General features: G+C 41.9%; 1 protein-coding gene and 1 long non-coding RNA gene across 7 annotated transcripts; one reads left to right on the forward strand and one right to left on the reverse strand.

Moving 5' to 3' along the window:
* Positions 1–41,083: 41,083 nt before the first annotated feature.
* Positions 41,084–113,640, reverse strand: ZFHX3 (zinc finger homeobox 3). 4 transcript variants are annotated; one of them, XM_072117339.1, is made up of 10 exons: positions 113,504–113,640; positions 82,322–85,056; positions 80,953–81,449; positions 64,479–64,713; positions 53,991–54,104; positions 53,690–53,814; positions 53,391–53,591; positions 50,843–50,948; positions 44,418–49,859; positions 41,084–43,979 (listed from the first exon to the last, which is right to left on the reverse strand). In XM_072117339.1, exons 2-10 carry the CDS (start codon positions 85,008–85,010, stop codon positions 42,454–42,456), a joined length of 10,935 nt encoding a protein of 3,644 aa, XP_071973440.1. In that variant the 5' UTR covers positions 85,011–85,056; positions 113,504–113,640; the 3' UTR covers positions 41,084–42,453. The 4 variants fall into 4 exon arrangements, with proteins under 4 accessions (XP_071973440.1, XP_071973442.1, XP_071973438.1 ...); XM_072117341.1 differs by lacking the exon at positions 113,504–113,640 and adding an exon at positions 105,790–106,422 and having other exon boundaries at positions 80,953–81,446; XM_072117337.1 differs by lacking the exon at positions 113,504–113,640 and adding an exon at positions 105,790–106,419.
* On the forward strand, positions 69,215–92,588 carry LOC140070627 (uncharacterized). 3 transcript variants are annotated; one of them, XR_011848960.1, is made up of 5 exons: positions 69,215–69,288; positions 80,135–80,259; positions 88,767–88,890; positions 89,066–89,330; positions 92,443–92,588. It is a non-coding gene; the product is annotated as an uncharacterized lncRNA (long non-coding RNA). The 3 variants fall into 3 exon arrangements; XR_011848962.1 differs by lacking the exon at positions 69,215–69,288 and adding an exon at positions 74,250–74,409; XR_011848961.1 differs by lacking the exon at positions 69,215–69,288 and adding an exon at positions 75,068–75,121.
* Positions 113,641–144,179: the final 30,539 nt, after the last annotated feature.

Here is a 144,179-nt window from a genome sequence, read left to right on the forward strand (position 1 = left end):
GAGGGATTGACTTGTCAGACCAGGTGCTTCAGACTTACAACGCCATATGGAAATCCAGGGTGTTGTACAAGAAGAAGGCTGTGCACATCATGCAGATGGAAATGTATAATGCTTACATGTTACATCGATGTGCAGGCCAGAGGGGAACTTTCCTGGAATTTCAAGCGGTGGTAGTCAAGTATTTGATTTTTGGAGACCAGGAAGGAGGGAGCGCTAGTTCATTCAAAATGCCCTGAAAACATACGTTTTCATATAAAACTCACACCAAAGCTGAGGTTTACGCACAAATAGGGATTTAAAAATAATAACACAAATTGAGCAGATTTATACACTCACCGGCCACTTTATTAGGTACACCTGTCCAACTCCTCGTTAACACTTAATTTCTAATCAGCCAATCACATGGCGGCAACTCAGTGCATTTAGGCATGTAGACATGGTCAAGACAATCTCCTGCAGTTCAAACCGAGCATCAGTATAGGGAAGAAAGGTGATTTGAGTGCCTTTGAACGTGGCATGGTTGTTGTGGCCAGAAGGGCAGGTCTGAGTATTTCAGAAACTGCTGATCTACTGGGATTTTCACGCACAACCATCTCTAGGGTTTACAGAGAATGGTCCGAAAAAAGAAAAACATCCATTGAGCGGCAGTTCTGTGGGCGGAAATGCCTTGTTGATGCCAGAGGTCAGAGGAGAATGGGCAGACTGGTCGGAGCTTATAGTAAGGCAACAGTGACCCAAATCGCCACCTGTTACAACCAAGGTAGGCAGAAGAGCATCTCTGAACGCACAGTACGTCGAACTTTGAGGCAGATGGGCTACAGCAGCAGAAGACCACACCGGGTGCCACTCCTTTCAGCTAAGAACAGGAAACTGAGGCTACAATTTGCACAAGCTCATCGAAAATGGACAGTAGAATATTGGAAAAACGTTGCCTGGTCTGATGAGTCTCGATTTCTGCTGCGACATTCGGATGGTAGGGTCAGAATTTGGCGTCAACAACATGAAAGCATGGATCCATCCTGCCTTCCATCAACGGTTCAGGCTGGTGGTGGTGGTGTCATGGTGTGAGGAATATTTTCTTGGCACTCTTTGGGCCCCTTGGTACCAATTGAGCATCGTTCCAATGCCACAGCCTACCTGAGTATTGTTGCTGACCTTGTCCATCCCTTTATGACCACAATGTACCCAACATCTGATGGCTACTTTCAGCAGGATAATGCGCCATGTAATAAAGCTGGAATGAACTCAGACTGGTTTGTGGTGGGATGTGGTGGAACGGGAGATTCGCATCATGGATGTGCAGCCGACAAATCTGCGGCAACTGTGTGATGCCATCATGTCAATATGGACCAAAATCTCTGAGGAATGCTTCCAGCACCTTGTTGAATCTATGCCACGAAGAATTGAGGCAGTTCTGAAGGCAAAAGGGGGTGCAACCCGTTACTAGCATGGTGTACCTAATAAAGTGGCCGGTGAGTGTATATACCACAATACACAACATCAAGAACTTACACTACCAAAAATGCTAAAACAAAACATGCAATATTTGGCTGCAATCCACAAATCTGTTTAAAAATATATTACACACAAAATAAAATACTCCTATTCTGTCAAAATCCATTTTTTTTCCCGAAATCACCAAGAATAACTTTGAATACATCCACACTACCACCTTTATGCAACTTTGCAGCAAAGAGTAATTCAATGCAAAAATTTCCTCTAAAATATGTACAAATCCAGAATACTTGTATATAATTTGGGTGAGAACGTCATAACATAGGTATAAATAATGGAGGATGGTGTGAAATAAAAAAACTTTATTCCGGAACATGTGTGTGTTTTTGGTGTTACATATAACTTTATAACTTTATGGATATGTTCTGGGTCCTAGTGTAAATATGGCCACATTATGTACATCGTATCGCTCAATGTTTGCAAAAAAAAAAAAAAAGAAGCAAACACGAAATTTAAGGCAATCAGAGAGCAAGTGTGTTCTTCGATTGTTCTGGATAGAAGAGGGTTACAACATGAACAGTAGTTGATATTATCAACATTTAGTAACATATAAAATCAATATTTCCATTATCTGTGAGGTTCAGCAGCTCCCGTGTGCAGTATTCTGCAAATGCTCCCTGTAGCCTGCCTTCTAAGAATCTGGAAGGGGGTAGAATTCAGAGGGATATATGTTTGGCTCTGTGACACCTATAATCTCAATTTTTTTCCTATGAAAGAGGAGAGTTTCATCTTTTATATATCACTCTCAATCTGTGTTACTAGGTGTCAGGAAAAGGGAGATATTAAATGTTAAAGTGCCATCAGGAGTGATTTTTAAGTATAACACGCAGCCTAAATTCTCACTTTCCATGACGTCCTGCATGACGGCCCACCTAGAGGATGGAGGATTCTCTCCCTTCTCATCTCCTTCGGGGGTGGGGAGTGGAGGGGTCGCCATGGAGGCACGGTACCTGGTGCTTAGATCCTCTCCTCTCCAGGCCTCGATTTGGTTCCTTCCTGGCCATTAGCAAAGCGAAGGAGGGGTGTATGGCACGGATCCCACGATCCTCCTCGATCTATGGTGGCGCACTATGCATTCCATGGGCTGCGATGACAACTTCCGGTTTGGCACAGCACACCGGAAGTGACGTCGGCCGCATCTATTGGCGTTCGGGAGTCAGGAATGAGGAGCTGTAAGTTTAAAAAAGCCGGGTAGCGTCTGCTAGAGGTCTTTCCTTTTACCAGAACTAGCGCAGGATTGTTTATCTGAATAATTGTGTCACACGACACATTCCGGTAAATAATGTGCTGAAGGACCTTATTAAGCAAGAATGGGAAGAGCCGGAAAAGATGATTTCAGTAGCCAAGGAATTCCAAAATAGACTTATATTTGATGAGGGAAAAATCAAAGCCAGGGAATTCAATCCCGAAAGTTGACGTCCAAGTCACAAAAGTGGTCAAGAAAACCGACCAACCTTTTGAAGACACAACCCAACTTAGAGATCCTAAGGACTGGAAATCGGATAGCATTTTGAAAAAACCATGGGAATCAGCAATGCTAAACTTGAAAGCCAATGTCCCAACTACCTCGATTGCTAGGACCATGACATGTTGGCTAAATGGTCTTGAAAATCAGATCATCAGTGGAGCTTCAAAAAGGAAAAACTTCTAGAGTGCCTTCCCCTATTGAAATCAGCCACCACATTCATCGCAGATGAATCGGGTGAAAGTGTCAGGTTTTCGGCCAAAGAAGGAGCTTTCCAATGTAGCCCATAGGGCACTTTGGCTGAAACAGTGGTCAGGGGACTTCAGATCAAAGTCTTATCTATGTGGCATACCCTTAACGGGCGAATTCATATTCGACCCAGAATTGGACGCTATCTTAGAGAAGGCAGCCAACAAAAGGAGAGGATTTCCAGAGCCAAAATCTCAAAGGAAGCCTTCCTTTCGTGACTCCCGGGAGAAATATCCATCTTACCATTGTGAGACACTGAAGGGGTTAACTGTGGATGGGCGATATGTTTCCCCTAGGTTTTCATACTATGCAAGGCCTTAGTGCTGAGTTTGTGTTGTCCAGCACCTTAAACACATGTGGTGGGAGCAGCCTAATCAGGCTGCATAAAGCTGCCGAGCAGAGCTGAGAGCTTGGTCTCTCTGAAAGGAGGCTGGAGAGCACACAGCCCTGACCTATGTGCCTGGAGCAGTGACATCTTTTATGTACTAGTGGTGAGAGGAACTCTGTTTAGTTAGCACCCCGATGGGTAGAATTTTGTTTGTTTGATGCCTGAAGGTGAAGGCTGTTTTATTTTGTACCTGCTCCTGGAATAAATGCAGACGAGACCTGTTTTGGACTAAAACTGTGGTGTCACTGTCTTGGACCGCATCACGTATCACTGCTACCACGGTCTCTACTGGGCCACCATGGTCTCTACTCACACCATGGTCAAGGAAAACAAGGGCGATGGAGCTACACCGAAGGGGGTAGAGGATATAGTACCTCCCATAGTAGCCAACCCAATCCTATGAAAAAACAATGACGCCAGGGTGGGGGGGATGACTAGCTCTTTTCTCCCCTCAATGGAACCAAGAGATAAAGAATGTATGGATCCTAGGAGTAGTGCAAGAAGGCTACAGGCTATCAGTTCAGCTACAGCTACAGGCTATCAGTTCAGAGCTCTACCGTTCGGGAACTCCTCAGCACCCAGGGTCTTTACCAAAAGAATGGCAGAAGTGGTAGTCATTCTAAGGCTAAGGAACATTCTATTAATTCCTTACCTGGATGATCTCCTTCTATGATCTCCTGGATGGTATCCACCTCAAAGGAAGAACTGATCTCACAAAGAAACACAACCATAGCAGTCCTAGAAAAACTGGGTTGGATCATAAATCACGAAAAGTCAAACCTTCAACCCCAGGCTAAAATTCCTGGGAATCCTTCTGGACTCTCTACATAAATCTTCTATCCTACCAGAAGAAAAAGCTCTAAACCCAATATCTCAGGTAACATCCTTCCAGAAAAGACAATATTATTTTCAGTCAGGGAAGCAATGAAACTCCTGGGACTTCTCAGAGCCTGTATAACATGTGTCCCTTGGTCTCAAAATCACACCAGAGACCTTCAAAACTGGATCCTTATGTCCTGGGACAGAGATTTAAAGCAACTAGAGAGGAAAATAAAGATCCCCCTCTACGTAAAGAATTCCCTGAACCGGTGGTACATAACAGAGAATTTAACCAGAGGCCTAAAATTGAAAAACTGGCCGGTAACAACTATCCTGACGGATGCAAGCAAGACAGGTTGTGGTGCAAAACTGCCAAGGACACTGGTCCAAGATCAATGGTCCCAAGCAGAAGAAAGAAGGTCTTTGAATTACAAGGAGTTAAAGGCGGTTTGGGAAACCCTAAAAACCTGCTCAGAACAACTACGGGGGAAAAACCTTAAGATTTTGTTGGACAACACAACTACAGTAGCCTCCCTCAGATGCCAATGAGACACTCGATCCCTGCTTCTTTTCAATCTGTCAAAGAAGATCTTCTTGTGGGCAGAAGAAAACGTTCTCTCCCTGACAGCTGTCCATCTAATAGGATCAGAGAATAAAGAAGCGGACTTCCTAAGCAGACATACTCTGGATCCCCACAAATGGTGTATAAACGAGGAAGTGTTCACCCTACTAACAAAAAGATGGGGAACCCCTCTAATAGACTTATTAGCCACCAAAGAGAACAAGAACGTAGACCATTACTTTTCTCTTCAAAAGAACAGTCCGGACTACCTGTTAGACGCCTTCAGCCACAGCTGGCAGGTTAAACTGGCCTATGAATTCCCTCCTTTTCCGTTAATATAAAGGACAGTACAGAAGATAAGGCAAGAAAATCTCAAGGTCATCTTAATAGTGCCCCTCTGGCCAAAGAAAAGCTGGTTTCCAGCATTAAAGAACATGTCTTTGGAAGACCCAATCCTTCTACCTCAGAGGAAGGATCTTTTATATCAAGGAGCAGTCTGCCACCACAACCTAGAATTATTCCAACTGTCGGCATGGATCCTGAGAAGAAGATGTTAAGAGCCAAAGGTCTATCAGATAAAGTCATCTCCACACTACAGGCAAGTAGGAAACCGGACACATCAGCCATCTACTTAAAAATCTGTAAAAGATTTTCTTCCTTTTGCCATCCCAAAATTCCTAACTTATCTTTGCCCAACATACAGCAGATCCTGGAATTCCTGCAAGCAGGTCTGTCCAAAGGCCTAAAGTTCCAGGTCTCAGCGCTCAGTGTCTATTTTGACGTCTCTTTGGCACATAGGTGGGTAAAACGATTCTTAAAAGCATTTGCCACACTTAGACCTAACATTCCCATAAATCACCACCTTGGGAATTATCGATAGTCCTGAACAGTCTTGTGCAAGAGCCCTTTGAGCCCTTAGAAAGGTCAAGTGTTAGGAGTATTACATTAAAAACTGCCTTCCTTGTAGCCATTACAACAGCTAGGAGACTAGGTGAAATTCAAGCACTATCTATAAATGAGCCTTATCTAAAAAATCTCTGAGGACAGGATCTCTCTGATGCTTGATCCCAGCTTTCTTCCCAAAGTAACAACAGACTTTCACTGTAGTCAGGAAATTATTCTCCCCTCTTTTTGCCAGAATCAAAAAACACCAGGGGAAGCCAACTGGCATACACTAGACATGAGGAGAATAGTCCTGCACTATCTGGAGGTAACAAATAGGGAAAAAATAGAGGAAGGCATCAATAGAGAAGGCATCAGAAATCACCATTGCAAGTTGGATTAAACAGACTATTCAGGAGTGCTACATCCTTCAGGGCCTAGAAGCACCTACAAATCTCAAAGCCCACAGGGCAGTAGCCACCTCTTGGGCGTAAAGAGCTGGAGCATCTTTGGAACAAATCTGCAACCTGGTCCAGTACTGGAACTTTTGCCAAACACTATAGATTGGACATGCACTCTACTAGAGACTTATCATTTGGTAGAAAAATTCTACAAGCAGTAGTCCCTCCCTAAAAAATTCCTTAATCATCTGGTACATCTCCAGGTTGCCCGTCATGGGGGAACTCATGGAAAGCGAGAATTAGACTCACCGGTAATTCGTTTTCCATTTAGTCCACCATGAGGGCCTGGAATTTTTACCAACCCTCAAAATCATTACTGTATGGTTTGTTGTGTGTGAAGTAACATACTAATAAACCTCTTGCATCCGTTCTTGATGTAGTTATTTGGTAGACACTGGAGAGGGATGCAGGGGGAGGGACATTTAACCTCTCTTCTTCCTGTCTCTGTAGAGGTCAAGGAGTAATCCTCCAGGTGGACAGTCATGGTGGACTAAAAACAAATTACTTGTGAGTCTAATTCTCGCTTTTAGACCCCATGCACACGACCGTTTAAAAACGCATGTATATACGGCCGGAATATGGCCCCATGCATTCCAATGGGCAATACGTCCATCCATATACATGGCTGTATTGTCCACCGCACTGTACCATAAGCAAGCCATATAAATATATAGAGCATGTCCTATTTTACACCGTATTTCCGTTCCTGTACGGCCTATAAAAGTCAATGGGAACATATAAAATACGAGCTAAATATGTGCTGCATACAGCTGTGCACTGTATGCTGCTGTAGATACGTGCAGTATCTATAACAAGTGGGAGGGGCATTCTGTCAACCAGCCAATAGTCAGCCATCCATCATCTGCCACTCCACCGTATTTTATACAGATACGGATACAGTGCAATATGTTGCCATACTGTTGCAATACTTCCTGTATTTACAGCCAGAATACAGAACAGAAAAGATCATACGGTCGTGTGCATGAGGCCTACACATGAATATCTCCAGTTCCCCGACATCTAGAAACACAATTACCCAGTTTACCACCCCTTAATGCCGGCCCTGCTGAGGGCTAACTCGTCACTAACTCATATAGACTCTCCCAGTGTTGTCATCATTAGGGGGTTTATTATCTACTGCCAATTAAAACTACCGTATATTCCGGCGTATAAGACGACCTGGTGTATAAGACGACCCCCCCTACTTTCCTGTTTAAAATATAGAGTTTAAGATATATTCGCCGTATAAGACTACCCCTTTTCCAACGCATACAAAACACCGGTACAAATAAAAAAAAAACAGATTTGAATTTAACATGGTCCTTTTTTTAATTTAAATTCTTATGACATGCAGGTATACAGCAGGAAAACTGGTCGCTCATAAACATAAGGCATACAACAACAACATTACCATTACAGCACAGCCCCCAGTAGTATACAGCACTGCCCCCAGTAGTATACAGCACAGCCCCCAGTGGTATACAGCACAGCCCCCAGTGGTATACAGCACAACCCAGCCCAGCATAAAAAAAAAAATAAACTTATATACTCACCCTCCGGTGGCCCCGATGTGCTGCGCTGCTCCCCCGATGTCCGCGCCGTCTTCTTTCTTCTGCTGGGCGCCGCCATTGATCTTCCCCGGCAGGCGCCTAGTATGACGCGCCGCTGCTGAAGAAAGAAGACGGCGCGGAAGACTGAAGACGAGCCGCGCAGGCATCGGGGCCAGAATCGAGGGTGAGTAGACATCGAGGGTGAGTATGCGCCGCTATCGCTGTGAAAACACAGCAAAGACTTACCGGCTATGGAGAGGGCTCAGCCCGTGAGCCCTCTCCATGCACCGGGACCCGACCGCCGCCGTGAATACACGGCGGGCGGTCGGGATTACCGGCGTATAAGACGACCCCAGACTAGACAGAAGATTTTTCTGTCTTCAAAAGTCGTCTTATACGCCGGTATATACGGTAAACACATCCGGTAATTGGATAATACTCAGTTTGCGCATTCCCCCATAGAGGAGGCGATTGGACTAGGTTACTCCGTTTACCTGAAGCTTACTGGATTTTAACTCTCCATACCAGGTTCTCCCATGGTTTAAATTATAAAACAGATCTAATGTTTCTTTATTAAGTTTATTTTTTCTTCAGTTTTATTTTTTCATTTTGTGCCATGCCGAAAGTCTGTCTTGCTGCATCACATGATTATCTCTCCTGTGCTTAAATAGTCTGTTCTATATCCTGCATACCAGGCTACGACTAAGAACCTAATGGTTCAAAACAGGTCAGTTTCTTGTCACCATGAACGTCTAGTATGTTTTTATATTATTAATTTTTCTAATAAAGTGGATTTTTAGATAATTTTTGCATGCTGTTGGAAGTTGGACAAACTTTGCCTTTTTCGTTGCCTTCCTTCGTTGCTGGTGCTCCAGCCCAGGTGTCTGTGTGTCCACATATCATGAATTCTACCATGGAGGTGAACTGAACCGTAAAAACGTTTGTCTCAGACAATACTTCTGACTCCTGCAGCTTTTCATTACTCTGAGAGGGGAAGAAACTGTATCCACTGGGACAGGGCATGTGGTCTTTATCATACGTTGGTGCACAAAAAATTCCCCCAAATGTGCAGGATGTGGACATCGGCAGGTGTTTTGGTACATGGGGTCCCGACATAAAGTTTGCATTGGTGCCTATTACAGTCTTGTTATGCCACTGATTGCTTGGGTTAAAAAAAGCAAGCCAGAAACATACATACTTTGGCGAAGTGTTCAATACTTATTGCACCCTATGCATGTGCATGTGTGTGTATATATACTGCATATATATATTACAATGTGAATACACACCTCTAAATATATAGAACATGACTGACAAGATCTTTATATCATTAACTTCCCTGTTCCCGTGGTGTGAATTATGATATAGAGCTAATTTTCTACAAAAGGTTGCAGAGGTTAAAGGCCAAAATCTTATTTCTCTGCAGAACACTGAGCACTGCCACAGAACAATATTTCATTTTAATAAACCTAACCAGTGCAGAGACAGGGCAGGGGCCCCTCGTAAATCTGGCACCTCACAACGGCCTCTCCACTCCAATACCATAGACAATTGTTCATTCTGAGGTGCAATCTGTCTAGGCTGCTGCCCTTGCAAACTTGCACCCAGAAGTCAATATCCCACATGCTTTGACTTGTTAATCAAATGACTTATTTCATCCAAAGCAATTTTTTCCTAATAAAAACAGAGTATTTATCTCCCCAGCTATAAAAACAGGATTGTTTTCAACTCTTCACTTATAGTTAAGATGCACATTTAGCTGGGATTGATTTCCAATGGCTCGCTCAATAACTTGTCACTTGCCATTTCCTACACACAGCATCTGTGTTCAGTTACTTTACTGTAGGGAAAAAGCCCTGTGTGGAATATTTAAGAAATTGAAGGAACAATTTGTATGTAGACTTACTACTGACTTCAGTTTACAGGAAGATTCATTTCATCCATGCAGGCCAGGCCTTATTCGACCACTTTGACTTAAACATTGGTCGTGACCTAGCCTTACAAACTCACAGCCCCACAGTCTTCTAGTGGGCACATTCATGGTGCAGTACATGACGTAAACGTGTAGACTGCCCATGCCAAAAAAATTAAGGTAGGACCTATTTCTGCCCTTCTTTGTGTCAGGGGCAGTCACTTTCTTTGACTCAACCACCAATCTCAGAGGGGCCACAAGCAACACACATTGCGTGTGCCAGCCGAGCGCGAAGACCCGAAGAGAGCTGAAGGACCCAAGGAGGATCCAAAGAAGACTGGAGGACACAGAGGATACGAGGCAAGAAAAGGACCTATGGGGGTGTCGGAATGGTGTGTACAGTGTTCATTTTTTTTAAATTAAAAACTTGGCATACTCGGGGCAGGGGCTGGCCAGCTATATACTTGGGGACTGGCTATATAGTGTAGGGCAGTGATGGCTAACCTATGGCACTGGTGCCAGAGGTGGCACTCGGAGCCCTTTCTGTGGGCACTGAGGCCATCACCAGAGATGACTCCAGGTATCTTCCTGCAGTCCCAGACAGCCCAGGACTTGCTGTGCAGAGGTATATTAAAGTGACAGCTCTACCTGGGACTATTTTCTGCTATATTGGTGCCTGAGGTGGCTGGTATCAATGAAAACTGTGACAGAGAAGGGAGTATAAATCACAAATTACATTTCTGTGATGGCACTTTGCGATAAATAAGCGGGTCTTTGTTGTAGTTTGGGCACTCGGTCTCTAAAAGGTTTGCCATCACTGGTGTAGGGGCTGGTAGGCTATATACTAGGGGGCAGGGGCTGGTAATATACTGGGAGGCTGTGACCAATGCATTTCCCACCCTCTGCTCATTCTGGACTCAATAGGTTTTCCCAGTTTTTGTGTTTAAATTATGTACCTCGGCTTATACTCGGGTCGGCTTATACTCACGTATGTACGGTAGGTTTTATTAGGTTTAAAAAAAATGTATATCTTTTAAACAAAAGGCCAATAACATTTTCACACTTTGGTGTACAGACCTATGTAAGGTGTCATTTTTTGTGGTATGTGGAGTACGTTTTCATTTATATCAATTTGGGACCTATATGACTGTTCAATACTTTTTTATTCAAATATTCATGGATGGAAAATGGCTAAAAGTGGCGATTCGGACATTTAGGCGTTATTCTCTGTTACAGTGTAATTTTTTTTATATTTATTTGAATTATACTTTTACTTCAAACCCTCTAGGGTACTTTAACCCTACAGGATCTTCCAGATGACATAAGTTAGGTGCTGCGGTCGGGTTTGATCGTGGCACTTAACAGGTTAACTGCCGAGATTGGTGCCAGCTATATTATACAGCTGACACCTGCCATGTAAGAAGAGAGCTCAGCCTGTGAGCTCTCTCCATACACCCCCCAAAGCATCAGGACGTAATAGTACGTGCTGGTGCGCGTAGGGGTTAAATAACGTGGTGCAACTAGCACAAAGCAAGTGCAAACAAAACCAATGCATAGTGCACCAGTTTTAACATATCTGTGCCATAGGGTTTTTGTTGCTTTTCGGTGCAAATTTTGCTGAGTATATTTAATCCAAAACAAGAAGAGGAAGGAGCAGTATAAATCTTTACTTTAGATTTTCCATTCATGGTCCACCAACTCCAGGATTGGCAAAATCCACCATAAAGAGCAACATAATGCATATCATACTCCATATACATTTTAAGCCTTTTTTAGATCAGTTTATATATGTGTGAAAAAATATGCAATAAATATGCAATATTTTGGATCCATATCTTATAACTTTATTTGAGATGTTGTGTATGATAATTCTAATACAGGAGCAGGTGGATAGATACTCTCACATAGCACATCCCTGTAGTATTGGAGGTAGAATAAAGCATGATACATAATTAATGAGAACGTGCTGCAGTTGCCAGGCTATAAAGACACGTGCCTATATACATAGATCACTAGGGTAGAAAGGCCGAAGACTTAATAGGAAATGACAGGGGTATAAATTGAACCTTGACAGTAGTTTCACGTGTTCTCAATAGCATTGAACTGGTATTTGATCAGATGAAGATGAAAATAGAGGTTGATACCTACTTTGGACGTGTTCGTCCCTTTAACCTCGATTATATTCCAGCCTGTTCTACTTCCAGTTTCTCCATTAAAACTATAATCTCCCCTTCTTTAGTTTATTGGAGGGTCTGATGGATGGAGACGGCTGTGTTTCCATAGTAACCAGTGTCCTGTCTTCTTGGATGGATGGAATCTTTCTGTTAAGCTCGGGGTACTGAATATTTTTCAATCACCTAAGTTCTTTTAAGGATACATATTCCTGCACTATAATATTACGGTTTTCAATTTTTTTTCTTTTTATTACAGGCTGTTTCCAGGAAAACCAACAGAATGGCCAATGCAAATGAGTCCACAGACCAGTCAATGCACTTAGTCTAGAATCAGGGCCTGTTTTAGATAAAGTTGGACCCTTGGCAAAGGTAAATGTGAAGCTCCAAAATAATACGGTTTTCTGAGGCGTCACCTTCAATAAGAGTTCTCCCTTTAGCCCTGCACATAATAGCACCTTACAGTTTCCAAATAGTAATATGCTGAGGTACTCTGTAACGTGCGATTTAAAAGGGTATTCCCACTTCGGTAAATTAATATTATTGTTTGCATAATGAACAATAATACAATTTTCCGATTATATATATCTATCTATCGATGTTTACTTCTAGGGGACAGAAATCGGACTGGTCACACAGATGCATGGCTCGTAATATCACAGAGAGTAATCAGAGCTGTGTTTTATAAAAAGTGGTGCACCTGTGTGACCATGTCCACTGGAAATAAACAATGAAGCTTTCTATAGAAGAAAAGCAAGCAGAGATCCAGAAAACCAAGAGGAATTGATGCAGAAAGCATATAGGAAATTTGTGTAACTTTTAATTATTCAAACAATATCCATTACTTGCTGAAATGGGAAAACCCCTTTAAGGAGATTTTGATAGGAGAAAACGCCCACATTCTGATCATAAAATGTTGCCAACATTACTACTAACTGTCACTACAACTGTCACTACAAATGAAGATGCTGTATCACACACTAAGAGTCAATCAGTGACACAGACATTACTGACATCTAGTACCTTACAGGTGATGATCTGCTTCATCAAGGAGAGGATTTCAGCCATCACTGCTGAATTTGTCACCAGATTTCTTCAGCTTGGTCTAGAACATTTCCAAAATGAGCCCCTAAAAATACCACAGTCACTTACAACATTATGCCATCTGGATAACAGTGCTTACATACAGGAACCCCTAATTATTATTATTATTAAGATACATGCATTGTGTTTAGAAACCAAGTGCAAAACACACAAGGCAAGACAAATCAACAGACCCATATGTGTAACTTATTTAGGCTAAGTTCACACTAATGTTCAAACCTCTGTTCCTTTCCTCCGTTAAATAAATTAAAAGAACGGAGGTCCAAGGTATCAGTTAAAAATTCCATTTACATCAATGTAAAATTTATGTCATCCATTACTTTAAGTATTAGTTATACTTGCCTTTTTTTAAAAACGAGAAAAAGTACTGCAGCCACTGCCAATTTTTCCTTCAGAAAAATGCATGGATAACGGATACCTGCCAAACTGAGCATAACAGATGAAATAAAATTTAAATTGATGTAAATGGGATTTTTAATTGATATGTTAAACCCTTGTTACTTTCTTTTAAAGGAAACCTACCACTGCTCGCATGATAAAATCATGCGAGCAGACCACCTGGTAGGCTATTTAATACTGGTGCCGGCACATACTTTAGTTAGGCACGGCGATCGTTAGTTTAGATAAAAAAATGTTTTACTTACCTATGAAAATATTCCTCCGGTGCTACCTCTACGTCATCTTCGGAAGGGAGATGTCTTCCGATCTTTAATTATTCACGCCTCCTTCATTGTAGCCTTTTCCTTCGGGTGCCGAGAGCCGTGACGTCACCAAGCTCTCGGCACCTATCGCTGTCCGGCTGTGTGAGAGTTAGTATCTGCGCATGCGCGATAGGTGCCGAGAGCTTGGTGACGTCACGGCTCTCGGCACCCGAAGGAAACGGCTACAATGAAGAAGGCGTGAATAATTAAAGATCGGAAGACATCTCCCTTCCGAAGATGACGTAGGGGTAGCACCGGAGGAATATTTTCATAGGTAAGTAAAACATTTTTTTATCTAAACTAACGATCGCCGTGCCTAACTAAAGTATGTGCCGGCATCAGTATTAAATAGCCTACCAGGTGGTCTGCTCGCATGATTTTATCATGCGAGCAGTGGTAGGTTTCCTTTAATGGAGGTTTGGATGGTAGTGTGAAGTTAGCGTAATATAAGTAAAAAAAGGTGTTTTGTATTTTAACATTAACCCCTTAATGACCGCCCTATCGGGATTCTACGCCGGTCATTAAGGGGACTTCTTCTGACGCAATGCTTTTCTACGACGGCGAGTCAGAAGAAGATTTTGGAACATCGGGTTAGGTTGGTTCCGGTGTCGGGCTGCGATGTCACACAGTAAGCGTGTCCCACATGGATCCGACCCCCCGGTGTGCTTACCGGGGGATCCGATCCATTCTGCCGTGGCCCCTTGGTCCGACGAGTGCCCCGAGGCTCCTGGCTCCTCTTCTCGCTGGGTTCTGCCTTCCTGGCAGTAACACATCCCCAGTCTGTATACCCCCACAGTCTATATACAGTCGACCCACTACCCCCAGTCTATATACCTCCACCATCTATATACAGCACCTCCCATAGACTATATACAGCCACAGCACCTACCCCCCCAGTCTATATACAGACCCCATAATTCTGTACAATCTGTTCCCACGTCACTGCCATTTCTTCTTCTCCCGGCTGTCCTGTGTCATTTTATCATATGTGCATGATGCCCTACCAAAAAAAACCATGGATGTTTCATCAGTTTTTTTTGCAGACCCATAGGGGCATATTTATCAGGACCTCTGCGCTACGCCAGTGGCGCAGAGGCCCTGAAATAATCGCAAATCCTAGCTTAATGCTAGCTTTTGCAATTATTTGCCCCGATCCACCACCTTCACGCCAGTGGGGCGTGAAGGGACGTGAAGGGGGGGGGGGCGCGGCCGGCGAGCGGAGGGCGCGGCCAACCGGGAGTGGGCCGGCGCGGGGCGTTACTGTCCCCACGCCTGTGCACTTGCTGCTGCTGGTGACTTTTCATACGTGAAAGAGGCGGAAGCCTCTCGATTAGAGATGAGCGAACATGCTCGTCCGAGCTTGATGCTCGGTCGAGCATTAGGGTACTCGAAACTGCTCGTTACTCGGACGAATACTTCGCCCGCTCGAGAAAATGGCAGCTCCCGCCGTTTTGCTTTTTGGCGGCCAGAAACAGAGCCAATCACAAGCCAGGAGACTCTGCACTCCACCCAGCATGACGTGGTACCCTTACACGTCGATAGCAGTGGTTGGCTGGCCAGATCAGGTGACCCTGGGATAGACTAGCCGCTGGCCGCGCTGCTCGGATCATTCTGTCTCTGGATGCCGCTAGGGAGAGAGCTGCTGCTGGTCAGGGAAAGCGTTAGGGTGTTCTATTAGCTTACTGTTAGGCAGGAGTGATTCTCAAAGAACCCAACAGCCCTTCTTAGGGCTACAATAACGTTCTACTTTTTTTATTTTAATTTGCATCTATTACCATTTTGTGAGGAATTAGCAGGGGGACTTGCTACCGTTGTGTTTAGCTCTTAGTGGCACACATATCCATAGCAAAGACCGAAGTGGGAAAATTCAGTAGGGGTTGGATTTCTATTAGGCAATAACTCAGTGTCATCTCATCTGGCATAGTAGTGTGCTTCCTTTGATACTTGGCTAGAAAATAGCCATAGGAGAATACAAACAGCTTCTTGAAGCCTACAGTAGCGTTCTATATATTTGATTTCTGGTTGATCTGCTGGTGGCTGTAGTTTCTGCAGTGCATGTACTTGCCAATTCTGAGCAATTTGTAGTGAGACTTGCGACCGCTGTGTTCTGCGCTTAGTGGCGCACATATCCATAGCAAAGGCCGAAGTGGCAAAATTCAGTAGGGGTTGGATTTCTATTAGGCACTAACTCAGTGTCATCTCATCTGGCATAGTAGTGTGCTTCCTTTGATACTTGGCTAGAAAATAGCCATAGGAGAATACAAACAGCTTCTTGAAGCCTACAGTAGCGTTCTATATATTTGATTTCTGGTTGATCTGCTGGTGGCTGTAGTTTCTGCAGTGCATGTACTTGCCAATTCTGAGCAATTTGTAGTGAGACTTGCGACCGCTGTGTTCTGCGCTTAGTGGCGCACATATCCATAGCAAAGGCCGAAGTGGGAAAATTCAGTAGGGGTTGGATTTCTATTAGGCAATAACTCAGTGTCATCTCATCTGGCATAGTAGTGTGCTTCCTTTGATACTTGGCTAGAAAATAGCCATAGCAATAGGATAGGATTGTTTGGTTTTAAAAACTCAAAAAAAAACAAAAAACACAAAAAAACACAAAAAAAAACAAAAAGAAGTAAAAAAAAAAAAAAAGTTATAACTCTCATTTTAAAAATGTTTAACCCGAGGGCTAGGGGTAGAGGACGAGGGCGGGGACGTGGGCGTCCAACTACTGCAGGGGTCAGAGGCCGTGGTCCTGGGCGGGGTGAGACACCACCTGCTGATGAGGGAGCAGGGGAACGCCGCAGAGCTACACTCCCTAGGTTCATGTCTGAAGTTACTGGGACTCGTGGTAGAGCACTGTTGAGGCCAGAACAGTGCGAACAGGTGATGTCGTGGATTGCTGACAATGCTTCGAGCAATTTGTCCACCACCAGTCAGTCTTCCACGCAGTCCACCCATGTCACCGAAATCCCCACTCCTCCAGCTCCTGCACCTCAGCCTCCTCCCCCCCAGTCTGCCCCCTCCCAGGAAAATTTGCCATTTGAACCGGCATACTCTGAGGAACTGTTTTCTGGACCCTTCCCACAGTCACAAACCACTTGTCCGGTTGCTGCTGAGCAATTTTCCGATGCCCAGGTTTTCCACCAGTCACAGTCTGTGGGTGATGATGACCTTCTTGACGTAGTGGAAGTGTGTAAAGAGGTGTCCGACGATGAGGAGACACGGTTGTCAGACAGTGGGGAAGTTGTTGTCAGGGCAGGAAGTCCGAGGGGGGAGCAGACTGAGGGATCGGAGGATGATGAGGTGACAGACCCAAGCTGGGTTGAGAGGCCGGGTGAACACAGTGCTTCTGAGACGGAGGAGAGTCCTCGACCTGAACAGGTTGGAAGAGGCAGTGGTGGGGCCAGACGGAGAGGCAGGGCCAGAGCTGGTGCATCAGCGCCACTGTCAACTAGTGAAGCTCCCGTGGTGAGGGCTCTTGCGGCGAGGGCTAGATCTTCAGAAGTGTGGAGGTTCTTTAAGGAAACACCGGATGACCGACGGACTGTGGTGTGCAACATTTGCCAAACCAGGCTCAGCAGGGGTTCCACCACTACTAGCTTAACTACCACCAGTATGCGCAGGCATATGAATGCTAAGCACCCCACTCAGTGGCAACAAGCCCGTTCACCTCCGGCCGTGCACACCACTGCTCCTTCCCCTGTGTCAGCTGCTAGTCAGCCCCCTGCCCAGGACCCTGGCACAAAAACCCCATCGTCGCCTCCACGATCCTCCACAGCATCCACCAGCGTTCAGCTCTCCATACCCCAGACGCTGGAGCGGAAACGCAAATATAGTGCAACCCACCCGCACGCCCAAGCCCTTAATGTGCACATCTCCAGATTGCTTAGCCTGGAGATGCTGCCCTATAGGCTAGTAGAGACCGAGGCCTTTCGCAACCTCATGGCGGCGGCCGCCCCTCGGTATTCGGTCCCCAGCCGCCACTACTTTTCCCGATGTGCCGTCCCAGCCCTGCACCAGCACGTGTCAGACAACATCATCCGTGCCCTGACCAACGCCGTTTCTGACAAGGTCCACCTGACCACGGACACGTGGACGAGTGCTGCCGGGCAGGGCCACTATATATCGCTGACGGCACATTGGGTTAACTTGGTGGAGGCTGGGACCGAGTCTGACCCTGGGGCTGCTCATATACTGCCGACGCCGAGGATTGCGGGGCCTACCTCGGTCCAGGTGTTTCAGGCCTACTATGCCTCCTCCTCCTCCCACCCCTCCTCCACCTCCTCCTCCGAACTACCATCCGTGGGCACGGCGCCATCAGTCGGTAGCTCTAGGCACAGCAGCAGTGCCGTCGCTAAGCGACAGCAGGCGGTGCTCAAACTGCTGAGCCTAGGCGACAAAAGGCACACCGCCCAAGAGCTATTACAGGGCATCACGGCGCAGACTGATCTGTGGCTGGCACCGCTGAACCTCAAGCCGGGAATGGTTGTGTGTGACAACGGCCGTAACCTGGTGGCGGCTCTGCAACTCGGCAGACTGACACATGTGCCATGCCTGGCCCATGTGTTAAATCTGATAGTGCAGCGTTTCCTCAAGACATACCCCAATCTGTCTGATTTGCTCACGAAGGTGCGCCGCATCTGTGCGCATTTCAGGAAGTCCAGCCCAGATGCTGCCACTCTCAGGGCAGCGCAGCGCCGCCTCCAACTGCCCGCTCACCGACTGTTGTGCGACGTGCCCACGAGGTGGAATTCAACACTGACCATGTTATCCAGAGTTTACCAGCAGCGCAGAGCGATTGTAGACTGCCAGATGTCAACTTCCACCAGAACTGGTAGTCAGGTCAGTCAGCTTCCTCAAGTCTACAATGAGGAGTGGACGTGGATGTCTGATATCTGTCAGGTGCTGAGTAACTTTGAGGAGTCAACACAGATGGTCAGTGGCGATGCCGCCATCATCAGCCTCACCATCCCGCTGCTTGGCCTGTTGAAAAACTCTCTGGTCAGCATGAAGTCGGAAGCTTTGCGCTCGTCACAAGAGACGGGGGAAGAATATTCCCTTGTTGATAGCCAAAGCACCCTGAGGTCTGTTTCTCAGCGCATATCGGAGGAGGTGGAGGTGGAGGAGGATGAGGAGGAAGAGGAGGAGAATGTTGGCGAGACACAAGAGGGGACCATTGTTGAGTCCTTCACTGTTCAGCGTGTATGGGCAGAAGAAGAGGAGTTGGAGGAGTTGGAGGAGGAGGAAATGGACAGTCAGGCCAGTGAGGGGAGTGAATTCTTACGCGTTGGTACTCTGGCGCATATGGCAGATTTCATGCTAGGCTGCCTATCCCGTGACCCTCGCGTTCAAAGAATTTATTCCAGCACCGATTACTGGGTGTTCACTCTCCTGGACCCACGGTACAAGCAAAATCTTTCCACTCTCATCCCTGCAGAGGAAAGGAGTGTGAGAATGCATGAATACCAGCAGGCCCTGGTGCACAAGCTGAAACAGTATTTCCCTTCTGACAGCGCTAGCGGCAGAGTGCGTAGTTCTGCGGGACAAGTAGCGAGGGAGAGTAGGCGAGCAGGCAGCTTGTCCAGCACTGGCAAGGGTACGCTTTACAAGGCTTTTGCCAGCTTTATGTCACCCCAGCAAGACACTGTCACCTGTCCCCAGTCTCGGCAGAGTAGGGCTGATCTTTACAGAAAGATGGTGAGGGAGTACGTAGCTGACCATACCATCGTCCTAAATGATCACACAGCTCCCTACAACTACTGGGTTTCAAAGCTGGACATGTGGCACGAACTGGCGCTGTACGCCTTGGAGGTTCTTGCCTGCCCTGCCGCTAGCGTCTTGTCCGAGCGGGTTTTCAGTGCAGCTGGTGGCATCATCACCGATAAGCGTACACGCCTGTCGACTGACAGCGCTGACAGGCTGACGCTTATTAAAATGAATAAAGGCTGGATTTCTCAGAATTTCCAATCTCCACCAGGTGAAGGAAGCTCAACCTGAATAATTGATCCACTCCTCCTCCTCCTCCTCATTTTCCTCCTTCTCCTCCTCTTTGTACAGTAAAGCAGAGGAAAATGGCTATTTTTTGACAGGGCCCACTGGCTCTTGCTATAGTACTTCATGCATTTAATTTTTCTGGAGGGCCACCTACCCGGTCCTCTGTTTGAAACAATTTTTGTGAGTGCCACATACAGGCACTCAATCTATTCCATTTTTCTGGAGGGCCACCTACCCGGTCCTCTGTTTTAAAAAATTTTTGGGACTGCCACATACAGGCACTCAATCTATTCCATTTTACTGGAGGGCCACCTACCTGCTCCTCTGGTTTGAAACATTTTTGGGACTGCCACATACAGGCACTCAATCTATTCCATTTTACTGGAGGGCCACCTACCTGCTCCTCTGGTTTGAAACATTTTTGGGACTGCCACATACAGGCACTCAATCTATTCCATTTTACTGCAGGGCCACCTACCTGCTCCTCTGGTTTGAACAATTTTTGGGACTGCCACATACAGGCACTCAATCTATTCCATTTTACTGGAGGGCCACCTACCTGCTCCTCTGGTTTGAAACATTTTTGGGACTGCCACATACAGGCACTATCCAAATTAAATTGTCTCCATAGCAGCCTCCACACGTTGTCTCCATTGCTACCTCCAAAAGTCGTCCATATAGCTGCCTCCATACATCGTCCCTTTATCAAACGAGGTGTGTCAGGCAGAAATTTGGGTTGTTTTCATGGATTCCACATCAAAGTTGTTAACTTTGTCGCCACCCTGCTGTGTTATCCACAAAATATACTGGCAAACTTTTACCATTTAGGGATATTATTTCAGCGCTTCTTGCGCATCTGTTTACATTCCCCTCACCCGGCATATCCTAAACTTATAAGAACGCTACTACGCTTGATCTTATACAAAAGGTTCTTAGAAGTGCTGTTTGGGGAGTAGCCTAGAGACAGGGGCTTGGATTGGCGAAAGTTCGCCTGGCAGCGGAGCGCCAGCTCCATGCGCATCATGCGCTTCTTGCGCATCTGTTTACATTCCCCTCACCCGGCATATCCTAAACTTATAAGAACGCTACTACACTTGATCTTATACAAAAGGTTCTTAGAAGTGCTGTTTGGGGAGTAGCCTAGAAACAGGGGCTTGGATTGGCGAAAGCTCGCCTGGCTGCAGAGCGCCAGCTCCATCACAAGATCCAACTAACATAGTTGCAGCACCTTTAATCTACTACTAGTTCACTGCCTCCATAATAATAATAATCTTTATTTATATAGCGTCATCATATTCTGCAGCGCTTTACAAATCATAGGAAACAAATACAAATGTAATGTAACAGAGCACAACATTTGTATGGAACAACAGGAGTGAGGTCCCTGCTCGCCAGAGCTTACGGTTTATGAAGATGATGGGGTAACACGAGGTAAAAGAATATTTAATGGTCAAGCCATTCTTCTTAGGGAATAGAAAAAAATATAATAAATGGAATTGCTGTCGCTTGAAACACTCAGCCGTCATCTTATATACCAGGTCCAGGGTGAATGGGACTGCAGAGAAGTCTGGTGCCTGTTGGTTGCTGGATAACAGATGGGAGGACGACACAGGACGGGTTAGTAGAAGAGTTAAAACTTCATGCAGTTAATGAGTGTTATAGGCTTGCCTAAAGAAATGGGTTTTAAGAGCACGTTTGAAACTTTGGAGGTTAGGTATTAGTCTGATAGTCCGGGGCAGAGCATTCCATAGAATTGGTGCAGCTCTAGAGAAGTCTTGGAGACGCGAGTGGGAGGTCCGCACTAGGGTAGAGGTTAATCTAAGATCACTGGCGGATCTAAGAGCACGGGTTGGGCGATAGACTGAGATAAGAGAGGAGAGGTAGGGGGGTGCAGCATTATACAGAGCTTTATGGATGAGGGTTATTATTATTTTAAACTATTCGAAAGGAGACTGGCAGCAAGTGCAGCGACTGGCATGAACTGTAAGCATACATGGTCCCCTTATCAAACGAGCTGTGTCAGGCAGAATTTGGGGTTGTTTTCATGGCTTCCATGTTAACTTTGTCGCCACCCTGCTGTGTAATCCACAAAATATACTGGCAAACTTTTATCATGTAGCGATATTATTTGAGCGCTTCTTGCTCACCTCCTTTGGTTCCTCTCTGCCACCCATTGGTTTGAAGCCTGAGTCCATTTAGGGTATGTCGCCATGCCACTCTCTAGCCTGCCGCTGCTGCCGCTGCCTCTGCATGCCGTCCCCTATAGTGTCAGGGTCAATTATTGGATGTTTTAGATGCTATCTAGCTTCATTCTGTCACTCTGTCATGGCCATGCTGTTGCCCATAATTTTGGCATAATGGTGCGATTAGGCAGCCTCAGAGGCATCCATGCATGCTGCCCCTGCTGTTTCCTGTCCATTTCCGTGGTGTTTCCATCCTTTTCTGAGGTTCCCAGGTGTTTGGCCAAGCTTCCCTGTGCAGAGCCTTGGTCCCCTTGAAAAATGCTCGAGTCTCCCATTGACTTCAATGGGGTTCGTTATTCGAGACGAGCACTCGAGCATCGGGAAAAGTTCGTCTCGAATAACGAGTACCCGAGCATTTTAGTGTTCGCTCATCTCTACTCTCGATGTATCGGGCTGCGAACTTGCAGCGGCGGGGCCCCATAGACTTCTATAGTGCCCCATAGACTTCTATAGTCTTCCATGATCCGTATCCGTGAAAAAAAATGTTTTATAATTTTTTCCAAGGACAACGGATCAGTGAAAATACAAACCAATTTGTAAACACAAATAGAAATTAATGGCTTTGTGAGGCATATACGCTGAAATCACTGAACCATGGTTGTGAAAACTAACGCCAATGTGAAAGAGCCCTAACTCTGTACTTATTACCTCTATTAAATGCACCGGTTTCAACCTGTTAATTGTATAAAGCAGGGTTGCACAACTTTTTCGGTCCGAGGGCCGCTTTGTCATACTGCTACCCTTCAGGGGACAGCACCTTTAACCAAAGGTCGCCCAGAAACAACTTAATGCATTTCACCCCAGAGCAGACTACAATAGATGGCACAAGCAAGGCAAAAATAATGAAATTGGAAATAGCCTGAATCCATGAAGCAGGTAATATTTGTGAATAACTGGCTGCACAAAGGGGTTCTGAAAGACCCCAGTACTGTGCCCTGCCTGCAGCCAACCAGCTTACTTACTTCTTACTTGGTGATCTGCTGCACAAGGCCAATTCTAGCCTTTTTGTTGCCTGAGGTGAAAACTGAAATGCCAACCCCTACTATTATACTGCACCCCCTTGTACAAAAATATAACTACTTTACTACTGCCCCCTATGTACAGGAATATAATTACAATAATGCTGTCCCCTATGTACAAGAATATAACTACTATAATACTACCCCCTATATACAAGAATATGGCTACTATTACTGCTCTCTATGTATGAGAATATAAATACTTTAATACTGCCTGTGTACAAGAATATAACTACTGTAATACTGCCCCTATCTCCCTTATTCCGGTAGCCCCCTCTGTGTCTGCTACCCCCTTCTCACACATCAAACCCCCCCAGGTCTCACAAAGCAAGCCCCCCTAGGTCTAGTACTCTATCCTACCCTACATTCCCCCCAGGTCTAGCCCTCCATCCCCACACAGAATTGCTCCCTCAGGTCTAGGCCCCCCTCAAACAGAGCCCCCCCCCCAGGTCTAATCCTCCACCACCCCCTCCTGCCCACACCCCTAACTCCCTTTCACGAACGAACTGGTACTGTTTTAATGATGGTAGTCGGCTCCATGCAGTGAGCCAATGGCTCACTTAACCCCACCCCCAATTGGCTCACCACACCCCTTTTGTGAGATATCATATTCCTCTCAGACTCCATTTTTGTTAAATGCAGACACCATTTTCTTTAATCTGCCTAGAGGCAGTTCTGTCCTTGAATCCTGTTCTATATTCTTTGCAGAAGCATTAAGCTTATTTTATTTTGACTTCAGAGCCTTCTTCTCAGGACATTTAGTGAAACCATTCTGTTTCCCTGGAGACCAATGCTTAGCATAAGAAATAATATGTTGAGTTTGCAACACCCCTGCAAATGCAAGGCAGAGTGGTTGTTGCGAAAAGTCCCAAAATGTAGCTTGCAACCTGTGTGGAGTCTGATCAACCCCACAGCAGGTCACATACACAACACGAGGAACACTACAGTGGTAGATCCTGCCTGGCAAGGCAGGAGTAAATCGTTTTAATGTGATGTGTTTCCATCAGCCAATGACATCTGTTTTAATACTGTATTGTAAGCTGGGATGCAATTGGAGGAGTAACCACCACCTGACCAGGAGCTGAGGAGAAGTGACGGTTGGAGAGTGCCAACAGTCAGTTAAGCTAGTGAAGCGAGTCTGACAGGAGTCAGTCAGAAGAAGACTGGAGTTAATACAGTCAGCTTAGTCTGACACAAGAGTTAATCCAGTCAGATCAGTCAGTCAGGTGAGTCTGACAGGAGTCAGTCAGAAGAAGACTGACAAGATTCAGTCAGACAGACTAGTTCAGTTGGTCTCTGAGGGAGACCAGTACAGTGCAGCCAGTAAACCAGATCAGACCAGTCTAGTCAGACAGAGGAGAGCTTAGCTCATTGCCTGAGCAGCTCTGAGGAGTTAGTGAGAGAAAAGGGGTATCATCCTACCTTCAAGGGTGATATCTGAAGTAACCCAGGACAAGCTGAAGCATCCTACTAGGACACAGCTATCTCCCAGCCTCCCCTTGCATCCAGGCTGGTGATCAATCCCTGTGGTTCCCTCTTCAAGTGCATCCCCAGCCTGTTACCATTGTTAAGATTCGTTGGACGCGGCCCCTTCCTAAACGCAGTTAGGACACTTTACTCAAACCCTTCCGCCTCTATCAAACTGCCCCACGTCCATTCGCCCAGGTTTGAAATTAGAAATGGTACCCGTCAGGGCTGCCCATTATCACCACTCTTGTCTGTGCTCTGTATCAAGCCCCTGGCTGCGGCTATACAACAATCGACGGACATTCAGGAAATACGGAATTCACCCTCTCACTCTTTGCAGACAACGTCCTCCTGACTCTTACCCAGCCCTTGATATCCCTCCCCAATTTACATAAATTACTAGACTACTACGGCACGCTATCGGGATACAAGGTGAATATGAGCAAAACTGAGGCACTACCTATTAACCTCTCGAAAGATACTCTGGCTCAACTCCGCTCTTTTAATTACAGATGGCAGACATCCGCCCTGACATACCTTGGGGTTAAGATTTCCACCTCCTATAGAACCCTATTTAACCAAAATTTCCCACCCCTCTTCACATCCCTGAGACAGCTCATAAACAGATGGGATAAACTGCCCCTCTCGTTCTTTGGCAGGATCGCAGCGGTAAAGATGACAATCCTACCAAAACTCTTATACTACTTTGAAACTCTTCCGGTTCCTATCCCCATGCGCATATTAAAGACATTTCAGAGTTCTTTGCTACAATTCATTTGGAATCATAAACACCATAGATTATCTGGGCAAATAATGACCCTGTCGAGGGACAGAAGAGGGCTAGCGCTTCCTGTCATTCTCAAATATTACTGGGCCACACATTTGAGAAGGATACCAGCTTGGTCTACCTTATATGCATATACCAGATGGATGGAGGTGGAGAAATTGTGGAGCGCCCCGATCCACCCCAATGCCTTCCTATGGTTCTGCGGAAACAAAAAGCCAAACTTTTACTTCATCTTCTAACAGCGGCAAGATGTCTCATTGCTGCCAAGTGGAAACAAGCTGTCCCGCTGTCACGGCTTGATTTAATTACACGTATTAAGGAAGTGAGAACAATGGTGCACCTGACGGCACTTTTACAGAATAGAGTTGACAAATTCGATTTGGTTTGGGCTCCCTGGGATGAGTACTGGTCCAACACATCCGGGGTATAAGTTAGCCTCTCTCATTGGCGTGTCCATTTCCCACCCCCCACCCCCTCCACGCGGCAATAGTGAGATCCGAGACCTGTATTACCTTCCCTATTGTTTGTCCCCTTGTCTTGTGATTGTAAGTCTAATGTTTCACCTGAAGGCAGGTTTTAGCTATTCAGGGGTTCTAAAGTTTATTATATTTCCTGTGTTAGGTCACAGGCTCAGCCAATTGCCTCTAGCCCCCCAGAGGGGATATAGAGATTAGGGGAGTAGATTGTACAATGCTAATGCTCTATTATATGTTCCTCTGACATCGATGTAATGTACTACAGAGACCTTGTTTACATGTCTTATGCTTATGCCTTATTATTAAATGTCTTATGCTATTGTATTCAAAAGAGACAAAATTCTTCAATAAAAATACAGTTGTACAAAAAAAAAAAAAAAAAGATTCGTTGGACACGTTATGCACTGTTCCTTTTGGTTCCAATACAGAACTGTAAGTTGCTTTTAGACAACGTCTGCCTCCGTCTGATCCCTGCTACTACGACTGTCACCATCACGGGCACCCTATCCACTCCACAGGGACTCATACTCCAGACCCCAAAGGGTTGCCCCAGGGAGAACCACTATAACAGACTCTCCCTTATCATTTCTTGCCAACACCACCTGCTGGAGACCTGCCAGGCTGTAGGACAGTCCTCCGGTCCCCATACCAAGCACCGTGACACTAGCGTGCCTAGGCCGCAGCCACCAGCCACTCCGGTATCCCGGGCCCCGGCTGTCTCCAGGCCCCAAGAGAAAAAAAAAGGCTAGGTCCCGGTGGGGGATGTTCCAAGTTCATCTGCATATTTTGGGAAAGGGAGGTTCTGGAAGTATATTCAAGCTAGCCTATAACATTGGAGTATTTTATCACCTTTTCACACTTCTAAGCACAAAATTCTTGTTTTCTATATACAGGCAGTCCCCTACATAAGAACACCCGACTTGCAGACGACCCCTAGATACAAACGAACCCCTGGATGTTGGTAATTTACTGTACTTTAGCCTTAGGCTGCAATAAGCGGCTATAACAGTTATTAAAGGTGTCTGCAATTAAGATTTATTGGTAATCCTGTTTTTATGACAATCCAACGTTTTTAAAATCCAATTGTCACAAAGACCAAGAAAAATTTGTCTGGGGTTATAATTATAAAATATACAGTTCCGACTTACATACAACTTAAGAACAAACCCACAGAACCTATCCTGTAAGTAACCCAGGGACTGCCTGTACACTGCTGTGCATGCTAATAAAATATAATTGAGTACGATTACAACTTTGAGTGAAGTTGTGGTTTGTTATACTCTCATCCCAGTACTGGTAGCCCTTTTTTCCGTGGTAGGACCTATAAATTTGGCGATCACCATACAATTGTAGAAGGGCTGTTGGAGCCGTAGATAAAAATACCTTACACGATAAACTCAGGTTAAAAGTGGTGTAGAGTGGGGGACTGGCTGGACCGAGGTTGCCTATTATACATTTAATAGGGATCCGTTCAGGAGCCAGACTCTTTTTAGTGAGCAAAGGCCGATGAGCCAGATCACTAAGAAGAGCCATAATTCCCATCACTACTCCACATCACTCAGCAGTCTTGTTCCCTGGCTGTTGTATAGCGGAGAAGCCGGAAGGTCATGTGAGGATTACATCATCAGGCTTTTCTGACCCGCAGGCCACTTCATGAATGCCCGGCCTTCCACGTTTCTATAGTCTCCACAGGAAAACTGGCAGAAACTGTAGCAAATTAAGTTCCAGTTCAAACTTGGTCTACATGTTGGAACTAACACAGTTTGAGCCAGTATCAACTAAGAGGCCGTGGCCTTGTTACAATGGCTAACACATGGCCGTTTAATTTCCTATTGGCTGATGCCCACGACCATTGCATGCATTTTCTAATATCATCGGTGGTGTGAGTGGCTGACAGGCTACAAACAAGGGATTACAACAAAGCACACTTGAATGTTTGTGTGCATGAGGCCTTAAAAATGAAGAGCTCATAGCTCTACATCACTAACTTTATATACATTATAAATGGTATCTCAGCTTTGTCAGATGAGGAGGATAAGATAGAAAGCTGTCTTTTGCTGGTCATGGGTTGTGCTGAGGCATCATGGGATTGCAAATAGACCAGTAGAAGAAAACAGAGAAATTAGAAAATCTAGAGTAAATATTTTTTGAGCACAGATGAGACTGCTCTGCAAATATTAAACGGGTTGTCCACTTTCAGCAAATAATTGATCATGTTTGTATAATGAAAAGTTACCTATATACAGAAAGTTTCCAATACACTTTCTGTACCAATTTTTCACAGTTTTATACATCTCTGCTGACAATCAGGGTATGGAAAGCTTCACAATTTTCTTCCACTGGACTGAAATCTGTCCATGTTCATGTGATGTCACACAGGTACATGGCTCGTTGGTATCGCAGAGAGAAATCAGAGCTATGTGTAATAATGAGTTGTGACTGTGGACAGATTTCTGTCCACTGGAAGTAAACTGTGAAACTTCCCATAGACTGACAGCAAGCAGAGATGTAGAAAACAATTGATACAGAAAGTATATGGAAAAATTGTGCAACATTTCATTACCCAAACAATATAGGCGGTCCCCTACTTAAGAACACCCGACTTACAGACGACCCCTAGTTACAAACGGACCTCTGGTAATTGGTAATTTACCGTACTTTACCTTCCACACATGATATGTTCACTAGACTTAAAGGACATCTATCAGGATTGTAAACCAAGTACACTTAGATACAGGCGTCTGCCTCCATTGGCAGGATCCATACTTCTAGTTTATTATGCCCTGTTTTTTTTAAATTATGCAAATGAGGGTCTCTGGGCTCGATAGGTTTTAATGGAGATTGGAGCTCCTCACGCGTATTTGCATAATTTTTAAAGTCCTTTTTCTTCAAAAGCAGGGCATGGGAAACTAGAAAAATAGATCCTGCCAGAAGGGGCACATACTAGTATGTCAGTGTGGTGTACAATCCTTCATCCTGGTGGTAGATGTCCTTTAATTATTTTTTAATTGACCACTTCCACCTGGATAGAGTGACAAATGCAAATATCCACACCTCCCCTCTGTCTCACCATTCTCCCATCTCCATCTTTCTAAGTTTACCCCCCCCCCCCACTCGATGGGGTGCTGGATCCTTAATGGCTCCCTGCTTCAGGACCAGTCTCATGTGCAGGAAGTTGTCAATAAACTGGAGTATTATTTCTCCTCTAAATCAGATTCAGTTTTTATACCTTTTTTTGCTGGGAGGCACACAATTGCTACACCCGAGATGTCTTCATGCAAATAGGGAGGAGAGTGAAATAGGAACAATTTGCCAAGCCTCAAACTTGCTTTCACAGATCGGAGTTGTTGAGAGACATAATCCAAACCCCCTATACCTAGTGGAGGCGAAGGAGCCTTTGGCAAAATGCAGCAGGTTCTTTTGCGAACGCAGCAATAAGCCTGGTAGAAAACTGGCAAACGCTGTTAGAGAGATCTGCTAACTACGTTCCCCATATGGTTAGTGCCTTGGGTACAAAATCAGTTCCCCAACTGGTATCCCCCAAAAGTTCAGTAACTACAATGAGAGATATACACGGCTATCTTGACTCGATCACCTTCCCGACGCTATCTGCGTAGGAGAGGGAGAATCTAGAGCCTCCAGTTTCACTCGGAAATCCCCGGGTCCAGACGGGCTAACGGTCCCGTATTGAAAAACCTTTCTAGACCACCTCTCACAATGTTTCCCAGAAGCTTTCAATGCCCTGTCAGCAGGGCGTGCCATCCCCCGGGACACCCTCCATGCCCATGTAGTTGTTATCCCTAAAGTGGGCAAAGACCAAGCCTCCTGCCCCCAGTTATAGGCCAATTTCTTTGCTCGATGTGTCCCACCCCTTATGCCAGGCCTTGTCCACTTTGACCAGATGGGCCCCACAAGAGAGGCCAGGGATGATACTACTAAGGCTCTTAATTTGATTAATCTTACCAACAGTGGTCCTCTCTAGTGATGCCGAAAAGGCATTCGACTGGGTCCTCCCAATCTACATAAGCAAATTCCTGACTCTCTAAGCAGACACTTCTGTGTGTGCCACATACTAGTGGAATGTTCAGAAGCTAAATATGAGTGATGACAGATCAGAGATGATGAGATCAAGGAGATGGATATGAAACACAATGACAAATCTCAGCTCTGTTTACTCACAATGGTAGGTTCTGCTATATCCCTCCTTCCCGTATAAAGACCTTATCTGTCTGTAGCTTGTAGATTAAGTATCTGCACGCTGCTTTTTGGCAGAAAGTGACTGTCTGAGCTGGTCTAGTAATACAGGGGGGGGGGGGGGGCAGGAGGCAAAGAGCACTGCAGTGTGCCGACATAAGAAGCTATTCATGAGAAGAATCCTACCATAGTCGGAAGATTTACAGTCGTATCCAGGGACAACCAATATTGTATACAGCAGGACTGATGGAGACCGCCTGGAATGATATCTGTGAAATGCTGTATATTTGTTAATAACAGCGAATTAGAGAATATCTAATTTTGTTATGCTGAGTATATGTAGAAATCTTTATGGGGATTTCAATGAATAGCACCATAATATATTATGTCTTGAAATGGGAATTGACTATTATGTCAGTGGTAACATGGGGTAGGGGGCTTGTGGACCGTGGGGGAGGGGGAAGACTCAGATATTTAGGTAGCCAGCTTTAAATCCATTAAAAAAGGCATAATAGTTCCCTAATCTTACTACTCAGTATACATATTATATATAATTTTTAGCAGCCATAGATCACAGTCCTATAATGGAAACATAAAATTGGTTATGGTCCCTTTAAGCTATTATTTCGTAATATTGGTCATTTTTTCTCTTAATTATGAGCCACAAATACAAATCATGAAGCCCACTGTGATAAATTAACACAAGCACTTGATCAGTTGCCAAAGCCTTCAAACCTGAAGTACAATGACCATCTTTCTTTCAGAACCTCATCAAAGGAGATGACATCAAGGGCACCAAGGGGAGTGACTGGAGTCACTTATTAGTTTTCCTGAGATAAATGAAAACAGCTGAGACCAAGAAGAAACAATTATAAGGATTCAAAGAACATTATACTGGTATCATACTTCAGCTACTAAAAATTGAGGCTACACTGTAATCCTATACCTTTGGATTATAAGGTTGGTTAAGGTGTAGCAAAAGGCTGAAGGGATGTTAAATATGACTAAGAATCACTGGGTGTTGCCGCTTTGGAATAAAAATAAACTACAGTCTTGTTTTGCGCACTTTTAGACTATGCTACCTTCTAAACATTAACCCCTCAACCACATGTAATGTACTATAAAGTCACACATTTGTTAAGGGAGTATGGAGAGGACTCAAGGGCTGAACTCTCTTTATACAAGCATCCACCAGTAACACCTGCGATTGGGCGTTAACCCTTCAATGCACCGTTTGAAGTCAAAAGCAGGCAGCGCGTGGGCACCACCACATTGGCTTTGATAGTTGCTCCCCTTGACAATGGCACATTGTAACAGATTATGTGCAAAATTCAGTATATGGTAGAATAGTTCAGACAACATAGGGTTAAAGTACCCTTGGGGATCCGAAAAATAGTATAAAAAAAAAAGTCATAAACATGTTGTTAGGTATTGACTTGTCACAAAAGTCCCCATCTATCAAAATATAATAAATGGTTATTCCTGGCGTTTTGGCCCCTGTAATGGAAAAAAGCGCCCAAATGATCAAAACGTGATCAACTTTTTCACCATTTTCAGAACAGTCTGCAAAATTGTAGCAAAAAAAAAGGTCCTGCAAAAAATGACACCACATGCAGCTCCGTACACAGAAGTATGAAAAAGTTCTTAGCGTCTAAAGATGGTGAAACAAAGACTTTTTTTGTACAAAGTTTTCTTTTTTTTAATGTATTAAAACACAATAAAACCTATATAAATTAGGTATCTCCATGATCTTAACGACCCAAAGAATAAAGATGATATGTCATTTGAAGCGCACAGTCAAAGCTGTAAAAACCAAGCCTAAACCAAGAAAATAGCACAAATGCATTTTTTTCATTATTTTTACCCCACTTGGAATTTTTTTTTTCACACTTCCTAGTACATGGCATGGAATATTAAATATGGTCACTATGAAGTAAAATTTGTTACACAGAAAACATACACACAGCACTGTACATGGAAAAATAAAGGTATATTTTTTAAAGAGGGTGTCCATGTATATCAGGATTAGTGAAGGGGGCCTCTATATAAAGGGGGATTCCTGTATATATTGTTTATAATATATAAGGGGGGTCTCTATAATTAATTGTTTGGGTGGAGGCACCTTAAATGATGTTATAAATTGGCGGGGATCTATAATGTAATCAATTTATGGGAGACCATTTCATTTAAATTGAACATATAAAATATACAATACAATAATACAATATTATAAAAGGCTAACCGTGTATAATTCATACACTTGTGTACATGAGAGAGGCAGTGTTGTTGTCCAGGCAACATTATAATGTATCATTCAAAAAAACAATGCTTGCCAAGCATATAGTAATTAAAAATTCTTTTACTTTCTCATGAAGCAACTTTCATAAATCGGTAGCACAACAGGCACATAATCTGCAAAATGTTTCAAGCAATAGTCTCTCAAATACTTCAAAAAGGGGGTGATCCCCAAAAGCTCTGGATCCTAAGGCTTCTCTGCTTACTCAGGTTAGATGGACTATATTTATTTGAGAGAGTATTGCTTGAGACTTTTTCAGATTTTGCGCCTGTTGCACTACTGATTATATAAGTCACTGCTTGAAAAAGTAAAAAAGCAATATGCTTGGTGAGCATCATTTTTTGCATAAACGATATATTGTTTGGGAAGTGTGAAGCCGATTCTCTAGGGGCACAGTGTGGAGATGTAAGGCATGGGGATGAGGACATAGTGCAGCAAATTCTATTTGGATTCACAGTCCTAAGAAGTGTTCATGAACCAATGGAGAAGAAATGTCAGCCTATAAATACCCAGATGCCATTACTGCAATGTGTGCATGACTGTATAAATGTGGGTCCATTCAGAAATCTCAGCATCTCCTAGTTATGCCCCAGACCATTACGTCTCAGTGGGTTGTGGTTAATATTATTCTTAAAACTTGACTTATTTTTCACCCAGTTATGATCATATATCATTCTCCTATTTGGAATGTTCAGGTTAATCCTGCACCTGTTCACTACGAAGAAATAACTTGTTAAGACAATAAAATTGAAGTATAACTATTAAAATAGAAACAGCTCTGTTTATATAAGAGAAAGTTGTAGGTTTATTTGCTTATTTTTGTATTTTATGTCAAAATTGACAAAACTTTGAGAAAGAAAAAAGGATTCAAAACATCCCTCTTTCCCTAGACCGTATGTAAAATAAACCCCCCATCCACCAAAAAAACAATATTAACAATCCATTTCCCAAAATGGAAACTCAGCTCATCCTACAAAAAAAAAAAAAATTACACCTCACACGACTCTGCTACAGTATAAAAAGCTATGGGTGTCAAGAATTTTGGAAGAAAGATATTATTTTCTTATCAACATATTCTAATATATTGTCAGAATATACAGTGCACCCGACTTACAGACAACCCCTAATTAAGGACGGAGCTCTCTGCCCACTGTGAACATTGGGGAAGCTCTACTATAGTCCCAGACTGCAATGATCAGCTGTAAAGTGTCTGTAATGAAGATTTATTGATAATCCCATTACAGGAAAAAATTTGGAGACTTCAATTGTCACTGGGGCAAAAAATGTTTTGTCTGGAACTACAATTATAAAATATACCATTTCGACTTGCATACAAATTCAACTTAAGAACAAACCTCCGGACTCTATCTTGTACGTAACCTGGGGACTGCATCTATACAAAATTGCAGACAGTGGGCCAGATTGATCAAAAGTAGTGCTAACCCCACTAAGTGCATTTTGCCTAAGTGTTCAGGTTGCGCCACGGCGCATGGTCTTCAATTATCTGGCGCACACTGCACTGCTCCGGAAGTGTCACCTGATCTTTTTTTAGCTGCACCTTTAACATACAACGTGCAACATAATTATGTCGAGTTGCTGTAATAAATGTGTCGCAAACACCGACTAAGCATTAACACACCCCTTTAGGTGCACGTTTTTTTGTCTGGACGGCAGAGTGCAGTCGCAACACAAAACGCTTCTTAAATACATGTGCAAACTCCAAAGACGTTCTTTTCGATATGACAGAAACTGGCACATCAGTTCAATAGATTTGGGCCAGTGGTTGGAATTGGCCTTGGAGAGCTGCAGCCATACCTACCCTTGTATGTCCTGTTAGTAGCAGCAAGACTGTTATAATTGCATTTATACACTCACCGGCCACTTTATTAGGTACACCATGCTAGTAACGGGTTGGACCCCCTTTTGCCTTCAGAACTGCCTCAATTCTTCGTGGCATAGATTCAACAAGGTGCTGGAAGCATTCCTCAGATTTTGGTCCATATTGACATGATGGCATCACACAGTTGCCGCAGATTTGTCGGCTGCACATCCATGATGCGAATCTCCCGTTCCACCACATCCCAAAGATGCTCTATTGGATTGAGATCTGGTGACTGTGGAGGCCATTTGAGTACAGTGAACTCATTGTCATGTTCAAGAAACCAGTCTGAGATGATTCCAGCTTTATGACATGGCGCATTATCCTGCTGAAAGTAGCCATCAGATGTTGGGCACATTGTGGTCATAAAGGGATGGACATGGTCAGCAACAATACTCAGGTAGGCTGTGGTGTTGCAACGATGCTCAATTGGTACCAAGGGGCCCAAAGAGTGCCAAGAAAATATTCCCCACACCATGACACCACCACCACCAGCCTGAACCGTTGATACAAGGCAGGATGGATCCATGCTTTCATGTTGTTAATGCCAAATTCTGACCCTACCATCCGAATGTCGCAGCAGAAATCGAGACTCATCAGACTAGGCAGCGTTTTTCCAATCTTCTACAGTCCAATTTCAATGTGCTTGTGCAAATTGTAGCCTCAGTTTCCTGTTCTTAGCTGAAAGGAGTGGCACCCGGTGTGGTCTTCTGCTGCTGTAGCCCATCTGCCTCAAAGTTCGACGTACTGTGCATTCAGAGATGCTCTTCTGCCTACCTCAGTTGTAACTGGTGGCGATTTGAGTCACTGTTGCCTTTCTATCAGCTCGAACCAGTCTGCCCATTCTCCTCTGACCTCTGGCATCAACAAGGCATTTCTTCCCACAGAACTGCTGCTTACTGGATGTTTTTTCTTTTTCGGACCATTCTCTGGAAACCCTAGAGATGGTTGTGCGTGAAAATCCCAGTAGATCAGCAGTTTCTGAAATACTCATACTAGCCCTTCTGGCACCAACAACCATGCCACGTTCAAAGGCACTCAAATCACCTTTCTTCCCCATACTGATGCTCGGTTTGAACTGCAGGAGATTGTCTTGACCATGTCTACATGCCTAAATGCACTGAGTTGCCACCATGTGATTGGCTGATTAGAAATTAAGTGTTAATGAGCAGTTGGACAGGTGTACCTAATAAAGTGGCCGGTGAGTGTATTCCAGCATTGTATTTGCACTTTGAGCATTGATATGTGAGATCTCTTCAATGACCATAACACAGCTCCTCCCCTCTGCTATATATTACTATTGTAGCAGGCTTCCGTTTGTAACTTCTGCAGTTACTTGAGCGGAGGGGTGCTTTATAATTCAGTATCTGTGGCTCCCCTATGTTACAGGACGGATTTGGTTGGAGATGCATGGGATATTTTTCATCATTAAAACTCTGCACAGGGAACTGGATCACACTGCAGGAAACCACCAGGTTGCTACCTTTAGGAGTAGTGCCTCTATAGTGATTGCTGCAATATGAAGGTCAAGAGATACTTGTGCATGGCACCAAAGGGACAGGCAATTGAGGAGAATGGACCATGTTCTGGGCATGAGAAGTTTATGAAGAGCAATAGTCACACAGAAGGTGAGGGCAGGCGGCAAAAATTCAGTCTGTATCTGGGCACAGGTACGGTACAAAAAAACAAGTCAAAGATACAGGGCCCAGCCAAATCCAAAGCTAACTATTCTCTTCTCATTCTTTTGGATATCTCTGCAGTGTTTAATAGTGTGGACACAGAATTAAATTGGTTGCCTCAACCTAACTTTCCACAATTCACAGGATAGGGGATAACTTTCTAATCGGTGAGAGCATGACAGCTGGGACCCGTTCTATGGAAGCAGGTTCTTTAGAATTGGCCGGAGAAGCCAGAGTGCTGTGCTTGGCAATCTTCAGCCGCTCTCATAGAGTTTAACGGAGCTGCAGGGCACATACTTGGCCTGCCACTCCACACATTAGTTCTAATTTAAGTGACTATGCTATTTTTAGGTGCACAGTCTGCCCCAAGAAGTTTTCATGCAGTTCTTGAACCAACAGAGAAGACATGTCAAGCTGTAAATACCTAGATGCCACTACTGCGGTTTGTGTATACGAGTGCATAAATGCTTATATAAATAAGTATTTTTTTTTAAGGGGGAATGGGATCCCGTTCTATGGGAGCAGGTTGTTTGGTATTGGTATAGGTTTGAGAAACCCGAGAGCTGTGCTCGGCAATCTTTAGCTACTCTTTAGAAAGTTAAACCCCATTTATAGGATAGGGGCTATCTTTCTAAGTTAACCTGGCCTTAAGGGGGTTTTCCCACAAATACAAGTTAGGCCCTCAGCAATTTCCCTAAGCATTGTGATGTTTGGAGCAGGACGGTCATGCACGGTCGTCTGCTCCATTACTCTCATGAAGCAACGAGGGGTCCAACAGATGTACGTGGAACCCCATCGAACCCCTCATTTTTGTGATCTGTGGGGGTCTCATCACTGAGACCCTCACCGATCAGCAAGTTATCTTGTGGATAGGGCACAACTTGTATTAGTGGGAAAACCCCTTTAAGGGAATGGTTCTCCTTTGGTTTTCCTTCTTTCTGATTGCACTTTCAGCATATCCTTTTCTGGATTCCTCGCTAATGCCCACTTGACAAACCATCATCAGATTTGGTTTTCAGTATCCACTTTATGCTGATGATAACTAAATAATTCTGCACATAACAACATTACACTACGGAACACCTGTGACTGTCTATTTTATCCAGAATTATGTGTCCTCTCTACTTATGGCTGCATCTGCCATGAGGCAAGAGGGGTATCTAGCCACAGGCTACAGATTGAGCCCTGACAGGGGGTGCCGAAGATAATGAAGGCAGATTACTGGTCATGATAGGGGAACATAATCAATTTTATGCATGTCTTTAAGACACAAATGCAATTGATAAGGAGACTGGTGCAGGCAATCACCTGCGCATAATCATGAGGGGGGTACTGGCGCTACATATAAAATTGTAGGGCCAGTGATGTTGTACATAATTAGCGGATGTCATATATAAATTAGGACAAAGGGGAAGATTTATCAGTGCCTCTACACCAGTGTTCTGGCATGGAAGCACCAAAATTATCACAATTTCTTCCACCCGAAATTGCAATTATTCTGGTGGATTCACCATCATGTGGACGTAGAGAGGGTGTGAAGGGCAAAAAAACTTCTACAAACCCACACACATTCACTATTGTTGAATGATTGTTAGCTGAATAAAAAGTTACTGTAAGTGACACTGGTATTTTTAGGGGCACAGTCTGGAGGTGTGATGCAAGGAGCTGAAGACATCTGGTTGTGAACGCTGCAGTGAAAAGTCATGGCCTGGAGAAGTTATGATCACCTTCTGTACCCAACAGAAGAATCGTCACCTGTGAGGGGATCCACCAGGATGAAGACCAGGGTGGAACAGGCCAGTACAGAGAGAGGAGGCAGCAGCTGCACCGCATTTATACAGTAATTAATGTCCTTACCTGCCTGATGCTAGGACCAGGTGTGAAGTGTGTTTTTTGCAACTATATAGTAATGTAGAGTATATTCCAAATTTGTATATATTTAGGTGTGTGATGTATTCTTTGCTGGTACATTGGTAGTTTATGCCTATGTGGGTAATGAATTCAAGGTATGGGAATGTACTGTATATTTACGGGCACCTATATTTGAGTGTTTCACATACATGAGGGTAGATTTATCAGACGTGTTTGAGGTAACATGGCTCTAGTTCACCATAGAAAACAATCATAGCTCAGCTTTAATTTTATATACAGCTGTTGGAAAATTAAGCAGAGGTCTTTTTGGTTGTCATGGGTAAATAGAACACGTCTGCTCTCAGATGTGTCTGATAAAATCTCCCCCATGGTGTGTAAAACCTAAGACAGTTTTCTGAAGCTAGAGGGGAAATTTGACCAAATTATCATTGTAGCATCCCTCCAATCCTTCTGGCAAACTGTGCAAAGGCAATGTGCTGAGTACCCACAGCGAGGGCTATGAGTGCCACCTCTGGCACGTGTGCCATCGCTTCGCCACCACTGCTATATTGGGTATATGTGTATTTTCAAGTATAATGTGTGGGATGCGCCAGCAGTAAAAGTGTAGGTAGATGGGGCTCAGATCCATAGTTCAATGAAAATTATTTCTGCAGTTAGTCTTGTGCTATGCTGGGTCAAGATTACCGTTTTAGTGCCAGGTGGTGAAGAGGAATTGGGGGTTAATAGTATCACAAATAAACCCCTTTAGCAGCCCTCAAGACAGGGCCTTGTCCATTTTTCTCTTTTAACTCCCCAGCATACGTAATCCATAAATTAGTTTATTTTTTACAGTTATAGTTTACAGAATATTGAGAACCGTTTGTCTGTGACACAATGTACTCTCTAATGGCACCATTTAGTATTTTGTAGAATCTTCTTGAAGCTGGAAAGAAAAAAATGAGATTCTCTGGAAGTGACAAACGTATTGACAGCATTTTCTTACTGAGGTTCTCTCTCCATACAGGGCTTCTTTTTTCTATATTATACAGCAGACACCTGTTAACTGCAGTTGCTGGCCCCACATTCGACATTTAGCCTATTAAATTCTGCAGTGGAATCAAACTGTGACCCCTACACAGAGGCACATGACGCTTGACCCCCTGACCTGCCAAAGTGCCGCAGGATACTGGATGTTGGTTAGAATACCAAAAACAGGTGCCAGCAGACCAGGTGACCATTGCCATATATAAATTAGGCCATCATTGTTATCCAGTGGATGTTATATTGTAAGTGTGAGTTCTGCATAATCCATGGCTGGTAGAAGTTATCATGCAGTGCTGTACATTACAGGGAAAAAAAGTGTCTTGGCGTGCCCCTCCAACCAGTGATTTAGGTGAACACTGGTGCAGGACATCGTAAGCACTTGGCCCCCTGACTCATTTTGTCATTTGATAAAAAACCAGAGGATGGTCCTGGTAGAAGGCCAAAGGCATATGTACAGTATGGGTGAATCTATTAGGGGATGGTAATTACTATAAGGTTACCTGCATAAAAATAGAATTATTTGCAGATCAAATAATTATGCATTCATTCTTTTGAAATCAAAGTATTCTGCAGCAGGGCAATGACCCCAAACGTAAAGCCACTGCCATGAGGAAGTATTAGTGCAAATAAAGCATAAGGACTCCTGGAAGTGATGATATGGCCCTCACAGAGCCCTCATCTCAAAATCATAGTATACATTTCATCAAATATACATTTTTAGAGCTGAAATGATGTGCCCAAACCTACATCCCCACAAGATCTGTGCTTAGTTCTCAGGATGTTTAGAAGAACATAATCGGGGAGTTGTTCCAAAACAGTGTGCAAGTGTACCAAGAATTGGCCAAATATTGATGTAATTTAGATGTTTTTTTCACATTACATTTTGCTGAGATAAGAAATCCCAATGTTTAGGTAAGTATTCTAACTTAGATTTTTTTTTTTTGCAGAGCACTGTCCTTCAGAAGCTTTATTTAACTTATATACATAACAGGTATCCCTTGTGATATTAAACCTAGAAAAAGAAATAGTGCCCATCTGCAATATATAATATTATATGATAAAGACTATTTGTATTATTATTCCTCATTGCTATATAGTTTTTCTATAGTCTCAGACAGACACTCAATCTAATCTTTAACTACTAGAGATGAGCGGACCCGACATTTGTGTTCAGCCAATATAACAAATTAACACCCCTTACAACTAGCCATGGCGATGACTGACCCAGTGATGCTGGGTTGTACTTTGCCAGCTTCATTAAATTATCATGGAGGTGTCATGCTGGGAATTTCAGATTGAGGTTCAGGGGCAGACTGGCCATGTAATCCACTGGGGAGATTCCCATTCAGCCGACTGGTCTGGGGCAGGTCTCCCCCACTCCCCAAGGCAGTGCTTTGCTGAAAAAAAATGTGATAAAACATGTGTACATTACGCAAACAGTCTCTCTGCAGTGTTGCTTAAAACCATCTATCAAGAGTTTGTGTGGAGTTTGTTAACTCCATCCACATCATATGACCCAGCTCACAGAATGGGTCCACTTTTAGAGTTTTAAATTCCCAGTCTGCCCCTGGTGATGTTATTTTTATTAATAATTGCAAGCACAGAGAGAAGTATAGAGCAACTTGGGACACTTAACCACTGGTCCATAGGCTGTGACTTCTAAGGGGTCTACAGAACCTGAACAGGACCAAGATTTCACATATGGGTTTATAAGGCATGTGTTGAATTCCATAATGCTCCATACAAACATCATAAGCCCATATATGAAATCAGAGCCCTATTCAGGTAGACCCTATAGAAGTCACAGCCTATGGACCAGTACTTGAGTGTCCCAAACACCTCCATATTTCTTTCTGACCTTGCAATTATTAAAAAAACGACAACTTTAATACTAACCTCACACTGAAATTCTCAGCACGACACCTTGTGCCTGTACCCTTGCAAAAATACCTACATTTTCTAGACTTTCATTAACTGTTGCAAGAGATGTACTTGGTCATTGACTTGAAAGGTATTTTACATTTTGCGTATAAAGACCAATATTTCTTTATTACTGAAACTTTAATTTTTGTTCCTTCAAACAACCGAAACCAGAGTCAATCGTGGGAAGAATTTAGCAGAGCATTGCTGCAGACCTGTCCATAAGGATGTTATACAACTGCAAATTAACTGCATATGTGTAAATAGTATCCAGAACTTTAATGTTAAGTATTGTCAAGTTTTCCATCCATTGTGCCCTTTTATCCTTTATTGTCTTATATATATGGGGTATAGTTTAGTTCTTTGGAATTCGATACCAAGCAAAATCATAAACCTTGGATATATTTTACATTTGCAAACAAATGAAGACTCAAACAAAGCCTTCCGGGCCAACACACAAGGGAGGCTTCTCTTTGGATTTTATTTAAAGCATCAGTTTTCATTCAAAAAAAGAAATGTGTGTGCACACGTCTGTGTGTGACAATGTATCTATGCATACATATACACACACGCATGTATACAGACACATACAAATGGTTAACTTTTTTTCACTTTTTTTTTTCTTTAAAACAGAACAGACCTCTGTCTATTGACATGAAACAGAGTAAACAGGTAACACTGGGGATGGGAAAAGTGTGCAGATTACAAACACCAAACAACAGGGAATATTACACCTTTACCAACAAACCCTCTTTCCCAATTCCTGACATCAGGCGGTGTTGTAAGAAAGCTCATCTGGTGTAAGGGCAGCGCCTGTATCACACTATATACAGCACTGCTAATGCAGGCTATGAAGAGCTGTGTGTCCCACTGGGAAAAAATTCTTATAAATTTATTTTTAGCAGTGAAAGATCCCTGCTTGTAAGAGCCAAGTGATCTTAAAAACATAAAAAAATAACAGTAACAATAAAAAGGAAGGGGGTAGAGGGGGAAGTCGTCTTTTGGTTGAAGAGCTAACAAGTTGGTTTACAATGTGGCATGTGGTGTATTCAGTGACCCACAACACATGTCAAAATGAGAAACGCATTTGGACACACATAAAAAATTAAATTACACAAAGGATCTTATCAAGGTCTGAAAATTGTCTTGAAATAATGGCCTCGTCTACAAGAAATACAGAAAGTCTGTTCAATAATATTTAAAGTATATATATATTTTTGAGCTGCGGTTCCCGTAGGTGGAAATTATAAAGCATGAATGCCCCCCAACAATTCTCGTCGCTTGGGAGGCGTCTTACTTTTTCAACCCAGTCCTGAATTTTTTTTTCTGCCCAGTTAAGTTAGCAATTACTTAAAAAATAAATCAGTTACTGAACAAAAGAAAAAAAAAACCAAATAAAATAAAATAAATACATATATACACACATATATATCCCTATCCATATATATGTATATATAAAATTCCAAGACCAGAGTCAGAACACGGTGTGAACATTTGACCTGAGAATAACACAATTCCATTGGTTTTCTTCTTAACAAAGCCATTCTAGATGAGCAGAAGGGCTGCTGATCTCCACAAAAAGGGACAAAAATAAAAGGAGCTGGGCCCAGTTCCCTGTGTAACGGCCCAATGTGACACTAGGTAGAGGGAAGAAAACAGGGCAGTGGGTCAGGCGCAGGAATGAAAAAATCCATACTGGGGGTGGGAGGGGTTCCTCTTTTTTTGGTTAAAAGCTTTGGAATTTGCAGTATTTTGTTTGTGAAACCGGTTTGTTATTTATCTTTTATTATTTAAAATTCATATTTATTATTATATCATCGTCCAACTCCGAAGTCTACAGTCGTAAAGAACCCACTCCCACAGCAGTTCGAGAGCCGTCCTCGTGACAGCTTGGGTTCTCAGGAGCACTTACAGGACTTCCCACCCTGTCAGACTTTTGGCTGAGGTCCGAATCAGATTCCTCAGAGAAACCGTCTGTTGGAAAGGAGGTTGCAACCCCTGAGGTGCTGCACGGACTTGAGGTAACTGTTGAGGATGAGGAGAATGTGGGGAGAGGAGGAGGTTTTCTGGGAGTACTGTGTGACCAAGTCTTTGTGGAGGTGTGGGGAGAAGCAGAAGGGGAAGGGGGTGAGAGGCTGGCTTTGGAGTCAGCAGCAGACTGAGAGGTAGATGCGGTGTCAGGATTGGGGAAGCAGGCAGAGTGAGGTAATAAACTAGGGTGCTCTTTGGCATTTCTCGCTGTTCTTTTGATTGTTCTGTGTTTGTGCAAGGGTGACTCCAGATGTTGATGCAGAGCATCGCCCCCACACAGAGTAGCCTCACAGCCTAAGCAGCGGTAGGAGCCACTAATGTCACCAGTGGGGACACAGGTCACAAACTCTTGCAGGTTCACCACAGATTGGCCAAAGTAGCAGAGGGACTTCACATGACTGATAGCCGCCTCCTCGCTGCTGAAGCTCAGCTCACACTTCCGGCAGACCAACTTGTACTGCACCTTTGGGACTATAAGTGGGTCCAAGAGACAGTCTGCACCTTGGTTTTCCACATCTTGCTGTTCAGGGGGCTTGTTGGAATGCAATACCTCAAGGGCTGCAGGATTCTGTTCTTCCATCTTTGGGGAGTCTTTGGCAGGGTCTTTGTCAGAGGGAGAAACAATAGAACGTGTTGGGGTTTGGCTTGTTTTGGGCTGTTGCTGCGGCAGTCTTTGATGATGATGATGATGATGGTGATGCTGTTGCTGTTTTTGCTGCTGCATTTGTATTTGGCGCTGCTGCTGCTGAAGGGCTTCCTGCAAGCTTTGCTGGTACTGCTGATACTGTTGAAGCAAAGAACTTGGTGAGAGCCCCATCAAAGCTTGGGAGATTGCTGGGTTGTATGGGAACAGACCTTCCATTCCATACATTGGCTGCAGGTAACCACCCGGCAAGGTCCCTGGAATCTGAGCGCTGTAGTAGGGAGAAAAACCAGGAACAAAGTAAGGAAGAAACTGACTTGTGAGCAAAGCAGATGGATCCGATGTCAAGGCTGCTTGCAAAGCCTGCAGCTGGGATGGGTCAACCACATACTCCATACCCGGCATTGAGCTGGAAGTTGATACTGGAGTGTCCCCTTTCTCTTTTTTTAGTACAGTCGCGGGATCACCTTTGCCTTTCACCCTTTCCTTCTCTTTCAACTTCTCGCTATCTTTCTCTTTCTGCAACTCTTGAGGTTGGGGAGCAGGTACAGGAGGGGTCTGTGAAGAGATGGTGGGGCTTAATGATTTGGGAGGCTGTTTATTTGGTTGCCCGGAAGTGGGGAGTCCAGGTGAAGGAACTGTAGTGTTGGACACGCCCATCACATTAGATTTTGGAGAACTTAAAGCTAAAAACAATAACGGAAAAGAACAGTTACTCAACATAATTGTCAGATGAATAATGATTAATTCTGTAGCTATATTTTTAAAATATATTCTATGGTCTGCATTTATAGTCTGCTTGCTTCATTAGTAGCATATGGTCAATAATTAGTTATTTTAACATTTTTATTCTTATAAGATAGATACATGTACATGCCAAAATTGGCCCTAACAACTATTTGGTGAAAACAAATGTAACTATTAATATATATTAAATAAATCTATAAATTTTGTTAAGTTATTATAGGAATGATAGATTTGTGATTCTCCAAGGTAACATGCTGCTGGCCTTAACTTAGCCAACACGTCATGTTAAACAATAAAATCCCAAAATAACATCTTAAACAGGCAATAATACTATTACGCTGATATTACAACACTAGCAAAACTAATCTTGTGCCCACCTGTAGTAGCAGGAGTGAATCCTGGTAAAGATGGGCTGTTGATACCGGATAACAGTACTGGAGGGATACCTTGTAGTGTTGAGTATGGAGTTGGAAGATTGAGTGCTTGCAGGGACGGGTTATCAAACACACCCTGCTGTTGTGGAGTCAAACCCAGAACCTCATTGGCTTTTTTAATTCGGTCCAACTCTTGCTGAGCCATTAGTTGACGAACAGTAGCAGGATCAAAGTACTCTTTCTCTTTGTCCAACTGGCTTCCAATAGCTTCCTTAACTTTGGAGATATGCTGCTGGGAAAAGATATGATCACGCACGGAAAGGCGCGCGCTATATTTAATACCACACAAAGTGCACTCTGTTTTGGGTCCCTCATAGTTTGTTTGGTTTATTCCAAAGTGCTTGGCCATACTTAATTTAGACTTCTTTTCTTTAGCCCGGGCATTTTGAAACCACACTTGGACAACTCTCTTTGGCAGTCCAATATCATTGCCCAGGACTTCACACTCCAGCATGGTAGGTGTTCTATAATCATTGAAACAGGATTTCAGTACTTTCAGCTGAAGATTTGTCATTTGGGTTCGGAACCTCTTTTGACCTGGTCGCTCTCCACTGTCCCCTGACTTGCCAGCGGAACCGCTTGCACCTGGGCTAGGGGAACAAGGATCTGCAAGACTGGAAGTTTCACTATAATCAATTATACCTTCATTCTCATATTCTTTGCTATAATAGCTTGGAGCAGGGCTGACCAGTCCAGAAGACATTTGGTCGTCATACTCAGACATTGCCAACATGGCAGATTTTGGCAAGCCGTCACTAGTTACTGATGTAGATTTCTCAGCCAATATACTGTCATTGTCTGCATTTCCTTCATCTCCTGTTGTGGTGTCAGTTATAGCAGTATTCACGGAGGAGCAATCATCATTATCCAACTTGCTCTGATCAAAGCCTAAATTGACAGATGACATGGAGGGGCTCTCAAAATCTTCCATGCCTTCAACTTTAATAGATGAAGGGCTGAGCAACGTCCGAGGAGAAAGATCCATGGATTTGCTCACAGGGGAAAGAGAAATACATTGTCCATCATTGCTGCTATGTGGCAAGTTATGAAATGCATTGTTGTCAAAAAGATCTCCTTTCATCTGTATTCCTCCATCACAATCAACCAGCATTGCTGATAAATTCATATTATAGCCAGCTCGTTTTGCCTCATGCCAGTGGCGGGAACGTATGTGAGCTTCCAATGCAGTTTTAGCTTTAAATAAAGCTCTGCAAAATGGGCAACGTCTGTGAGCCTGTGCTGGCCCAACAGCTCTAAACTGGCCCTTTCTTTCCCTTGCGCGTGTGTTTTGAAACCACACCTGAACCACCCTCTTTTTCAACCCTACTTCATGGGCAATGTGATCCAGCATTTTACGTGTTGGGTTAGAATCTAGCAAATATTTCTGGTACAAAATCTCTAGTTGTTCTGGTGTAATTGTAGTTCTTAATCGCTTGTCCCGTTGAGGCTCATCGCCACCTGTCCCACTATCATTTTCCCCTGGACTTGCACTAGCCTTTTCTTCTAATTTTCTTTTAAGAGAGTTCATTGTGGAGGATGGTGTCGAAGGCGAAGTAGCTGAACCAGTTGGCATTTGAGAAAGCCCCCCTGAAAGCAATTGTCCAGCTAAAAGTGGGTTGCTGGGGTCAAAAAGCATAAAAGACATATCCATTGGTCGATCTAAAAATTGAGGATGAATAAACTGATTTTGTGCACTAAGAAAATGAAGCTGCTGATGCTCTTGCCAATGCTCAAAGGAAGGGAAAGCCAGCTTGCACTGATCACACTGATATGGAATTAATTGATGTGGCAAATTGGGCAACTGTTGTGGAGTTGAGGAATGAAGGGGCTTCATAGGATGATGAGAGATCTGTAGCGCATTTGGACTTGATTGAGTCATAGTACAGTGTGAAGTTTGTGGCTGTGTGGATGGAGATGAAATAGGTGGAAGTTTCTGTGGTGTTGCACAAGCTTTTTGTTCGGATAGATCCTGCTGTGAAGATTGAGACTGTGTGCTATGAGGCTGCTGTGGCTCTTGCTTTGGTTGTTGTGGCTGTTCTTGATTTTGGTTTTGCTGTGTCCTTGGAAATTCAAAAGACTTTGGTTTATCATCGTGGGTAGCTTCCAATTTAGAACTATACATTGAAGGCTCATCTATGTCCATCAAATGTTGTGGGAAAGCGGTGCTAATTGTGTTTGTGGATGTTGAGGCTGCATTGCTAAAAGATTGAAAGGGCATCGGAGTACTACATGATGAGCTTGAAGGAGTCAGCAAATCAGTGGCATCCATAGAATCCTCATTTTGGCTGTCATCGTGCATATCTTCATCCTCATCTTTATAGCATAGCTTTTTTTGATGTTTAATTAGATCAAAAATTCTTTGGAACACCAAACTACACTTTTTACACTGGTAGTTTAAGTTGCTTGTGCGTATATACCTATCATTTGTCAGCTCCCGACGCTCTCCTTCCTTACCATCAACTTGATTTTCATAGTTCTTTCGTGCTTTTTGACGAGCATTCTGAAACCAGACCACAATTACACGTGTAGGAAGGTTTAACAGATTAGAAAGCTGTTCAAACTCATCATCTTTAGGATAAGCATTGGCATCAAAAAAATCTTGCAGAACACGAAGCTGATAGTCTGTGAAGCGTGTTCTGGAAGACCTCTTATTCCCCCAGTATTCATGTTTTTGAGGCTCTGGAGATGGTGGCCTAGAATCCATTTTTAGTTCTTCCAAGCTAGTGATGGGTGGGTTATTAAAATTATAAGGGGAATCTTTGTTGCGTTGCCGCTCCTTAAAAAGAGTGTTTCTAAACCAGTGCTTAATTACTTTTTGGGGCAGCCCAGATTTGTCAGCCATTTCTTTAATCTGTTCTTCACTAGGTGAATTATTAATATCAAAATATTGCCTCAAAACCCTTAATTGGTCATCTGTGATCCTGGTCCTAGGCCTCTTGTTTTGCTGCTGCAGGAGACTGGGATTTAATTGATGTTGATATAACTGGGCCAAGTCTGCAGAAAGAGCATCTACTGATCCCAACTGTGGTGGAAGTTGAGCTGGCATTGACTGTATCGGCATGGTCTGCATCATAAGAGGTGAAAAAATTGGCAGTTCCATTGGCATTGAAAGTTGAGCTAATGACACAGATGACTGTGCGGGTGAAATGCTAGGTGGGGTGAGAGAAGGAGCAGGGACATTCGGTGTGATAGAAGGCTGTGGAGTTGCTGGAGGCGGCGGAGGAGGTGGTGGAGGCGGCGGTGGGGGTGGCGGTGGAGCTTCTGGTGTTTGGGGCCTTAGTGGGTATAGCTTTTCATAGTGATCTCTGTATTGCTTTGCAAATTGCTCTAGCTGCTTAAAGGGTAAATAACGTTGGTGAACATGCTCCTGGTGGCTTTTTAATATTAATATATTGGAGAAAAGCTTCCCACATGAACTGCATTCTAACTTCTCTAAACACTCAGTTTGTTCACTCTTCCCATTCTTTTTCTGTGCTTTCTGTTTGTTTTCATTGTACTGAATTACAAGTTCAAACCCAAAATTTTCAAGCAAGGCTTTGGTGGCATTCCCTCGTGCATCTGAAGCAATACGAGGTGGAAGCAAAAGACTCTCAGAAGTAGAACCAGTTGCAAAGTCTTTCTTGTCTTTACCCTTCAAAGAATCCGATAGGGACTCACTCATTACAGCCATGTCGTCTGCTCTTTCAGACAGCTCTTTTTCTTTCTTTAATTCCTTTAAATTATCTTTCACAGATTTGTTTTTTTGTTCTGATGGTTGTAAAAGTGCGGAGCGAGCCTCTGGCATACATATCTGACTTTGCTGCTGTTGAAGGAGATGTGAATGGTGAGAATGAGCTTGTTGGTTAAATTGTAGTGGATTCTTAATGTCTTCTAGCAAACCAGCGCTGCTCCCTGTCAAAGTTAGGGTGCCACTAGTCAAGGGCAAACTGACTTCTGGGTTGAACTGAAAATCTGTACTTGGGATGTAAAAAGGAAAAAGTAAGTGTTGCTGCTGCTGAAGTTGAAGCAATGTCTCTGTGGTCATGGGAAAATGAGGGAGAAGAGTTGGGTTCAACAGTTGAGATTGCAAAATGGCAGCTTGCTGTTGCAGCTCTTGCTGCAAATGGGCTTGCACCTGTGCCTGGGCTTGTGCCAAGGTTTGGGCCTGTTGCTGCTGCTGCTGTTGTTGTTGCTGCTGCCTTGAAGCGATCATGTCTGCCAATTTTTTCCGATTAACATCTTTATGTTCAGGGGGGTAAGAAACACCAGAAGAGATTAGACTAGTTGTGCTAGGGTTGACTACTGCTTCTGTTGGTGTGTGGCTTATAAAACTGGAGCTCACTGCAGGTGTAACTGTGGTTGTACAGGTTGAAACTGTGGTTATGCTGCTACTAACAGGATTTGAGGTGGTTGTGGAGGTTATAGATGTACAAGTACTACTGGCACTGACACCACTGTTACTACTACTACCACCACTTGCAGCTTCCAGCTTTGCTGCACGAGCCTTTGTTTGGTGCAATACAGACCTCATATGAATTTCAAGAGTGGAGCTCTGGCTGTATGCAACATTACAGGTGTTACATTTAAATGGTTTGTTATCTGGGCTACTGGTGGGCTCAGGCTGCCCTGTTGTTGATTCTTGCAAGGCTCTTTTCAGTTTGTGCAGATGAGACACAGAATTGTAATGGACCAGCAGAATGTTCTTCTGAGTGAATGACTCTTTGCATACTGTACACTTATAGGGTCGGGACGGATCCAAAAACTTCTCCATCGTAAAATTTGGGCCCTTACGGAAAGGAAGCGCTCGTTTGGGTTCGGAACCAGAGTCTTCCTGCAAAGACCCTGAATCACTCCCAGTCGGACTCTGCTTATCATCCAAGTCACTCTCATCCTCCTTTTCGTCATCTACCAGCATACTCTGATCATCTGCCATTGTAGCATCTCCCACATTTGTAATGTCTCCATTTACTAAAAGCCCACTGTACAGCTGCTGAATGTCAGACTCGCTCAGCTCCAGATGGCTGGTTTCCAGATGCTTCTTAAGAGCTTGGAATGTGCGGAAGCTTCTCTGGCAAAGACAGCACATGGTGGCAGCACGGATCACGTGATACTGTGAATGCAACTGAAGTTTTTCAATGGTCTTGAAAGCTAAGCTGCACTGATTGCAGCGGTACTTGTAAACGTGGCGATCTGAGACTGGCAACTGAGGGCGCTTGTTGTGAACTTCGTTGAAATGTGTTTGGAGAGCAGCAGAGGTTTTAAAAACTTGGTTACACCCTTTCTTCCAGCATAAGAATCCTGAATCTTCTCGTGCAGAATTACTGTCACCTGCAGGTGCTTTCTGTTCTGTACTCAGCTCAGTCCCTTCAGGAACAGCTGCATTCTTAGACAATGCTTCAGCAGGTTCTAATGAAAAAATAGGGAAGAAAAGAAAACAATGTAACCTTGTGTATAATGCAGAACCCCTAACCACTCTCCTGAGGAGTATTTTTTAGTAAATCTCTGTAAAGACAATGCCACAACCCTAAATTTAGCATTTTGACATATGTGTTAAATGTCTCAATATGGCTTGCTTCACCCAAAAATAGCCAACGGGTACCCCTTTGGTTTCCGTTAATGTAGTGTATTATCCAATTCCCACTTTTTAGTCCTTATAGAAAGGAGCACCCACTCATTTAAAGTATACTATTCACTATATTCTTTCATTTACACTAGGACCCTACAGGTAATGCATACCTCAGAATTATCAATGTTAATGGGGTTGTCCACTTTAAGCACATTTCAGCACAATTTATATTGTTTAAGTAATAAAGTTGGAACAGAATGTATATTGGAAAAATGTTATAATTCTTCATGGTTTCAGCTTGTTATCTGCCGTCATGCAACATGAAGCTTATAGGTTACCGGCCAGTAGATAAACACCGGTCCGTGGTCATGTGATATCACCCAGGTGCATGGTTCGTTATATCACAGTGTAATCAAATGCTAACGAACAATACACCTGTGTGACATCAAATGACCATGGACCGCAGTTTATCTACTTGCAGTAAACATAGGAGCTTCTTATAGAAATACAGCAAGCAGAGTTGTAGAAAACTGTGAGGAATTGCAACAGAAAGTGTATTGGAAAATTAAAAAACTTTTCATTACAACAAATATTTAATATTTTTGGTGAAATGTGCTTAAAGTGGACAACCTCTTTAACCAATACATATAAAGTAATTCCAATGCAGCAGTTGTGCGCACCACTTTTTTGAAAAAAGCACCAAAAAGGCGCATTTACTGTGGTGTGCAACGGTAATTGTGACTTTTTCACACCTTGACGTGCAAGGAATGATATATTAGCCCTAGTGTTCACAAAGCCAAAGATAAAGTTGACTTGCCCTTACCTGACAACTTTTCTGTATTTTCAGAGAGTGATGCAGATTTCTCTCTCTCTGGTGAACTGACTGGTAAGAACATGCTGCTTGGCATGAGCATCTCTGGAGAAGTTACCTACAAAAAAAAAAAAAAAAAAAAGAGAGCCAAGATATTAAAAATCAAAGCAACTATAATGCCTCACCCCAAAGAATGTCTCTGGGAGTGCCCCAGCTGCTCAACAAGCCCTCGTCACTCAGGAGGTGGCCTGCTCTAATTATTGGGACACACTAAAAGAATAATCTTCTAATTAATATTTTTTTTTCCCTTTCCACAGAATCCTGACTTTGATCACAAAGAGTGTTTTGTCACAGGCTGTGGGGCAGCCAATTACAGTGATGTACGGGAAGCCCCCCTCCTCCCTCCCCAATCTACCAAGCACATATTAACACCCCTAATTAATTCAGACTGCTAAAGATAAACGAGTGTGCCATGTTCCTGAGTGAAAGGAGCAGCCTGTTTCCTTAAACTGAGAAATACACATGGGGGGTACATTGTGAGGGCTCAAGAGATTTTTGAAGGATCAGTTATCATTAGGATTAAAAAAACAAAAAACAAAAAAAAAAAACAGCAACACACAATAGGGTTAACAATAAAACAGACTCCCAAACCACATGGATAAAACTCTTTAGAGACATCTACAAATGTGGTGACATAATAGATGGCAAGCAAACAGGAAAACATGTCACATGTCAGCATTCAATTGAACAAGTGATATTTTCCAGTCTACAACATAGGAAATTAAAAATACACATTTTAATTAATCTGATTTATGTGCCATCAGTTATTATTTACATATGACAATGTTCACGACTGAAATGATTCAGTGTCGAGAAATGCATGTATTCCTAATTAATACGCCATACACCATTTTAACCTGTATTTCGTGCAATGCCATCATCAAACAAGAGGAAACAAAGACTTCTTGTCTGATCTTCTTCTCTGTGAGGACATTACAGGAAGAAGCAAGCAGGATCACAAGCACGGACACATTCTCATTTAAAGGCAAGGGGAGGAATATATGTCCGCTAAATCCCCACACCCGGCGAGAGCAAAGCTGTATGCAGAGTCTCAGAGAATTCCAGCTCCACAAGACAGCTCTATAATTGTTTTCATACACTTTAATTAGAAAACCTTGCCTGGCCTTGAATAATAAGAGAAAGACTTCTGTACTTGAAAGGTTGAAGTCAATCAAGTGTGAATGACGGCAGACGAGGAGGTGAGCAGGAGACGTTGTCTGCTCTCTACTTTAATCATCTTTCCTGATTGGAATTCTGGCAGGTTTTGAGAGGTCTAATGTGCCTGCTACCTTTTCCGTGCCTCATGCCTGCAGCGTCACATATCAGCTGATATTACACAACCAGCAAACAATGCTTATTACAACCTGTAGTCAACTGAAGCAGGAATCAAAACTAAGGCAAGACATTGTGGCCAGAAAGGTGCCCAAAGCACATCTGTAACCAAGCCCAAAGTGACCAGTGGAAATAACGCCATATCACACAGCACGGCTCCTGCAATACACAGCTGCTTGGCCAGATATGTAAATTGCATCATTAAGGAGCACACTGCCCTGCTCTGTGTGCCCACTGATCTCTGACTTGCGGGTCAGCGATGCAACGTGTCAGCTGGCTCTTCACTGGCTGCCCATCACACGGGATAATTACATGCTAATTGTGTGAGGAGGCCCAGCTGACAGAACACGGCCACATTTTACACCATGCTGGGGTCTAAGGGGTGTAAGCTGGACTCTTAGGCCTGCCCTGTAACCCAGCGAGTTTTCTTTGCATATTGCAATGAAGGATAGGAGGGAAGAAAGAAGGGGGGGGGCAGTGTGCGGTGGATGGAGGGAGAAAAGCGCTTGACAGTGAGGGGAGAGCTGAGGACACAGACAAAGAAAAGAGGAAAGAGGTCAAAGGATGAAAAAAAACCTCCGACTGTCAACGAGGTCCAACATGCAAATCCCACTTGCAGACAGACTGCATATTTCCATTACAAAGAGCGCAAAGGTTGGAGAGAAAAACTCGTTAGCAAGAGGAGGATATTGAGGTCACTTTGCATTTACACCATCTAATTGGCAAACATGAGCCGCGCAGTTACCACTTAAGGTTCTAGCGATTGTGCGCAAATGATGGCAGAGACAAAACGAAGGTGGGCGAGAGGCCAAAAGGCAATTGAGGGGCAGTATGGTTAAACAAGAGAGCACAGAAATGGCTGGGTGGTGTGCTATACTGTGGTAGTGTACTGCAGATGGTCAGTGAATTGAGATGACCATTCGCACAAATACAGTAATGCAGGATATGGAGCAGAATCAAAGCCATGGTTGCCGTGGTAACAGACTTGACACTGGGCAGGTTGCAGAGAGCCGTCTGAGTTATTATTAGGGACATTACGTGAATGCAAACAGCACATGCGCACCACAATGCCGTAACCATTATCAATGACTCGGGATGTCCTCGCTTGTCGAGTTCTTAGTGACTCATTTACAGACACTTCTACATGCTTTCTTGTAGTGCCACTTACCGTGACAATAAGTTTTTCCACACAGTCGGGTGCCACACTATGCAAATGGGTGAGGTGCAGCTGCAGATGGATCTTGTTGTTCAGCATATCCTGGCAGAGGGGACACCGCAACATAGGCTGTACAGAGTGCTGGGTCATTGCATGGACTCTCAGTCTGTTCACATCTGAATTGCTGTACTTGCAGTATGGACATTGGTAGAGCTAAGAGAAAGGGGTAGTCAGTATTGGAGCAAAAAATAAAAATAACCACCATACAAACAAATAAGCTCAAGCAAACAAGCCATAACGGCAGACACTACCTGCTCATTTTTCTTCTCGTCGGCACACTTAGGTCGCTTGGCCACAGGGGGTTCAGTGCTGGTTACAGATGAATGCTTGGTGGGTATGGTGTCTGGAGGATCCTTCTCAGAGGGAAAAGAAGATGCTGGAATTGAAATTAAGAAAGTTTAATAGTCATAATCAATCCGGTTTAGAGACTAACGAGACTACTTGGGGAAAAATGTTTGCTGTCCTGTGAGGAAAAAAAAAAACAAAAAAACCCCCACTAAATTCATAAACCTTTGTGCATTTCTATATAGACTTGTGGGGTGCATAACTTACCTTTGCCTGAACTCCTGTTGCTCTCTGTGGCTGCTTCAGGCTCCTGGTCTTTCGGGGCTTCTTCTGGGTCAGCAACAACTTCACAAGAGCCCTCAGCATCTTCAATAGGATCATCTGCAAAGAAAAAAAACCCATCAGAAATAAAGATGGGGCAGGGACTTCATGCATATATATGTGTGTACAAAAACCCTCACATATTTAACCGTAAAATCTTTTTACATATTAAAAATGCAACACAAATCTGACTCAGAATTGATACTCATGCAATATCCCGGGTCGCAATATTTAATATACTGGATGATGTGATGAGATGCTACATTTCCATAATGCAGAATACTTTATTGCATAGCTCATTCTAGAAACCCATTTTGAGTAGACATTGTTCTTAACAAGCGCTGTCAAGCCCCAAAAGAAATGCGATTCCCTTCTGAAGTAGAAAGGCACGATGGATAGTGATGTTTCTTTTCAGAGGCTTTAGAGAAGAGCACAGCACAGCTACAAATTACCAGAAAAGTGCCTTTATTGTAGTGTGCCTGTGATTGCTCAGCCACTCTGCGGCGGTTACCACAGTGCAGTTCCTCCTATGGGCTAGAGGTGTCATCCTTAGCATAGGGAGGAAGAGAATCAGAGCCCAGACAACATGCCAAGGAACTTGAGGCTTGGGAGAGACTAAAAGACTTCCTAGGTCATAATGTCTGATGTAGAGGAAACACAATGTTCATCCCTGCTGCAGAATGAATCTCTGCACACAATCTAAACAAGGGACAATAAAAAGGTAGCTCCAGAGACAGGAGCTTTCTATATCAATGCGTATACAAGATGCTAAAGATAACTACGACGTCAAATAGATTGCTTTCACACGCACACACTATTACTTAGAAAACCATTGCAATTTTTAAAAGAGCTTTAAAAACATTCTGTCTTAACTTAAAAAACTAGCATCTTTTCAATTCCTTTGGAGAAACCTTTAATAGTTTATTATAAAGTATCTGGTTGCAATGTTTTGATGCAAGCCCCCATGCCTGAACCTTGCCTGCTGCAGAAAGCCCAGCTCTTAGTAACTGCTTTCATTTTGGTAGTTGTATTCCACAAGTTGATCATTTCTATTCTTCATTACCATATGCAACAGTATGTATTTAAGGGTAATGAAAAAAAACTGCACACTGAATGACCTGTGCGTTTACATGCAAGTGTCCATAACCAATGTCCGCTATTAATTTTTTTTCACTTTTTCTTTCAAGTAGGTGTATCTAACCCTAAACCTTATGTATAAAATGGCTCATCATAAGCAGTGGCCAATTTTGTATGGCAGCTCCTAGCAGAGCGTGAAGCTATTATGTCCTGTCATGGTGAGAATGAATCTCTCACTCCCTCAAATGTACCGTGTTCAAATCACCATGAGAAATGTAATTTCAATGTCAGTAGGACAATGGCAGACATGTACTAAAGAGGCCCCTCCTGCAGGGGAGGGGGCAACCAGAACCACCCGACTTCCTTACAAAACCATCCACATAATAACACATGTACAAAATCAATACATGTATGCCAGCACATGTCAATAAAGCTTTTAAAAATAGATCTCACAATAGTCACAGCCATGCCAAGTATAAACCAAGTAAAAGTATTGTGAACCAGTACAAAAATACACGTTGATCGTGGGAAGGTACACGATAAGAATTGTTTAATAAAAACAAAAATCAGGGTACTGAAAGGTAAGATCCCATATATACATTAACCTAATCATACACTCAAGTATATATATACACACACACACACACCTAGAAATATACCATATACCCAACTAAAATGGTGCTGTGTCTATAAAGGAAATATCCTATAGTGCTGCTGCTAACTGGTGGCCGGGAGTGACATTGTCCACTTGAAAGTGGTTCTACAGTTTACTACATCAAATTTTCTATACACTGAGGAATAACAAGATTCATCTTTCAGGATGTTCATTCTCCACAATGGTTGCGCTCTGTAACCTGCATCACACAAGCAGTTGTAACACTGGTTAGAAATCTAGGTAGCTTGGCAATCAGCAGTTATCCATTTGTGGTACCCGTGGTCACTACCATGCATCTAACTTGTATCCACTGCTTATTTTCCAGCAGGACACTTTGTGAACAGAACATTATTAAGACAATGTGGCAAGTGGTATTATGAACTACACTTCAACTGCGCTTTTTAAAGTCTCCAATGATCTCCTCACTGCCAAATCCAAAGGTCACTATTCTCTTCTCATTTTTATGGATCTCTCATAGCATTTGATACTGCGGGCCACCAGCCCCTCCTCAGGGAATCACACAACTGGCCTGAAGGACACTGTACTCTTGGTTTTCTTTCCATCTCTCTGACCGCACTTTCAGTGTCTCCTTTTCTGGATAACTCATCTTTTTCTTTCACTGTCGGGTTCCTCAAGGCTCAGTCCCAGGTCCTCTTCCCTTTTCCCTACATACTGCAAGTATGGTTTCCAGTATCATCTTTATGCTGAATATACCCTGCACGTCACATCTCCCCTGTCTTACAGCAGAATACCAGCGATTGTGTCTCTGCTGTCTCTAACATCATGTCCTCTCTTGAAATGTAAAACTGAACCTCTTGTTTTTCTACCATCTACTAACCCACCTCACAATGACCTCAATTTCTGTCTGTGGTATCACCATAATCTTGAGGCAGCAGGCCCACCGTATTGAAAATCGGCCTTCCACTCAGTAAACTCCCACTTCTACCACCTATTCGTAATGCAGCAGCCAGGTTTGCCTTTCAGACCAAATACTACATGGATGCTTCCAGTCAATACACTGGTTGTCAGTCTTCTCACAAATAAAAGTTTACTAATTAATCCACAAAAGCTCTGCACAATGGCGCATCTCCCTAGCTCTCCTCTGTCATCTCAGTTTACCGCCCAACCTATGCTCTTCTATCTGCCGCTGATCATCTTATTATTCTCTTCCTTAATTCGAACCTCCCAGTCACATCTCCGGGACTTCTCTTGACCTGTACCAATTCTCTAGAATGCCCTTCCATAGACTATCAGACTTAACCTCCAAATCTTCAAACGTGCTCTTATAAAACATCTCTTTAGGCATACCAATCACATTCTTTAACTGCATGAAACATCACCTGTCTTTTATTAACCCATCCTCTGTACTCCTCCAATCTGTTTTCTGGTAAACACCAAATACCAAGCTACAGGCTTCTCTGCAGTCCCATTGATCTTGGGCTCTTGGATTTGCATTAAATTATTTTTGCTCCGTCCCTTATAAAGAATGGCTAGACCATTAGTCAAGCAATTATACCTTGTGCCCCCCCCCCTTTATCCTCATACACTGTAAGCTCTTGCTAGCAGGACCCCCAGTCCTATTGTTCCATATGACTGTTTTTAGTCTGTAATGTCTTATTTTATTTGTATATAACCCCCAGGATGTATAAAGCTATATGGAATATTATGGAACTATATGTAAATGCATGCATCCTTTAAAACATGGAACCCAAGTCATCCTGTGGAAAAATAACAAACTTGTAGGAATACTATAATAATGCACTGACAATTACCACTTTTACAAGTAACCAAAGAATTGCTAGAACAACTTTTTAATAACATTCAGCTAAAAAAGTTGGGGACAGCAGATTATCATTTTAGAACAATAGTCTAATTTGTGAAGCAAAATTAGAAACCCTCCAGTCTAAAAATAATTACCCATAATTCCAATGTAGAAATTATAATCCTAGAGTGGTCACAGTGCTGCACCTACATTAGGCGGTAGAATCCTCTGCACCTCTCATAGCCACACAACCCTGAACGTCTCGCTTCCTTGAGCTGTCTCAGACTCCCGATCAATCTGCCACACATATGGTGCATTCAGCGCTGTGTATAATCAATATGCAAATTGCCTTCTGCATTGATCCTGTATTAATTTTCAATTAGGGATCTCACAAGGGGTCTGACCAGGTCAATAAGGGAAGGAGCAGACAAGTTGAGAAATAGCAAATTCCAGGGGACTCTGCTGAGACATCAGTGAATAGCATCCGACTCACCACAAATCCCAGTCTTGAGCCTCAATATACTCTAACTCCATAAAAGCTCATATATTCCATCATCTTCAGCCATCAGCCCGCAGCACTCGGTATCCAGCAGCCACCCACAATGCTCTGTCTGATAGACAGGACACAAAAGCACATGCACTTAGTCATGACTGCATATAAACAGCCACTATAATGTGTCCATACCACATCAGATAAATCAGTCTGCCCCTCACATGTAGAGGTCTCAGATCTGCTCAGGAGTTGCTCTTTCCTCTCAACATCTCTCCTGTAGGTTTCCTGTAAAGGTAGGTGAGTGCAAACACAGCTTGCATAGGTAGGTGTAACATTAAAAAGGGTCAAAGAAAGCTGGGCGACAACCCTCGCGAGATATGTACTGGCAACGTTTCTGCTGCGGTCCAGCTTCCTCAGATTAGAAGTATTAAAAACAGCTGAGCAGCATTCTTCACCGCCAGACAAAAGACGGAGACTAAACGTCTTATAAATCTTTATTCCTTAAGGGGGAAATGTGCTTTCATGGATACAGCTGATATTATTCATCAGATGGTGTCAGAAAACTATTATACATTACACTATATACTATACTTAATAGTGAATGGTGCAGGTTGTGACCATATCCTTCTTTTCCCATCCTTGTGGCTACCAGGAGTGCCAAGTTACCCTCTCAAGGTCATTGTGCCCTTGCTTTCAATCCACTAGCTGCCCGCCACCATATCTCTACTGTACGCTAAACGGTAAGTGCACACACCAGCATGTGAGCCACTAAGCCTAATTGGTTACTGGATAAGTGTAATTAGTGCTCTGCTCATTAATGAGTAAAATCTTTATTGGCTCCATTGATCAGTGGACTTGTTAGCCATTCTCCTAACCCATGGAAGGCGTAATGAGCTGGCTTATTGGCAAAGCAATTAATTAAATCAATTTCTAGCCAGCAGCTGCCACTTGTTCCTAGCTTGTTAGGAAACTGTGACAGTCAAATGTGTAAGGCACAAGCAAAGCTCCCAGGATGCTCTGTGGTGCGACAATAAAACTGTGTGCCCAATGATAGCTCAAAGGTTGCCAAAATAGTTTCACACAAGTCTAAAAAAACCTCAATCTATGTGGATATGTGTCTCCTGAAAGAGGAGAGTTGAATTCACCATTTGGGCAAATGCCAAATGGTAACTGGGAAGACAAGTCAAAAAAAAAAAAGGATACAATATCATGAGAACAAACAATATAAAATAATGTATGCCACTTTAATGAAGTCAGAAGTTCCTCCTACCATCTATATTTATTTAGCTTGGAACCCAAGAATAAAAAGCCCTTGACTCAGGTAGTAATTACAGCTTCTCTTCTAAGTTCTAACTGCAGATCAATGGTACATTTTAAGATGCATTGATTTACAATTAGCATGGCTTCCCCACTTAAGGCTTTAGGAGAAAATTCACTTTTCTGTTCCACACTGTGCGATCCAGTAATCGTGGCAAAAGATCTAAAGTTTGAGGTCATGGATGCCCTTGCTTGGTCTTAGCACAATGCAGTAATTAATATGATACCTCAAACCTAGTCTTACAAGGTAGAGAGGTCACAGAATGAGAGACAAATGAGGACAAATCCCCCCCGTGCCCCCCCCCCAAAAAAAAAAACCAAAAAACTAACACACACACCTTGAAAATAATCTAAACTAATGCCTACTTTCTCAGATCACACTGATGCTTTTGGCCCTCTCTGCACTGTGATCCATCACCATCCTCTCAATCCTCCAGCTACTTCGAAGGTTAGATTCACCCTGGTGCATGTTAGCATGTCCGTAACCGCAAAGAAAATTGAAGGTTTAACATTGGTTAGAAAACACAACAAATGTAATTAAAAAACGTACATTTTAGAACACCAATAGAGACCAATGGGTCCGTAAGTCATCCATGAAATCACCAAATCGCAGATGTGAAAAACGCCAGAGTAAAAGAGTCCCAAGGCAATATACTTTAAAATTATCGTCACAGCTAAACCTAGCTAGTTGACCTGTCTTTTAAATAGAGAAAAGAGGAGAAGGCTACTACTAAACACCACTGAAAACAAATATAAATCCAATCCAGTCCCACTGAGACCACAACTAAGGCTTAAGAGCAACGTACAATACATACAAGCTTAGCGCCGGGATCAAGGTGAAGATGGCCTTATTTTTGTTATTTTTGGTGGTTGATTTCCTTTAAAGAGGTTCTCCAGCTCACCAGGAATACCCCATGGAAAATAAAAGCTAGGTCGCATGCTCCAGCCCCCCATTATCCCAAGTCTATTTGTTAACTTTGCAACTGGTCTGTAAGTGTCCGTGTTCATGGGATAGCTGTGGCCAACCAGTGGTTACAGAAGCTGAAACAGTAATGTTAAGCTGTGAGGTTACTGTTACCACTTCTATAACCACTGAATGGTGGCAAAGGTCATGCAACTTCCTAAATTAGGCCAAATGCTGCATTGAGGGAGGCTGCTGAGGCAGGGGGAAGTAATTTTTTTTTTTGCCCCCCATCGCAAGTAGCGCATAAATAGGATCGCTGACTGGTTATGACAGGAAAAGGCTCCATTCTCTCCATAGTTTTTGTAGATCATGAAATGAAAAATTAACTATTAAAGCAAGCAAAAGGCTAAAAAAGAAAATACATAGCAAAACTATCCAAAATTTTAAACCATAAATTAATTAAAAACTGCGACTGAAAGCAAATAACAGAAAAAAAAATGCTGTTGGCATATTAAAATCGGAATATACACGTCCTTCAAACAAAAGAATGAGGTGAAAATTCCAAGTGAGTGAATGCACTTTGCTCTATTTCATAGAAGCAAATGGATTTGGTGCTTTTTATACATTAATCAATCAATATTACTGGCCGTACATGAGCGGTACAGCCAAGATAGGAGTGACCTCCCAGGCAGACAGGACACTTTAATGCTTAGAAGACAGCTCAGAGCTTAGCAACTTTCCGAATATGTTTGTGCCTGATTAGCCCTGGAAGGCAGCGGCTGTGAGCAGTGCACTAAATATGACAAGGTTAGTCGTTTTCAATTTGCGCAGGGAGACGAAATGAGTGACTGTGGGGGAGGGAACATGTGAGGGAAAGGAGGGGGGTGAATAAACTGTCCCACTTGTACATGAAGAGACTCAACATTCTTCCAGACTTGAGGAGCTTGCAAGACACACACACTACAATTATAAAAGTACGGTAGCTTTCAAACATAAGAGATGGCCATTTTGTATCTTGTTGCAATATGTGCCTTGGCAGATTATATACATGTGCATGACCCATATATTACAGTATATATCACTTTGTGCCTCTCATCATTTAACTTAAATATGTTTTCTTTTTGTTATTTCCTATTTGGGCATATGAAACTTAGGGGGAAGCCCTGTTCTGGACGACAGCCCTTTTTTACGGAGTTCCAACCAAGAGCCGTCTGGAATAGCGCCACACTTAAAGTTCTTGAAAACACAGGTTGAATCAAGGAAGGCCAGGACAGAGATGCCTCATCCACATAGAATTACTACAACTTGCAACAGGAAATTGGCACAGGCTATTGTAATAGCACAAATAGAAATGCACCAGGATTATTTAGCGGCACGAGCCATCTCGAGCCAGCGGATAGATGCAAATTACACCATCACACATGTAGACAATATAAATCCCAAAAAACTACTATTGTTGCACAATCCTAAATAGCAATCTGTAATTATACCCCATGTTATTTCCACAGAATAGGTTTATCTTGCATCTTTAGCCAGTGCACGAGAGTGAATATAGGACTTTTATACTACATACAAATCTTACGTGATCCAGTATAGTTATTTTGACTGAGGGATTACCAACACCACACCAGTGAAGGCACATGTACTTAGACAGCCGTGTGCACACTACTCTATTTTCTAAAAACTAAGAATATTTGATAAATTTGCTATAAAAAGTAACATCTTGTTGAAGGTCTAATTTTCTGCACTCATGTATGTAAATATTTGTGGAGGTGCTTAGAACTGTAATATATGTGATATCACTAACTTCACACACCCCTCCTTGGTACCATCTCACCGACTAGTACAGGTATGTGATGGACAAACGAGATAATTATAAATCCTTTTGTCGAGATATCAATCATATAATGTGGATACAGCCAAGCATAAGAAATTGCTAAAAAAAAACAAGCTAAATGTGAGAATGGTTAGATGTTCTACCACATTTTCTTATCACTAACCCTCTGAAATAAGATAAAATGCATACAATATATGAAATAAGGCACCTGACAGGAAAGTAATGTTACCCAGTAAGCTGGACTTCTGAAAGATATTTGTGTCACATCGCAGCCTTGCCCCTGTTACCTCGCTCACACAGCCGGGGGCAGATTAAATAGAAGCCAGAATTACCCAGCAAACACTTTAATAAAAACAAAATTGAGGAGGATGAAGAGTTTCATATCCTTTTCCAAGTCACTGTGCTCGAAGCAGGGGAGAGCAAACAAGAAACAGGCTACATGGCATTGCTGACATTCCAGAGCGGGCTCTCCTCCTGTCTGCAGCTAACTCTGCCTGGAAGCATGAATACTGAAGACTCCTGGTAGCTGCAGATTAATAGGGTGCCAGCCAGAAGAAACAAAAAGCAGCCACTACTTCTTACAGCACTAACAGTGCGTTTTCTTCTGAGAAAAAATGATGCCAGATATTACATGGGCATGGTGTGAGTACATGCTTTACATAATATCTCAGCATGCCCTATGCCTAGGAAGTAGTGTCATCTTGCATGCTACTGTGGACATAAAATTTGTTCCCTCGCCCAAAAACATTGGCCTTCATAAGATCTTCAGACCTCAGATGTGCCCACAATTTTTTAGAGTCACAGTTCAAAGGAAATCCCCTTTAATAGCTGTGGTGCATCTTGAGCCGGTAGCATGCTAAAATAGAAATATGAGCCTGGAAAAAATTCTAATAAACTTTTTGGTCTGAAGTGGTCTGAGGAAAAGCCCTGTACCTGGTTGTTAGCTGGAAGCAGCACCCTGCTTTGAAAAAGCATGTATTTATATTATTGTGTTACAGCTTAGTCAGACAATAGGGAACATATTGAGTGTAAATGAGCTGTATGCACACATGACTGACATGAGATGCTTCACAGAGGGGGCCACAGAAAGCAAGGGGTAAAGGCCCAAATGATGGGGTTAATGAGATACAGACTCTCCGCGTGCGCACACACACACAAAGCGTCAGTTCCATGAAGTCCGAACAGGAGAGAGAGGAGGAGCCCGGGCACTGGGAGACAACTGGTGGAATCAGAGTCTGACAGTAACACTCAACCTCTTCCTGTCCAAACAAAAGCTCCCTTCAAGGAGCAGGCTTTGTGCTCAGTATGCCTTATAGACCCCCACCCTCTCCAGCCCCACACACTCTCAACAGAGACCGGTAACAATGAGGGCAATGTGCAAGGGAAGAGATGCCAAAGACTCGGCAGAGATTAACCGAATCTGCTGAAACAATATGTCCACTAAGAAGATTCAGTCTCACTGGAGGAATGCAAGAGGCCACAACAGCATCTTTTTTGGATATGCATAGAAACAGCACCCTCTCAGACTGAGGAAAACAATGTAATAGGGCTCAACAATGTAAAGCAATCTAAAAGGGACGGCAAACTTTAACTGCAATTATCTCCTTTTGCTGCCCTTTAAGAAGCTATTTAAGGCTTGGAGTGGACCCAGTGTCAGGATATGCAATGGGATGACATACAGGAAGTCCAGAATGATAATCCCTGTCCCTTCATCATTTTATTATTCACATCCCTCCATTGCAGAGGAGACCTGTACTTTAATTGTAGTGCTTCCAAGGCATTAACGATTTCTAAGGCCTTGCTGCTACACAGGAGCTACACCACTTACTACAAAGTTTTACCCAAAGCAATATAATAAAAGTCAAAAGGAAGCCACTCTGTCAGCAACTGAAAAGGGCATTTTTTTTATACTTTGAGCTTGAGCTTATGGCCATGTTTTACATTTAAGCACGAATTGATTCCAGCGGTCACATAGCATGACGTGAACACAGCTTAACATATGTTCTGCAGATTTTGATACCATCGTTTAAAACTTTGGGCAAGGCATGGACCCAAACTTTAGTAAGAGTCATGCAACAAGAATGGGAATCTGCTTTCTAGCAGATGTTAGTGAGAATCCTACTGGCATCCCAGGGGCACTATGGCTAAGCTTGTGTGTCTCTACAGATACTTGTATAGTCTCATTATTGCAGCAATTAGCAGAAAGTGCCCCAAGGGGGAGATGGAGGAAAAGGTTAGTGTGGTTGGAAAATCTGCTGTTACATAAAAAGCAGATGTGTCTTCATAAACACAGGTGTGCACACATTTTCCAGAATATACTACAGAATATAGTGTACCCAAAATACACTAGCGGAATCAAAGACTGACATAGTAAATGGAAGGCACTAACCAGACTCTGTAGGAGGCGAAGATGTCCTGATCGTGAAGATCTGGCCTAGGTCTTCTTCCTCTTCTGGAAGTCCTTTCTGCAGCCTCTGGAGTTTTCTCAGACTCTCACTACGTTGGTGTTTCATAGAACGGACATGTTGGATTAAGTTGAGTTTGGCCTTTGTAGAGTAAGAGCACAGTACGCAGTGGTAGTAGGAAGATTCTCCCTCTACTCCACACTCGTGCTGCTGTAAGTGCTGCAAAAAAAAAAAATTTCAAAATTCAGATCAGTTGAGCATTGGACTGGATTCACACACAGCCATCTTCACTGTCCTTGGAAATCGTGTTTTAAACATTTTACATGACATTTTTTTCAAAACACTGCATGCGGTGTGTTTGGCGTTTTCTGTCTGGTCTATTTTACATATGGCTAACAAAATAGTTAATGACTACTCAGAACGAAAAGCTCTCAGGTGCCAACCAACATTCCTAGAGCTATAAATTCAGCAATTTGGTTGGTAGCTTTACCAGTCATTTGGAATTACAAGTAGTGTTATAATTCCTCTAGGATTTTAAATGAAGCCATATTTCTGGTCACTCCTAAAAGATTATAAAAAAGGGAAAAACTCCGATGTACTGGAGTCAAAACACTCAATTTTAAAAGAAGCCAAAAAATAAAACCCAAACACAAGACACAACATGAAATATAAAAAAGTGATGTCAGGAGTGTTCCTTTAACAACTTGAGAAATAGAAAGACTCCAGGCCAGCAAAAAAGATCACACAACCATAGGAAACTGCACAATGCAGAAGCTGTCTATTTAAAGGCTCATCACTCTAAAAGCAGCTTTTAAACCTAAAATACGTGCACCCTGAAAAGTAAAGGATGTATGCCTGCAAGATTTAAAGGTAACATCGGCGCATGTGTCAGCGCATTGATTGCTAGAAAGCTTGTGGGGCCTTTTTTTCCCAACAACGGGAAACTTCTAACATCTGGTTCTTCACGCATGGAAAGCAAAATATTGATCAGGTTTAGCTGAAGCACCACTTTAAAACAGAACAGACAGAAGTACATTCTAAAAAGAAGGCAACAAATACCCAGGGGATGAGAAACAGAAGCGCTCACTGCTTAGCGCATACTGTCATTACCAAAAACAGCAAGCACTATCATCACGCCAAATGCATCTGAATGACTAATATTGTGACCAGAAACCTACATCCTGGTGTCCCGCTTTTGGAGAGATATCCTTCTTTTATCCCTTTTCACATCCCAATGTTCCTTTTATGACTTGGGACACAGAGACAAATTAATTTAGTTACCTATCTAGTTCCTGATTTTTTTTTTTTCCATGTCACCCCTGCAAAAATTTTGGCACTGCGGTAAAAATTTGCATATCAAATTCACATGCTTCATGGGTTTTTACCACATCTTCCTTTGAAAGTCCTGGGATACCAGCTGAAAAGTATTGTGTTTTGTTTTCACAACTTTGGAATACTGAGTTTACAATTAGCAGCAGCCTTACTAGCCCTATACAAGGTTAAAAAGGTAGATCCCTAGACACAAGATTATACCTCATTATATACATGCCACAGGATTTGATTTTTCATAGTGCTTTACATACATAGTACGTGTGTCTGTGCGCTCGTTTATGTATACACATATACACTGTATATACCCCCCACCACCTCCCAAAAAAAGAAAAAGCACAGAGGCCTCTTTCTCAGTTTTCTTTAGATCTACAAAACCTCAGGTCATAAATCACAAAGTCTTCAGCTGGAGAATCCATCTCTTTAATGAAAAAGTTATGTGAAAGCAGCTGTCCTAGTCCCGTTCCAAATAGTCCATAAAAGTCTATGGCTGGTTACATCCTCAGCAGTCCACCACCTGCAGACAAGCCTGGAATTTCCTGGTTAAGTGGGGAGGGCTATTGCCCTACACATCATTCATTTTGCTCCTAAGGAAAAGTTCATATTTCCATACGACACCTCTCTATCCATCTAAACTGCAAAAGTTAAAGTGAATGTGTGAGTAAACTGACAAAAAAAAATAATAATTATTATTATTATATATAATATATATATTTTTTTCTGAATTTATCTGTAGACCACAAGCTTGTGTTCAGTTTTCAGCGATATTGTACAAGGTATACCACCCGTGTGCGACTAGCGCCATATATGCCAATTTTATACTTTTGCTATAGTTCTACCTTGGGGCGCACCTGCCATGAGGAGAGTTGAGAATTTCGCCTCAGGGTGGTGCGCCTCCTGTTGGAGGAGGGGGCGGCATTTTGAAGGCTGCCAGGCTGCTCCGCTACTACTAACACTAGTACTTGCATCATTCAGACGCAAGTACTATTGCCGACAGCGCCGCACAGAACGTCCTGTGCGGGGCTGCTGTGACACAGCAAGCGCTTGCTAGCGTTTCCTGTGTTACTACCATAGAAGCAGGAGCAGGAAGGAGGAGGAGGAGTGGAAGCACCACATTCAAACTTGTGGCTGGTCTCCCTGGAGGTGCAAGTTCGGGCAGAGCTGAGAGGAGAAGCCCCATCCAACAGCTCGGGCCTACTGCATCGGCCTCCCTGATGTATCCCCTGCCTGTCCTGGGCCTCCTGCTGGATATCAGGTAAGTGTAATGTGTATATCCATGAATCTTATGAAGCGCTTAGTATCAGCGCAAAACGCGTTATTGTTTTTAATTTTTTATATGTCATAGAATTATTTCATAAATAAAAAGTTATTACGCCACTTCGAGCAAGCCAGCGCCATCTTTTACGTTCCGGACGTAAAAATCCCTCACTGGATGCTGAAAGACACATGTTTGAAAACTGCCCATCTATCACGGGGAGATATCAATGGAACGCGGCAGCAAGTCTCGTTACAAGCTCTACGAGGAGTTGTGCCCTTCATGCACAACTCCATCAGGTGAGTGGATCACTACACCATCTTATTAAAATCATATCAAGGGTATCACACTATAGGAGCGCTTTCCGTCTCTCCTTGTCTCCACATCTTCTCTTTATATTTAGATATAGGTATAATGTGTATGTATATACAGGTATAACATGAAATGGGTTTATATATAGGTGTAATTTGTGTGTGTGTATATATTACTACTTTTCTCTTCCTGCTCTATTAATATTCAGCATAGTACACTGACATGACTCTAGACATTTCAGTGGAAAGGATTAAACAAAAAACACAGTAGCCTAAAATTATCAATCTACAGGTCAAGTCTTGACTTCAATGAAATAAAATAAAAGGTTACAAAAACAGAAGTAAAAGATGACTCTCCTGGCAGTATACACCTAAAGTGTGGACAGTTGCTTACTAGAATTTGCTCTAGATGGCCCATTCTGTGCATGTCCAAATGTAATACTATAATACCACTGGACAAAATTGACTGGGAATTATTTTTATATTATGCCTGCAGCCTGTGTGTAAGGCCGATCTCCATTTATGGAAAGATACGCGACAACCAAAATGGCCACTTGCTTCCAAGAATCTCTAAATGTTGCATTCCTTGACTCCACAAAAGCCAGTTATACACAAACACCTTCCTTGCCAGCAAATCCAAGCAGCCACTGGGCCTTGGATAAGGCATCTTACTTTGTAGGTAGGTTAGATTATTTGAACAGTATTTGGCTGCCGGTAAAGACAAAAACCACATGCTTTTCATCCCTTTACTCAGAAAAATATGGTTTATATTTTCTCAAAATCTGTAACCTAAAGCACACAAGCCCGCCAGATGTCTAGGTATTCAGACAATGAATTATTAGAATCTTATTGCGTATTTGGTATTTACAGTTTGTGCCAGGTCTATTATGTAGCTAGATGCAATTGTTTGCAACGATTGGTGGTTTTATTGCCATCGCGGAAAAACTGAGGGCACTAGTGTAGTATTGACTTACTGTTTGGTATGTGTAATGTTCCCATTCATGTGTAACAAGTGTTAAAAAGGTGGCATCAGTGCTGGGGGAAATGAGGAGGGGTATCACAACTTTCATCATGTGGTACAGAGAAAGAGATATGTATCATGGGCGGGTAGGGCATCAAGGGCAGGCTGCTGTCTTACATAAGTTAATGGCTAGCAGGGCTCAATAAAAATTTTGCTGTGACTTTTTGCTGTGATTTTGTAAAAAATATTAAAAAGCTAGTTACTAAACATACATGTACCAAAAGGAAACACAAATTATAGTTCTTTCATACAATAAATAGACATTATAGAAGAGGTATACATTTTACCTGTGACTTTGATTTGATTCTATATAGTCTACTGTATAATTTTACACCCAGTATCTGAACAATCTTTGGTGACTGTATAGAAGTATGATTCGTATATTATTGCCTGTAACCCGGTAGGGTCCAGTTATTTGCGACTGAAAAAAGCAAGTGTATTTCAGAATTTAAAGGGGTATGCGAATATACCCCTGTGAATATGAATGTCTGATACAAAACCTCATAATGCTATAAATAAAATTCCCAAAATGTTATGGTCTTTCTAAAGTAGGCAAATTTATCTCCAAGATGGCCACCTTCTACAACTACAAGTCCCATGATCCTTTTCTTCTCAGTAACTCCTCCTCCCTCTTCTGCTCTGCTCCCAGTGATGAAATAACAGACTGTCCTGCTCTGTTATCATAGTAATGATGTGTAACTGCCATCACTGCAATGGGTCCCATCACAACGCACTGCACAACCAACCTACTACAGCCAAACGTGTGGTGATCACATGACCTGCCCAGGCACAGTACATGTGATGTGGACATGTGCCCAGCGACCATCTTCTGTCCTGTGTCTCCTCCACAGGGACATAGTCACAGGACTGATTAAAGGGTCAGTAGCATTAATTCTTCACCATAGAGTAAATAGTAAAGGATAGAGTATATTCAAGTTCACCGTCTCATTTAAAAAAAACATCTCAGTCATTTATATGGAGCTGCATATGTATGTGAAAGTTAGGAGCAACAAATCTTCCAATAGTGGCTGGCTGCATACGCCTACTTACCTTTGACACAGAAGGTAAACAGAAACTGATAAGACCCTTCTTTCAGCCACTACTTGTTAGCCCAGGTCTATATTTGTACATTATATTTAATGGGTAACCAAACTATCCCTCTAAATAATAGTCCAAGTCAATAACCTTTTCTTGGCCATTTCCCCAAGTGCCCCCTCCCCATTGGTAGCATCTGTCTATGGAACAGCCAGTAAGTGTTGTGTGTTCTTAGTGCCAGGTTAGAAACAAAATCAAGAATGCAGCTTATATTCACAGTGGTACATAGGCTGGGCACCACCAGGAAATCTTTATAACAGCTGGACACAAAAGGTATCTGTAATCATAAGTATTACAACTGCTGTGCTACTAGTGGTTAAATAGCAGGTGGACAGGCCCGGCGCCAGCACCCGGCCAACCCGGGCAAGTGCCGGGGCCCCGGGGTACTGGAGGGGCCCACTCGGGCCCCCGGATCAATTGTACCAGTGTCTCTATGAGACACTGGTACAATTGATCACCATCCGGATCGATCATTTTTCTGCCTCTATGCTGCGCTGGTCGGTAGCGCAGCATAGAGGCAGAATCTAAAACTCACCTGTCCCGGTTCCCACGATGCGGCGCTCCGCAGGGTATGCGACTGCTCTGAAGCCGGCGCACATGATGACATCATCGGGTCACGTGTGCCGGCTTCAGAGCCGGCGCGTACGGGAGGCCCAGGCCGAAGACAGCTGCAGGTGCTGCGCCGGGGGAACCAGGACAGGTAAAATACTTCTTTCCCGGAGGGGGGGTTTCAGTGTGTCCGCAGGGGGAGGGGGGGAGGGATGGGGTCAGTGTGTATACAGGGGGAGAGGGGGGGGGGTCAGTGTGTATAGAGGGGGAGGGGGGGGTCAGTGTGTATACAGGGGGAGAGGGGGGGTCAGTGTGTCCGCGGGGGGAGGGATGGGGGTCACTGTGTATACAGGGGGAGAAGGGGGGTCAGTGTGTCAGCAGGGGGGGGGGTTCAGTGTGTCTGCAGGGGGAGGGGTGAGGGGGTGGTCAGTGTGTGTGTGTGGGGGGGGGGGGCGGAGTGTGGCCACTGGAGGGCGGCCCACGGAGGGGCCCACTAAGGCTCTGTCGCCCAGGGGCCCACTAAAACCTGGAGCCGGCCCTGCAGGTGGATATAATAAATGGAGTCACTGAAGGCTTTTAACATGAAAAAGCAAGACTGAAACATACCTTACAATGATATGGCACCATTAAGAGATTTAATGGAAAAGAAGAAGTAATATTTTTTTAATCAATCAAAACTAGACATGGAAACAAAATTGCAGTTCTGTCAAATTAGAAAAAAGTAAACAGGCCACGTGACAAATTAATGTGACGTTACTAGCCTGTGAAATGGATGGGGTGGCCACTGTGGCGATATGACCACTTCAAAAACAGATGAGAGGTGGACGTTCGACTCAACTACTTATTGATTAGGGATTCAAAAGGTTCATAAAGGACAAAAGAAACTCAGAGAACTTTATGCTGTATAGGAGTTTTTTTTATATACATTCAGTAATGGCAAACCTGTTCTGAAACTTATCACAGCAGCAAGGTTTCTACAATGTATCGTGACCAGGCAATACTCTATGTTAGACAGCTTAATACACTATAGCAAACGGTCAGAAATGGGTTAGATGTGAGTTTATGATGACATTTAGCTAAAATATTCAATGAAACAAAACAAATTCAATTCCAAGTCATCGGTTTATATGATGGTCAGAAAACCTAATAAAATTACCAGTGGTTAGTATTTAAATTCTTAAAGGGTAGGGTTCACCTTCTGAACTTTGACTGAAGATGATGACTGAAAAATAGTTAAGAACCACAGCGAGAAAAGAGTCTACGATAGGCTCAGTAAAATAAAAAAAAAAATTTTAATGGGTCCCTCAAGCTTTTAAGAGAAGCAGAAGCCAAAAGTGACTTACTAAATACAGCCAAAATACAGCCAAATAAATAACCTCTCCACCGAAACACAGCAAGCCCAGCAGTCATTATTGACAAAAAGGGCTTCTAAGAGATTAAGTAGGTTTCAACTGTAATCCCACTGCAGAGGATCTCTAACAAGTAACCACAGGTCAGCCAGGCCACCACTGTGTAATAAAAACAGTGCAGTGGAACAGCCTATTCCTCAGAGTCCAATAAGATTCAAAGCAAACCCTACCTATCAGATCAATCTATTGTTTTTCTGGCATTTATCAGCCATTATATTTTATATATTTACATATACACATACATATACATATAATATTTAATGAATGGGCTGCTTTTTTCTGTCAAAGTTAAAGGAGATCTAGAATGGAAAAAAAAAACACTAAGAACTACTTCAAAATACATTATATCTAACTTTTCAGATTAAGGGAAATTTCCCTTCAAAATTTCCCTTAGTATGGAAAAACCAATGACACCTGACCCAGGCACCATGACTGTGGCATTCTTATATTTGTTATCCAATGCTTCCTTCCTTCTAAAATCAACCTCTAGTACTGGGGCAGTTCCCATAGCCTCTCCATGCTGCAGATTTACAAGCTGTTACACTGTCAACCTGCACCTCTGCTCGGCACTTTCCCCTCTGTCTTCTTGATGTAATCTCACTGCAGCACGGGAAGTTTCAGCACAGGGTGAGAGTGCTTTGTGCACACTGTAACAGCCTATGACAGTGATGGGCAACCTTTTGAGCTCGGTGTGTCAAAATTCGCCAAAAAACCGAGCATAACTCGGGTGGTGTGTCACCTTGACAAAAAAACAGAATTTTGTGATATTTATAGTTTAAATAATAAATATGTATACCATTTAACTTCTAGGGTACTTTAACTGTAGGTTGTCTGATTGATCCTACCATGTACTGCCATTCTACAGTCTGGCAGTATATGGGGATTTTCCCAATCATCTATTACTATGTGCAAATCACACATTGTAATAGATCGGTTACAATCAGACACGTGTGGAAATGCTTAGTAACATGTGAACTTTCAGTCATGAAAGTTCACAGGTTATAGCGAGGGCACAGGCGCCGCTGTCTGCATCTCCCTTATGCCCTCTTGGCATGGAGAAGGTGTGAGAAGCAAAATAATCGCAATGTCTGGGATTTGCAACACATTGCTATTATTTCAGGGCTTGTACGTCACAAAACTGACACACAAGCCCTGATGACTGTCTTCTATCATACAGTGCACTGACCTTACTTACTATATGATGAAAGTGGTTGTCCTCCCTTGCCCCTGCTGTGGAGATGGTCAGTGTAGAGGACACAGCTGCTGGGACATCACACAAGGCAGCAGCGATGTGACCTCTGACTGTGCTGCCATCCTCCCCCCACCACAACTATCAGAAGCTGCAGAGGAGCCTCCTGGGTGTATGGCCGGGTCACCTCTCCTGCTGTGCCCCATGCTGATACCTGTGCTGACTGGAGACATTAGGCACAGCTCACACATGGGGAGAGATCGGTTCGGGAAGGAGGAGGAAGGGGGGGGGGGGGGGAGTGTTGGAAGCTCAGTGCAATCTCTCAGCCTCCCGGCTACTGCACCTGGTCATGTAGGATGAAACTCAACTCTCAGGCAGCCGCGTGTCAGTGAAAATGGCTACGTGTGTCAGCACTGACACGCGTGTCATAGGTTAGCCATCACTGGCCTATGATAACAGCACAGAGGGGCTCTGAGAACCGCCACAGTAGCCCGTTTGATTTTGATGGCAGATTTCCATTAAATTCATGATAAAAATCTTGCCTTGGGCAATCAAAGCCGTAAACCCACCAATCAGGAAACAAACAATGGTCAATGTCTTACTACAGATCTAGTTCTACTAAAGATGTTTTTAAAACTCGAGTGATAAAAGGTACACCACATTCATTTACAGTTCTTCTAACCAGAGACTCATTTAAAATATATGGTTATGTTGATTCCTAAGCAGTAGTGATGTATTAATCTTCCTTTTTCAGTTAAACGTATACGGTAATAAAGTTACACTGAACAAAACATTAACGTCCTGATTTGCGGAGACAAAGGAATAGCTTAAGACACTTTTCAAACCTGTCTCTATGCTTGGGACATTTATTCTACACAAAGATGAGCACTTAGCACATAGATCAGAACCAGGTCAACCAGTCACAGCCCTGGGAACCTGCGGTTCACACTGTGACAATGGTCAATGAGATAATTATTCAAATTTAAACCAAAAGGACAAAATGGTCAATCAGACGCATTCCAATCTTAATTTTTTTTGTCTCATTAAAAGCCAATATATTTAGACTTTCAGATTAAGAGCCTCACAGCTCACTGGATGGTAAATCACACAGATAGAGGCTGCAAAGTATGTGGCACTTTAACTTTAAATAATGCAATAATTATTGGATTTGCTTTTTATAACTGAAGTGCTGGAATGTAAACAATGGATATGTAATTGCAGGAAGGGGAATCAATACGGCCAATCGTTTTCAGCCATGTTAATTGTAAATACAATTGCTCCAAGATGTCAGCTTGTTCTTCTCGCTCCCAGAATCACCCTAACGGATGACAGAGTCCAACTTTCCCATTACGGTTGCTCGTTCCTTTAAGAGGTTCTCAATCAGGTCTGATCAATCTGTCAAGATAATGCATGGATTAAGTAACACTCCTTCAAACACAGCTTCCCAATCAATAGCCAGAACTGACTTAATGAGGAGGGGCCGAAACCCACTGGGAACTTGCACCAGTAGCTGCCTGAGCATGTCTTTGGACTCCTAGTAGAGGCTGATAAACAGACCATCTCTTAATGAGCTTGCAGTTTATGCATGCTTCACTAAGCATTAAGTCTCTCTCCTCCCGGGACAGAAAACAAAATAGATTAACACAAAACAATACGGTCCCAAATTAGCTCCATCTTGGATTGCCTTCTTCTCACGTTAATTGTGCTTGGAAGTGAGGATAACATTTATCAATGCTGTGCCAGGTTTCATCCCTTGAGTAAGTGTCTCTCTCTTCTCACTGGTGGGTCTTGCACACTTTTGAAATTAAGCACAGAACTGCCCTTAGAGAGATTTATTGCCACTGATAAAATAGATGTTGCCTACAACAACTATCATAAGATGAAGGCATCACCACAAAAGAAAGCTAAAATAAGATAAAGACATGGGGTATGATGCTGCCTTCCCTGAAAACAGAGTACAGGCTGAGGCCTAGTCAGAATTCGAAATCTGTTAGGACTACGAGAAGCTTTGTCAGGGACTGGAATTAGAATAAAAGGAAGGTTTACAAAAAAAAACAAAAAAACAATAGGACTATGTTATCTTAGCAAATGGTGTACAGATCCCCCCTTTAATCCAAACATCATAGGACACACAAAAAAAAACCCCTAAGTGAGAGCAGGCGAGAAATGAAAGTGCAACCTTATACAGACATCTGCTACCTCTGCCACCGATTCCAGGAGATTAATTTCCAAGAAGCTTGGGTGCACAGAAAGCCTGTAGTGTGAGGGGAGGAGGGTACGAGAGGATGAGGCTGGGGTCACAGCCTTCTCCTTGTCTCTATTGTGTTAGCTTTGATGCATGCTGTTTTCAGGCCTCATAATGCTGAGCCAGGGCCTTGTCCTTAGGAAACGGCGAAGAGGCCTGCATGTTTCCTAGCAACCTCCTGACAGCCAGCTGGCAATATCCCAGCTGGGGCGACTGAGAAATAGGTGATGCTTATGGATAAATAAACAGGAGGCCAAGTAACTGGAGGAAAGCACAAAGGCATGGGAGGCTTCTTCAGACCACCACACCCAGGGAAAAAAAGTTAAGAAATATTACACACACAATACAGTTTGTCCCATACTCACTAGTAGAATGACCCTGCACTAGCTGGTCTGCCTTATTCCCATGACTGAGAAACTGCAAGCCTGGGCAGGTCTGTAACTACAGAAGTGGCTCAAATACACCAGAAAAGGGAGAGGCTCTATTTACAGACCAAGTATTAACCCTTTACTTGCATACACCCCCCCCCCCCCCTCCATAGAAAGGAAATCTGAATTAATAGAAAGGACCACTGTTCTGTATCCTCACATCTTGGCCAAGTTCACAAATATAATTTTTCGCTCTATTGTTCAGCAGTACACAGACAAGACATTAATTTGAAGGGGCACTGCAAGGCATGTGCTGGTCATAGATTTAAGATAGCTGAACAGCTATATTGCCTCACACCCCAATACAAATGCATTCTCAGAATAGCCAAGTGGTGAATAGGAACCGAATTGGGAGACTGCTCAACTGCTTCATCTGAATTGCCTGGTCCTTATCCCCCCTGATATCTAATGTGAAGCTAAATTTGGGAGTCCCCAATAAAAAAACACTAGATGGTTTCCAGGCCAGCTAATACACATCTAATTAGTTTTGGCTGATTTACACACATCGCTGATCACTTATGGATTATACAAACGAGAAAAAAATAAAAAAGGTACAAGATAAAAATCTTGAAAAAAAAATGTCAACGTAAAACAACATTTTTGTCTGCATAGGCCTGACACTCAAATGTATGCCTAGCTTTTTTGGGATACTATTGTGTGGTCATCAAAAATGTAGCCTATTAAAAGCCATCTGAAAGGGATTTATAAACTGGGGCTTGTGACTATGGTTCTTTAGAAATACAAATTCCAGCAAATCTGAATAAAATAATGTAATTGATGTAACTGTAATAAAAATCACTTACACAAAATATAAGTATTAAATGGGCAAAAAGACTTTAAAAATATTATGCTCCAGTATCAAGTCTGCATGCCCCACGGCTAGATGTTTTTTTTTTCTGGCACAAAGCATTCTCTAGTTCCATTAAAAAAAAAAAAAAAAAAAAAAAAGCACAGTTGTTAATATCCAGCTCGACACGTAAGGCTTGCAAATCTGCAAAAATCAGCTCTTGCTCTTTTTTTCCCCTCCCAGCAAATGAGAGCAGAAGGCATGTACGAGTGGGAACTAATAAAATCACACCCAAGTTTCCCCGTCTAATTTATCATAAACAGACACGAGCAAAGCAGCTTTGTGCAGGATTAGAAGCTTCATTCTGTAGTGCTGCCGAGGGATGATTACATAAAGGCCGAAAACCTGCATTGTCTCTTTAAGACAGAAGTCGGTTCAGAAAAAGGGAGACAGACAGAGAGGAAGTATCAAGAGGGAACGAGAGAACCATTGCCTGCACTCTCCCCCACCAAAAACCCTGAGGCCTCTAGTGTGTGTACTAACCACAAGCCTTTGAGTGCCTCATGTATTTACAAACTGAGGCATGTTCAAATCAAAGGGGATACCACATGACATAATTCACATTAAAATGTCAGCAGGCTGACAATTTATAGAGCCAATCTGCGGAAGGTGAGGAGCAGTAAAGCCTGGGTAATTGTTTAATGCCTACTTAAACCAACGGTGGCTTTGCCTTGGGGAAAAGCATCACGTGCTGCTGTGAGCTGTCAGCCAGCATGTGCCAGGGGGACTGGAGCTGTGCCAGTCCAGAGATAACAGCTTTCACTTGTAGCTGAGCCGGCCCATTATATGGCGAGAGCCGACACCACCTTCCCCACTAGACAAACAGAAGCTCCCCATATGGTTGCAAGCTGCCAGTTTGAGTGCCTGCATTTTGTTAGTTATATGCGGCCTATCTGTCAGAACAGTCCCCAAAGGCCTGAGCCTTGTCATTCCCCAGTCTATTGGATATGACAAACATGAAGGAACATTGCCAGAAGAAGAAACACTGTGCAGACACAGCTCACCGAACACAGCGCTGGAGTGGTTAAGGTTCCTGTGCTATAAAAAGTGCCCATAGACAATAGTGAGCTTCTTAAAGTGCCAGCTCTGACCACCAAAACCTGTAGTAGTAGTAGCCGTATCAATCTGTGGAATGTGGCACGTTGAGACTCGTGAGGTCTGCGTACGTTCAGCGACACCTCCTCCTCCTTTCTACCTCATTAACTGAAACACATTAAAACAAGTGTGCTTTGGGACCAGAAAATGAGACTGTTAAACTAGGCTCCTCTAATCCTCATCAACTGTGGGAAATGAGGCTGCATCAATTATGCTGAATCAACAGTTATTCGGCTTATGCAAGTCTTTCATGGCCACCAGAACTAGCCAGAAATCCTGCCAGGTCCATAGCTGGCCACACGTTAGGGATTTCTGAAGGCCTTTCCTTGACAATTTGTTGTCAGCTTGGAAAACAATGCCATAAGTTGTAACAACTATTCACTATATCTGGATTTGCAGTACACTGTAGCTTAGCCTCAACTTCCCCTGGTGTTTTTATTTGTCCAATGAAGAAGCCTATGAAAAACACACCAAAAGCGTGCAGCACATCTCCACAACAAACAAAAATGCATATATTTAGGCTTTTCATAAATTTGCCAAAGACTTTAGTAACCTCTGGCTGTAGCAATTTTAAAGAATAAAAATATATTATTATAATAGAAATGAATGAATGCTGGAAGACAAAACATTGGGCAATATTTCAGCTTAAATTGGCTTTTCCGTCATCGCTTAAAAGTGTAAGTGACCTAGTGGTCGGAATCCTGTCACAGGGTTTACACCCATCTGTTATAGCCATTTAAAGGTAACTATACACAGTCACAGTTTTTAATAACCTGACTTAAAAGGAGTTTTTTTTTTATTCAAGGAAATTCCAAGGTTTACCTTTGCTGTGGCAGCACTGTTGGCTACAGCAAGATTATCTCTCTTAAAGCTTTGAAACCCATTCTCCAGTTTATAGTAGACTAAGAAGTGCACATGCGCAGATCTTATGATTACACACCCTGTATGTGGCATAATCATGATGCCTAGAATGCAAAGGGAATGCCCACACATACTTTTTAGCTGGAAATTCCAAAAATCTGAGTGGCTGGTACATGGAAACATACATTTTCATTTATTTCAAAACAATGTATATAGCATGTGATTCACAGGATATCTCTTCCCTGAAATAGCAATAATATACCTATAAGAAATAATGTTGACCATCTGGGTCTATGACATGTCAGAATGCTGGAGACACTCAGCAGTACTTTACGGTTCTTGTCTACAACCTAAATCTCACAGAAACAGTGAGATTGCAGACTGCTATGCATGATTTCCATAGATAAGGAGGTGGGCATCAGCAAGAACAACATAAAATGTCCAAACACAACAAGCAGGTACTCATACAGAGAAAAATGGCACAGGGGTAAACAAAATGCAATCCAACACCAAGTAATTAGAGTCATTTATACACTACAGGGCCACATAGGGGTCTCCTGTGTACATTAGTGTGCCCACAATACAAGCTTGGGCTTTAGTCACAAACTTGAGAAGTTCTAGGTTTAGTTTAGAAAACCTAAATTTCATATACCCCATTCTGGGGTATATAGAATGACAACTGTTGACAATCCTAATCTCTTGCTGGTGAGAGATTACAAAGGGCACTTCTTAAATGTGCAATGTGAAAAGATTATCCATATGGTGGTGGTCGTGCTCTAAGGATACAAAACTTGCTTTCAGGTTCCTCCACAAATTACAGGGGTAGAACCCTGGTAACAAGTAGGGACTTAAAGGGAACCTGTCACCAGGAGACCCATTTTTAGCACTCCCCCAGTCCCCACAGAGCATAGTACATACGCTGCCAAAGTGTTTTTGTATAAAAAAAATTGGTCTTACAGAAAAAAAGATATGTTATATTGTACCTTTCATTAGCATGTGCTGTGTGACTAGGCAGTTGCCAAAAAGGAGGGACTGGAAAGGAGCAGCCCCCCCCCCACACCCTTGGTAAACATGTGACCTTTTCAAATATATGAATAACTCCCCACACTCGGGATTTGCTGTAGAGGAGCAGGGGGCGTCGCTTAGCCAAGTGATGGGTGTTTTCATATATTTGAAAAGGTCACATGGAGAAGCTGTTCCCCAAGGGTGGGGGGGGGGGGGGGGGGAGACTGTTCTTTTCCAGACCCTCCCATTTGGCAACTGCCTAGTCACACAGCAGATGCTAATGAAAGGTACAATATAACATATCTTTTTTTCTGTAAAACCTATTTTTAATACAAAAACACTTTGGCAGTGTATGTACTATGCTCTGTGGGGACTGGGGGAGTGCTATAAATGGGTCTCCTGGTGACAGGTTCCCTTTAAAAGGGTTTAAACAGTTGCACTTCATTATTATCTAGTGTCTGTGCAAACCCCCCCCCCCCTCCCCCCAAGTTTAGGATCCATGATGTTAAAAGTACAGTCAATGGCCTGTTACAGCACATTCCTAGGACAGGCAGGACTTGGTGTACAATTCATACGATGACCTCATAGTATATTCATGGTGGGGAGTTCATGATGTACCCAGTCTTGATAAATTCCCCCTATGATCCTTCCTTTAGGAAACAAGAAAATGGACCCCACCCTCTAATAAAGAGACAACAATCAGATGGTCATCTCAGGAATGGCAAAATGCACATAAACAAGGTCTCACAGAGAGAGGCCACTTCTTTACATTCCTTGCTTGGTGTTGCACAGGATTCTGGCATCTGGAGGGATTTTCTACATCTGACAGTATAGAAGTTGATTACATGCAGTTAACTCTGCTCTAACCTGATTATAGATGTGCCAGCCTAATGGATTACATTTGCGAGAGGAAACATAACATGCAATCAATCTCAATCCACCTCAGATGTGAACTCTTGGTCTGAGGACCACTTTCATCCATGGTCTCTTTTTCCTCACAGGAGTGTGGTCAGAGAGTCTAGGGAGATGGGCAGAAGCTGCACTATGACATTCTCATTAAATAGAGTGGAGGGAAAATGAGAGATATGTTACTTTGCTGAGAGAAGGCTATGCGTGTGGATGGAAGGTAGGTGGAATAAGCCTAAAGAGATTTATGGGGAACTGCACCTGACCGTTCATACTAAAGCCATTATGGAATGATTAGAGAGGAGGGTGAGGCTTTAAGTCCACTGAAAATCAATAGAAGCGTCTGGAGGAATTCTATGGGGCGAGCAAAAGACTATTTACGGGATTTCACTGCATCTACTCCTACAGCACAGAGATGTTAGAGAGCTAAAGTCCAAGACAGCAAGGGAAGGGGATTCCTGGACTGGGACACAATATGACAATCCATAAGTGGGGGAAAAATTAAATGTGTATTTTATTGTTACCCTCTACCATCCCCACTTATATTATCACGCAAATATTAAATGTAACCATTGATTGCTGTATGTTCAAAAGAAATTCAAAAGAAAAAGGACCACTTTTTATGGTTTTTTAGACTTAAATCAAAATAAATCAAGACTGGATGAATTAGACATTTCAGACCTTTCAGCTTTAAACCTTCCCACTCACTACTTTAGGACCTATTTGAGTGATCAACCTTAATTTTCAGAGCAATACCTAAAATACTTCTATTCTAGACCAAAAATACCAATCGCTACACAAAAGATATCTTTCTATGATGGGTCAATGCTACAATAAAACAGCCAATAAAGAACTTGTGTTATAACAAAGCTTCCCATTTATTCACTTATTGGCTTAAAAATTGGCATTTTACCTTGTACAGCTTTAGGCTGGCTTCATGTCTAGCGTTCACAGTGTGCAGACGGAGCTTGTCCAGGCTGTTGGTGTAATAGTCACAGGCATTGCACTTAAGATGCACTGGGTTCCCAATGGCCACACACTTCAACCTCCACTCATTGGCTTTGCCCCCTTCTTTGATATGAGCCACAAGCTGGTACTTCTGAATATGTTTGTCAGTTTTACAATGAAGCTGAAAGTTTGCCTTCAGCTGAGTGTTATAGCGACATAAATTACACTGGTAACAATCTCCCACCACCGACTTCCATTCTTCCTCCGGCAGACTGCGCTCCGCTCCCATATGGAGGCCAAGCATGTCCAGGTTATCCGTAGTAAAGCGGTTACACACTGCACACTGGAATAGTTTGAGGGAAGGGTCATTTGTTTGCGTAAAACTCTCACCCAAGTTCATAAGTTCTTCTGAAACCAGCTGTCCACTTCCCAGTCTCATGTCCAGTGGGATTTCACCACCTACTTCAGGTAAACAAATATTAAAAAAAAAATTGACACAGCTTAATAACTTAAATATTTCATTTCCCCATTAATATTTATCCCATCCTCTTCATTTACACTGATCAGCCATAACATTAAACCCACCAGTTTAATACCATGTCCGGCCATCTTGTAACAAACACCAAACTGCATTGATATTGAACTTCTTGAGGAGGTGCTACTGTCAGATAACCAATACTATTCAAGCAAGCAATTTTAATGTTAAGGCTGTTTAGTGTTAGAAATGAACATGCTTTTGTCATTTACTCCTCCTTGGTCAAAAAAAAAATAAAAAAAATCCCTAGTTTTCCAACAGTCACAATAAGTAAGAAACCACAAGCATCCCTTCGTTCATAAGAAAGCTTTTACCATATGCAGCTAATAAGGTATATATATGGTATATGTAAGCCCCTGAGCTTATCCTTCACTTATCAACCACAATCAAAGTTTAAACTCAGAATTCTAAGAATACGCCTGAATAAACAGAACAGCATAGATAAAATCAGATTTTCTATCATACTAATGAATATAAGTTTTAGGCCACTTTCAAAGCAGTATATATATGCAACTAGGTTGACATGTGCATCAAATGGTCATCCCAGGCACATACTTAGAGCATGTGGTTTGTCAACTTCTCTTACTTTATTAGTTGCATTTACTGTTACTTAAACTACAATCACCAATGCAGTCGATGGCAATTTGTAGAAAGAAAGAAAAATGCATAAAAAAATTTTTTTTTAAATCAAAAGAGTGGTTAAAAGAGGTACAATAACAAAAATAAGGGGAAAAAAACCTAACATTTTCTATTAGTTGAACATAAGGCATGCATGCTCACACCAATTTTCACTACTTACCTACTGAGGGAGGCATCCCGGGCATAGGGCTGGTAGGGTCTAGCTGGAAACTTCCCATTATATACGGAGACTCATTCGCTGGGCTGTCCATTTTGAGATTCATATTTTGTGCTAGGTAGAAATGGTAAAGATCTGCCTCAGCAGGAGAGGGAAGGCTGCTGATGCCCAAGTGCCTGTTATGTTGAATTTGGGTCATGTTTTGCTGAAGCAGCATCATGTTGTGCATATGCTTCTCGCTGGTCATATGAATGCGCAGGTTCCTAGCGACATTGGTTTCATAATCACACACTTCACAGCGCCAGGTGGGTTTGGTTTTTGGTTTAGTAGGTGAAGGCGCCCCACAAGAGTTAGTAATGTTGGAAGCAGCAGCCGCTGTGGCAGCAGCAACTGCAACCCCGGCAGTGTGGCTAAAAACTTGGTCACTCCCTCCGTTCTGTAGATTCTGCATGTTGTTCAGATGCTTGTCCGACTGCATATGAATACTGAGATTGCCTTTGGTAGTGGTAGAGTAGTTACAGACCTCACAACGAAACGGCTTATAACCACAGGTATAGCTCTCCCCCCGCGCAAGACGGGGATGAGGCTGCCCAGATTTGCAGTAGCCACAAGAACCGCCGGGTTCGGGATGCTTTTCTTTCATGTGTGCTTCCAGCGTCTGCTGGTATTTGTAATGCCAGTTACACTTTGGACACTTAAGAGTCTTACATGAGTTCCGAGAGTGCATCATAGTCATGTGTCCACCAAGTGAGCGTGATGAACCTAGTACAGTATCACACTTTGGACATTCCACCCCACTCCCAGAAGGGCATTCCCCTACACCAAGCTCGCAGGGGTTATCGGCATGCTGGTGTTGGGTGGCAAAACTTCCATCCTCTCCCTCTGCACTTTCATTTGGTTCAGGTGCTGTGGCATTGTCCCTATTGGCACTTTCATCTACAAAGTCCAATTTCCTTCCTCCTTCCGCCATAGTGGCATCAACACCATCACTGTTAAAGCTTAAATGATTCCTCCTGTTTGCACCATCATAGACAACAAAGGAAGAAGAGCATGAAGAAAGTGTGCCCCTTGCCATAGGCTGAGACACATTAGGCATTAAATTAGAATTAGAAATACTTTGGTTAGTGAGAGCGAGGTCTTTTTTACCATTGCTCTCGGCAAACAACCCAGACTCATCCTGAGGCCTGTCGACAAAGTCATCCTCAAGCCCACGTGAAAACAGTGCTTTACAGTCCTCCCCCTCCACATCACCTTCATCCTCCATTTCTTCTTCATCCAACTCCTCTTCCTCATCTGCCTCCACCCTTTCTGATATGTCCTCTTGTACTCCTGTTGAATGCTTCTCAAGCTCAGTTGTTTCAGGTTCCGTGCTACAAGAAGGTTTGGTAGTACAAGAGCCTGAGGAGCTTAAAGAGACAGAGTTTATGGTGGTGTTGTATGAAGAGTTTGTCAGCCCTCCAAGATTAAGTAGGGTATTCGGACACACAACATTGGGCTGTGGCTGATCTCCCCCATCGGAAGTAGTGTCATTTTCTTTTAGAAGTGCTAAGCTGGCCTGCAAGGCTTCATCGCCCTCAACGCGAATGCCACTAAATTTCCCATAAAAACTATTACCAGGTGCAGTAGTGTTGGCAGAAGAAACTAAGGGATGCTGAAAACTTTTGTTTTTTGGTTCCAGAAAACTAACAAGAGGTTCCTTATCTTTTCCAATCCCTTGAATGATGGCAGAAATGTTCTTGTTACTAAGAATCTTACGCTCATCCTCACTCAAAGTCATTCTATGGTCATGCACAGCATGGGTCACAAATGACCGCACATAGCCAAAGGAAAGTTTGCACAAAAAACACATCAGAATGGGTTTCCTCTTACCATACAGTACAAAGCCATCATATTTGGACAGATCTACATTGTTGGGTACATCTTTGGATACACATGAGCTTTTGGCAGAACCATCACTGTTAAGGTAATCCTTGTTGCTTTTGTGGCGTACATCAAAAACTCGGAAGCTGTGCAAGACAGGGCTTACACCCCCAATGGATGAGGTATCCAGGAAAGATTTGTCAGAATTCTCAAACCACTTCCTGAAGGACGAGGCTATGTGGAAAGTGTTAATAATTTGGGGATAAGAAGGGCCCACAGACGATGTCTCCTCAGACTTCCCTGTTGCATTAGGCAAGGAATTTTTGTAGAGAGAAAGAAGAGCCTCGTTTGGATTACTGTCACAGGCTTCACTACTTTGGACCAGTTGGCTGACACTTTCCACTATATAAGCAGAACCATCAGGTTGATAAACTATTTCACCTGCCAAATTCTCAACGTCACTCTCGTCCTCTCCTTCCTCACTAACATCACTTTCACTTTCCTCCTTCAGAGCAAGAGATTGCCGAGTACCAGGGCAGCGGTGCTCCATATAGTCCTGTAAATTAGGAAAGGAGGATGAACATTCGTTACAACAGACTGCTCTGCTGGGAGACTGCGAGATGGCACCAGATGGGTTAGCGCTTTCAGGGACGCATTCATTGAATGAGCCACTCAGACTTTCCAGAGACCCACGGCTTTCCATGTTGGGCTGCTCCAAGCTGCCAGATTGATCAAGGTGAAGGGCGCTGTTAAGTTCAGTCCATTTTTGGTTTCGAGAAGCGCTGCATCCATTGTCCTTCCCAGCAATGACGGAAGTGTCACAGCCTTCCATGGTGACCTCTGCACGTAGAGTTCATTGCACCCAACACAACTTGGATCTGCAAGAAGTTAAAAAAAATATATTTTAAATCTAGATTAACTGTATAATAATTTAATACAGCAGTTAATTCAAAGAATACTTCCTATAAGGTATAGATGATCAGCATATGTTATGACATGACCCTAGGACAATAGTGTTATATAAATTAATATCCATCATGCTAGTTAGCTACATGGCTGATCTAAGGCAAAGGATAATAATAATTATTAAAAAAAAAAAAAAACACAACACATGTATTGGATCTTGACTTGGAGGATTGACAGCTCAGTCCAGTAGCACTGGCAAAGCTATAAGGGCGAGAGGGTTAACAGGCTAATTGCAAAATCAATCCCATAAAAGCTTGGTAAGTTCCAGGAAGCTGTGGGAAGGGGAGGCAGAAAAAAGGAGAGAAACACTTTGACTGGGCACTAGGGACTTGTTTATTGATGCAAAACCCGTTGTGCTCCCTTGGTCAAGGAGAGAACAAAGGTCTAAAATTAGGTCCAGTTCATCAGTATGTGAATCCGATCACTTTCCAGAACCATATGTTCCACTTCAACAAAACTTACTAAGAACAGGAGAAGATTAATATCTCAATGATGAAGCCTAAAAATTCAGAGTACACCTTATGTCCCAAGGTTTTTCATCTTCGGATGCATGTACCATAAGACTTGCATTTATCATCCATGTCCAGCAATACTGTGAATATGACTGCAGAGCCATCTGCCAGTTCTTTTTACAGCTCTGTTTTTCCACCTCTTAGCTTTCATCTCTTACTCGGATTGTCAGTCAATAGGAGAGAAGCAGCTCTCACTTAAGGAAGCAGAAGTCAAACTCCACTGGTCGATCAGTACTCTGTCTATAAAACATGTTTTCCCGTAAAATCAATGACCTCCAATCAGAGTGTGGACATTGAAGGCAGTGTGTTCCTCAGCTGTGTGGTGTTCTGCTTGAAACGAAAAAGATGCACTTTTCTTTTGGCAAAAAAATAAATAAATAAATTCTGACACAGCAGAGGGGGGGGGGGGGGGGAAACACTATAGGATACTTTTAGCAGCTAAACTAAAGCTCCAGCACAAATGATCTGCCTGTAAATGTACACTGTAAAGCCAGTTGTCAACTAGATTTGCCCAAAAAAAAAAAAAAAAAAAAAAAGTTGTGCTTGAACTTTACCATGATGCAACAGCCAAACCGGCTCTCAACAAGTTAGAAACCTGTGCTGTAATTAAAATACTGAATGTCAAATAATCATTACATGGTAATAAAGGCACAAGATGACTTCTGATCCATTCTCATTTGTATAAATATCCCCATCTGAACACATGTGTACCACCGGTGGCAGTGTGCCAATGCTGGGCAGGAAACAATTTTACTGAAAAGCCATAACAATAGCACTAAACAAATGCACAAGGAGGGGGGGGGTGGGACCGTGCCACCCGACATCCTCAGGATTAAATCTGAACAGCGGCACTGTGTAATCTGAAATTGTTAATTAGAACAGTGTTAATTAGGCACACAAGAGGCATATTGGCAAAACACCAAGAATAAAAAAGGAGCCATAAAGAAACAAAAAATTCCACAAAGGATCATTACACTGCTAATAGGGATAAAACAAAAATAAAAGGACAAGCGATTTTGGATGCACAGACTGCAAATCCCGAAATCTTATCTTTGTATTGGATGGCACTGGCATGCAAAAATATAAAGGCTATAAGCAGCATGCCAGCTCTGCAACTTTTCAGATTGCTTTGCCAAATCAGCACGCCACAACCATAATATGGGCGATAAAATCTGCTAGTCTAAAATCAGCCCTTGAGACTTTTTTGGCCTAATTTTTGTGCTTAACGTCTGGACTTAGTAATTCAGCAATAATATAAACAGTCAAGTTGTAGGCACCGCTTCTTCCAGCACCTCTCCAGCAAGTGTACACAGTGGTAGCAACTCGGTGAAAGTTACAAGTGCTTCCTACACAGTTTCTTAACCCTCACTGTGAGTTTTTCTCCCAGCAGGAAAAGACATGAGGTGAGAGGCTGCCATCAACAGATGTCTCTCTTCCTGTTGCTCTGGCAAAGGGTGCTGGAATTGGCACCATGACAATACAAACAAGAACTGCCCTGTGCATGCTCATTAATGGGGCACAGCACACACACACAGACAACAAGAATGGCAAAGGCCTTCAAATCTTAATAGGCTCATTAGCATAAACAGCTTTTCTAACAGCAGGAAGCTAGAGGAACTACCATACCAAACAAGACTGCTGGCGGCTCAGTTACAGCCTGGGGATCACCAGCACAAGCCCATGCCAGCCTCTTTTGCACAGACAGCTGAATGGGGCAGAGACCTGTCTGTAATGGCAGTCTCTTTTACTTCATCGCCATGTTCCCTGGAGCTCTGCAAGGCTAGGGAGGAAAAGTCTATGAGACAGGAGGTATGTGTGCAGCCTCGCTGCCAGGTGCTCCAGCGTTCTGATGTGACAGATAAATCCTGCTATTGATTTAGTCCCTGGCCAGATCGCAGCCTTTTCACAATCCTATTGATTCTTCATTTGCAGAGTTTATCTAGAACCTAGGAGGTCTCTCATGCAAATACAAAACGACAAACCTTATGGACCTCTTAACAGTCCCTGCACTGGATGACTTCGAAAGAGACTTGCCGATGTGCATTATTAGTCATTGATGCACATCGGCAAGTCTATAATCCTGATAACCTCCAAGACAATTTAAAATCACAATATTCCATTTATATGAAGATAAAAGGAAAAAAAGTTTCTACCTTCCAACTCAAGCTACCATGCTCCGTCCCTTTTGTACCAAAGCACATCCTCTTTGGTTTTACTTATTGTAACACAACAAATGCTACTGTGGTATAATGTAAAGCTTTACCAGCGAAGTTCTGATGGAATTTTTCTCCTTAATTTGAAAATGATTTGTGAAACGTAGGACTGCAGGAATCTACCTAGCACATCTTGCTTGACTTGATAAATCTGGAGTAAGTTGTCTAAAGTGAAATGCGGCATGGAATGAGAAAAATGTCTCAAGGATGGCCTAAATCAGCAGATGCAAACTGTCAAACTGCTTTGATCAAAACTTTTGAGAATGATCAATAAAGCACTACGAAAGCATTAAGGGTGTACTTTACTTTCCACACACTGCTTCTATACTTGCCTAATAGTTGTGTTTCAACGAGGTTTAAGAGCTAAGGATCAGATACATTTTCTCTTGTTATTGTACAGTTCCTATTCATACAGCTTAATATTTGTACAGGCGATGCCCAACTTAAGGACAACAGACTTACAGACTACCCCTAGTTAGACAGACCTCTCTGCCTAGTGTGACCTTTGGTGCAGCTCTCTGGATACTTTACTTTAGTCCCAGACTGTAATGATCAACTGTAAGGTTTCTGTAATGAAGCTTTATTGATAATCCTTGGTCCTATGACAGCACACAATTTTAAAACCCAATTGTCACTGGGACAAAAATAAATTGTGTCTGGAGCTACAATTATAAAATATATCTGTTCCAATGTACAACAAACCTAAAGAATTTGACAAACTCCTGGCGGTCTTGGCAACCCATCCTCATGCCCCGATGACATTACAGGGCATGCCGATCAAATCCAAGTTAAATGGCTAACTCCTGGGATCAGTGGCAGCACTAATCACAGGCGTTAGCTCAGCAGATGAGCACTCTTCAATATTTCCCCCTAACACAAAACCTTATTACTTTCCAGAAGAGCACCATTTTAACTTTGGATGCGGGGCCATTTCTTCAAGTGATCTTTCGATGATTTGAAGTCAGTTGCTGGCGAACTAGCTACCCCTCTGCATCGAAACAAATAGAGATCATTTACCCAGGTGCGTGAGCAATTATCTTTCACATTTCTTAATAAGTCTCAGATACCTTAAATGCATTATACAAACTATTTATATAAATGTTGCAAGTGTCAAGGACAGACTTTATGGTGACATATAAGAATATATTTAGTGTTGATTTACATTACTTTTCCTTTTTTCGTTCACCAATCTATAGAAAAAGACATTGTTTTGCCATTAAAGGATGTTTAAAGGACAACCTACTTGACAGATTTGTTACGCCACTCAACACCAGAGTCTGACCCTCTGCTCCTTTAAGGACATATGAAGCTGCCTAATTGCACAGAATGGCATACAATTCAAGAATCAAACATCCTGTTACTGCCAAAAGTGGGGCCCAAAAAAACTATTAAGGAAAACATATTGATAGAATATGCAGCAGATGGGGATGTTGATAATATGCAAAGATGTATGGATAAATGGTAAGTACTCTGATTTGTAACTGTGAGCAAGAAGGACTCCTAGGAAAAGCCAGGGCTTACAAAAGTTATTGCATTTGTACCACAGAAACCCTCATTCTTCATTAGTATTGGTTAAGCCACAAATCTGCCTCTCCTTGAGCAGTTGACAGGTGCACTTTAAGTACAGATAAGAGCACAAGTTGAAGCAAGAAAAGGTCTCAGTTCCTTTTGTCTATAGTATTTGTATTTCATAAGACCTAAAGAATTTAATCCACATCCCTTCCCAAAACAGATCAGTAAAGTTTCAGCTTCAGCAAAGACAAGAGACCCATTTTCTTGATAACCTGCCCAAAATGCGGAAAAGTACATTTAAATGGAATCAGCCACCACAATATATAAAACTGAGTCAAGACAACAGGAAGCCTGAATATACCTTGATGGACTTGCCAAGGTTGAAAAAGGGTTAATCAGAAAGACGGCCACTGATAATTTCAAGCTTGTTCCTTTATTTCATTTTATCCACTCATACTGCTGATAAGCAGGTTTTACCGGAACTGACACGCTTGCAGGCAGCAGAATTCTGACCAGGCTGCAATGAGCTAACAAATTCATTTTCATTGATCAGAAATCAGCAGGGCAGTAAGTGATGGGAAATTCCATTAGACTCAAGCACCTGGTTTCCCATCCTCTCTCTCCTACAGGGAGGGTGATGCGATGTGGGTGAGTATGAGTGGATCCTGTGTGCTCACTCCAGTCTTTTACCAGAAGTACTCCCAAGTTATGGGAGAGGTCTGCAAGCTGGCACTTCAGCACAGTATTTTTAAGTCCATTAGATAGCACTGCAGAGGACAGCAAAACCTGACATGGCTCTACTATAGTGCACTAAGCAGAAATAACCTTGTGTACATGTAATTTGTGGTTCTCCAGCTCACGCTTCAAGCTGATGAATGCTGAAGCTTGTAGCTCAGGACTTATAGACCAGCTGTCATACACAACTCTGCATACATAGCTAGCATCATCTGGCTTAACTTTAACAAACAAAAACTTTTTCACAATGCCAAATCCCCATCAACCGGTAACAAGAAACATGGTTCATTGTCAGGCTGTAGGTGTGACATAAAGATGTGTGCTGAAGGGGTTAGCTAAACAAGGCCCACAGTGGAGCTGTTAAAGGTAATCAATAGCACTGAGATAATACACCAGCCTCAGCCACAATATTGATTCTTGGGAAGATGATAAAACTGTTTATTAGGATAATTGTAGAGACCCTTAAAAAAGAGTTTTTGTAGAAAAAAAGAAAACCCTCCCTTGGCCGGGCGGTCAAGTAGCATTGGGAATATAGGGTACCTTCATACTGCGGACAAAGTGATGCTTCCATGGGGCGGCAGTATAGTCTGAGTACACACCTGCAGGCTTAGGGGAGGGGTGCTTGTGTTTTGACACGGTTTATTTTCCCTGGTAACACCTGTTTGTATCATTGTCACTGCGATTAGGTTTAATTAGAACTTGGCGCAGCCTCTACTCGCTCAGCTGGGGCACATCACTGCCTGCCCACAATGAAGGAAACGCCAGCAGCTTCAGCTCTACCCTCTTACCGCTCACTCTCAACTTCAAAGCAAATCATCAAGTTAAATGCAGATTCCTGAGAAAAGAGAGGGAGGGAGACACTCGAGGCAAAATGCAACCGGCAGCCATATGCAGTATTCTTGCTGCACAATACCCCTTTAGGAAAGGATCTACCTAAGAAACACTAGGATTTTGTGATCAAACCCAAGGAATTTGAAGTTAGAAGCCAAACTTTAAAGAATCGGGTAGTTATGTTTCATTAGGAAGAGAAGATGCAAAAATAACAAAACCACACCTCCCATCACCTTCCTTTACAAGAAGTTTCCAAATGTAAACAACCTGCACCTGCTTTATAACACATAGATCTGGTTTATTGAGCTGTCATGTGCCGAGAGGAAATTATCTTAGTTATAATATTTTAGCAGAAATAAATCTAACATAAGAATGCAGCACTCCGCATAGCCACAACTATGGTTCCCCTCCATGTGAGGGATTGTTTGGGGTCTAGTACTCGTCAACCTAGAGGTTACATACAGATACAAACATAGGTCTTGTGCACACAAAACATATTTTAGACCTATGCAAGCGATTTTTAATGGCTAACACAACCTTATTTACATAGGGGGTCATACACACGCCTGTGGTTTCCATGGCCCTGTGTATGATCTGACCCTTTGGGTAGTGCTGTCCCCTGTAAAGAGGACCTCAAATGCCTATGCCACATGGGCCGCAAACAATGGACCGTGATCACGTGCACCAGGATAAAATCAGAGCTTTATCCTGCATCATTTTAACAGTTTTCTTTACCAAAATTGCTGGAATCCATGCCCTGAAAAATTAATGTGGACATCTTTAAGCTGTAAACATAGTGAATGTCTTATCTAGCCAGCAAGATGTCAACTAATAGATGGTGGTGGGAGATCGTAAGGGTCTCACCAGGGATGAAAAGGAATTACTCTGGGTAAAATCTGCAATGTGTGCAAATAGCCTTATCCTGATGTTCACCCCAGAATGAGCTAAAGGCCCTAGTTGTAGATCTGTAGCATAACACAAGGCTGTAAAACTTTTTTGATGCCAGGAACCCAATAAAAATAGCGTTACAGTGCAGAGAAGCAATGGCAAGTCTAGATGGCTCTACGTATACCATACCTATACAAGGAACCTGTTCACATGATCTGCAGGCAGCATTTTATAGAGCAAGAGGATTTGAGTAGATTGTAGCTATTTCAATCTGCTCAACTACTTTTACTTTGTAACATGCAGATTACACCATGGCAAAATATTTCCTTTAAACCCATCAAAAAAAGTGAAATAAAAAAGAGCAACAGACAAGAGTGCATACCAATGACGACAATATTTTGCTGGGAAACCTTGGCACTTGGCCATCATTTTGACAAGCAGCACCTACCTAAACATGGCAGCATACAGAGTATACTTCTTCATGGCAATGGTAAAAGATAATAGTAATAGACTAACAGGGTAATGCATCTGTGACAAATCGTTCAGGAATGATTTGATGAACATGACAATAAGTTAAGGGTATTGACTTGACCTCTAAATTCTCCAGAACTTATTCCAATAAAATCACAGTGGGAGTGTGCAGGAAAGACCAATCCATGAAGGCCCCACTTACTGGACTTAAAAGATCTGCTTCTAATGTCTTCTGCCTGATACCATAGAGATTTCCTGGCTGCACAAGGCATTCTACCCAACAGCAGGCAGGTGGTTTTAATTTTATGGATGATCTGTGTATATCCTCTGACAATCTGAAATGGTTAACAGTAAGTACTATTTCTTTGTTCTCATCTCCCAGGAGAAAGAATCCAGGATCTGCAGAAGGCAGAAAATACATGAAGGCTACTTCACCGTAGGAAAAGACCAGAGCAGTTTCACTAAATCCTTCTTTGTCTGGACAGTAATTAATATTATAATCCGTAGGTAAAATGCCCTAAACCTCAGGGCAGCACACAGCTGGGAGATCCTCCCCCTGACCCCGCAATAGGGCCTTGCCAAGTCTACCCCCCTTCCTCGCCACTCCCTTACATCCAAGATCAGGTTACAGCACCCCCAACGTCTTCCTCATCCACATGACTCTGGTCAGTCACTACACAGAGGCCGAGCATAGCTCACAAAAGGGCAGAAAGACAACTAGCAGGAAGAAAATCTGCAGATTTGGGATTCTAATCTTTATATTCTGTACGTACATAAATGTTTTAGTGTCATACTATCTCCTCAGCATAACAGAATCAGTGCTTGAAGGATTCCAAGATTAAAGTTGAGTAGGAATAAGAGATACTTTGTAGTAAGTGTTGTAGAGGTTACAGCATCTATTCCCTTTCCAGAAAGCTCCACGTCCTGACATTCCGGGACATTTCCCCAAATATTTGTATATATTAGAGACCAAAATGACACTAGGAACAGTGGTCTGATATGCATGATGCAGAGCTCAGTCATAGATGTGGAAGGACACAATTGACAAATGGTCATGATGCAACCTGGTTTTGGCAACACCAAAAATTGGTTTATATAAAACCAGAGCCCAAGTATTCAGGTACAGTGATACAATCACATCAGTAAAGCTTTATATAATGAACAGGTACACCTTGAAAAGCCACTTTATTTTGTACAAGTAACGGATGGGAAAATAAAGCCGCTGCAGGTAACAGAAAGCATTTAGAAAACCGCTGAACATTAGTGGCACGGTTCCTATTTTTTGCTAGCCCCAGGCTCTCTGCCGCTTGCCAAGTTTAAGTTACATCAGCGACAGGCACCAATCCAAATAAGTGATGCAGGATCTACATTGTGGGAACCCTAATGGGATCCTTGCGAGGACCATAGAAGGCCAATTGAGGCTAGTAGGGCAGTAAAAGGCTAAGGGCACGCAGAGGTTTGTGGCTGGCATTACTGGTTTTTGTGTGCACTCTCTGCTTACTTCCCTCTACTACCTGCCCAAACCTGTTCTATAAGCTACGCTTTACACTTACTGATTCACATCTGCCCGTGTAGTCACTCCCTCTCCTAAAGGACACGAACTTGGCTGTCGAGTCATCACTGTGTCAGGAAGTGAGGCTTTTCTGGAGAGCTCCCAAGTCATTTCCTAGACAGATACTTCAGTGAGCCTGTATGAACAAACATTCTGCACTAACCCACACAACAATATACACACAGGCCAACAGAACAGAGCCAGAGGAAGCCAGGAGGATGACTCTACTCTGCAGATTTGCTTGGTAACTGCTCTGAAATGTACTGCAGTCTTTTTTCTGTGTGCCATCCCTCTCTCTTTGCTTTTGAACATCAGTGAGAAAAGAAATATATATTTATTATATACACACACACACACAGCAACATGACAGGTGAAAAAAGGGTTACTGGCTTCTAGCCCCATCTGATAAATAGAGCTGCATTAAGAAGGCTCTCTCACTTTGAGATATGATGTCACTAACCTTTATTGATCCACAATCAGGGAGCTCAGCTTATCTCTCCTTCTGATATACTAGCCTCCTGCACTCAAGTCTTGTTTAATACACTGCCCAGCCACACACACACACACACACACACACACACACACATTCCTCAGCTAGCCATCCTTACACCACACCAGATTTCACAGCCAATGATACTGGTCTGACCAAAAAGGTATTTCTACAAAAGTCAAGAGCGGACTGGCAATGTTAATAATGTACAAGGAAAAGTTTTTGCCTTAATTAAGATATTTCAATTGCAAAGAAAAAAAAACAAACAATCCCAAAACAAAAAACACAAGTGTCCATGGGGTTTCCAATTGTTCTGAATGTCCTGGACCTCTTATGCAGACGCCAGTGGGACACAGCCAGGAGCAGGTACTCAGGGAGGGATCAGGCAGAATACATGAAAGGCGCTGTAGGACAAGTGTAGGAATTATACCTCCCATTGATTTTCGCTCTGGGGTATTAGAAAGAACACAGCATTTACCAAGAGATTTTTTTTACTCCCCTGAAAGCGGACTGCTGACTTTCAATCCTAGAAGAGATTTAAAAGAGGCTTATCAGCCAAATGATCACTTGAGAGCCCATCACTTCATCCCATGTCAGATAACTTATCCTATTGTTCCACTTGGAATAACCGTTCCTGACGCCTAAACTAAAAAAAGAATAAGCAAAATAAATAAATACGATGAGGCTTAAAGCTGCTAAAGTGAGGAAAAGCCTAAAACATGTCCCTCGTCACTCATCTCTGTCCTGTTGTGTTCTGTAGCCCCGGGCTTGAGGTAGCCGCAAGCCTGTAATTGGTGAGGGAAGAGATTAGAAATATCGGCAGCTTCTAAGTAAGACTTTAATTTACTGCTCAATCAATAACTCTAGGGTTCTATTGGCAAACTGTCTACATCTCTATTGACTCACACAATTCCTCTTATCAATTTATCAGAAATCATCAGATATGGCTCAAATTTAATAAATAAATGGGAAATAAGCAAGTCTGCCTGCGTGAAAATGGTCGCTCAGAAGGAGCGAGGCGAATTAGAAAATCTACTTTCCACATTTGTGCCCAGTTCCATTTTAGGCTTGCAGGTAAAAGCCATAAATTGAAGCCTTAGATACTGGATCATGCATTAAAATGAAATAAAAAAAATACATAAGAAAAGAAACACCACAACAAAATACAACAACAGGCTCGTAAATGGAGAACAACTGTATTTGATATGGATGGGATGGAATAGCAATGTCCCACTGAAACAGACAGCGCTTTCTGCCACCCTGGCATCTGAATCCCTACATCATATCTACAGGTCTGAGCTTAATTGCTGTTTTGCATTTCATTGAGACAAGTATCCAGTACTTACACACTGCCAGACAAAAACAATAATGCTCTAATGAGGAGGTGCGTGCTAATTAGCCCCCACATCTCTTTCACCACATTATTTTATGCTAGTGGGCTCTCTACTTACACAGCTTGACAAAAGTAACAATTGGAACCCAATTTGGAGACTACATAAGAAAGGGGTGCTGGGGGAGTGGATCCTTATATATGTAATTATACTGGTACTGGGCAGTGTAAAGAATATATCAGTATCACTCTAGGTACAAGAACATGTCCACTGGTCATCCATGTCCTTTTTATGTCATTTTATAAGATATCAAAATAGGCATCTTACACCCCCATATACAGTACATTCAATGAAAATTGACTCAATCCACCAATTTGGACAGGTTTAAGAAGGACCTGAATCCCTTACAAGGTTCTGGGAACAAAACATTTTGTTAATCGTTGCTGTTGATACAGGGAGTCATATTGGGGTCTGGAAGGAATTATCCCTTCTATGGGCCAATTGGCATAAGCCTTGCAGGGCCTGGTCTTCCTCTGGATCAACACAAAGTTTTATACGTTGGCATTGATGGAATGACGTCTTTTTTTCAACCTTATGTACTGTGATTTTGAAAGATTTTACCAACCTTACGTCTATGGGCCTTCCCAAAGTCGCATCCACTTGCATTAGATGTCGGGAGACATAAGGATCAGGCAAGGATATTACTGTGCCCTTTCCAAAACCAGAAGGCACAGAAGAGATGGGTGACAAAGTGATCACTGCACTTATTTGCCTGCCAATGCTAAATAACTAGTATTAAAGGATTATTCCTGTATTTATTCATTGATCACTGAGCCTTAGGATAGGTAAACTTGGTAGCTAGAGTATGACAAACAACAACCCCATATCATCTGTTCATAGTTTACCATACACACTTCCCTACGCTGTACAGCAGGTGCACTTGGTATTGCAGCTCAGCCCCATGCATGTGAATGGGGCATGTCATCTGCAAATAGGCCATGCTAGTAACGTATGTGACGTTGCAGGCCTGTGATGTGATGCGGCTTACAACCGAAGGATAGGCGATCAATACATAAATCAAGGATTATTCCTTTAAGATTTCTATTTTTACAATCTGAGCACAGAATTGTATACAGAGAGCAAGGTATCTTGAGCCACACTGGCATGCTTGCATATACACCAATACACATCACCTTGTTTCTTTGTGTACAATAGATTTCCCCATTTGAATCCCCACCTCCTCCAAATTAAATTCCTCCCCTAAGAGCTTCACAGATCACTTCTGCTCAATCTCCAGAGGTGACATGCAGTATCTACCTGCAAGCTGATAAAGGCAAATCCCCCTGAAACCCAAACTGTACTCTCTGGGGGGAGCACCATTCCTCCGTTGTGAGGTCACTAATCCTCCCCTGGAAGCTTAGAGACCTCCTTGTTAACGTTGTATAGAGGAAGCGTGGATAAACATTAGCCCCACAGGGAATCTGCAATCCCCTTTCACATTCAAACAGATTAATTGATGGAGTTTGATGGCGCTGGGAGGGAAAACGGGGCTGTTTACAATTATTTAACACACTCGTAAACAAATCAAAGCAAATACCCTGATTAGCACCAAGTGCCCAAGGGAGGGGTGTTCTATTAGGAAGATAGTTAGCCTAAGGCCAGCAGACATCTCCAGGGTGCAGAAAGATCCGCCTTCAGGTACAAGAGCCAAGTGCAGCTAACATGGGAATAGTCTAAAATTAAGAACTTCCAACCATCAAAAAATTGAAAATAAAAACAAGCTCCTAAGTTGCGTCTCCTAGTAGTCAGTGTTATAAGACCCGTAAGACTTTCATCGTCTATGTACATCCTAAAATACAGGGGAGACTTCTGAAACACACAGGAGGCACATAAAGGGGAAAAAGGGAAAAAAAAAAAAAGTTTAGAGAAGCTGAGAAAGCTAGAACATGACTTTACTCTGTGGGGCAGCCAGAAGACAAAAAAGATCCCCCTCACAACCCCAAACTGTGCTCCTCGAGTGGATGCTTTACTGTCACTATGGAGATAGTTATACTGTGGTGTATCATCCCCTAACTGCCCTGAGAGCATACTCCAAAACCCACATGTATACGCGTGCAGCTTCAGGCCCCAGAAAATAATAAAGGCAACAGACTATGTAATGATAGCATCTATCTATGGAATATGGATACATAACGGAACTTTGCTCACTTACGTTACTTTATCATGGGACTAAATTACCAAACATCCAACCTGCAGCCAGACAAAGCCTTCCAACCACACATGAGATGAGGAATTTACACCACTTAATCTACATTTTCTTGGTAGAATTTATCATTATAAAACACATGGAAAGAAAACAGCTGCCTTGCTCCTGGATTACATTTGCATTCTTGCTTTAGTGGGATTAACTCATAAGCATCTCACTCAGTAAGGGGAATGGTTTTTAAACCAACCTTATGTATGCCACCAGCCACAGAGCATAAGAGAACTAAGTCCATGTGCAACTGGGGTGTCGGGGGTTTAGAGTTAAATATAAGGGTAAGACACCCGCAGGGTTAAAAGAAGCTGATGTCATGCAAAATCAGATTGAATTCCAACAACCCCACTCCCCCATAGCCTTTATGATTGCCCATAATCCTGTTGCTACAAGAAATAGACTTAAAAGAAAAAAAGTATTATGTTCATAAAAGGGAAATTAGAGAAGAATACAGAAGGACAGGTCTGTGAGGCCTACAAGGCTGTTCTCTGATCATCCCAATGACCATAAATTGAGCAGAGCAAAAATCTCATACTACAAGAGATCCCCATGACCCTACAAAGTGTTCACACAGAGGAAGACCTCTTATGTGAAAAGGACCTATGCAAAATACTTGTCTCACAGATTGGGTTTCCTTCTTGCTCTTAATATTGTGCAACTTTACCCAAGTTTTTTTTTCTTCACACAGTAATTACTGGGTGATGAAGTGCCTATAGGTCAATGAGTGAATCTGTCTTTCACTGTGTGGATATCGCTGTAGTGCAACATGTACTAGAGAAACCATAAAGTGTCCGACACACAGTGGTATAGTAAAGATCCATACAACAGAGATCAGCGATGCAACGGAGTGCATTGGAGCTTCTTATTCCACGTAATGGAATTTCCTTCATGATATTCAGTTGCTGTAGGAGTAGGTCAGGACCGTTAACCATCAATATGTCAATGGAATGAATTTAAGATAATTCTCTGTTGTGTTGTTTCTCTGCATATTGCAGGGTTTATGGTTAGTTCATTTTAGAATTCAGTAAAGTGTGTATAGGAATCTATCACAACCATGTACACACCGGTGCTGCAAGAGACAAAGGGTAGGCATGAATCTGTGTGAAGGTGGGAGGGGCACGGTGCCAGTAAAGACAAGAAATATTTAGAGGACACCAAGATCATAGGAGAGTTGGGAGGGGCGAGGGGGTAGCTGGGACTGTGCCATGATCAGATAAGGAAGTGCAGGTCTGGACCATGCAGCTGGCAGACAGGATGAACAGCAGTCCCACTCACACAAACAGCCATCTCAATAGCAACTTGCTGATATCTGAATCTAGATTAATGATAGATCACAGAGATATAGTGGGAACCGTGGAGACATTCCAGTGCTGGCACAGGCGAGTCTGAAGACTGAGCTTCAGATGTAGAATGCCATATTCCTAATGAGCGCATGATGGCCTTCAAAACTGTGGCTCTCTTAAAGTCACAGAGCAACACTACATCTGGATTCATATCCAGAATTCACAAGTGTTGCACTGAACCATAGTGTCAGGAATTTATAAAAATGTTATGTATTATATATCCCGATTTTCTACAAATACCGCCATTATTGCTTAGTATAGTTTTCCAGAAAATTGCATTAGTAGAAAATAATTATATTTAACATTATATGCACCCTGCCATATAAAATAACCAATAGGCACTATCAATAATAATACATATTAAGCTACTTCAGTATGTCCTATATAACTATCACTCCCCTCCCCCCCCCCCCCCCCAATTTTTTTAATTTCTAAAAATTCTGGAAAGTATTATGCTTCTCTATCCATAGCTTCCGGAATCGAGAGCCGCTCACCCAGTCAGTATGGAAATCTGTCGTCCTAATGACTGAATCATAGCCATTTTTTTTTTTTTTATCAGGCAAGACGCTAAAACAGTGCCACCTAATGCTGGTTCATGTAAAATTGGCCCCGATTTACTACTACTGCAGGAAGGTCCACCTTGAATAAGCAGAATCACATTCATATGAACCAAAATAGAACCTACGTATATGTGACACCGCAGCAATGTTTAGGCTCCAGACGTGATGCAACGCTAGGAGACTCTGCACAAGGCCTTGCAGCCTATTCTTAGGAATCTATACTAACTTCTCACTTAGAGGTTTGACAAACGTTGTGCTATCTGTACAGTGTGAATGTGATCCCCCTCTCCTCAGTGGCAAAAAAAGGTTAGAGAGTTTAATGTTGGGGACATCTAATGAGATCGCTGTTAAGCAGTTGTGAATGCCCCTTTATACTTTACGAGATAAAACATAGGATAATAGCAACCATTAAACCATATCCAATGCACAATATTGTTTTATTAAAATTACTGTGTGAAAAAAAACCAGTCCAACTGGTATAATATGAGATGGTCTTCCGCAAAGGAAGCTGATTTAACATTACAAAATGAGCAGGCCCGGATAAAGCTAGGTTTACTTGCGTGCTTAAATTGTAGTCCTGCAAGGGTTTACGGAAATGATGCACATAATCCGGCTACAAATGTGTAACTGATATAAACGCATATTTGTTAAGACTAATATAAGCCCAGGTACAAGGATTTAATTGCAGACAGGTAGTAGTGTAGAGAACAAGTAATGGTACTCTTTATACATAATACCCACGGTAAATTAATATATATATCTTGACGAATGTCGTTCATGTTCGGGTTGCTGTGGAGACCAAATGCTCAGCTTTTCTAACTGGATATTCAGAAATGAAGAAGGCGGGACCGAAGGGAGGGGAGGAAAGAAAAAAAAAAAAAAAAGAATGGCCGATTGGTCGAGGGTTAGAAACCAGCATGCAAGGTACACCCAGCGCCAACACTATCACATTAATTCCTAAAGTAACCCTCAGGCTCTACTGTAACATACAAGCAAAACAAAATCTACCCCTCTCCTTGTTCAGACTAACTACCTCACCATAAAAGCACATTGTAGTGAAAACCCAATTTAAAAGAGGCACCGTCATACTTCTATATATATTAAAAAGGATATACGCAACTACACTCGGTATATAGCAGGGAAGAGGCAAGACACAGAAATACGATGGATTTATTATAGGCACAGGTTTTGGAGAACCAGTCTATTACCTGCTCCAGATAAGATACGAAAGACAACAGGATCAGAGCTTAACAAAAACCAAAAAAAAAATACACAAAAAGAGATGGGGGAAAAAAAGGTGTGTTCGAGACAGCCTAGGTTTAAAAAAAAAAAAATAAAAAAATAATTCACAGCTGGAGACATAACAGGCCAGATGAGAACAAAAGAAAAACAAATATTCCACGCATCGCCGTTCTCTCATGTATTAGATATAGGATATGATGGGGAAAAATTACAGCTCCCTTAGGGAGTTTGAAAAAAAAAATAAAAATTACAAACACCCTCTCAGCGCCTTGTGGTTGCTGCCAGGACAGTGTTCTGGCATCTGATGTGTGTAGATATATATATGTATATATACACACACACTTATGTGTGTATGTATATTTTTTTCCTAGTACCAAACACAAGACACTGCTGTGACACTGCTGATAACCTCCACGAGTGAAAGGATAAAAAGGTAGAAGATGATGAAGTCAAAAGATTTGGGATATTAAGACAAACCAACGAAAAATTCCATTAAACCATGGCATAAATTCATACTAATAATAATCAGAAATACTACTAATAAAAGCCAACAACATACAAGTGCTTCATTTTTTTTCTCTTGACTACCCTCCCTTCACATAAAATAAACTTAGATGGATTTCTAAAACCAGGGATCACACATAGATCTCCTGATTCCCTGCAGTCACAATGAAAAGCACCTTAGCTCAATTCTCATTGAACAAAAGGCCAGCAGCAGAGGGGCACGAAGAGGTTACCCTATGGTTTCTCTGTGAGCCAAAGTGTCAACACACAGAAGCACTTTAAGCCATTGCTGGCTACTAGAATCAGAGAGGGTGAAAAAGGAAAAGGAAAAAAAAAAAGATGGTCTGGTCGCCTCGGCTTCCGGGTGCTTTAATCTGCTTACAATAGCAATGTCATATAGTGCCGCATAGGCCACACAATTTGAAACATATTTAATTTAGACAAGAAACTAAAATTGAAATTAAAAAAAGGCAGCTGCTAAATATTTTTTTTAAACTACACGTGTGACAAATTAAATTGGACATAACAGGTTTCAAAAATCGCAGAACAATCTACAGACCCAAAATGGTAGAGAGGAGGGGGCTCCACTTTTGGATCTCTCAGCAGGAGACTATCAGAGTCGGGATTTGCAAATGAATTGAACATTCATTATACAATGTTTTCCACGCTCCTCTTTTTCTTTCCGAAATGAAATGAGGAACTAAAGGAAAGTGAAGGGGAGGGGGGCTGAGAGGACAAGTGGCCACTGATGGGCCCTATGTAAAAAATATTTGAGAGAGAAAAAAATATTGTACTATACCACAATCCGTAGACAGCAAACATCCAAATACGCATACTGTACTTTATCACAATACCCACCATGAAAATAACTTCATTTATTTGCATGGGATTTTTTGAAATAGGAATTCAAATGTATGAAGTTAATTAAACTAAAAAAAAAAAAAAAAAAATGTTTTTATATTTATGTACTAAGAAGAAAGGACATGATCCAAGAGCCTCGGCAACTGCAAGTTTTCATGGCAGATACTTAATATTTATTGGTGTTTAAAATCTAAAAGCCCTTGCTTTGTGTTTGACTTAATACTGGGCCAGACAGAGCTTCTAATGAGGCAGCATTACAATCAGCCTGTAATACTGAATTTTTAATGCAGCTTTGGATTCTGTTACATAATAATTCTAAAACAGAAGAGGACGATGGGCTAAGAGAGCCAATATGGGGCCCCTGAAATTTAAAGATATTAAAATTGTCACTACCTCACATAAAGGGGACATCTAAGTCTTAGGTCAGCATACAGGGCAATAGGGAATAGGGCATTAATAAATTATTGCAAGGCCCAGAGATTTCACTGGTCAGTTGGGAAAGGATCTTTAAAAAAAAAAAAAAAAGGGAAAACAATATAAATAAAAATGGTGGCCAGATTACAAGACAGCTGACACCAGGCCTCAACTACATCCGCAGAAAAAAGTCAGTAACCTCACTAGTCCATCATTTCAAATCACAGCCAAGCCATGATAGTGGCATGAAATGCCCAAGTGGTTGAGCAACAGGGGATTGGCAGTGGGAACTTATCAAGCACATGCATCTGACACTATGCAATAGCCCACAACTGACAGTTCTGAACCACGGCAATGATTTAGTGATTACAAACATGATAACATAGTGTGTAACTGTAAAACCACAGTATCATAGCCAACTTCCTCCAACATACACAAAGAAAAAGCGGACGCTAAAAATACAGGGATATGAAAAAAAATATATAGCAAAACGTAGGAAATAAAGTCGAAACAGGAATTCATTTCATATTCATTAAGAGACGTACCTGGAAAGCTATGAAACGAGAGAGAAAAAATTTAAAGGAAAAAAAAAAAAAAGGGTTGGGCTCGTGTTGAATTATCAGGCAGAAAAAGAGCTTAAAATACTTTCCATTTCTTGTACTAACAAATTACGATTTAAATGTCTTTTTTTTTTCCTTCCAAGTTGTAGCAACAGGAATAACTGGTCTGGTGCGATGGGCAGTATATTCAAAACTGCTTTGTAATATGATCTGCAGACCTAACCTTATTTGCCTGAATTCAATAGGGTTTTTGCTGGTTTTGTTTTTAGCTAAGCTTTAGAGCAAATACTTCACAGGCAGGTCGCAATCTGTAACACAAGAGACAGAGACACAGTGAAAAATCGAGGGAGGAAGGGGCCTGAAAGATTAAAAAACCCAAACTAAACCAAAGCAGTTGGTATTCTTTTCTCTTTTTGTTAATGTTGCCTCTTAGCATACAAGCTGACCCCGTTTTGTTGGGCAGCTTTTTTCTCATTCTAGGATTCCTTGCACCTTTCTTCACGGTTTCGAACTTACTGTGACCCTAAGGACGCAATCACTGAGCCTAAACAACCTTTCCATTGGATGATGGGGTAAAAAATATATATGTATATCTATACCCAAGAGGACATTCAATGCCTCCCGACAGGATGATAGGCCCAGCTACAGATACACACTCACCACAATAAAGCCTGGAGCTATCTTTACAGCTTAAATACAATATCAACAAACACAAGCATCCCAAATATATATAAACATGAAAATGAAAAATAGAATTTAAATTCTACAAGATTTTAAAAATAAATCCAAAATTGAGGTATGCAAAATGTATTTTAAAAAAGGAAAATAAACACATCTGGATGTGACAATGGAAAGCAGAGAGAAAAAGTAGCAAAACGTAAAGAATCAAGCCACGTACAATGTAGTACTGTCAGATTAAAGCAAGATGGTCCTGAGGGTGGGAGGGATTGGGTCTCACTGTCTCTGAAGGACCAGGATTGTTCAGCATCAGTACCTTTTACCTCAGAGATGGGGGGGAAAAAAATATCCATCTGGTCAACATCTACATCCTTTAACAAAAACCTAGTAACAAACATTTCTAAGGATGTATTGATGGAAGGGACAGGTCAACCTCTGACACCAGCAGCATATAAAGGTGACCCTGACACAAGGGGAAGCCAAAAAAAAAAAAAAAAGTCAAATTGTATCGCTTAAATATTTTCATTACCCTAGCTTCACGTGCCGACAAAAATCAAAAATATACTGCACACATGTACATTACAAATGAAAGACAGTATGAATAAGGGTGCACATACTTTCCGGTTGCAAGTGTACACCATCATACAATATTCCCCATATTCCAAACACACAGCAATCCATGTTCACAGTTTGACGTCCATAAAGAGACATAAGCACCATAAGAATCCCAACGCCTAGAGAAGGAAGACGACTGGCCAGTCCACGCAGCTGAAAAGTACAGGAAATGAAGGAAAAGGATTTCCTACAAACACTTATTGATTATGGAAATCATCTCGACATTGTGTTTTTCCCAATAGCCAGAAATACATTTTACAATGCTGCGAGAAAAAATAATAATAATAAAAGTTATAGCTCAAGAAAATAAAATAATTCAATAGAACACAATAAGATGAGTCTTCTCGAATGACAAAGAGGCAGACAACCTAACCTATGTACATCACACATAGGCTCCTATGCTGATCCTGGGGTGACTGCCTGGAATACAGGACATGAATACTTTTCCCCTGAATACAGAATGACATCCAGTCAGTGCTGTCACCATACAGTCCTCTGGCATAAAGACAAACAAGTTATAGAAAAATATTGCTACAATGTGTCCTATCTTATCAGATGATCCAGGGGACACAAGTGGCACAGGGATAATGTGGCATTACCTACTGGACACTAATATAGTCTATAGGATGTGCACACACTACACCAGATGAACATAAAGAAGAGAAATTAAAAAAAAAAAAATACCAAAAAAGTTGTTTATAAATATTACTCCATTGTGTGAAAGACAATGTAAAAGGTAATAGTGATGTAGTCTTCCTATGGCAGCTAGTAATAATAATAGTGTATGTGATGTGCAGGAAGGTACACAGTGATGTGTACATGGGGTGCCAGGCTGTAATAGCAGAGGTGATATCGGGGTGCACACTCTGCTATATGATGTGTATATGTATGAGTACAGAGCAGGGCTGCCAGGCACAATGACACACGAGCCAGTGCTGGAGGACTGGGAGCGCACAGTATGACATGGAGGGGAGAGAAGTGTGCACAGGACCCTGGAGCTCAGGTCAGTGCCGTGCTGGAGGTGCCCGGGGCTCCCCTGGCAGGAGGAGGGGGCAGGGGTACAACTTGTCACTTACTGCGGGCTCGGGTCCGGGGTGCGCACCGGCGGCGCTGCTGCTGCTGCTGTACGGTTCGGCTCGGCTCTTCTTCTTCTTTGGATTAGTCCGATCCGGCTCTTCCCGGGGTCCCATGAAGCCGCTCGGGCTTGGCCCCGGAGCGGTGCGGGGTGCAGGGCTGAGGGCTGGAGCCGGGGGGGAGAAGCTCCGGACACCAGGAGCCGCGCTCACATCTGATGGTCGCCGAGCGAAAAAAAAACTCTTTGGATCTTTATTCTGCTAATTAGTTTCCTGCAAAAAATGGCTGATTAATTCAGTGCGCATGTGCTTCATTACACAGGCACGACGGGAAGGGCTAATTACCAGCGCCTGGATCAATGAGATTCAGAGGGGAGAGGAGAGGAGAGGGGGGAGAGAGGGACAGGGGAGGAGAGGAGAGGGGCTGGGGCTGGGGGAGTGAGGGACAACAGGGGGCTCAGGGGTGAAGGACAAGGGGAAACAGGGGGCAACTCATGGGACTGGGGGCAAGAAGTCTGCAGGAATTACTTTGGGGGGTAGAGGAATGACACTTGGAGGGGGAGGAAGTGCTGGGACAATGACAGTGATTAGCGGGCAGGGGGCACAGGTGGGTGATGGGCACAGGTAACAGGATAGTGGGGGGGGGGGCAGAGGATGAGTCTGTGCAGGAATGGGGCAGGGGAGCAGAGGGACACTCACTAATAATGGGGTGGGACAGTGATAGGGGGCACAGGTGAGTGAGGGGCTCATGTGCAGCTGGGGGAGAAGGACTGTGCAGGAATGAGAAGGGGCAGGAAGTGTAGTATTAGGACCCCGGGAGAGGGCAGGGGTGAGGCTGGGGGTAAAGTGAAGGAATGGGGTAAGTGAGGTGCTGAGATACAAGGGCTACACACTGCGGGGTACCTGGTAGGCATGGAGGGGCACTGCTGCTGGGGGAGAGGGTAAGTCATGGGCAGGAGCTGGAAGGGGCCGCACCGGTGACAGGGGGCAGCACAGGTGACAGGAGCAGGACAGGCGCTGCCGCAGGAACAAGAAGCGGAAAGTTTCTCCCGGGCAGAGGCTCAGCTCTCCAGTGCTGTGTGCATTGTGTGAGGATCTGATGGGGAGGAGGTACAAGCAGCACCCCTACATGCCAGGGCTCATATGTGTGTAACTGTGGTACATGTACACGGAGTGATGCCGGGGACACTCATGTGCACCAAAAAGTTAGGAGCAAGTTGTGGCATCACCGGAGAGATCACAGGGGATCACAGGGCATCTGGGAGGGGGTGTAGGGAGTGACGGGGGGAGTGGAGGCAGAAAACTGACCCTGAGGTATTTTGTGTGGTCGGACACAAATAATCAGGAGCTGCCCCCCTCCTCCCAGGACAGCAGCGGCCACCTGCACTCAGCTCAGCACTCGGGATGGACGCCAGGCAGTCAGCTCGGGCTGGACATAGAGCAGACAAGGGGAGGCCGCTGTCACCCACATGGAGGGCAGGAGTCTTCAGGGGGGCTACACTGCTCAGGTAAGAGAGACAGAATACCCTCCCTTACTGTCCCCTGCCTGGGGATCCCCAGAGGTAGATCCCTACATCTTACAATACTTCTACACATAGTCATAGACTTATTAGTATTATTATTAATAACACGCAGCAAGAAAAGCACTTTTACTACCCCGAATTCCAGCATGATCCCGTCATGTACCCATGCCAAAAATCTATCTAGTGTATATATATATATATATATATATATATATATATATATATATATATATATATGTCTTCTATGTATGTGTACAGTATATGTATTAAATATACATTGCAAGCATATGTATACAAATATGTACACACATGCATACACACTTATACAGAAGACATTATATGTAGATATTTATTCACTTATATCCACTGTGGAGAATGTAGGTGTATATTTGTATAACTATATACTATATATATATATATATATATATACACACTCACACATAGATACACATAGTAAGTTTTGCACATATATACTTCTATACTTCACTTTATAACTATTTAATATTTTTACGTAGTAAGGGAAGTAAATATTCTATATGTATCTTTGTCAATTTCTCCAGAGAGCATTTAGAAAACAGTTGATATTAAATGGATAGCACAATAACATGGTCTCATATTATACATTATTCTCATCCTTGGGTAATTCTGCCAATTTCCACAAGTGATTTTGTTTTTTTTTAAATATATGACTCGACATTGTTCATTATTTCCTGTTGTTTCAAGACAATATTTGGCACCATGGTTAAAAATAATCATTGCAATAATATTAGGTATTATTTACACTAAACAGTGTATATATATATATATATATATATATATATATATATATATTAGTCTAAGGAACATGTAACATAACACTTTTATTATAATACATATATGTAATTGCGTGTATATAAACACATCAATTACATCTTATTCAATTGTTTTAACTATATCTGTACCTTTCTATAAACACACACACAGATATATATCTATCTAGTTATCCAGATATATATTAATTTATATGTATGCATATATCCATATATATATTTCTGCCTAGTTCTCCTTAGCTATCTCGGTGACTATCTGTCTATCAGCACCCTGGACAATGGGATGTTGAGGTGTTTTCGTTGTACTCGGCTCCTGGCCGGTGAGATCCGTTTATATTCGTTCCTGGGAGGCTTTTCACATCGAACTCTTGGAACATTCGTTGCGTGTGACTGCCATACAGGGGGCATTTGTGTTGTAGTGCTGGCAGTGTGCAGCCTCAGGTGTAGGTGGGTATCGGAGGCTGGCAGTGGTGGTAGCACTAGTGTGCGCACAGGGTGAGGGGAAAGTCCCACTACACACAGGACAAAACTAAGGACATCCCGACCAAGTGTCACCCGCCCTAAATACAGATCACAGGGCTGCTAGAAGACACTTCTATAGTAAAGGGAAGCCCTGATATAAAGTCACAGGGTTATACATTCATATATGTGTATATATATATATATATATATATATATATATATATATTTACAATCTGCAGTTTTCCTATGTGACGTATTCTTCTCCAGAGAGACCCCCTCCCCTACATTATTTGCACACACATATGTGAGGGTCATGGTAATGTCCATGAATAACTACAGCCTCTTCTATGGGGCATCAGCAGTAATCCCATTAATCTGCATGAGCAATGAATATCCGAGAAGTAAGCAGGGGAGATGTAGGTGCTGGGGGGATGAGGGGATGGGGGCACTGGAGGGCAGGATGGGGACGCATGATGGCAGGAGAGGGGTCAGGACAGGGCAGGAGACGGCTCTTACTCTCTCAGGGGGAAGCCCCATTACACAACAGCTGCTCTCACTTATGCTCCACGACTACAAGTGTAAACTAACAGGACCCACAAATCCACTGGCGATTATACACAGTCTGATGCTAGCCACCTACATGTGCCCCCAAAATACCTTCTGCTGTGTAGTCCACCTGCAGGGTATCACTTTATCAGGGCTTCTAAGTATGGGAGAACACATTTGACTTTTGTGTCCTACTGTATGTAGTCAGTCCATGTGTGTCTGATGCATGTGTACATAACAGAGATGCAGTTTCACACTTATTTGGAGTATGACTATGTATAGAAAGATATATTGGAACAAAGATAAACACACCAGCCATTTATAGCATGCAAGTGCACAAATACAACATAGAACAAGAATAAGGAGATTGTTCAGTTACATAGTGCTAAATGAAATATGTCTTTATGCAAACATAAGTGCAAACGTGAGATAAAATATAGAGATTTGGTAGATATAAAAATGTAGACAGTGTAGATATAAATGTATACCTAAATGTATACCTAGTAGAGATGTTCTATCTATCTATCTATCTATCTATCTATCTATTTCATGTTTATATATCCATCATCTATCTAGATTGATAATCTTTTGTGTATATTTAAGGAATACTATATTTGAAGCATACCAACTATTTATAGGATCACTTCCAGACACAATATACAAGTAGAATAGAAGTAAAAAATGTCAATTAACACATTTTATATATTAATAATAATAATCTTTATTTATATAGCCATCAAATTGTGCAGCGCTTTACAAATAAACATACATTTTTTTCTTGAAATGTAATAAAAATGAGGACATTTAACTGATGATATGTCTGCACCATAGTGGGCCGACTGTCCAGGTGGTGCCCCTGATATCATTATTTTCTGGGTATATAGCATAATCAAGCTGGCCTGCTGCACACACTGCTTGACCTCTGCCCTTTCATACAGGCCCAGTCCTATCATGTCACATTCATATATTTAATGCAGCAGCGTGAGACTTCTATATCTACCAACTACGCCGCACGTTTGAATATTATATTTCTTCATGGTCGTGGTATTGTTACCATTATGTAATGTATAGATGTAGATATATGAAAATATATTGTGTTTCTCCAATTATTTTTACTTTTCGTATTAAAAAACAAAACAAATGAAACTATAAATACATATATATCCAATATATCTAACTATACACACACATATATACATATATATACATTCCTACTATTGTTTTTATAGGTATGGATATTCAGGATTACATCCACCAATTCTCCTCTCTAAATAGGCAAAATAATAATTTAGTGGTCCAAGAAAGCGCTGCTGCATCCATCCCTATAACTTCACAAGGGTTTATAGCCTGCAGTGCATGTCATGGACTGTTATAGGTAGCTGTCGGTCCATTGTGTATACCATTGAGAACAAAATGTTTAGTCCAGACTTAGACTTATTAAAGGGGAGAACGAGTGAATGGTCATATGGGTCATTGCTATGATTGGAGGCCTTTTGTACAATTGGGTTTTATTTATAATGCAGCATACCCCATTTATGCTCATCTTTCTTAATGTGCTTTATAGTGTGCTTTCTCTATAGTGTTATATGATATATATGTCTTTACATGCAAGCCAAGCCTGCTTTGTAAATTTTGATACAACACCTTCATTTGGGTTAATGCCAAGGTGTATGCCAATACTGTTTATAGTGCTATCTTGCGGGTAACTGCAATACTTTGGAACAGTAAACTGTACCCTATACTGGCCTATGTTATCATAGGTGAGATGTATGACATTGCTATATTCTCTCTCTATATCTGTCAAACCTGGCCAAATTGTCACATTTTCTGAATTATTGCACTAGAAACAATGTCATGGAAATTAATAGCAATATATTTCCAAATATATATTTTTTTAATTTAATTCCTGGCTATGATATGTACAGTGCTTTATCATAATCCGTACCTACCTCTTCAATATATAAACTGTTATTTTTGCCACTTTTCAAACCAGAAAAGTAAATGGCTGCTAAAATGATCCTATCTATAAAACCACTGTCTCATTCTCTGTGTGATCTTCAGTATTTCCTATGTACTGATACTATGTATCAATCTGTATAGTATCTTTTATATCTACTAATATATATATATATATATATATATATATATATATATATATATATATATATCACAAATGTTTATTTTAACCCATTACTAAAATATAATATATTATGGAGCAGTATAAATGGTTCACTAATCATAAATATACCCCTTTATAACTATTGCGTGTCATTGAAGTCACCATTCATTTACAGGTATGTTGACAGTAAAGGGTTGAACAGTTTGCACAAACATTGGGAATTTGTCCCCAATTAAATTAACAACCCCCCCCCCCCCCAAAGATTGGATTTAAAGTATAAACCTTAACTAACACAGGCCTTCATTAAAAGCACACACCTGTAGGTTATAAATAATAGCCCAAGTACATATGCAGAGCATCATTACAATACATATACCTAAATAAACGACTGGATTGTAATGAAAAACCTATAAAGTTTAATTGCAAAAAAGAAAAATACAGTAAAAAAAATTGGCACCTGAAAATGTATCACTGTGCACATTCACACACACATACAAATGCACACTCAAACAAGAATTTTAATAGCACAATTACACTGGTTATTCCTAAAAGCCTCTCACGCCACCGAGTGAAATAAATAGATGGTGATTTAAATTGCCCTGTATTCGGACATGTTCCTTTTTTTTTTTGCTGGTGAGATTTCCAGAGCAGCTTTATGCATTATTCAGACTGTAGAAAATAAATAGCGTTGGCTGTTGGGTTGTGCTTATTGGAATGTAGGAGTTATATCTGTGATATTGCTGGTCAGATCACTTTTTTTTGTGGTTGTGTTTTCGTAAAATTAGCTTTGCTATTCTACTGGGTCAGAACTCTTGAACATTGGTAATGATACTGTGATTAAATGTGCCTGTTGTCACTCACGGTACAGGGAGCCATTTTCTGGTAGGAGAAAACATCTGTGAAGCTGATGCTGTCTCACAATTCACAAGGGGTAAGGGATTTGGAAAAAGCGTAATGTACCTTGTGCAATAGTAATACCTTCTGCTAGTTCTATATAGAAAGGACATTTGTAAAAGTGGCACAAAATGAAAGGTCCATCTCGTCTACATTTTCTGTATATGTAATTGCAATGCAATGCTCCCTGTTGTCAGCCATTTCACCACTTCTGTAGTGTTTCTCAAAGGTATATCAGGTCAGTCAAAGGAAATGTCACCTGTTCTCCTGTGCTGATAAGCCCCAGATACATTTACATATAATTGTATGAATCACATTAGCAGTTCTGCTTATAAGCAGTATTTGCAAAAATAGGTGGGGGTCTCCACGAAAGAGGTGATAGGTAAGCATGTGCTGGTATTTCATTTTCTATATATGCTTCTAGAAAATTTATCTGAATGTAAAGCTGTTAAATTGTTCTCTGCACAAAAGCTTGAGTCTGTCTATAAAATGCACAAAAATTGATAAAATAAAATTCAAAAACAAAAATTTAAGTCGTAGATGTGTATGCTGCTTTATAAGGGGGTATCATATTCTCAGGAATGATATACACCCTGATAGAAGTGTTATAAGTCTGGATGCACTTACCATTTATACATACTGGCAGGTGTGGATCTGAGGTGTATGTAATAGTTACTATATCTCATGTCAAGATTAACAGCGCCAAAGGAAATCATTTTCTGGAGAGCAACCAAGTGCCAGGAATTTCAGGTTTGGCTTGACATCCTTGGTATGTGCAACATTTTTTTTTCATTTCCACCATACCCAGGGAGTGCCCATTCACAAACCCCAAAAAAGGCCTGAAGGCAGCAAAAAGAAACATACCACAATGTGCATAAAACAGACAAGGCAAATAAAAACATTAAAGGACATCTACTACCAGAATTAAGGATTGTAAATCAAGTACACTGACATACTGTTGTGTGTCCTTTCTGTCATGATCCGATCTTCTTTTAGCTTTTAAAGTCCTTATGTTTACCAAAAAGGTATTTATAATTATTCAAATGAACCTGAGGGGCTCCGGGCTCCATAGATGTCAATGGAGCCTGGGGCCCCTCCTGCTTATTTGCATATTTATTTTTGATAAAATGGCTTAAGAAGCTAAAAGAAGGGCAGATCATGACAGAAGGGACACACACCGGTATGTCAGTGTGCTTGGTTGACAACCCTTCATCCTGGTGGTAGATTTCCTTTAAGAGCAAAATATTAACAAAAGAAAAAAGACAAGCAGCTCAAAGGCAAAGCATGCCTTTTGCAAAATAACATTATCCTTTGGCCTGGCCAATGTTATCGGCAATATGACATATACACACCACACAACTTACTTGGGGTTACCACCTTGTCAGTCTGCACACCCTAAAACTTGCTGGTGTCCATCATGTGGAAACTGCGTTTTCAGCTCGTCACCTCACTGACTGCATGCACTTAACCGTCTGCTTGCTGTTGTACAATAAGGTGATATGTAGGTGGCCAGCTGTAAAAAGAATGCAGTACTGTGAGGCATAGATTAAGGAAAGATTAATGCTTTTATGATTAATATTAGTTTCATTTATATAGGTTCATAGGAATAATTATCATACTACAGCAATACTACTATTAGTGACATTACTAATACATTTAGTATTAAATACTAATAATCATTAACTAAAATGCTACTACTACTTCTAGTAATAACTGGAAAACAGTGGTAAATATTAAGGATGATGCTGTAAATAATATTAGTACTAACGATAATCATAGTAATAGTGAAGCTGCTAACACTATAAATACTAATAATACAGCTAGTAATGTTATTAATATGATAATATTAATAATAAGACCGCTATTCCTGCAAATAACATCCTGCCTGCAAAACTATTACTCCTAAAACTAGTAGTAATACTACTGCTACTATAACTTGCAGTAAGACTAATAATATGATAACTGTAATAACAATACTGGCAACACAAGTACTATTACTGTTACTACTGCCAGTAATACTAGTAATAATATTATATAATTGCTTTATCTCATATCAGTGATAGCAATGATCATATTGCTGCCAAAAATACCTATAATATTTCATAACAATGGCAAAGATATTTAGGAATAAGGATGATGACAACAGTTATTGAAATAATTAAGTCTAATCAATCAATTAGTATTATAATGACAATACTCTGTAATTGTAACATTGTAATATAAATTTGGGCGCATGTTGTATGCTAAAATACAATGGCTGGAAAAGCTGGTTGTGAGAGCCTGAGCTCCAGAAATGAATAGTGAGAGTCTGGAGTCTTTGTCTATGTGAAGGCCTCTGTATCCCCGGTCCACATGTACAGACTCCAGGAATTCCTCCTCATTTATTGACCTGCCAAGTAGCACGAGAGCCTGGAGTTCAGGGTGACAGGAGGCTCCTCTTCCATGCCCCTCCAGGCTCTCACTTCCACACACTCACAATAACTGTCACCCTCAAGCACCTGCTCTGTGTGTGCCAGGTACAGTGATGTATGTGCTGGCAGTGGTGACATAACACACCTAACATCTCTTTCATCACAAAACACCAGGGTACACAGAAAACCCAAATGTAAGATGCTTGCAGGGGGGTTTGTGGTATGCTTTAATCCATATGCAATCTATGTGTAGTAGTGCCCAAGGCGACATGAAGAGTGCAGTTGGCACTGAAAGCTAATAAATGTTTGCTTTTCACACTAATATATTTCCAGTATGTAGCCCCTCACTACACTGCAATTTTATAAGGCTCACCTACAGGATCCAATGCTTCAAAGTGGTTAAAAATGAAGCTTCAACGTACATAAAGATAAGACTATGAGCCCAAGTGAGAACAGCTACTCATATAAGAATATTTTGCTTATAATACTGTATAATATCTTGCTATAAAATAATGACTACTAAATCATATTTTAATAGGAGCTGTAATAGAAGAGTTACCAGGCACAGGATGACAACTACTAATGACCTTGTTTCAGTGGCTTTCATTATTAGAATATCTATTTTTTTCTAATCCTATGTCGCTCTCTTCAAAAAAAAAGTGTGGGGCTTGGAATGATACAATCTGCTAGTTACTGGTTACTAGTGAACCCTGGTAAAATTGCTGAATAATCACAAGTTGTTACTCAATTTAACTTTATATGAAAATATTGGGTGTTTTAATATAAGATTCCCCATCATAACATATGTACCTTACATTCTGTTTTTTCCTGACTAAACCAAAAGGAAATAATAGCCCTTTGTTCTATCGGAAAAATTAGAAGCATGCACTTTCTCTCATGACTTCGCTTGGGTCTCAGAAATGCCAAATCCACCTCTGTATTTATAAATGCATTGTATGATTTGGAGGCCTAATCTCTTCCACAGAAAACATGATGTATTTCATCTAATGCTTTTGCTTATGTGTGTTGCTTTTATGCTGTTTTATATGTTAAATCATGGTTTAATAGTAATAGAATATGTTGACAATGACAACTTATGCAATCAGTAATCATGTTTTAATTGCTTTAAAATTTTGTTAAAATTGCTGTATTTTGTAATAACTAAACAATTATCATAAGTTTAATGAATGTTGCATCGTACTATTATTTAATCTGTAAGTAACTTCTAATCCGAGCTTTAGTTCCAGCCTCTGAGAGCCTGCTATTTGGACCTAGTAGTTTTGATGATCTCTTCTTTGCACTTGAAAGAGAGAAAGGCAGAGAATACTCATATGACAATAGTATATGAATTGGTAAGGATATCTTAAAATGCTTACCAAATTTGGTTATGCAAAATCATAGACACAACTCAAAGGTGTGCCTCAGAGTGCCGCTGTCAAAGAAATTCTCAAACCTGATTGGTACAAATGGAGTTTGGGTTATAGAACATACTCACACACCACAAACGCAGATTTGGGAATTTTCCATATTTAATAAAATTCCTGGATCTGCATTTGTGGCATGGCGAAGTCTATAACCCAGACTCCATTCTCTGTACGTAGATACAGTATCTGCTACCACTTTTACCTCTTTGCCGCTGAAAGGCTTCTATAATCCTTGACATGATTATAAAAAAGACCATAAAAAAGCTTCCTTGTAAGGCTTTTTTCACAGATCCATTTTTTAAACTAGTACCGGTACTTATTGAAATATAAAGGATACCACACGTAAAAACCATTATTATCAATGGACCCTTTTACTTGCCCGCTTTTTTCAATGACCTATGGTCCTGAGAAAAAAATGTTGTAATTCTCTGTACCTTTCCTATCCAGTTATTAGAATTGTAATAAATGAATTTCACATGGACAGCACAGAGATTTACAGACTTTCTTGGGAAGGACTAGGATGAAGAAGAAAAAAAATACTGACTATATTGGGTACGTGTAGTGTCAATTTTTTTTCCTCACTGAAAGCACTAGACAAGAAAAATAGGTAGGATGAAAGGACCCTTAAAGAAATTTCACACAGTGGCATCTAAGCGAATGCCACTCGGAATATAGGCAATGCCAGTCAAAATTCACATTGGAAGGCCTGTCAGCGGATTTTGACCTGATATTTGACCTGAATTTTCCCTTTGGATTACTTAGGGTTACTGCCAGAAGGCACGGAAAACTGCATTCATTAAACCTCAGGCCTCATTGTGCAGAACTGAGTGTGCGGTTGCTTTCCACATATAACCCGTTTTTTGTCCAATCATATGAGCCTACTCAGCATATCAGAATGGGCTCTAAAGGTGGTGCTCACTTGTTTGACTACCACTGTCATTCCATAGATCTCTTCTCACATCCATCCGAAGGTCCCTGTGTATAAAGGGACATGTACCCAACATTTACATTTTAAGATTTTTTCTGTGTACATTTTTGTTAATTTTTTTATGGATATGTAAAACATCAGTAGGAATGCAGCTCATAAGCAGCACGTGTCTCTGTCAAGTCAGGGGGTATAAAAACATGACAACTGCCCTAAGCACCACTTTATATTGCTCAGAGTCATTGTCATTTCCTTTTCCCCATACAGCCATAAGCTTAAACAACCGCAATGTGTATGGAAATGAAATCCCTAATTATACCAATTAATAGGGGCCCACGAATTTTCAGATCGCAGGTCTGGCTGAAAATGTTGGAGGATAATTACCACCAATCCCTTATTACTGATAAATATTCATCCACTTTATATGTGTGCCTTGGGACCTGCCAGATTACACCTATATACACGCGTGTTGTCAAATAGGACTGACTCGAATGACTGCTTAACACACGGGTCTAGCAGCCATATCTGGCAATAAATGGGCAACATACCTAATAGCTAATGACTTCTCATAGGAATTCCTCTATTTATATGAGAATCTACCCTGTACAACAAAACTTTTCTGTTGTGTTTTATTTTCATACTTCAAGTATGTTGTTGCCATTTTTTTAGCTTTGTGCAGATTCCTACTTATATACTCACCTCCTCTGCTTCTGTTCACCTGCGGTGCTGCTTGTCACTGCCAGCCTGTTTGTTTATGTCCCGACCACAGCCCCCTGCTAGCTACCCCCTGGAAATATTTTTTTGTTTTTTAACCCCCAGGCATATATCAATTTTTTTATTGCCTGATAATCCTTTTAATGTAACCTCTACAAAGCACCAACAGTTCTGTGAAGGTTAAAGGGGTATTCCAGGAATAAGCATAATTCATATACAAATGGGTCCATAAAATATAAGCTAATATGTAATTAGTTGTTATTTAAAATTTTTCTCCCCGCAGCAGAAATATGCTGTTCACACAGACTGTAATGGAGAATTAAAATGCTACTGGCCCTTTAATCAGTATGTTAATTTCCTCCGCGCAGTCCATTGCGAAGCAGACACAGGACAGAAGATGGCCGCTGGTCACATGTCCACATTACCTGCACCTCCCTGGACAGGTCATGTGATCACCACTACGTTTGGCTGTAGTCAGTTGGTTGCAGTGCATCCAGTATGGACAGTGTTTTGGTGATGGAAGTTACATATCATTACTATGGTAACAGAGCAAGAAAACCTGTTACATCATCACTGGGAGCAGAGCAGAAGAGGGAGGAGGAGTTACTGAGAACTAAAGGATCTTGGGAGGCCAGAGTAGGCCATCTTGGTGATAACGCCACATACTTTAGAGAGGCCATAACATTTTGTGAATCATAAAATCAAACTATTTAAGCTCCATTTTGTGACTAATGACATTAAATTTTGTTACATTCATTTATTTATAGCATTGTGGGGTTTTGTATCAGACGTTCATATTTCCGGAATACCCCTTTAAAATCTGTAATGCAGCTATATAATAAGCCAGCTCCTTCCATGTATATGCCAGAAGTGCATTGGGGAGCAAACCAGAGCCCCTGCAGACTCCGGCTTCACACCCACCAGAGCTCTTGTGCCACTCCTTCTGCTTCCTTCATTCGGTTTGCAACTCACTGAAGTTGCACAAATTAGCAGCAGACAGCACCATGGTGGGGAGGGACATCATTAGGAGGGGACAGCGCTGAAAGAGGCAGCAGGCGTGGTAGAAGTGCTGCTGGAGCAGGGGGAGGGCATAATGCTGGAGTAACACTCCCCTAAGCACTTCTGCCACTGGTGGTGCTTTGTAGAGGTTAAAGTAAGGGGAAGATTTTGAAAATGCACTTTGACTGTGGTAATCTTCTTATATTTGTTATCCATGGCTTCCTTCTAAAATCAACCTTTAAAATTATGTGAATGAGCCAGAAGGGCAGTGGGGACGTTACCATAGCCCCTCTGTGCTCTAGATTCACATGCTGTTATGCTGTCTCCCCCTCACCCGTGCTCTCGCTGTATTTTCTCAGTAGGAAGAAGGGAATATGTTGTTACCGCACCTAGCTGTGGATTATCTCCCATAAAAAAGGGAAGGGAAGCTAAAATACTGATCCCACCAGGGGAAAAAGACACAGATGTCTCTGCATAGCTGATGTCTGTTATAAACAGACACGGGAATGCGGCCTAATGCTGTCTTTATGCATAGAAACTGAGATCATAAAATTTTTGTGTAATTGGGCAAGTTATTGATATTTTTTCCTTAATATAAATGCCTTTCAACTTGGAACAATAGTTTCATAAATATATTTCCAACCTAAACACACAATTGAGACAAAAAGAAGTAACCTCAAAGCTTGTCCCAAGATGATTCCACAGGCTCCAACCGGGCACAGTGACGCAGCAGTCTCAGATTAACGTCTTTAATGGTTGGTTAGTAATAAACCAAAATACTAAAAATGATATCTCAGGAGATTCCTCTGATTCAAGAAACTTGCTCCAAAAACAAAGTCTATGAAAACAGAATGTCTTGCCAAATGTCATTACTACACTGTGTACAGTAGTGAGAGTTGAGGATGTGTTATTTCAGCCTGCATGCAAATATGTCAATTACACATGAGGTGGAGGAATTCTAGTGGTTTAATTCTGTGTATCTGTCTTTTGTCTTCTCTAGATAAATACTGGGACGATGTCCAGCTATCTAATGCTAAAAGAACCAGAGATCACCAAGATGTCTGTCCTATGGATCCTGTATATTCACAGATCAATGTATTTTATATATAGTATGTATTTGTGTGAATATAATGATTATATATGTAAATTATTTCAATATTAAATTGAAAGGGGAAACTGAGCATTTAAAAGCAGACACTATTACACTGATAGGTCACCTCTGGATACATGGAGGAATACAGGCCTGTATCCTACTGCATATTTGCCCACAGATCTTGCAGCTTTGTCTGTAGTTCCTGCATAGGGTTCTGAAGCTGCAAAGGGGTTTGGGATCAGTAAAAAAGAGAACACATACCTATAACCCGTTCCGCTTAATGGTTCCCATATTTCTTTGGTACTTCCGATTTTTTTAGGCCAGTGCCCAGCTGGAGGGTCACTGGACCTGCTTCATTCAATAAGTGTCCACTTCAGACCACAGAACATCACTTCCATTTTTCAAAAGACTTCACTTTCTGTGTTGTCTCCTGACCAGTGGCGTACCGACCGCGGTCGCAGCGGTCGCCATTGAGACCGGGCCCATCGGACGGGGGGGCCCGGGCGACCGTCTCAATGGCGACCGCGGTCGGTACGCCACTGGCAGTCGGGCAGGGGCCTCCGTCCGTCCGGACAGGAAGCTCCTGTCCGTCACTGAATAGTGCTCGATCTGGCCGTAAGCGGCCGCTCGAGCACTATAACTGGAGCGATGTGGCCGGAAGACAACCCCGGCGCACATCGCTCCATGAACTGGGATGCGCGGCTGCGTGATGACGTCATCACGCGGCCGCGCACCCCTTCCTGCCTGCCCGCGGCAAGAAGATAGAAGACGTGGACCCGCTGCCAGTGGTGAGTATAGGTTTTTTTTAAAAATGGGGCTTATTGTATAATTAATTAATTGGGGGGGGGGGGGGGGGAATCTAATAATTAATTGTGGGGGGGGGGCAGAATATGTAATAATTAATTGTGGGGGGGGGAGAATATGTAATAATTCATTGTGTGTATGGGGGGGGGGAGAGATTGTAATAATTAATTGTGTGGGGGGGAGAGATTGTAATAATTAAGTGTGTGTGTGGGGGGGAATATGTAATAATTAATTGTGGGGGGGTAGAATATGTAATAACTCATTATGGGGGGGAGAGTATATTTAATAATTCATTATGGGGGGAGAGAATATTAAATAATTAATTGTGGGGGGGCAGAATATGTAATAATAACTGAAATATCGGTTAGCAGAAAGGGTTTTGAGGGTTTTTTTTAGGTAAAGTTGGGGAGGGGGGGGGGCCCCATTAGGAATTTTGTCCCGGGGCCCAGTGGACTCTAGTTACGCCACTGCTCCTGACCCTATGAAATCACTCATAGGCTGAAATGCATACTGAAGTGCAGGCCCGAAAACAAGAAGTACCATAGTGACACGGGAACTAGGAGCTGGAGTATATGTTCCTTTTTCCTGATCCCAGACCTAGCCCCATAGGGGGTTTTTATATTTGTGGTATTTTAGTCTGTGTATTGTTCAACATCGTAGATGCATGTCCATTAACAATAGTTAACAATAGGGTTATTATGTGTATTCAAGGAATGTGGACAAAGAATGTAATTTAAAGTTTGCAATATATATATGCTTTGACACTGAGTAAATAAATGTTACAAACTATCCTTGAAGTATTGTCTATTTTGTATGTTTGTCGTGTTCCCTGGATGTCGTTGCATTTTTTAAAATTATTCCAGCAAATGCACATTAAAATCTACAAAAGTCTATGCAAAACCTGGTATGCAAACATGCTATGAAATTGTATCAGCAGTGAAATTTCTTTTGCCAGTATAACCACAACACTACAAAATAGTGATCTTGCACACATGTGAGGCTAAAGAATATGCCCAAGGGTGTAATTATAAACTTCAAAGCCAGGTGGCAAAATGTGAGGCTGCAGCCCCCAGGTTTGTTATGGATAATGTCAAAATGTGACATTAGATTAGGCAGACATACTTGGATTAAGTTCATTGTAAAAGATGGTAAGTTAAGTAATTCTCGGGATGAGTTGCTGCCTAGTAGAGATGCATATAAGAAGAGAGCAGCAAGAAGTTAGCATTTTAACCCCTGGGGAACTAATTAGTGTTTTCAGATTTTTTTCTTGCGGTTTTACAAACACGAGATTTAGACAGGAGTTAAAATAATAGCCCCTGCCCTAGTGCCAGGATCAGCATAGAAGGTTCCCAGTGCAAAAGCTTAGTGTGCAATACATAAATTATAGTCTGACTAGCAATAATTACAATTATATCCCTTTCTAGGATTATATGTATTGTGGTTCAGACTGCACTGTAGTACAGTATCTATGTAACTTTTATCTATTTATATCATATGTATCATGCTATCACTTCTCCCTCTATGTGATGTTTATCAACCTCATATCTATATGTCATCTATTTATCTTTTTTGTCTGCCTATCATAAGTAGCCACCATTCTCTATTTGTGCACTGACCACATGAACACATCAGGGTAAGAGTCAATTCGGTCCATATCGACGTGATGGAAATAACCAAGTTCATATCTGATATTATGTCGATTTTCTGAACCATCTAAAAGTTGCTTTACTGGAATGGGATGAGGTGGCTGTTGAAGACTCAAAGAAGTGTATGGAGAGTGAAGGCTAACCCATCTGGTATAATTTTACAGAAGACTTACTGACCTTTATTGTCTGGGTTAGAACAATCACAGGAAAACCAAATTTATATATTTGCTGTCATGTTTTATTACCTTTAAAGGGAACCTGTCATTAGGTTTTCAAATTTAAACCTAATGACAGGTTCCTGTAGCAATATACAAGTTGATGCTAAAGTTGATTTCATAACAAAGATTTCTGCAATTACCGAAAATTAAAGAGCACCTGTCATAGAGATGTGGGATACTAAACCACCAACAGGTCCTTATGGACTGATGGTTTAGTATCCCAAATCACCTTTTACCATGTCTCTATGTGCCCCCGCCAAAACAAAAGCTTTATACTTACCTAGAGAGTCCGATGAGGGACATGGAGCACCAGACCAAGGTAAGTATACTGTTTTTTTTCAAAATTTTAATTGCAGCCACGATGGGACTTAATAAAAGTAGATTTGGGACACTAACCACAGCTCCATCTTCGCCCTCCCTTCTGGCCATGTTATTGTAAGTTTGCAAGCAAACTTAAATGCACCGTGAAAAGTGGTTAGAAGTCTCCATTGTCTCACTGCGCAAAGAGTGCATTGTCTGGCTTGTCTGTCATCATGTCATGTCATAGCCAAGAAGAGTATCGCACGTGCACTGGAATTGCTTGAAAACTTATAAAGATGTGGCCAAAATGGAGAGGATAGAGCAAGCTGTGTTGGATATTGATTCTGTGACTTCTTGACTCGCATGTAGGAGGGAGACACCCACATGACTCCGGGTCTGTGCTGGAAAGGTCAGTTAGTTTTTTACTGTATATACTCGCGTATAAATCAACCCGAGTATAAGCCGAGGCACCTAATTATACCACCAAAAACTGGGAAACCAGACTTGAGTATAAGCCTAGGGTGGGAAATGCATTGGTTACAGTCTCCCCAATATATAGCTAGTAAGCCCCCAGTAGTATGTAGCCAACTAGCCTGTCCTCAGAAGTATATAGCCAGCCAGCCAGTCTCCAGTAGTATATATCCAGTCAGCCCCCCGTAGTATATAGCCATCCCTCTGTAGTATATAGACATCCCCCTGCAGTATATAGCCAACCAGCCCCCTGCAGTATATAGCTAGTCCCCTGTAGTATATAGCCAGCCCCCTGTAATATATATTCAGCCAGTCCCCTGTAGTATATAGCCAGCCCACTGTAGTATATAGCCAGCCCCCTGTAGTAGAAAGCAGCAAAGTCCAATTCCGCACAGTACAAACACTCCTACCAAGGAGAGGTGCAGCACCCCCACCGGTCCCAGCAGGGCCCTCAGACAAAAATTGTAAAAAGTAGGCAGCACTGCAAAAGCCAGAAATTCAAAGAAAGAGTAGTTTATTGAACAGGTGAAGGTGTTTGACACCAAAACGTCACCACTTGTTCAACACTTGTTTAAGTTCACCCTTTCTTTGAACTTTGGACTTTTTGAGTGCTGCCTGCTGTCACGGGTGCCTCTGTGACCCCCCTCCCGGGTCGCAGGGGCACCCATGCCGCGGTCCATGGCTGCCCCGGTCCCCCGGCATCTTACTTACCCCGTCCCGTTCCCACGCCGACTCCGGCAGCACGGCGCGCGCGTCCCCGCCTCCTAGGGCGCACGCGCCACCTTTAGCAAATTTAAAGGGCCAGTGCGCCACTAATTGGCGCTGGCCATTTTCACCAAATCTACTTAAGCCTGCCTCTTCCTGTATCTCTTGCCGGATCTTTGTGCCTCACAGCCTGAGAGAAAGCTTTACTGCGATTTGCCTGCGTTCCTGTGTATCCTGCGTCTCCTGTGTCCCTCCGTGTTCCAGTGTTACCTGAGCTCCTCTGTGTTTCCGTGTTCCTCCGTGCTGCTGTTCTGTGTTCCCGTACCCATCTGCTTGGACCTCCTGTTGCTGACCCCGGATTGAACCCTGACGTTGCATCTCTGCCGCCTGCCCTGACTCTGTGCCTGGACTTTGACCACGAGATTTACTGCCGTTCTTGTACCTCAACCTTAGCCGCCACTGCAGACAAGTCACGCCTGAGGAACGACCTGGTGGTACCACGCCGCAGCTTGTCTAACCCGCTTTGCGGCGGGCTCTGGTGAAAACCGGGTACCACTTACACTCCGGTCCCAGGTAGTGACTTGAGTCATCGTCTGCAGTGGTCCAGTGGATCCACTACCCGCAAACCTGACACCTGCTTTTTACAATTTCTTTTCAGCTCCCTGTAGTATATAGCCATCCCCCTGTAGTATATAGCCAGCCAGCCCGTTTCAGTATATAGCTAGCCCTGTGTAGTATATACCCAGTCCAATGTAGGATATAGCCTGCCAGCCCCCAGTATGCCCAGCACATAAAAAAATAATCAGAGTATTCACCTTTGCAATGCCCTGGCAGGACCTCTTCTTACTTCATGTGTGCCAATCTATGATGTCAGCTGCTGCTGAAAGAGGACCTGCCAGGGCGTTGAAAAAGGTGAGTACTCAGGTTTTTTTTTCAGTTTCTTATTTTTTTGTGGTCGAGTGCAGCAAAAAACCTTTGTTATAAAATTAACTTTAGCATCAAAGTTTATATATTGCTACATGAAATAAATAAATGAGAAAAGCTGTAAAAAAAAAAATGTATTATTTTTCCTGCTCTAGTTCCTGCCCCTAAATGACAAATAAAAGATGTCGCTGTGTATGTATCACTGCTGTTTAAGTAACACAGCTGTATTCAGTCAAGGTACACACATGATTTACAGCCTTGGGATGGGTATTTTTTCACATATCAGATTTTCGTGGACAGCACACTGACCCATTCTTTCCAAAGGGTCTCTTTACTCTTCCATTGTTTTTCACCGACTTATTAACTGCATAAAATATTTACAGCATGCACCATTTTTATGGATCAAAGACCTCTATGAAAGTCAGTGGCCCAGATTTGTCGAATGTGCAGGGTGGACCAGATTATTGAATACTGGCGCACTGTATTCAATTATCAGGCGCACCCTGCACTGCTCTGGAAGTGTGCACCATTTTTTTGGTGGACTTTTTATATACAGCGAGCAACACAATTCTGTCACAGTATTAAATGTGTTTAAAACTCTGACTATGCACTAACACACCCCTTTTGGTGCAAATTTTTCCAACTTGTCGGACACAGTGCACCACAAATCTGGTGCAGACTTTTTATAAATACATGTGCAAGCAGTTTGCATGTTCTTTCTTATGTTAATAATAATAATAATTGTTTATTTATATTGCACACACAGATTACGCAGCGCTGCACAAATCGGTCCCTGTCCCCAATTGGGCTCACAGTCTAATCAACCTACTAGTATGTTTTGGAGTGTGGGAGGAAACCAGAGGATCCGGAAAAAACTCACAAACACGGAGAGAACATACAAACTCTTTCCAGTGAAAAGACAATTTAATAGATCTGGGCCATTGGCTCCACAAAAATGTTGTTGCTAGGAAAACCTTCCTACGAGTGTTAGGATTTGGTGGGCACCACAAACATGGATGCCATATGGATGTTCCAAATGCAGAACAATTGCCATTTTATTAGGGGCATCATATTTACGACACAAATGACACAACTCCTTTATTCTTTGGATTAGTATGATCACATAGATACCAAATTTGTACAGTTTTTGTTATGTTTTAATACCTTAAAAAATCCTAAAAATCTTTTGAGAAAAAGAAAATCTTGCCATATTTTGATGCACACAACTTTTCGGGGACTGTAAAACCTTTTGATCAATTTAAATTTTTATGTGTGTGGAAATGGTGAAAAATTGGGGATTCTGACATTTACAGGGTGCACTGCAGGGAATAATAATTTTTATCCTTTTTTAATCATTTTTAGATTTTATATTTTGGGCACCTGTGAGCCAGTGAGACCTCTTTATACAATAATGACCATATAGATCTGTCACACATCGTGTAGGGGGTTACTTTTGTAAGCTATCTCATTTTTTTATATTTTTGTTCCTGCCGACACAGAAAAACTAAAAGTATGGATGCTAACTTAAAAAAAGAAAAGAATGCAATTGCGCTTCTTCAAATAGATATATACATCAAAGTGTTAGATAAAGTGAGATGCTGGTGGAGGCAGTGGCCAGCTGTTCTTCCTAGAGATCATTGTGTGAACACTGGGGCACATTTACTTACCAGGTCACTCAAGTTCTCTAAAAGTGCATTGTCCATCTATAATGCTGCGTACGGCGATTCACTAAGATAGTGCGCCGGAATTCATGCATGCATCGCTTTTCCGCACAGGTCCGATAGAGATCACCATCTGTTTTGTGGTGCATCTTTAACATAGAGTATGCAACACAATTTGAAAGTTAAATACGGTGGTCGGATCGAATCAGTCGGACCGTCCCACTGCACGCCCCCTAATTTGTGACGTATGGACACCAGCGCAGCTGTGCCACAAAAGAGTCGCGTGCGCCACAATCCCAGCTTCCACACTTCTTAAGTACTTGTGCAAGCCGTTTTAACCGAAGAGAACGTGAACAGTCAGACTAAAGTGCGTTGCAAAGCTGCACAAAGCCCTTAGCAAATGAGTGACTGACTCAACTATAGATACAAAAAGAAAATAGATTCACCTGTGCCGATATTCACTCAATAGTGATAGTAAATATCAAGTATATATACAATTATTCCATATAGCGTTATAGAAGGGCGAATGGTAGGAGACACGTCAATGTCGATGTTATGTCCGATGGTACTTACTTAACCAACTCTAATGCAAGCACACTAGTAAGAAAAATGGGTTAATGACAGATTAGCAGTGGAGAGCTGTCTCAATGCAAAACTTAAGGAATAAACAATTAGTTTCTTGGCTTCTTGGAAACTAAGGTTTCCAGTCAAACCTTAAAGGGGTATTCCAGGAATAAGCATATTTCATATACAAATGGGCACTCAAAGTATAAGCAAATATGTAATTAGGTGTTGTTTAAAATTTTACTCCCCTTAGCAGAAAATGCTGGTGACATACAATGTAATGAAGAATTAAAATGCTACTGGCCCCTTAATCAGTCCGTTAATTTCCTCCGCGTGGTCTGTTGCAGAGCATACACAGGACAGAAGATGGCCACTGGTCACATGTCCACATCACATGTCCTGCACCTGTCTGGGCAGGTCATGTGATCACCACTACGTTTGGCTGTAGTCGGTTGGTTGAACTGCATCCAGTATGGCCAGTGTTTTGGTGATGGCAGTTACACATCATTACTATGGTAACAGAGCAAGAAAGTCCGTTGTATCATCACCAGGAGCAGAGGACAAGAGGTAGGAGGAGTTACTCAGAACTAAAGGATCATGGAACTTGTAGTTTCCAGTGGAGGCGATCTTAGTGATAACTCCACCTACTTTAGAGAGGCCATAAAATTTGTAAATCATAAAATTAAACTATTTAAGCTCCGTTTTGTGACAAATGACATTGAGTATTGTTGTATTCATTTAATTATATCATCAAGGGTTTTTGTGTCAGACCTTCATATTCCCGGAATACCCCTTTAAAGGGGTATTCTTATCTGGGCATTCACAGTCAGCTTCATTACTCTGCCATACATAAACATTTCTTCAATTAAAAAAAATGTTCTCGTGTGTAGATATTTTCTCATAAATGTTGTCATATGGTCCCTTAGAAACAAGACTATGTCCTTGGATACGGCCACCTCTGCTGGAGTGATTGTACAAAGAAACAAAAGGTTTTTGTATATGAAATGTCCGGGAGTTACTACATGTCCCACAGCCGTCCTGTGGTAATGAAATTTGAGGTGGTCGTATCCGAGGAAGCTATCTCGTTTCTAAGGGACAACATGACTACATTTATGAGAAATTATCTTCACACAGGGACATTTTTTTTAACATCCAATTGAAGAAATGAGTTGAATTAACTGTAAATGCCCATATGGGAATACCCCTTTAAATTATAATTGTTCTTCTTGGCATTCAGGCCACTGTTGGCAGAGGACACAGAGAAGCTCACTGTGGCATAATCGGACATGGGTCATAGGGGTCCAATTCAACGCATTTTGGAAGAACTTGCATTATCTTCTTTTCTTCTTTGACAATATGAAGAAAGCGGGCAGCACTCCGTTGTAGGTAAAAGTTACAAAAGTGTCTTTATTCCATAGTGAGTGACAATGACACTCATTGTCACTCACTATGGAATAAAGACACTTTTGTAACTTTTACCTACAACGGAGTGTTGCCCGCTTTCTTCAGATTGTAACTGGAGGACTTGTGGCCCAGTCCTGGGATGCCTGCACCCATTTCCCTCTTTTAAGGTTTGTGCTGCTTGGACTTTCTTTTGAGCTTTTCCTCTTTGAGTTATGTAGAACTACAAGTCCCATACTCATCTTTCTAGATTAGATTGATTTAAATATATATATATATATATATATATATATATATATATATATATAGGCAATAATTAATGCAGGATAATTAGAATAAATAAAAGTATGTATAGAATATGTCCTTACTATTGCTGTTGTAGGAATAGTATTTTTATGTACAAGTAGAATATAGACAATGAAGGGTATAGATTAGATTAGATGAAAAATCTGTTCTAAATGCAAAAAGTTCTACTTCACTATTTAGGTCATTTAGTACCATGCTGTTCACCATAGCAACATCTGCTGTGTGGGCAAATCTTGTTGTATTAAATTGTGGCAATCGCGCAGAGCTATCTCAAGCAGCCGGCATACCTGGGCAAGTGCCAGGCCCACAACTGCTGCGCGACATCAGTGGCCTCCATTTCCATCTGGGGCCCCTGCTAGTAATGCGTTAGAATACTACTCAATGCGGCCGCCCAAGTCCTATTCTTGGAGGTGGAACAGTTAATAGCATCCGCGTCTTCAAGATGATTACACCAAGTGTGACATGGCCAGGGACTTACCCTACACGTGTCACACTCTGACCCAGGAAGGTAGCACAATTACATCATGACACCACCAGATTTCTTTCCATCTCTTTCCAGACGGAAGTAATTTTGTGTTGCTAAATCTACAAACAGTTGTGCCAGGAAGAAGCTGACATGGTGAACAGGTAGAATACGAAAATAAAATTATCTCCTCGGATCAGACTTCATCTGTCACCAGATTCATATTAAGTGCTCACAATTTTGCAGCATCTCCCCTGTGCTGTGACTCTCTGTTATGTTTTACTATGAGGGTTACCTACATGAAGAAAGTCTTATACTGTGATAAATCTGGTACAATATGAGGCTGTCTGTCTAGCCCTTCTTGGGTTTTGGCCCTGTATATAGTACCGTATATACTCGAGTATAAGCCGACCCGAGTATAAGCCGAGGCCCCTAATTTTACCACAAAATACTGGGAAAACCTATTGACTCGAGTATAAGCCGAGGGTGGGAAATGCATTGGTCACAGCCTCCCCAGTATTATAGCCAGCCAGCCCCTGCCCCAGTGTATATAGCCTGCCAGCCCCTGCCCCAGTGTATATAGCCTGCCAGCCCCTGCCCCAGTGTATATAGCCTGCCAGCCCCTGCCCCAGTGTATATAGCCTGCCAGACCCTGCCCCAGTGTATATAGCCTGCCAGCCCCTGCCCCAGTGTATATAGCCTGCCAGACCCTGCCCCAGTGTATATAGCCTGCCAGACCCTGCCCCAGTGTATATAGCCTGCCAGACCCTGCCCCAGTGTATATAGCCTGCCGCCGCTGCTGGACAGATCGCACAGAAGATATACAGGGGTCGCCGGAAAGGTGAGTTTAGATATATTTAGTTTTTTGACTCGAGTATAAGCCGAGTTTGGGGTTTTCAGCACATTTTTTGTGCTGAAAAACTAGGCTTATACTCGAGTATATAAGGTAATCTTGTTCACTGGACACTTTACTTTTTGAGTGCTAACCTTTTTTGCATATATTTGGAAAAAATGCCATAATCTGTGGAAGCTTGGTTCTGTTCCTTTATTTATGTTCCCTGTCCAAAAACTATGTAGTAATCATCTTGGTTCTGGTAATGTCTATGAAGTAGATACAGTACAATAAAATGCCCATCTGTATTTCACTATTGTCTACATAGCACAAAGGGGTAGTAGTAATGGTGGTGGTCACGGATAAGAGGAAGGGGAACACATTTGAAATTTTGCCCCAGGGCCCTACGGACTCTAGTTATGCCACTAGATACATGCATTCCAGTATACTTAAGTTCACTTAATTTTTTATTTAACCTCTTAATGCTCCACGTGCTATAACTTGGCTCTCCATGCAGTACATGTATGGAGCTTGTCACAGGAGCTGAAGCGCCATCATTCTCCCCACGTCCGTTCCTTTATACAGTATATGATATACGTCATATATAAAATAAAAAAGTACAATACAAACCCTACATGAATGGTTCCACACGCTGGTTTCATGGTTCTTATTCATAGGAGATTCTAATTTTATATATTTCAAAGTTCATTAAAAATGATCCCCAAAAAAAGTAAATTTTGAAATCTCCTTGAAAATACGGAAAACTGTTGTTCAATTTGTAAGCCGTTTGTAAGACATTTTAAAAATTATAAAAACATGAAGCAGACACATAGGAAAGGTTAGTAACTAATTTGGGTGATAAAACTATGGAGCTTATTTACTAAGGGTCGCGTATCTCACTTTCATTGGACTGTTCACCGTTTTTGGGGGATTGCACGGCTTGGGCAGGTATTTAACAGGTGTCTGCGCAGGGATTCTGTTGTACGCAATAGTTTTTTGCCACAGCTCTGCTGGCTTCCATGAGACACAAATTGGGGGGGGGGGGGCGTGCTGTCAACTGATTCGGACTCTGTCGGACCTGAGCGGGGAAGCAACACATGCACCATATCGAGTGCACAATCTTTGTGAATCGTGGCACAGTGCATTTTCGTCGGACAATGCATTTACAGTGAACTCCAGCATCTGGGTAAGTGAATGAGCCCCTATATGTCTGAAAAGAGATCATTTTGAAAATGGCAAATTTTTCACAATTTTTTTAACAAATTTATGTATTTTTTTATAAGCAAAAAACATATCAACAAAAATGTACCACTGACCTGCATTACAAAATGTAATGAAAAAAATATTCTCAAAATCACTTTGGTAAGTTCAAGTGTTCAAAAGTTGAGACACATGTCAGATTACAAAAAGTGGGGCTGAGCCTTTCGCTACAAAATGGCTGCATCCTTAAATCATATAATAAAAAATGATAGATAGCAGGAGAGCAACTTCAATTACCTATCCCTGACAAAGGAAACTGTAGTCTTCTGAAACAAGTTGGATTGGACCCCTCTCACTATCCGTCGCTTTGTGCTGTCACAGTGAGCTCGAGTCCCTGTTGGATGGGGTGGAGAAGAGCTTCCGGCCACAGCTCCTCCGTCTATCCACAAACCACGTCACCGACAGTGGCCTGAATGCCAAGAAGGACAATTACAATTTAATGTACGACTAGATTAGAAGGAAAAAAAACGATTGTTTATTGCTCAAGGTTTGCATTGAGACAGCCCTCCAGTGCTTATCTGCCCTTCAACCAACTTGGAATTCCAATTAGGAATATTAATTACCATTGTACTTAACATCAAGATTGTCTCCTTCCATGTGCCCTTCTATAGCCTAATATTCAATCATTGTATATTTTCTTGCCATTTACTAACACTTTTGAGTAAATATTAGTACAGGTGGATCTTTTTTTCTGGATTTTAACTTACCAAAAAATGTATTTCTTTTGCTGATTATGGATTACAGACAATAACTATTAATAATAGATATTTTTACACGATAAATAAATGTGTACATGACAAAATGCATGTTTTTATTTACGGTATTTTTTAATAAACCCATTTGCACTTTATTTATGCCCAAAGCAATAGACTCTTAAATTTGCATGGTACTCTACATTGCTGTATTTCTGTAAAGCAGTGTACTATATCTGAAATTTTAACACCAACAACAAGCCTATACAACAAGTGAACAAGTGCTGCAGTTTGGCCATCAGACTCCCATCTACTCCACTGTGTTCGGTTTGTGGGATAGGAACAGCATACAGGTTTGTTGGCACGGGTTGACCACATTCATGTTCAGCTGGCCTAACTTCTTAGATGCTACCTGCAGTATAACAGCGGCATCTGAGAGATTAAACTTTTCTATTCTTAGCTACCACCCAGCTTATGATGGATATACAGGCAGTCCCCGGGTTACATACAAGATAGGGTCTGTAGGTTTGTTCTTAAGTTGAATTTGTATGTAAGTCAGAACTGTATATTTTATCATTGTAATCCCAGCCAGAACTTTTTTGCTCTCTGTGACAATTGGATTTTAAAAATGTTGGGTTGACATAAGAATCAGGATTAACACTAAAGCTTCATTACAGATACCTTTTATAACTGTTATAGCTGTTTATTGTAGCCTAGGACTAAAGTACAATAAATTACCAATATCCAGTAGTCCGTTTGTAACTAGGGGTCGTATGTAAGTCGAGTGTTCTTAAGTAGGGGACCGCCTGTATACAGATGTATATTCAGCGCTCCCCTAGAGAGCGGAGTTACGAAATGCATGCTTGGCTTGCTGAGACATTCTTATAAGGAGGCCCAGCAATATGTTACTTGGCCTTTACTGTAACAGAGGATACCTTTAAAACCTGGGCCAATCCCTTTTATAAAATATTTTGTCATCCTCTAGCAACTTCATTGTCACAAAGCAACCCTATTCACTTTCATTATGATGTTGCAGTGTAGATTGCAGTGTAGCCCTGGCTTCAAACAGTTTGTACCTTGATGTGATATGTATGTGTATATAACATTTTTATATGTACATCATCATATGCTCTGTCTGCAGCATTCTAGCGCTGAATCCTACTTGAATGAACCGTTGTTAGTAGGAGAACAAATAGCACCACATTGCAGTTATATTTCCCTTATTGTTGTATAGTGAAATGAGTGAATCTATCAATCTGCGTGAACTATGGTAAATTCTATTGGACCCGAGGCTAGAACCCACCACCTGCCCAAACTATATTACCCATCTGGGATCTTTGTGGTGGAAACAGTTGAGACCTGCTGCTCCCGGGAAGGATTCATGGTGCTTTTGGGCAGTGAGCCAGAATATGCAACAGAGAGGAAATAATTAATTAGGGACATGCAAAGGCTGCAGCAGATTCATTCCCTTGCGATAAGGTGGCGAGGTAGAAATTTTACAAAAGGCTGAGAATTGGATTGAGGATGTGCCAGTAAAGACTGGGAATCCCACCAAGAGTCATCAAGAGGGTTCATAAACCACTGGGGGAAAAATGGCCCATTAGAGAGTCTATTAAGCAGACATTAGGTGTGAGATCATTACCATGATCATGAAGGGAGGGGATTCTGCATGTAGGACATTAGCAATGTAATAGCTACATTTACCACTTACTGCAGTGTGATAAAACACCTCTACGTGTTAAGGTGGTTTCAGAGAGTCGCGGGTATAGGGATCCAGCACAGGAACACACATTCAGCAGGACCGAGAGAAAGTGTGGCAGGGACAACCAGGGAGAACAATGTTTGTACCAAGGGAGTGTTAAGAGGCTTCCAGGAACTGGTAATAAGTGCTTTGTCTTCACCCACTATTTATTAGTTGCTGCAGGCTGTGAAGCCCTTACCAGGGTGTAATAAGCACTGCACAGTAAATCTGGGGATTCAGGCCATAAACAGCTTTTAAGCACTCTCTTGAGCCAATGTTCAGATCAAGGGCACAGAGAACCTGTGATATTGTCAAAATAACCTCAAGTCACATCCTAATACACTGCCACCACCCTATATAACCGAACTCTACAGACTGGTACTGATGGCTCATGCGGTACAGCTCTACCTTGTATGTACACTATACATGGATTAGTTTGCAAAGAGTCCAACATGTGCTTACTAGATTAAGGATGAGCTTCTTGTGTTGTAACATATACAGCAAAATACAAATGAACAATGCATCTATATGTGCTTGCTTAGTAAAATTACTTATTTGTGGTTGGTCTTACTTTGCTACTACTACAACTTCAACTCTTCTGAAGTACTTTCCAGTAGATTGTAGATGATGGATTAAAACTTTATGGCCATGTAGCCTTGGGTAAGTACTAATGTTTAGTCATGTTTTACAAAACTATTTTACTTGTAAGCTGCAGCAGTATGAATACCGCTTCTCACAGGTCTACATAAAATCACCAGCAACAGCCAGCAATAATTATTTCTCCACTAGTTGACAGTAATCTGATATCTGAAAACTGGATTTCTCCACCTGACTTTTTGATCAATAAATTCATTTATTCCTTATTGTAGTATGTGCATGAAACAAACCTTAGATGCAGTCATGTGAAGTTAGCTTTTAAAGAGAAAAGTGATAAAAAGACCGTACAGTCCTTAAAATAGTAGCATTGAAAACGTCATCAAATGTCGCAAATAATTACACCACCCACAGCTCTCACAGAAGTATGAAAAAGTTATTAGCACCAGAAGCATTTTTCAATTTCACTGCATTTGGTATTTTTCCCGCTTCCCAGTACACAGTATGGAATATTAAATACCGTCACTATAAAGTGCAATTTGTTACGCAGAAAACAAGCCCTCATACAGCTTTTTACATGGAAAAATAAAAAGAGTTATGGATTTTTGAATGTGGGGTGTGAAAAATGGAAATTCAAAAACTAAAAAGGGCCCGGTCATAAAGGGGTAAAAAAATCATTTAGTTTTTTTCTTATTTAAAAGCCCTATCTGATAATTTACTCAAAATACAAAACCTCTACAAACATGCCTTCCCTGGTCGTCACCCAAATACACCATAAAACTAGTATGATTACGCAGAAAAGGGGTCGCCCTGTCTCTCTATCCCCTTTGGGCACTTACAATGGAATCTACCATGGGGAATCTACTTTTGGAAAGATTCCCCATTGGTGAATTCCCATGCGGGCAGCAGCTGCATCCCAATTTTTACTAATTTTTGGATGCTGCTGCTACCGAAATAGTCAAATATGCAAATTAATTATGTAGGCTACTGGGGGCGTGAAGTAGCCTTAGACAGTTTCGGGGTTAAGGCTACTTCAGGCCCCAGTAGCCACTACAGACTTGACTCTACGCGCCTGGTACGTAGTAGCTCTGATTCATCTGCCAGCAGCAAGCCAAAAGAATGGGCACTCCCACACCCAGTAGCCTATGAAATTAATTTGCATATTTCATGATTAAACTCTATTTCGGCAGCAGAATTAGTAAAGAATTAGTAAAAAACGGGATGCTGCTGTCTGGACAGGGAGTCTACTGAGGGGTATATTTTCAAAAGTAGTGAAAACTTCAAACCTGTGAAGCTTTCTTAAAAAAACGCTGGGCTCTCTCACGGTCTCTCTTTTAATAAATTTTTGCTGAAAATATTTTTTTATCTGGCCAACCTGAATATTGACCCCCTGGATTATACATAATGGAGCACATTTACTAAGAATTCTGGCACACGTTTATCATGAATCCCTGCACTGCTCCATGTTCACCCACTTTTATTTGTGCACCTTTAACATGGGGAGTGCGACACAATTCTGTCAGACTTTGCATGTTAAATCTGGCGCATGGTCTAACTGAGCACCGGAACCCCCCTAATTTGTGTTGCATGAAGAATAGGGCAGCTGTGCCTCCAAAGGGTCATGTGTGACACATTTGTGGTGCAGACACTTCTTAACCCTTTAACACGTAAAAATCTGTGTGACAGCTTTTTTTCTGCGTAACAAATGTGATGGTATTTATTATTCAATGCCCTGTACTGGGAAGCGGGAACAAAATTCCAAATGCAGTGAAAGTGGTGAAACTGCCATCTTCTATTAACTTTTTCATACTTAGGCGTAGGAGCTGTGGGTTCTGTAATTTTTTTTTCGACTTTTGATGCTGTTTTCAATGCTACCATTTTTAGGACTGTACAACCTTGAGATCACTTTTTATAGAATTTTTTATATTTTTCAAAATGGCAAAAAAGTGCCATTTTGAAATTTGGGTGCTATTTTCCGCTATGGGGTTAAACACAGTGAAAAACCATTATTATATTTTGATAGATTGGCCATTTTTGGACGCGGTGATACCTAATGTGTTTAGGATTTTTTACTGTTTATTTATATTTATATCAGTTCTAGGGAAAGGGGGGTGATTTAGAATTTTTATGTTTTTTATTATAATTTTTTTTTAAACTTTTTTTATTTTTACTATTTTTCAGACTCCCTAGGGTACTTTAACCCTAGTTTGTCTGATCGATCCTATCATATACTGCCATACTGGGATTTTACTCCTCATTTATTACAATGTGCTGATCGCACAATGTAATAAAAGGGTTAAAATGAGACAGCCTCTGGTCTTCGGAAGACCCGAGGCTGTCATAGTGGTGGATTGCTGCTCCCCGATGACATCATGGGGAGATCCTTGGCAAGATGGCAGCGCCCATGCGGTGCTAGCACCGACCGTGGGTGTTACCAGTAATATTGCAGCAAAGGCTTACCGGCTATGGAGAGGGCTCTTCCCGTGAGCGCTCTCCATGCACCCGCAGCCGACCCGTGACATACTATTATGTTATGGGTTGTTAAAGGGTTAAATACCCGTGCAAGCAGTTTGCACCTAAAAGAATGTGCAAAGTCCAATGGAAAACTGCCGCAAGGGCCTTTGTAATTTTCTATTTTGGTCACATTGAAATGCTTCAACTACCTCTGCGCAGGGGACAATTCAATGGATTATAAAGTAAATTATTCTATGCCGTGCATTTTTTAAAAGCCCAATAAAAAAATCATTGTTAAAAAAGCATGGCTGCTCCTTGCCACTTAGCCATATAGAGATGAATGAAGCTTAACTGCAATACCATACACTACCCAAGGTCAGGAGAAAAGCTGTTTTTGGAAGAAAGCAGCCATGTTTTTCAACCTCAGGACAATCTATTTAAGGTAGTTAAAGTTGAACAATAAGAGAAAAATTACTAGTGACTTCAACAATACCTAACCCTATATTTATAATGAAGAACATAAGAGACAACTTCCAGGTCATCATCCATAGGTTACATACAGAAAAACAACATAAATTAGGAGCAAGCTGGTAGTGATGCAAAAACTCTGGTAATGGTTGGTAAAACTATGGTAAAAGTAGCGCATCAAAACCTTAATCCAAAGAATCCACATATGAAATACTAAAGTATCTATTAAATACTAGATTATAGTTTGCTGAGGCAAGGACTGTTTGTCTTCACTTTAAATTTGCTATGACTACATTTACCCCCATCCATCAAACAGCAAATGAATGAGCAACTATGTGATGTGTGACTGGTTATGAATGGTTTGCTGGACTTGTTCAATCATGCAGGTTCATTTATTCTCTAAGATAAAATTTTAGTTTGTAATTAAAAATGAGATATAATAAAGATGTATGATTAATCTTTAACCCCTTACTAGCAGATGCTGGTTTGGCTCTGCACCGGAGCCGAGCCGGCATTGGGAGTCGCGGGGTGTCAGCAATAATTTAACTCACCTGCCAGGGGCCTCTGCCCCACGATCGCCCTCTTTGAGGGACGCCAATCATTCCTATGGCAGCCCTGGGGGCCTGTCTGCAGGTAGTGCCTGTAAGATGGCACACATTTACTTACCCGTCCCATCGCGATCCCCGATCCGGAATGTCCGACTAAGATTCGGAGCTGCTGCGATTCACTGAGATTATGCGTCCAATTTCATGTGTCGCTTCCCCGCTGAGGTCCGCCGGAGTTCACCATCTTCTTCGCGGTGTATGTGAGTGCTGATCTTGTGACACAATTTGAAATTTAAATTCTGAGGTTTGTCCGAATTAGCCGGGTTGTCCGTTGGCCACGCCCCTCTATTTGTGTCTCAAGAAAGCCGGCGCCGATGCACCACAATCCGATCGCGTGCGCTAAAAGCCTGGGCCAAATCAGAAATAGTCAGGAAACCCGAAGGAAATGCGTCCAACGGACCATTAGTAAATGTGCCCCACGGTGTCAGCATATGCATGTACAAAGACTGACACTGCTAATACATCAGTACTGCAGAGTATTATCAGATGAAAAAGCATCTCATCCCGCAAAAAAATGCCATCACATGGCCCCAATAACGAAAAGCTAAAATGTTATAGCCTACAAAAAGGGCCAATGAGGAAACTAAAATCCTGGCAGCTGCAGGGCCCTCCTTCCATTCTGCACCCCGCTGTGCACCCATAAAACAAGTTACGGCCAAAAATAGATCGCGTGCACCAAAATGTCACCAAAACCTGCCCAAGCCGCATATTCCCCGAAAATGGCACACAGTTCGACTAAAGTGAACAGCGCTACCCTTAGCCAATGAGTCGCACTTTGTTTCCACCTTTTAACAGTTAGTTCAGCGGGCACGACAAGCCGGAATTACTACAGGTGATCTTTAAATAAAGCTGCTTAAGAAAATGTTTAATGCTGTTCTATGAGAGCGCTAGGGACTCTTGGGCTCTGTGTAGAAGCATTTTGTATTTCAACCTAACAAACCATAGGGATAGAATACAGTTTCTTAGTAGTAGTGTCCATAGGGCTGACCCTTAACCCTCTTATATCTGTATTCACACAGGAAACACTACAACTACACATGGGAACTTCAATAATAAACATGTATCTAAATCATCAAGCCATATTTACATACATAGCAGTAGACAGCAAGTCACATGTAGTGCTACATCATTACCTTTATAGGGCAGTAATCGGGTACATATAGTCCTTATTTCTTTGGTTCATGGCCATAAAAGAATGTTTGACATATACCAAACAGGCAGAGTAGCTGCACTAGGCATGACAGGTGCAGGACACTAGAGAGCACATCACATGTTTTTCGGGGGAACCTCCCACTTACTCAGACAGTGCTTCCTGTGTAAATAAAGCAGCATTTTGTATGCCAACAACTATTGGGACATACAATATATCATGACACAAACATTAAATTACCAAAAAAATCATCAAAGGACTTTAAATTATACTGGATGAATCCCAGGTCTGAACTTAAAAATTATATTCAGAAAAAGGGTCCATACACATCCTTGGGAAATCCAAGATGTCAAAGTCTTTAGGAATTTTGTGTGGCTCATAAAATTCCTAAATTTGCTGTAGACTAAGATAACTTATCAGCAAGTATTGTACCAATACTAAACATCTTTGGCAGCAGAATTATTTATATAAAAATATCTATCCTACGAATATTTCAGATCACAATTTTTACATACCTGCTGTAAATGTAATCCTTTTGCACTATCCTTAAAATACATATTCTGGGACAAATATGCAATAGCAGATGTTTAATATCTTAAAAAAAATCCTATTTTATATACAAAATTAAGTGACAAGGAAGCATATACAGCATAAGCGACATTCCAATCCAATCCCTCCATCTGTCATCTCACCCTCAACTGTGGGGAAATTAAATGAATCCACATAATGGAAGATTTTCTTCATCACAGCTTACAAGATCTAGCCTGGAAACAAATTAAAATATTCTAGTGTAATTACATTTTTCCCTTTGGTCTGGGTGCTTGTGAGTGAGAGCTTCTGACACATCAGGTATATGGTAGATAATTCCAGTATTTCCATGAGGAATGGAAGATATCATTAAAAATGGTTCATAGGTTCTTAAGCTGCGTCTATAGTTATACAGACAATGCAAGGAGGACAGGGACATTTAATCTACAGGCAAATAACGGATACTGATGAAAAGGTTTTAGTACACAGAAGGAGTTTTCTACAGACACTAAACTAAATTTATAGTAGCGCCAAGTTAGTTTGACTGTGGTTACATTATTGTTGCACAAACTATTTTAGCAGACCCCTAAAGTGAAGTCAATTGTTGTCTTCTTAGATTGTTGTCTGGGAGGGTTGTGTGTTCAAAAAACTTAGGCTGCACCATCCTACAATGTGCAGAGGAATATTTTGTACGTAATTATTAACAATGCAGTTTAAATCCAAATATTCTGTTTAGATAGATTGTAAGCTCTAGATCTGACCATGTTATGGCTCTGTAATGTCTTATCTTATTTGTATATGTACCCCATTATTTGTAAAATGATTTGTAAAGTGCTGCAGTATATGTTATCTTTCACTAAGGTGAAAACCAATGTGCACAGGCTCCATAAAACCTTGAAAAAGGGATAACTGTGTAGATCAGCAGTGTTATCTACAAATCTGTTACATTTTCTGTAGACAAATATTTTCTTCCTACAAGAAACAATAACAGTCCTCACTAGGAATATTTGGAATATGCACACCCTTTAGAAGACTCTAGTCTCTCAAGATTTTTTTTTTGATAAATGATGAAAAGAAATAAAACCACATACTTTTGCTCGCTACATGTAACAACTATAACCGAAGAAATGAAATATGTAAATACGTTTTCCAGGATGGAAAGCAATGAAAGCACCCTATATATTCTGACCAGGCCATATGCGGTCACATTCGTGTCTTCAGGACTCTGAATTACAGCACACAATATGTTAATAGCATGATGATCAGCTGGGTTTATTGAATGCCCACAGTTTTCCCACGCTCATATTAGTCCAAACTGAAGTGTGAGTGGCAGAAAGCCAATGCTGGCCACTTCATTATCTAGTGACCTTCGTCCTTTTGGCTAGCTGTAATCCTCATTGGTGGTGTAACCCAAGTGACCAGGGCTCATTAAAGGTCATGACCTGCAGGGTCTCCGTACAGGGTATGCTGTGTCTTTTTCTCAGGAAAACTCCCTCTGGCTGTCTTTCTGTATTAGTCCAGTGGTCTTTGTCAGAGATGTGTCAAAGTATTAAGGATCTTTATGTGAATGAGCCTGACCGCATCCATTGATACTAGTGATATGGAGCAGTTATAGCAGGTGGCTGCAGGCTCCTGTGTATGCTAATACGTGTAAATACTCCAGAAGATAATATATCGCACAAATACACTGACCTAAACCTGTAGGCCATGCTCTGAGGTCCGCTACAGGTACATTGATCGCCAAGTGCTCTGTATTCAACAGAAAGATCAGTTCCTAAAAGGTTAATCACTTTGTAAAATCTATCAAAGGGTTTAGAGAGGAAATGTTTGTATTGACAGGAAGATCCTGAAGCCTGAGGCAACAGGAGAGCCAGACAAGCAGAGGCTTTTACAGTAGAAGCAGAAATCACTAGAGCTGGGGTTCCTGAGCAGAACACACAAATCACCTGATTCTTCATTCACACCCAACTTATGGAATTAGTTGTCATAGAGATGAAGGGGAATATTTACAGAACAAGTGGACTAGGTGTGTTACAGGAATACATGGTGCAGGGGCTGGAGCCAATATAGCACACACAACACAACAAATTATATTCTCTTCTACACACCTTGTACATTTCAGCTCAGGCTTCTATGCTGGTGATAGATTGTTATGTGAAGGGAAGAGTGATAAGAAGCTAATCGACAAAACAAACATTCATATACATACATTACACATCGATATATCATTAACACGGAAGTAAGAGGAACAAATAAAAGCGCTGGCTTATGCAACTACTAAGTTATGGAAAAATTACATATTTCAGCCTAGTGATATGAACGACTTTTGCATTTTACAGAAGCCCAGCCCTTTAAGATGTATGATAGCTTAGATTCTAGATTCAGTGAAATCGTCATGAAACATAGAATAATGTCAACTAACCTATATAATATACAGTACATTGAACAGAAAGCTGTATTTTCTCATTCATTTTATGCCAAAATCTGGATGGTGAAGTTTCCAACTGCATAAATAAACCGTGGGAAAAATGCCCTTTAAATGGCCAAATCAATATTTTAGAAAAAATGGGTCAAGGTGACAGCAGATGGCTGTGGGCTGCCTTTAAACTGCTTTGCTATTGATCTCTATTAATAAAATACAAAACACACCACTGGCTTACGCTATATTTGTGTCTTTTCTGCTATTCACATCACACCATTAAATATTGTAGGAAAGTCTAGGCTACATTTACTTATTGTGGTAGAGCTGCACTGCAGAATCACACATGGAAAAAAGAGGCAAACAGTATTTTTTTAAAATTTATATCATAGCATTGGGGCAATTTGTACAGTTTATTCCACAAGAGGAAAAACACCTTTTTGGCACACTGACCACCTCCTTAGCAAATTTAGCACATCTCATTCCAGTGCAGCCAGTTATCAATATTGGCTTTTTTCTACATGATAGTCCAGGAGTCAGATGTGGTTCTTTTGATGGCTGCATCTGGCTTGCAAACAAATCTTTAATAAATAGCTATTGGCTCTGCGTACTTCTACGACACATACAGCATTGATCACTGGACACAGGCAGCGATTTTACTGCTGCCTGCGTCCTTTGTGCAACCCAGCCGCATCCAGCGTCCACTCCTCTCACCTAAGCAACCACACCGAAGGTGGCACCTAGGCCATAGAGAAGAGTGTGGGAGCAACGATGAGCCAGCTGCAGGGAGCACAGGTAGGTGAGTATTTTTTTTTTTGCTGTGACTACCAATCTACTGTGGGGCATGTGATGGGGCTACTTATCTACTAGGGAACATGTGCTGGAGACACTTATCTACTGGGGGGCATGTGCTGGGGCTACTTATCTACTGGGGGGCATGTGCTGTGGCTACATATCTACTGGGGGGCATGTGATGGGGCTACCTATCTACTGGGGGGCCATGTGCTATGACTACCCATCTCCTGGGGGGCATGTGCTGTGGCTGTATGTAAGTCGGAACTGTATATTTTATAATTGTAATCCCAGCCCAAAAAATTTTTTGTCCCAGTGACAATTAGATTTTCTGCATTTTTTTCTGTAATGGGACCAAGGATTATCAATAAAGCTTCACTAGAGACACCTTACAGCTGATCATTGCAGTCTGGGACTAAAGTGAAGCATCCAGAGAGCATCACCAGAGGACATAGTGGGCAGAGGGGTCCGTCTTTAACTAGTGGGTGTCTGTAAGTTGGGTGTCATTTAGTAGTGGACTGCCTGTACTGTACTATTGAAGCTAATCATCGTGCTACTGTTTGGACTGATAGCAACTGTAAATATAAACATATTTTCATACGTGAAAACTCGCCTGCTGCGTTTATTTGCTTGGCGTAGACATATATACTGCCCAGGACCCACTGCATACATCAAGAGGCCAATGAATGAAGGAAAAGTAAATTGAATGTTAGCTGATTGTGAATTTAAAGAAGTATTCTACAGCAAAATGTTAAAATGTCACCCATCTTACATATCATGAAAAATGCTGCTGCTTTTTTATGTACCAACATAATAGAAATGTCTATTTATGTTATTATATAGAAAAGAAAATTATTTTCAGGACTTGCATGTATTCCTAGTGAATTTACAAATACACAGAGTCAGGTATTTAACAAGTGTCTGTGCTAGGGATTGTGGCACACGCGATTGTTTTTTGGAGCAGCTGCGCTGGCTTCCATGCAACACAAATGGGGGGGGGGGGGGGGGAGGTGGCGCCGGACAATCCAATCCAACTCATTTGGACTGAGCGCAGGATTTAACTTTCAAATTCGGTCGCTAGCCCAAGCACTGACATGCACCACTAAAAAGATGGTGAACTCTGTTGGACATGAGCGGGGAAGCAACACATGCAGGATATCGGGCACACAATCTTAGTGACTTTTGGTGAAATACAGCAGGAATGGAAGTAAATGTGCTCCATTGTGCATTGAAGAGTTAGAGAATGTGTGAAATCTAAGGACCAAATAAGGTCTAAAGAACAAAAAAATGTTACTGCTGCTTGTTTCATTGCATGTTGATTAAAACACAAGCTGTAAGCTATAGCTTAAGACTGTGAAAAAGTGACAGCAAGGCAGTTGCCCATTAATTATGGAGGCCATCCAATGAAAGCATTAATAACCCAAGATAAGTGATGTATAACAGATTGTTTAGGGTTTCCAAATCTGGTGTGTTAAT

This window comes from Engystomops pustulosus, chromosome 7 (assembly GCF_040894005.1).
Source record: "Engystomops pustulosus chromosome 7, aEngPut4.maternal, whole genome shotgun sequence".
NCBI lineage: Eukaryota > Metazoa > Chordata > Amphibia > Anura > Leptodactylidae > Engystomops > Engystomops pustulosus.

Bases quoted from the DNA above. Each gene is read 5' to 3' on its own strand.
- ZFHX3 (XM_072117339.1), bottom strand. From the start codon at position 85,010: ATGGAAGGCTGTGACACTTCCGTCATTGCTGGGAAGGACAATGGATGC. The intron at 53,592-53,689 runs GTAGTGTCTGCC...CCTTTCTCTTAG, and splicing joins ACGAGAAGAAAAATGAGCAG to CTCTACCAATGTCCATACTG. The intron at 49,860-50,842 runs GTAAGGGCAAGT...TTTTTTCATTAG, and splicing joins AAATACAGAAAAGTTGTCAG to AACCTGCTGAAGCATTGTCT.